Genomic DNA, 115,166 nt, shown 5'->3' on the forward strand with positions numbered 1-115,166 from the left:
AGAGACATAGTCTCTCCAGCGTGTCCTGGGTCTTCCCCGGGGTCTCCTCCCGGTGGGACATGCCTGGAACACCTCCCTAGGGAGGATCCAGGAGGCATCCGGTACAGATGCCCAAGCCACCTCAGCTGACTCCTCTCAATGTGGAGGAGTAGCGGCTCGACTCCGAGCTCCTCCCGGGTGACCGAACTCCTCACCCTATCTCTAAGGGAGCGTCCAGCCACCCTGCGGAGGAAACTCATCTCGGCCGCTTGTATCCGCGATCTTGTCCTTTCGGTCACTACCCAAAGTTCATGACCATAGGTGAGGGTAGGGGCGTAGATTGACCGGTAAATCGAGAGCTTCGCCTTTCGACTCAGCTCCCTCTTTACCACGACGGTCCAGTACATCGACCGCATTACTGCGGACGCTGCACCGATCCGCCTGTCAATCTCACGCTCCATTGTTCCCTCACTCGTGAACAAGATCCCGAGATACTTGAACTCCTCCACCTGAGGCAGGACTTCTCCACCCACCCGGAGAAGGCATGCCACCCTTTTCCGGTCGAGAACCATGGCCTCGGTCTTGGAGGTGCTGATTCTCATCCCTGCCGCGTCGCACTCGGCTGCAAACCGCCCCAGCACATGCTGGAGGTCCCGGTCTGATGAAGCCAACAGGACAACATCATCTGCAAAAAGCAGAGATGAAATCCTGAGGTTCCCAAACCGGATCCCCTCCGGCCCCTGGCTGCGCCTAGAAATCCTGTCCATAAAAATTATGAACAGGACCGGTGACAAAGGGCAGCCCTGCCGGAGTCCAACATGCACCGGGAACAAGTCTGACTTACTGCCGGCAATGCGAACCAGACTCCTGCTTCGATCATACAGAGACCGGACAGCCCTTAGTAGAGGGCCCCGGACTCCATACTCACTCAGCACCCCCCACAGAATGGCACGAGGGACACGGTCAAATGCCTTCTCCAGATCCACAAAACACATGTAGACTGGTTGGGCAAATTCCCATGAACCCTCGAGCACCCTGCGGAGGGTATAGAGCTGGTCCAGTGTTCCACGACCGGGACGAAAACCGCATTGTTCCTCCTGAATCCGAGGTTCGACTATCGGCCGTAATCTCCTCTCCAGTACCCTGGCGTAGACTTTCCCCGGGAGGCTGAGAAGTGTGATCCCCCTGTAGTTGGAACACACTCTCCGGTCCCCCTTTTTAAACAGAGGGACCACCACCCCGGTTTGCCACCCCAGCGGTACTGTCCCCTTCCTCCATGCAATGTCGCACAGGCGTGTCAGCCAAGACAGCCCTACGACATCCAGAGACTTGAGGTACTCAGGGCGAATCTCATCCACCCCCGGTGCCCGGCCACCGAGGAGCTTACGAACCACCTCGGTGACCTCGGCTTGGGTGATGGATGAGCACGCCTCCGAGCCCCAACCCTCTGCTTCCTCAGTGGAAGGCATGTCAGTCGGGTTAAGGAGATCCTCAAAGTATTCCTTCCACCGTCCGACAATGTCCCCAGTCGAGGTCAACAGCTCCCCACCAGCACCATAAATGGTGCCGGCAGAGTACTGCTTCCCCCTTCTGAGGCGCCGAACGGTCCTCCAGAATTTCCTCGAGGCCGACCGAAAGTCTTCCTCCATGGCCTCCCCGAACTCCTCCCAGACCCGAGTTTTTGCCTCCAAGACTGCCCGAGCCGCGGCCCGCTTGGCCTGCCGGTACCTATCTACTGCGTCAGGAGTCCCACCGGCCAACATAGCCCGGTAGGACTCCTTCTTCAGTCTGACGGCATCCTGTACTTCCGGTGTCCACCACCGGGTTCTAGGATTGCCGCCACGACAGGCACCGGAGACCTTGCGTCCACAGCTTCGAGCCGCCGCGCTGACAATGGAGGCAGAGAACATGGTCCACTCGGACTCGATGTCCCCCGCCTCCCCCGGGATCCGAGAGAAGCTCTCCCGGAGGTGGGAGTTGAAGATGTCCCTAACAGAGGGCTCAGCCAGACGTTCCCAACAGACCCTCACAATCCGTTTGGGTCTGCCCGGTCTGTCCAACCTCTTCCTCCGCCAGCGCATCCAACTCACCACCAGGTGGTGATCAGTTGACAGCTCAGCCCCTCTCTTCACCCGAGTGTCCAAGACATGCGGCCGAAGGTCAGATGAAACGACAACAAAGTCGATCATTGACCTCCGGCCTAGGGTGTCCTGGTGCCACGTGCACTGATGGACACCCTTATGCCTGAACATGGTGTTCGTGATGGACAAACTGTGACTCGCACAGAAGTCCAACAACAAAACACCACTCGGGTTCAGATCGGGGAGGCCGTTCCTCCCAATCACGCCTCTCCAGGTATCACTGTCATTGCCCACGTGAGCGTTGAAGTCCCCCAGTAGAACAATGGAGTCCCCAGTTGGAGCACTATCAAGTACTCCTCCCAGGGACTCCAAGAAGGCCGGGTACTCCCCACTGCTGTTTGGCCCGTAGGCACAAACAACAGTGAGAGACCTATCCCCGACCCGAAGGCGCAGGGAAGCGACCCTCTCGTTCACCGGGGTGAACTCCAACACATGGCGGCTGAGCTGGGGGGCTATAACCAAGCCCACACCAGCCCGCCGCCTCTCACCCTGGGCAACTCCAGAGTAGTGGAGGGTCCAGCCCCCTTCAAGGAGCTGGGTTCCAGAGCCCAAGCTATGTCTGGAGGTGAGCCCGACTATCTCTAGCCGGTATCTCTCAACCTCACGCACAAGCTCCGGCTCCTTCCCCCCCAGCGAGGTGACATTCCATGTCCCCACTGTGAGGGTTGATGTCCAGGGATTGGGTCGTCGAGGCACCCCGCCACGACTGCTACCCAGCCCACAATGCACCGGCCTGCCATGGTCCTTCCTGCGGGTGGTGGGCCTACTGGAAGGCGGACCCGCGTCGCCGTTTCGGGCTGAGCCCGGCCGGGTCCCACGGGCAAAGACCCGGCCACCAGGCGCTCGCCTACGAGCCCCGACCCCAGGCCTGGCTCCAGGGCGGGGCCCCGGTGACGCCGATCCGGGCGACGTAACGGTCCTTGATTTGTTTTTCTTCATGGAAAGCTTGTGAACCGCTCTTAGTATGGCCCGTCACCCAGGACCTGTTTGCCATGGGAGTCCCTACCAGGGGCGAAAGTGCCCCCGACAACATAGCTCCTAGGATCATCGGGCACACAAACCCCTCCACCACAGTAAGGTGGCGGTTCAAGGAGGGGCTGAGAATGAATTGAATTGAGAATAGAAAATCTAAAAATAGAAAATAAATGTAAAAATAGAGAATATTTTTATCTTATCTCCTGTTTCTGTCAGCTGTTGCCTCCAGAGTTCGCCTTCACCTCCATCTAACCCTGTCCTCTGCATCCTCTTCTCTCACAATCTGAATCAAATGGAAGAAAAAGTAGCAGCAATTCAAGATAAAAGAGAACCTGATTGACTAAACTTGCTCATAATTTTTTAAATGCCTGAACTATTGATTGACTATTTTTCTTGCAGCATTTGGACTCTTTGGGTGACATCTTTTAAAAGCTATTGAAAAAAAAACATCAAATAATCAATGCCAACCCTTACTCTATGAATCCTCATTTTAAATATATATAACGTCTACAGTTGCAAGATAAAGAGGTGTGTCTAATGTCTCTGCCCTTTATCTCTGAAAGCTACTGAAAATCCTCAAATACAATACAAAGAAACATGTTTTATTTGACTCATTCAGTACAGCAATGTAACTTAGGTTTCAGGTGCACATAAAAAGCATTTCATTAACTTTCTCCAGGTGCTCCACTTTCCTGAAACAGTCCAAAAAACATGGCTAGTTTAATTCATCATTTCAAATTGCTGATAAGAATAAGCGTAAGTATGTGGATGTTTGTTTCTATGTGGCCCTGTGAAGGTCTAGTGCCCTGGTTTTCAATTCCGGTCCTCGTGGGCCGGTGTCCTGCAGGTTTTAGACGTTTCTCTGCTTCAGCACACCATCATTCTTCCATCATTATCAGACTTGTGCAGACCTGGATGACATGCAGATGACTGCCATTAATTAGAATCAGGTGTGATAAACAGCAGATACACTTTTAACACGTGCACACTGGCCCACGAGGACCGGGATGGAGGATCCCTGGTCTAGTGACCCGTCCAGGGTGTGGTCCTGCCTTTGGACTGAAGAGAGCTGAGATGGGCTGCAGGAGGAGGAGGGTACGGATCATCCAAGTGCTTGGGAACAGTGTACTTCTATTAGCTGCCACCGGATGTTCATCCTCTGCCGGGCCTTCTTTCTGTATTTAGGTTTAATATGATGTATACATTTAAGTTTGTAATGGAAATTATCATTTTCCATTGTCCACGTTTCCATTTGCCATTATTACACAGGTGGGTTTAGGAGTGATCTTACGCAGACTCAATTAGCAGATTTTCCAGTCAGTGATCACCGTTTAGTTTGTTGTTTATTGAAGTACAAGTTGATACAAGTTGAATGAACATACCAGTTTGTGTGTGCTGCTCTGCTCCTGGTCTGGTGAGAACTGTGTGTGCTTTCCCTTCCTGTGCCTACCAGTTCCTGTCACCTATACCTCTACTTATACACCCCTGTGCCTTTTTGTGATCGCCACCCAGTGTTCAAAATAATACAGCAAAATATATCTAAATAAACAAATAACATGCCAACAATAAACATAAATGGCTCCTACAAAGTTGAAGGTTTTAGTCCAGGGGCCAGAGCCCAAAATTTCACTTGTCAGCACCACTCAAGGTCAAGTCAAGTCAAGTCAGATTTATTTGTATAGCACAATTCGTGCACACAGCAGCTCAAAGTGCTTTACATAAAAACGTTCCAATACAATCAACAATGAATTGCAATCAACATCATACAGAACACAATAAAAACATTAACAGTTAGATTAAAAAATAAAGTTAAAAATGTAAATAGAAGTAAGAAATAAAAGCTGAAAGTCGATAAAAAGTGCTGCGGTTTAGCAGCAGTTAAAAGCAGAAGTAAACATACGGGTCTTTAGCTTAGTTTTAAAAATAGGCAAAGTTGGGGCAGATCTAAGGTCTTCCGGGAGCTTATTCCAGCTATAAGTGGCGTAGTGGCAGAAAGCGGCTTGGCCATGCTTGGTTTTGGTCCTAGGAACAGTTAGCAGACCAGTCCCTGATGATCTAAGAGGTCTAGGGGGTTCATAGTGTAAACGCATATCAGAGATGTACTTTGGGCCTGACCTGTTAAGAGATTTGTACACTAACAGGAGTATTTTAAAATCTATTCTATGACACACTGGTAGCCAATGCAGAGATTTAAGAACGGGTGTAATGTGTTGACAAAACTTGCTTATGGTTTTTGAAAAGATCCACGTCTATAGATGATATTTTGGTATGATAACCCTTCCTGAGTGGCAGCTGTATCATAGTTATCAGCTCATGAAGTTACCCACCCCCTTCAGAAAATTACATTTTAGATGCTGGTGCATATTCTGGTTTAGACTCATGTACAGGATATCTGTCAATGTGTCACAATATTGTCTTCGGTATCATTTTAAGTTGAGTGGTGCTGACGGTCTGGCCCATGGACTATTTGGGCCTCTGGGAAACATCTAAACCGACGACAGCGGCCTGTAGGGGGCAGCAGCTCGGCGGGAGCAGCGCGTCCTGCCGAATAAAAGAAGAGAAGAAGACGAAGAAGACGAACGCGGAAGTCACGTGACGATGTTTACGGTCGCGCCGCTGAGACGGAAAGATTTCTTGAGTGATTAAACATTTGCAGGCAGAGCTCGGTTGGGTCGTGGTGTTGGGGATGGGAGCTCACGGGGTCGTGGGCAACGAGCCGCAGTCCATCGACTACTCGGTGCACGAGGCCTGGAACGAGGCCACCAACGTGTACCTGCTGGTGATCCTGGTCAGCTTCGGCCTGCTCATCTACGCCCGCAAGTACGAGCTGGTGTTTCAGGTTAAATAATACATCCATGGTTCCCTCATGGAGCTGCTACTGTAAACCTGTTCAACACGTCTACTGTAAACCTGTGTAAACCGTTTACAGCTCAGGGTTTACTGGAGCTGGTTCAGTCAGTGCATGAGGTGACGTCATTTGTAAACAGGATATCTGGTGTCTACCAGAGGTGTCAAAAGTATTCACATTCATTACTCAGGTAGAAGTATAGATACTAGAGTTTAAAAATACTCCTGTAGAAGTATCAACTCAAGTTTTTTACTCAAGTAAAAGTATAAAAGTACTGGTTTCAAAACTACCTAAAGTATAAAAGTAAAAGTAATGTAAGGGGGGGAAAAGCCATTAAGGACAAAAGCCATTGAAAATGAATGCATCTTAGTATAATGCAAATATATTAAAGAACCATATATGTGTACTATTGAGCATTAACATGTGTTTCAGAGAGCAGCAGATATGATGACTAGTTGCCTATAAGTATTGTAATGGTGCAAAAAGTCAAACTTCAGAGGCATGTTATCATTTATCCTAACCTTTATTGGAATGTACATCCAAGTTTAGTTGCAGGAATCTGAGGGAACGGATGTAAGAACAAAACTGGACAAGAACATCTGAAACAACCACAACCAAATTCACTCTATCCGGACGGAGCAATTTAACTGGATAGTTTTTTTTTAAAGGCCGAAATGAAATAGAGTAACGAGGCTGTTTTTAAAATGTAAGGAGTAAAAAGTACAGATAATTGCGTGAAAATGTAAGGAGTAAAAGTAAAAAGTCGTCTGAAAAATAATTACTCCAGTGAAGTATAACCAAAATTTATACTTAAGTAAGGTAACAAAGTATTTGTACTTCGTTACTTGACACCTCTGGTGTCTAGAGATTCTCCTGAAATACTAGCAGGGACTTGGATCATAAGTGTTGTGTTGATGCTGTGTTAAATCGACGCAGAGCCTACGCCGTACCCTACGGCGTAGGCTCAACTCATCTCTGCGTTGGTGTAACGCGGAACTATAAATCAGCCTTAACCCCCGTGTTGTGTGCAGGAACAAGAGGAAGATCATGCGGATCTTCAGCGTCCCCCCCGCGGCCGGCAGCAGCCAGGAGCCAAACTTCTACGACAGTCTGCAGAAGGTTCGGCTGCGGCAGCAGCTGGAGATGTACTCTCTATGTGAGCATGACACCAGAAATACACCACAAATACACCACCATGGGGGAGGAGCGGGATGGGATTAAAACATCATCAAAAGCACCCAAAAAATGGAAACAGATCATTAAAAAAACAGAGTTAGTCTCAGTGTCAAGGCAAGGCAAGCTTATTCGTATAGCACAATTCAACACAAGGTAATTCAAAGTGCTTTACATAAACATTAAAAGCGGCAAGACACAATTAAACAGTAAATAACAAATAAAATGATAAGAAAAGTAAAATAATACAAAGCATGAGTTGTTAAAAATAAGGGCAGTAGAGTACAGCAGGTAAGTATTTAATTTTAGAGTACACTTCAGTAAACAGTAATGTTTTTACCCTGATTTAAAGGATCTACAGTTGGAGCAGACCTCAGGTCTGCAGGAAGTTTGTTCCACCGGTGAGGAGCAGAATAACTGAACGCTGCCTCACCTTGCTTGGTTCTGGTTCTGGAACCACAACAAACCAGATCCAGATGAACCTCAGGGGTCTGGGAGCTTCATAGGAACTAACAGATCCACCATGTATTTTGGTCCAAGACCATTCAGTGCTTGGTAGACCAGCAGTAAGATTTTAAACTATCCTTTGACTAACTGGAAGCCAGTGTAGTGATTTCATGACCGGTGTAATGTGGTCCAGTTTCCTGGTGTTTGTAAGGACTCTGGCGGCTCGTTCTGGATCAGCTGCAGCTGCCTGATAGATTTCTTGTTAAGGCCTGTAAAGATGCCATTGCAATAATCCAACCTACTGAAAATGAATGCATGAATAAGTTTTTCCATGTCTTGTTTAGACAGAATCCCCTTAATTCTAGCAATGTTTTTCAGGTGGTAATAGGCAGATTAATGATAAACTTTAGATGGCTGTTGAAGTTCAGGTCTGAGTCAATAATTACACCAGTAGTAGTAAGTACCGTAGTCAGAGCAGCTTTTTCTATGTTGTCATCAGGAATGACAACATAGAAAAACTGATGTTCCAGCTCCTGCACACCCTTGAGGTCCTGCCATGGCAGCTCAGTCAGGTTGAGGCCAGAAACCTGAATTCTTGGGGATGTTTCACTCGGCAGAAGTCCAATCCTTCACTTTCCACCTGGGGGTCGACGACTCACTTAGATGTTCAGAGGACTTTTAATAGTTAGAATTCAAGCATTATCAGGTAAAGGGTCACACTTATGTATGAAATACTTTTAACAACAACAGAGTTAACCAAAATGCCTTACAATTAAAGATGTTTAAAAAAAGAACAAAAAAAACAGTTCCACTCAAATACAAATATTCAGTTTTGCGTGTTACGCTCCTCTCGGGTTGAAAGGTAGAAAACCTTGGACCTTGTTTGAATGCGTGTGCTGTCTGAGAGGTGGGTCCATAGAAAGAGACTGGTGTCCATGCATGTCCGGTATGATCGGATTAAGGCAACAATGTTTGCAGTCTGACCTTGTGAGTCAAGCTGCAGGTATTGTGTTACCACCGCGTGTACAGCGTCATACAGGGAACAATAACCCCCCCAGAGGAAAACATCCGGTCACCGGGTCAGCTTAGACCCAGACATGTAGGAGGATGTTTCCTTCCCCCGTTGGATGTTGACTCTTAATAGCCAAAACATCTAACGTGGCTGCACATGTTCATATTGATGAATATATTTATACTTAGTCCTTGATCTTGACAAATGGAGATATAACAGACGGATGAAGCTTTTTGTTTTAAAACTTTTTGTATCTCTTGAGTCAAACACCAACGTATGTTTTGTTTTCTTGCCGCCCTTCAGCCAGGAAGTTTGATCACCAGCAGGTGCAGCAGCAGACGGAGAGCGTGCAGCTGTCGATGGAGTGAGAGGAGATGCTGCCGGTACGAACAGCCCCGTGTGCCCAGTCCCCCCCCCCCGTACGGACCTGGACAGCTGCTGTCTGCGTGGTCACAGCTTCCTCTGTGACACACGGAGCCCCCACAGTTGGAGGGATGGCTGAGCGGCCAGAGACGCTAGAGGGCAGGGCATCACGCCGGCCCGCCACCCCACCTGTGATGGTACTCTAATCATGGCACAAGGAAACAAAACAGCCACCATGAGGGATTTTTGGAGCCTGAAACGAGATATGTGGGTTGAAATAAGGGCACATGTTTTTGTTTCGTTCATTTTTGCATGTAGACATATGTGATTAGTAAAATGAGAATTCATAAATGTAGAAAAACAAGAAATGCACAGAAACAGTGTTTTAGTTGGTAGATGGATTTATTGTTAGTGTTATCTAGATTTCTTTTTCTTTTTCCTCTGAAAGAAAACACAATATACATACGTTTCTAAGATAATTTGTTCTTTTATTGCCCCCCAGTGGGGAAATTCACAATGTCTGAAAAAGTGCAGCATACAAAATATTAACAAGTAAGAAAAATAACCACCTCGACTACGTATTTACAGTTTCAGGTGAAAAACTTTACAGCAGGATGAAGGTGGAGAACGGGCAGCGTGCTGCAGACCATGACACATTTCATAGATGTACCAGTAATAGTTTCAGTTATAAAGAGTACATTGCATATAACAGTTTATTGCACATTGGAGTAGAATGCAAAGCTAAAGATGGTGTCTATGTGATCTAAGAATCGAGCACAATACCTGTACATCATAAGCCATGTAGACGACTGTTTCTATGTATTGATGTTTTGTTTTTGATGCTGTGATGCACTTTGGTCAACTTGGGTGGTTGAAATGTAATACATGAATAAAAAACGCTGAGATTTGATGAGTATTTTAGCAGTGGATTTAAAAAGCTTGCTAATAAAAGTGTGATCTGATCTTGATCTCAGTCACAAAAAACTGATGACACAGAAACATCTGTAGTTTCCCGCTGGCTGGATTCAACGGCCCTGTGACGCCCTAATGGACCCAGTATCCCATAGCGCTGGAGCTCCCACCGTCACAGAATACCACAAAGGACATGCTCAAATGTCCCAGAGGCCGTGTAGTCAACTAATCTAAATTCAAAGGCTTAGATAGGACTGGGTTGTCTCCAGGGACGGAAATGAAGAGGACAGTGTTTTCTGAAAAAAAAATGTAAGTTGACCGAATAACTAAAGAAAACATTAAGGAATGTTCAGCGTCTACATTAATATTTAAGTCTCTGCACTGAGATAAAAAATAGGAATTCAGGAAGGAACGTGGGGGGTGATACACAGCACCATTCCACCTGAGATGGACAAGACAGCAGCAGATTCAACACACGTTCAACTTGTTCTGGTAAAGTGGTTTCAAGACTCGTGGCCTCGTCCACTAGTGGTGACCAGACAACACAGGTGTCATCGTTCTGCAAACACCATCTACTCTGCCGGTCTAATAAATAAAACATTTACCTTGTATAAGAAGCAGGATATAAACAGAAGTTGCTGAACCTCACAATTATGTTAATCTTGACTTTGATTGTGATCTGTTTTGAAATGGAGTGACATGACTTAATGCTAGAAAGGCTTTACATTTGCAAGAAATGTTAAGTATGGGGTGTCCAGAAGACCCCAACAGCCGTTCCTGCCATTACCAGCACTATCTAAATACACTAAAGAAATACAGTACAAGCTTGGCCAGTGGTAAAAATGTTTTAATGTCTGTAGCACGGTATCACTTAAACTGAAGGATGCCTGAAATGTTCTCATGAAAAAGCTGTTTACACTCAACTGCTTTGAAGCTTGTTTATTTTCAGCAGTTATTACATTTGCACAAACCTTTGTTTCAAAATTATCGACATTTTCAAAATAGAATTTCAATAATTCATTGCTACAGAATACATAAAGCCATTTTTTTTAAAACATAAATGCTGTAATTAATAATTTTATACACTAACGGTACACAAAAAAAGAAAGAAAAAGAAAGACCAGCAGGTTTTTAGACCAGTGACGACAGTGGTTACAGCCTGGAAGCTGCAGCGCCGGCCGACAAACTGAGAAGGTATGAAGAGAAAGAAAACAACCAAAAGACCAAAAACCCAACAAAATATAATAGAAATAAGCTTCAACTTAGCAATATAGCTTCAACTGCCATGCAGGTTGTTTTGTAGCATCTCATCCTCACAGAGTACACTGAAAATAATCTCTGAAGCATCGTTTTAAGATGCTCAACTTTAGCCGTACAACCAAATCAGACAAAATAGACTTTGTTTGTAAAAACTATACATTTTGTACGAATGCTTTTAAGCTTCCAATTAAATCGTTCAAGTAGGAGTGCTTGCAGGAACAAAAAAATAAAATAAACCCGTCAAAAGATCCAAGTTCAAAAATGTAACAAAATACCACAAAATGCCTGGAAATAAGACAAAAAAAAAATGTTGCAAACACGTAGTAATTCAAAGCTTCTAAGCTGTGAAAGTCAACTACTTCAGTCTGTTGTAATTTACTGAGCACACAAAAAGAACAAAACCTAAAATGAAACCATTATCACCAGGACAAACGTAAAGAAAAGCAGTAAATATGGTGTTATTTATCACTTATTTACAACATGGAGGAACAGTATTTATATGCAAAGGATAACAGAAGCAGCTGAACGGAGCAGGAGTTCAGCGCGGGGCGACGGCGTCCACATGCAGAGTTTCAGTGCTCCCTCTAAGCCTTGGTGAAATGGAGCCACAACACTCAGCGGATAGAAAGACAGACCAGCTCACATCAGCTAAACTCAGCCAAAACATGTTCCTCGTGAAACCACAGTTTGGGATCAACAGTATTTTTCTTCAGCTGTAATTAAACTTCAACCGTACATATTTTTGAACAGCTCATCACTGCCAGATGTCCACAAGAAGATCTTGTACTGAGGACTAAACTGGACGTCAACAGTTTACCTCTTGTAGCTCCAGACGCAGAAACGGCTCCACAGATCATAATTAACTCTTGGATCAGATGCTTTTCGTGTGTTTCTTGTCTGATCTGTCGTTCTGCCTGTTGTAGTGGTGATTAACAGCCGTGGCTGAAAGCGTCAGACAAAAGCACATATATGCACTCGTATCAAGCTGAATTTACTATTGTCAGTAGTGTATATTCATGTCTAATAAACAACTTCCAGCCTGATGTAACGGTAGCTTCTCACTAAAAACTAGATTGAGTTTATTATCTCAGGATCGGCGAGGTTTCAGCATTATTAAAGCGCACGACAAAGCAGCGAGAGCGGTAGCTGGCGGCGGCGGCCCGAGCATGTTGCATGTAGTATAACCCAGCAATATTTCAGGCAGAGTCAGAGGCCACATGATGCAAACACGCTCTGCCACGTCACTGTGCCTAAAGGCCCCGTTGGCCTGTTAAGAGCTAATGGTGCAGCGGTGTCTATGGTAGCGGCTCGGTGGTGAGAGAGCAGGCATAGAGGGAGCACTGATTGATTCACTGCTGTCACATCAGTATGTCCAGGTCGTCCACGTGATCGTCCTCCTCCGTCACCCGTAGCGACAGCACCTCCTCGTTCAGAAACAGTCCACTCAGGCGTTCCTTGCGAGCCTGCCGCTGCTCCTTCAGCTGCCGCTTGCGCAGAGCTTTCTGCTGGAGCTTACGCTGCTTTGAACGTTTCTGAAAGATACAAGGAGCCACGTTGATCAGCTGGTATCACACGAGGAAAATAGTCATGTTAAAATTATTAACATAAGAAAATGCTTTTACAGAAGTATTCACACAGATGATAAATATTCTATTAACCTTAAGGAGCAATAAAAATGTATATGATTATACATAGAATTTGAAAATGCACCACAATAAAAGGTCATTTAAATGTTAAAAGGTTTTAAACTTGATTTTTTTCACTAAAAAAGATCAATGTGCACATATTTAGGAAGGAGCATCACATTTAATCTGACCAAGATTGTCACTTCAGTTGGTTAAACACATCACCAGGGGAAATTAACTTAATGCAACATTTCATGCAGTGGAATTGATGAATTGATGATCTGAAAAAGTAAAAAACTGTTGCACTTTAACTTTTTAACCAATAGCACTGCCGCCTAGAAGTCTGTTATTTTATACTTGTACTGTGTTTTTATATTTGTTTTTATGGTTTTTCTGCAATGACATATTGTTATGTATCCTGTCAGTGTACGTCTATATTTTCAGTGTTATGTCTATATTGTCACTGTCTTGTCCAAATGTATATACACTGTGGGCCTGGGGAGCATTGCAATTTCGAATCCTATGTATAAACCTGTACACATGGTTTTGACAAATAAAACTAACTTGACTTGACTTCATGTTTACCTTGAAGACCCAGAATGATGTTTGTGTAAAAACTTGCTCAAACCAGATCTTGTAACCATCTGGATTTTTCTCCTCATTTAAATGCAATCCGTCACTCAATAAGTGCACATTTGTGTTGTGTTATGACATTAAATCTTCAATTCATACAATTTCATGCCACAAGGCCAAAGTGAAACTGAAATTCCCTGCAGTTTGGACTCTGCAAAATGCTTTAAAGCATAAAAGTGCAAGTGTAACACATCTGGGCGGGAGTCTTTCCATCTGCATACACTCACATTAGCTTCAGCTTCTTTCACATGAAGTTTTGAAAACCATGTTTCAAAATAACGTATTAAAGTATTAAATTGAACCAAGTACTGCATATTCATGATCATTAAAATCAAATACATTTGGATTTTAGCAAATCCATGTTTACATGCAAAGACATGTCTTACTTTAGAGTCTCGTATCCGTTCTGCTGCGCTAGAAAGGTTGCCATCGCTGTGAGCTCTGCTAATGTTGGCAACACTGCTGCCACTGCAGGCTGAGGCTGTGCCACCTAGAGCAGAGAAAACATACAAAACTATTGAAACAAGGAACATAGAGAAGGATATAACTCAAAATACCTCCCTCCCCCCATTTAAAGGCCTCTCGATTTGCTGAATCAAAAGATATGGAAATAATAATATTGCACCCTCCTTTGGCAGTGCTCTTGAGTTTAAATGCGTTTATCATCTACATGACCCCTGAAGTTAAACTTGAACGTGTAAATGAGCCTAATAAGGGAGATACAGTGTTGGTCGTTGGGGCGGTGTCTTACCTGCTACAGAGTTGGAGGCCGTGGAGCCGGTGGAGGAGCTAGCAGAGCTCACCATGCTGGCGTTGCTGCTGCTGACTCCACTCACGCCGCCCGTACTGGCGCTGCTGTGGCTGCTCCTTTTCCAGCCCTCTCTGGTGCTACTGGCTCGCTGCCTGGGACTGTGCTCTCGGATGTAGTTACGCACCTGATCACGTCACACAAGGGAACACAAAAAGGAGATTTTCACAACTGCCAACAGCACTGCTCTTCAATAAAACCACAAAAAAGTCAACAGTAAAACCAAAAAAGGCAAGTTTTTACACACTTTAGTTACAATAAAGTCATGTGCTGGCTTTTTTCTAAGTTAAATTATTAAACTGATCAGGGGAAATTGATACCCCAGCTTAACCACATCCAGTGTGGTCCAAGAATGAGCTCAAGTGTGAAAAAAAGCATCTTTCCTGAGCATAGTTGGTCCAGTGTAAAAGTGTCAGAGTTTCAGTGCTGCTCACCTGTTTCAGCTTCTCATCAGTGAGACAGTTGAGCTCAATGATGAACTCACTGTCAGTGGGAGAGATCTGAGCACAAGGGTCAATTATCTTGATGATGTCCAGCTGCTCTCTCAGGCCCATCTCTGTGCTGACTTTCCGACTCAGGTACTCGATATACTCCACCTGGGAAATGAAAGAAAAGTGGATTTAGGCCCCGTTTACACATAGCAAAAACGGTGGTGTTTTCATGCGTTTTGGCCGTTCGTTTACACGAAAAAACAAAGCTCAAAAGTTCAAAAGATTTCAGAAAACTCCGGCCAAAGTGGAGAATTGCAAAAACTCTGTCTTCACGTTTTCTTGTAAACAGAGGAAAACGGACATTTAGGCTTCAGAACGTCACATTATGCGACAGAAACGTCAGCAGCGTCATGAGTGCAACCTGTGTTTACAATTTGTTTGGCCGCTGTAGTTAGTCGTGTCATTTGTTGATGTTTTTTTCCAGGATTCTGATTGGCTAGCGTGACTTTATGCTCCTCGTTACACTGCCCCCTGTAGGTTTGGCTCATAGCACCTTAACGGCGTATTTATGTGGGTTCGTGTAAATGAAAAGATTTTGAAAAAGATCTGATGTAAATGATGGTATTTTTCAAAACGTAGAGGGGGAAATATCCGTTTTTGTAAATACCCGGATATGTGTAAACGTGGTCTTAGATTTATATTTGATGTATTTAGTGTTTCAGCAGACTTACTGACTGAACTTTTTAACCTAATTGTTGCAAAATTAAAATAACTCAGGACAAAAAGTCGTGTTGGCCTATCTTACTTGTTCATCATTAGTCATGGCGCTCCATGGCAGCTCATCCAGGTTGCGGTGGGGGTGTGCCTTTGGCTTCCTCTTGGAAAACAAACAAGGTGAACTTGGCACACTTGGGATGATGTCAGAGAGGACATCGCTGCCGCTGGCAATGTCACTTCCTGGCAACTGGGAGGACAGAAAAGAAGAGCAACATGAGACACGACAGCAGAGGAAGACAAGTTCAGAGGGATGTCACACTTCTGGACTACAATCAAACCAATCAATCAAATAATTCAAATTGTTAGTAAAGAAGCCTCTCCTGAATATATATATATATATATATATATATATATATATATATATATATATATATATATATATATATATATATATAAATAAATAAATACTATACATACATGGTTTGAATTTGTTGATGTTATAAAAGGTAAGAATATGTATTGATTTTATTTATATGTAAATGTTAAACGAAAAGACTTTATTTTTCTTTATTTTCTGTTTTTCCTTTCTTTTTTATATGCTACCTCTTTAGGTTTGCTTTTAATTTTTGTTGTAATGTACTGTGTATTATGTGTCGGACCCCAGAAAGAATAGCTGCAGTTTTGCTGTAGCTAATGGGGATCCAAATAAAACTATAAACTATAAATCAATGTAACCGCCTTCTGATAACTTCATGTATACACATATCTTAGGCACTTAGACTATAATAGGATCAGTTGTTGAAAATCACTACTAAAAATGGCAAACAAACCATGAGATAACTGACCTGCCATTCAAACTCGCTGTCAGACCAGTCCCAGTATGTGCTGATGGAGGAGGAGACATCGCTGCAAACACTGCCCTCAGGAAACAGATCCAGAGATGTTAATTCTTGGTCATCCAGGAGAGAGTAACAGTCGTCCTGATCCCCGACAGACACGGAGGAGAAGAGCTCCTCACTGCACTCGGAGCTGGCAACACTGGTCCCGCATGATGTCAGGTTCCACCTGCAAACAGTGAAAGAACTTCATAGTAAATAAACACTATTTAAGGGATTATTCTGCATATTCACAGTCTTTTGTCACTTTTGTGAAACTAAATACTGACTTGAGGACAACCGGCTCACATATATGCGTCATGATTGATCAAACCACCAGCTTAAAGCACATCGGGCCAGAGCCAACATTACAATGAACTGAATGGCTGATCAAAATTGTTAAGACACATTGTGATACCTATTAAGTAAATAAAAAATAAAATAAAAAAAAGGGGTGGAAACTTGACTATAATCCAATGATTTAAGATATTGATACAGAAAAGGGTACTGACCAATCATACATTGTATAATATACTTGTAAAAACCATAAATGCTGTCTTTTAATACTTTTCTTGGTAAAAATATTCCCTTAAAAAAGGGACATCTTCAATAAACTGTCATCAGTTGTCACATATTCCCATTAAATTACAGATTACACAGTAAGGCTTCCACTCATATACATTTCTTTCACCAAAATAAACATACAGTTTGTTTTTAAATGCAAGTAAACCTGCAATAAATTATTCACAGTAACATGTTATCGTGTGCTGTCATTACAGAAGTTGAGCCACCTCTACTAATAACTATTTTCTCCTGTCAAGAGCTACAGAATGAATGGCTGACACTATTAACATGTGTATCTTCTCTTTTCAGTGATTACTACAGGAATGTATGGCTCCACACTTATAGCCCACTATAGATTGTGCGTGCTGTTAGAAGTCTCCTTTCGCAGTTTTTCACTGTAAATCTAAAGGCATTTTTAGATTAGGCCTTGTTTCTTTCCATAGGTGAAGAACTAGTGTCAAACGAGCGCTGGGCCGTGTTATTGTAAGGGGAGTTATTGCCTGCGTAACATGGCAGCTCCACTGCGTGTTTGGTTAGCTCGCTGGCTTTTCAAACATCGGAAAAGCTGGCTGATGCAGGGCTGGGTTTACAAGATGGAGCGGGGGCCAGATCCATGCTGAATAACAGGATTAGTGCAGTGAAGTCCCCGAAATTGTGTAGCAGAAATCAAACTATGTTTTGAACAGCTCAGTCTTCCTCTGCTACTCCTGCTGTTGTGTACATTGGCTGCATAGATCTTCATTCTAAGGTCTTCAATGTGTTAATCCCCCCTAATTTCATTTTTACAAAAAGTTGTGGTCATATATATCATTTTAGTTACCAGCTGTATATAAGGGTTCCCGCAATATGTACATTTATGGCACCCTTGACTCTTAAATCCCACACAGGTCCTGTCATCCCGTGTCATTCTGTGTACCTCAGCCTGACCCACGATTAAGTGTATCCTCAGAGGCAAGTTATTGAGGGGCCAGGTCGACACCTGACTCTGTGTTAGTTAATGTATAACAAAAAACAAAAAGACATCACGGTAAATTGGGGTAATAAACAGTATCCAGCAATGTAAAAGGCTCTTAAGGCTCTACATTCTGGCACACAGACCTTCATCTAATTACACAATGTCAACAAAACTCTAATTTGGGATTCCCAAGTTAAGTTAAATCTTTCCAGGGATTGTAGGTTAGGTTCGATAAACTTAAGTTTCTAGTGATATAAAAACATAAACAAAACATTTGATGGTGTAGCTGTATTAACTGATACCACTGACTATTAAATATGACAAGAACTTCACAAATTATAAATGTTACTTTAACAGTTTGTGACAAAAATCACTTTTTGCGACTCAGAATACCTGCCATAAACACTAGATATACAAAGTTAATATTCAACAAAAAAACTAAGAATTTTTAGAAAACGAGTCCACAAACACTAATGAAAGTTAGCCACACATACAGGTGACTCTGTTTCCACACTCATTACATAAACACTTTCACCTGCCTGTTACTGTGGAAACGGTGTAAGGGATCTGTCCTGTGACAGGATGAGAGTCGACAGCTGAAGTCACTGACGTCCAGCGTTCCCACGTCACTGAGGTTGGCTCTTTGGGAGAGGAGAGGGAACGGCTCCTCTGGGGCCAAAAACTTCTCATACAAGGATTCAGACATGGCCAGCTGCACGTTGGATACCTGACATAAAAGGAGAAAAAGGGCACTTGTCAAACCAGATAAATATTTAATAACTACCAACAATTTAATTATGCATTCCCGACATTCATGATTTGCATGAATATTATATTTGACTGCACTGAGTTAAATGATAAGTGATAGTCATTATGCCTCTCAATGGCGAATAAATATTAAAAGACTAACTTATTACAATATCTGCCGTAAAGTTATGTTTATTGTTTGATATATGTGTGATATTTTTGTTGATATTTCACAAATACTTGCAGATATATACTGTCTACCGGTATGTTTATTGCGTGATAGAGTTTCCAAAGCAGAAACAAATACTCGCCAAACCTTAAACTGCAATTGTTGTTGTGTTTATGTTTGTTTGATGACCCACAGTACCGTAGTAGGAGGATAAACATAATACTCAAACAAGTAAAAAGATGAGTGTTTGCATTTAGTGTATCTACATACAGAGTCATACAGAGAAACTAGACCACATTACACCGGTCATGAAATCACTACACTGGTTTCCAGTGAGTCAAAGGATAGAGTTTAAAATCTTACTGCTGGTCTACAAAGACCTGAATGGTCCTGGACCAAAATACATGGTTGATCTGTTAGTTCCTATGAAGCTCCCAGACCCCTGAGGTTCATCTGGATCTGGTTTGTTGTGGTTCCAGAACCAGAACCAAGCAAGGTGAGGCAGCGTTCAGTTATTCTGCTCCTCACCGGTGGAACAAACTTCCTGTAGACCTGAGGTCTGCTCCAACTGTCAGCTCCTTTAAATCAGGATAAAAACATTACTGTTTACTCAAGCGTACTCCTAAATTAAATACTTACCTGCTGTACTCTACTGCCCTTACTTTTAACAACTTGTGATTTTTATTATTTTACCTCTTTTCTTATCATTTTATTTGTTATTTACTGTTTAATTGTGTCTTGTAGCTTTTAATGTCAACGTAAAGCACTTTGAATTACCTTGTGTTGAATTGTGCTATACAAATAAACTTGTCTTACATAACAGCCAAACTATCGCTGTCCATTACAGGATAAACCAAAATAGAGTTGGAAATATATAAACAATAACATTGAACTGACAAATAATTACATTAGAATTGGTAAAAACCTATTATCCATAAGTGAACGTGATTGTAAGATGTTAAAATAATCTCCATATTAAATCATACTGTTAAATAAACACATTTCTGTAGACAAACAATTATCCTCGCTAACATCAGAAAAGCTTTGACTGTAAACACGTAGGTTCACTTCAAAAGGACAAAATTAAACCCCAAAGCCAGCGACATCATGCTCGACATAAATGAGTTTGATAGTTAGTGTTGTTGTTTATAAACCGACACCAGCGTCCACGTCTGAAACACCAGACCGTCGTTAGCTGGTGGCTAACGCTCTAATCTGTCCCTGTCCTTTAACCAGCAACGTGGAGATGATTAACCTAACCTGCTGCCACTATTATACACGTTAACGGATACTTAAGAAAGTCTGGTTAGGATCAAAAGGCTACCAATAACAGAACACCAACCTTTTTGACGTTTAAACGACAACCATTTCAGCTACCTCCATTTGCAAATCTTTTCTTTCTCACGATTATCTAAGCTGTCATCGCGAGACTTCCGCAGGACTCCGGGGAGCAAGAACAGGTCATCGCGAGACTTCCGCGGAAACTCCCGGGAGCGAGAACAGGTCATGTGACACGAAGGCGGAAGCCGTCCTATAAAAAACAAAACAAGAAAACACTGGCATAAAATACAAAACTGTGCTTAAGATTCTTCCTTTTATGTGTTTTTATTGCATTTCAGCGCATAGGTAATAATGTCTTCGAGCCATGCAAAGGAGTCTAGTTTTTTGGGAGGCAGGATACCGTCAGAAATTGAGTCGATGTCGAGAAACCTGAAAGATGTGGATCAAGAGTTGTTTCGAAAATTACTGAAAGGTAAAAACGGTTCACTTTTAGATAAGATAAGTGTTTTTACTTCTGTTTAGCAGTATTTCCCTGGTATGCTATAGTAAATGCTTGCAGAACTTCTCGTTATGCACCCCTGCAGAGGGACAGCTGGTAAGATATCATTTCCATTTAATCTTTATTTATTGAACAATTATGTGTTATAAAAAGTATCAGATTACAAAACAAACAGTATGGACATGGACAAATTGATTACAGACGTTTACCCTTCAGCTACGAGGAAAGTGTAGGATTTAATGAAATTGTTCAAAGGTTTGAAGGGTTTTTCTATAAGATTCTACACTGGTGTTTTTTCTCTATTTGCAGGATCACCTCCTGTTCAAGAGTTCAGCTATAGTTCAGCTATTTTCTCTATTTGCAGAGTCAACTTGTGTTTTATGACGAGGCTGTTAAAATAGTTCAGATATTTTCTCTTCTTTAGGTGAAGACAATGAAGAGAAACATGTGTTTTAACACTGATGGGTCTCATCCGTTATCTGGGTTGACATCTCAAGTAGGAAGCAATAAACAAGGATACATGGCTGAAGGTGTGACATGTTGGGCAGCTGGCTCCACCCATGGGGTTCACGTACAAAGAACACCTCCTTTTAGTATAAATACGACTGGATCCATGACCACAGTTTGAGAAAAGTGCACCTCTGGCTGGAAAACATTGTGCATGATATAATAAAAGCTTGTATTAACATTTGATTCTGTTCACTGGTTTTCTTGTGGTGCACCAGACAAACGAACACGCAGATGTTTCAAGAGTATAAGTTGCAAGGGACAATGTTAATCTTGAAAATGTAGTTTTACTTTTTTATTGTATTAGAATTACTAAAAGAAATATAAAATATTGTTATAATTCCCCAAAATATAGCCAGACTTATCAGTTTTACAGAAACAAATTTGACTAAAAAGAGCATAAGATTGAGTAGAAATTCAAAATAATACATTTTGGGTTATTCTTGAAAGAGGACAATGGCATGTTTCCATTTTAAATGAAAATGATCAGAGAATTTACATCAAATCTATGAACAAGCAGTTTGTGTCAATATCTGGTTTGATTCTTTATTTATTTTTCAGATAATTCTTTGTGGAGTACCACCTAACCAACCATAAAAGAGACTTTTTTAACTTTGCTTAGGCAGTAAACCATAATGCTTGGTGAATGATGATGATGTGAAAAATATCAGCGTCTGCAGGATGCTTGTAACATGCCCGTTGTCCATGAGATCCAGTCAAAAGGGCTCATAAAGAAAAGAACAAGCAGCTGAAGCAATTGAATGGATGGATTATAGTGAACATGTGCATTTTCCTGTGTCCAGCTATGGTCAGTGCTCTGGAGGGGAAGGACTGCAGAGAGGTGATGAAGTCCATAGCAGAGAGCAGTGTCGTCCCGCAGGAGAGGCTCAGCCACATCATCGCAGGGATGCACAGAGTGCTGTCTGAGGCCATCCGCATCCCCACAATGTTACTTAAACAGGAGGTGAGCTGCTGTCAAACAACTTTGTTTTATTTAGACTGACAGATACATCGTTTTATAGTTGAACTGACCTCCTTGTCAGTGTCAACGTCTGTATGTGACGCATGCTGGGGCATACTCATCATATTATAGCTTAACAAATATATCAAAACTGGTTAACCTCATAATATTAGACAGACCGAAGAAACATGACAGTTTTTTTTTAGACTCAAAGGGCATCCCAGATATTTCAGCAAGACAAATAGGGTTTCACACTCTCTGATACAAATAAATGTTTCTTAGCATAAAGTTGCTTAGTAATAGGTTAGAAGTACATTATCTAAAGTAAATAATAGAAATGAATTGCAGAACTCTGCATTTCAAAGTAAAGCATCTAAAGAGATTCAGCAACACTATATTCTTTGGGCTTTGAGGTGATTTTAGGCGAAATGGGAACTGGGAAGCTCTTCTGTGATCTGACAGCAAACATTTCTCAGCAACATACTGTATGTTACCATCCAACTGGTTTTGCTCTGTGACGTTTATTAAAGACTTTACATGCACAAATTGCCTATTCAAGCTTTTGTGCTTCATGTTTTTGATTTGACCTTCCAAAACTGATATATTGACATCTTCTTCGTATCTTATTTGTACCAGATTGGGTAAAATTTTTATACTGTTTTTTTAGTGCTTCCTGTTACCATGTACATTTCAGGCAGAGCTAATCAACGGCAATCTTTAACTCTCTAAATGCCTGTTTTGTTTGTGTCTCTGTTTAGGCCTTTAGGGAAGATCTAAGAGAGCTGAGGCAAGGGCATCCTCTTTTTCACATCTCTCATTGTTTTCATTCACTATTACGCCACAAATGTTCTGATCTTGGCTTCTGTTCCCTTGTGTCATTAGGATACCTGAAGACTTCATCACAGATTTCTCCAGCGTGGTTTTTGGAAATCGGTATGTTTAATTTATGACATGATGATTCATGCATTTTGTACATTTGGTCTGAAATAACAACTTCAAACACAAGGACTCGCCTCACAAAGAAGACGCCTCTAGATATATTAAACCTCTGTCATCGTAACACTGCTCTTTGCATTTTTAGTCGTGCGGTTCTGGAGGCAGCTTCCTTGCAGAACAATCCTCACCTTCCCTCATTAGAAGATTTTAAATGGAGAGTGGATGTTTCTATTTCTACCAGGTAAGATACTGAAGCCATAACATTTGTCACACATGTTTTGATGGTAACTCATGTCACTAAGTTACCAGAAATGTGAACGGATCTTTGCAACCTTTCTGTTTATTTTCGGATACGTCTTTCATGGAATAAAACAGAACAGACAAAGAATCCAAAGATCATCTCATTGTTTTGTCTCGTATATAATTGTAAAGTCAAACTATTCAAAATTTTATAATCTACTAATTGAAAACATATTGTAACAGCAAAGTTTTGTCTTTCTTTGTCTACTCAGCTCTTTAGCCAGAGCCCTGCAGCCCTCGGTTCTTATGCAGATGAAATTATCAGATGGGAGGTTTCACCGCTTTGAGGTACTTTAATGTCTTATTTATATCTGTTTGCAATTAACCTGACATGTATTTGTTTGGAGAAGAACATAAAACATGCTGCTTTACATTTTTCTTCATTACAAAACTATCCAGCTGCTCCAACATCTTATACTTCTTTTGATTCTACCAATGTAATAAACGCATGTCAGTGGGTGTACCCAAATTTATCAGCCTTTCATCTTTATTTTACATGTAAAGGTTTAATGGGGATCAATCATTTCTTTCAAAATAGCTTTACTGAGGCAACAGCAGCACACACGCTGACGGAGGGGGCATCCATCCGTTCTGAGTCTGGAGTTCCCCGGCTTCACCTGTCCTCATCTTGATGTGCTCTTGAGCAAGATACTGAAGTGTTTCAGTGTGTTTTATAGTTATAGCATACATAATTGACCAATAATTTGATGGAAGGAGCCAATATAATAAAGTTTTACACTTAATTTTTGAAGGATATTCATCAAGACATGTAGAAAGCAGACTGGGAATAATATCATACTAGGGAACCCATTTCTCTCTGTTTGGGCTGTCTAGGTGTGAAAATACATCATTCATTGAGCAATTGACATTAGCAGGGTACCGTTACATCACAGACCCAAATTGCTGTAGAATTACAAAGCCTCCATGTCTTTGCCTCCTCCTACATTCATATTGTGCTGTTCAATCTCAGAAGTGGTAGCACAAAGTTGAGCTTAGTAGAGTTCAAAGAAGCGCACCATATGGATGAGGTGCTGGAATTGATTGGGTGACTGCACCCACTGAAAACCGCTCCTGTGAAAAGATATGTAAAATAATGGTTGTAAAGACAGTTTTTGTTCTGTATCCTTATGGCCAAAGCGTATTACAAATATTTTTCTTAAAACCTCAGGAAATCATTTCGACTTGTGGAAAAATATGTTAATGCTAAAGGATGGCATGATGGTTGAGTAGGAGTTGATGTGAACGTAGCAGACACACAAACCTAAGATGCAGAGAATCGAAATAAGAGCATGACACATTAAATTAGCTCCTCAGCATTTAAAACAACTGTTTTGAGCGTTATCCTCTTGGTCACGCGTCATGCTGAATGGATTATAATATTTTTTTGATATCATATTTCAAGGATTTCTTTCAAAATGAATATCCAAAAACAAAGTCTGTCAAGTCAGTCTAGGAAACTAATCAACGTCCATGACTGGCTTCCAAAAGTAACAGGAAAGAAGTAGTTCTCCAGACAGTGTCTCAGACGCAGAGCTGTGGATGACTCCACGCAGATTCCTCTCATACAGTTTCCACAATGTTGTGCAGTACCGGGCTTTCAAGAAAACCATGGCCTTTTTCAGTTTGATATGACTGTCAATAAAGTCTCTAACATGCTGGTATCACAAACCATGTGAAGGAGGGAGTTTATATTTATGCTAAGGTTGTGGAAAAGATTCAAATTTGTTCTTGATGTAGAGATCCTTAATAGCTCCCAGGACCAACCTCGACCACTGTTCAACAACAGCATCCAACAATCCCTGTTTACAGCAGGGGTCATGGCACGTAGGGGAATGGACAGACCACTCGTACTGATCCAATGATCTCTTGATTTGCTTCAGAATCTTGAATGCGTTGCCAAGCATAAAATCTTTCAAGTGTTGCATATGGTTGGTTGGCAAAGTAATGGGGCCTTTAATGATGCTCCAGTTTGTGGGAATGCCCTGCAAGACTTGATCAAAATAAGAAATATTATGCAGTAATTCTTATTCTAGACTAGATAATAAAATCACATTCTAATCACAGTTCTGAAAGGTTGATTATTAAAAAAAGAAATGTTGAATGGATTATTGCCTCTAGGAGACATTAAAAGAAAGAAGAGGGTGTCATACTGAAACCTTTAAATGTATAACGTGTCCAAATTAAATACTTCCACACTGAATTAAATCTTTAACACTGAAAAGAAAGTCTTAATTATGATAAGCTTTTCATTTAGATTAAATGTTTTTCACTCATCAACTTTAACTCTTTCTGATTTGTCAATAGATTGAGGTTTTTAATTATTTTCATATCACATCATCAGATGGTTATTTTTTATGTTTTTTGATGAAATGACTGGTATAAGTTGTGTACTGGAACGTATGTTCAGGATTACGTTTAAAACAAACAAAAGCAAAAGTGGTCAGTCAGCCAGTGGACTAATGTTGTACTGTTTCGGTTGTTGCGTAACAGTATGGTGGTTGAGTAACTGAAGAGACAAAGTGCAGCCTAATCTGATCCTGCCCTCAAAGAAGTGTCTTTGAAACATTTTCTGAATTGTTTCTCTTAATCTGTCCTTTTTTGTCACACACATAATAACATAAGACTGTTAAATCTCTTTCCTATTGATTACATGTGGCTTTGGTCTTTTCATAAAAAGTTCTTGCATAAAGATTCAGTAGGAAAACTGCACAACACAAGTCAGCAAAAGCTCTGACTTTATAATATTAAGCTATTTAAGTTTTATTGTTTTAGCAACTGCAGTGGCCTCACTGCCAGTTTTATAATAGTATAACAATTGTAGCCTCTATCAGATCAGATAAGGAAGGAGAGAAGTAATGACGCCTGTTGTCAGGTCAGCTGGAGGCTTCACTCGGTAGAGGGAGCCAGACTCCACCTCTGCCCCATCATTACCCAACAGAATTTATATCCAAGCTTCAAGCACAGTCACTCTAGAACTAGGTTACTCGTCTGAACAGAGACACCAGAGCGTGGCCCCCTGTGGAGGTACGCTGTACTGAGCACACCGATTACACAATCAGATTACAACAGAATTAGAAGATTAGTAGCCACAACATCCGATGTGTAGGAATTGTGGGTCAACCTGCCATGGGCCAAAATACCGTTTATAAAACTAACGCAGCTGTACTTGGCTCACTCAGGGACGCGCATGAAGAAACCACAAATTAACTTTAGTTAACGTTTAGTTAATCAATGTAGATGTCATCTATCTCAGAAGCATATTACAATAACCTGGCTTTGCTGCACTTTTCTCATTACGATGAGAGGATGTGCAGATTCTTCTCTGACGTAAACTTTCTTTAATATGATGTCACATGCTTGGTCATTTATGTAAAAAAATCCCACGAATGTTTTTGCAGATCCTTTATTTACTCAGATCCATGTAAAATCCTCAATTCAGTTTTAATGTGGATTAATAAATCAACTGAAGATGAACACTGAGACCACATGAAATGCCAGGTCATGGTTCATGGAGAGTCATGTGGAGTGGGTAGTCTGGCCACCTATTGTGGAAAAACTTATCAACATCTCTGTATAATATGTTTAAGCCACTAGGTGAGGATCCAGACTGAAACTGAATGCATGTAAATTACCAGGAAGAAGACTTGAGGGATGAGCCAGATTTCAGTAGATGTAATTAATCACATGGCACCACCCTCGCCGTGTGGCTTAAGCAGGGACACGGCTTCTTTTCACACCAGACACTTTGTGGTTTTTACATTATAGATGAATAATTTTAGTGTGTTTTTTCAGGTTCCCGTTTCCAAATTCCAGGAGCTCCGTTACAACGTGGCTATGATCCTCAAAGAGATGAACGATTTGGAGAAGAAGAGCATTCTCAAGATCCAAGACTGATAAGCCTTCCAGGCGTTCAGCCACTTTTGAGACCTCCTGTAATTTTGTGAATTTTTACAATAACACCCGTGATGTTGTACAATTTAACACGTAATAATGTGCCTGTCGTGACCATAAGTGCTGATGGCGTTGGCCTCCATCCTACTTGTCAAATGCCAAGAAGAAGATAGGTGCTTGTACTACAGCTGCAAAGCCTCCAGTGTGCTAAAATACAAATGCCCTCAACTGAACACTCAGTCGCTCCTTAACTGGTACCATGTGACACACTGTTGCACAAGGTGGAGCGTTTTGTTGGTCATGATGAAGAATGAATATGATGCTCTTTTTCTCTCATGTTGTACATTAAATGATGATATTAATAAAATATTTACTTGTCATCTTGATTACAGACCATTTCTGTAAAGCATAAAATGCAGTTTTCTGTGTTTCCTGTCTTAAAACGATCAAATCTGAGCATTCATGTACGCGCCAAGAAAATATGACTCAGATGTTCCCAAACACGGGTCTGACAAATAGCTGAGTCATGACGTTGCAACTCTTTCTGGTTTAGATCACTTTGGAGTCCCCTTAATATTTTTATTTGCAAAAAGTAAGAACAATGAGTGAGAGATCATTATTTTGTAAGAATAGTTATGATTTTCTTCTAAGTCTAACACTCGCATACATTGTGACCTGAAACTGGTTGTTTTGGGTGTTTTGATGTTAATTGCTCTCTGATTTGCTAACCAACAGATTTTCCTACATGCATTTTTGCTATATTAGCCAAAATTCTAATTGCACACTGAAAACAAACAATTAAATAGATGTTTTAAGTGAAAACATAAGGTATAAATCCCTGTGGAAGTGACATGGCTCCAAAAATACCTTCAAATCACTGTGTGTGAGCGGAGCCCACTCATTGGCTTGTCTGTCAAACTCTCTCCCGTCAGTGATCCGGCGTTGCTCGTTCATGCACTTCCGAGATGTGGACTCCGAGACAGGCCTTCAGGACGGGAGTGGGGCTTTTCAGTGGTTTCCTAACTTTTAATTAGAGGTACCTTTGGATGTTCAGACACAAGGTGCCATTGCATTACATCATGAGGCAATCAGAAGAAAATAGGCCAAGACATCAGTAAAAGAACTGTGGACCTTCATCCTTGGGTACAGTTGTCTTTTGCATCCAAAAGACATCTGGAATCAGGAGCGAGCACAAGAGAAAAAAAAAGGTAAAATATGAGGAAACTCGTGCTTCACTTGAAGGTGGGTATGTTGCTGAAATAAAACTTTGTGGCACAAACACCTGAGCTGCCACTCAGATAGGAATCTGTCTCCAGTCTCCGTCCAGACTAGAGAATTGTGTTTTCCCAGTGGCCTTGATGAACATTAACATTTAGTCATTAATTTGACTCATACAGTCAAGCTACTGTATCTATACTTACAGTGCATTTCTTACTAATGATACATGTCAAGTTAAACGGCTTGTTGTTGTGCAAGTAGCCTACGCCGTAGCCTGACATGCACCTCCCAAAAAATGTAACGTCGAGGCAACGCAGACCCAACGCAGACCAAGAGGGCTGTGATTGGTTTGCTTGATAGCAACACATTTTCGGTTCCGGTTCGGGAAGCAGTCGTGAACTTTCAGCGCTCTTTTCTTCGTGTGTGTGTGTGATTTTTTCATTTAGCAGATGCTTTTATCCAAACCTCACCAAACCAGACACTCAATGAGGCAGGACTCTTCTCACTGGAAGCCAGCAGTGTTAATCATCAAGCTTAGGTACAGGCACACACCGCCCATTCAAGTCCTCAACAGAACCTGTCGGCCTGCTTTTATTTTGGTGACACCACAGTTGGTGGTAGAGAAGCTACAAATAGTTTTATTTGGGGATGGCAATTTGTAGATGGTTACCTAAGGAAGCATCATACAGCCAATTGCATATTGACATCAATGTCTTTTGTGCAGTTTAGGTCTTGTTTTCATAATTGGCTTGTAGCTTGTTGTCTGTGTCTCAGTGTTTGGACAGAGGCAACATTCATGCTTTTACATCTCTTTATTTAGGAGTTATTGAGCACAGAGGTGGGAATCTGCAAATATCTGTCCAACTTTACCGACCAAGCCTGTCAGTTCCTGCTCAGCACCACTTCTCTCTGAACATCCCATGGCGCTCAAAACTGACTACGTAAAGCGGAGGGAAATATCACCACACGTCATTTTATTGGTCCATTTTTCCTTCATTAAATCAGCAAAATCATCCAAACAACCCCATTTTAGCATTAATGTTTCAAATGTATATGTGAGTCCATAGTTGTATATATATATATATATATATATATATATATATATATATATATATATATATATATATATATATATATATATATATATATATATATATATATATATATATATATATATATATATATATATATATATATATAATACCGCTCATTTCTACAACTATGCCCTCACATACATGTATATAAAACCTCACGTTTATACAACTATGACCTCACTTACACATATATAATCTCTCATTTATACAACTATGCCCTCACTTACACGTATGTAAAACCTCTAATTTCTATAACTACGCCCTTACATACATATATAACCGCTCATTTATACAACTATGCCGACATGTACATATACATATAACCTCTCATTTATACAAATGAAATCAAACCATATTTGTATAGCACTTTTCATACAGAGAAAAAATGCAACGCAAAGCGCTTTACATAAAACTTAATAATGCGCCTCCCTCACACACACACACACACACACAGATATGGCTGGGCACTGAGGATTATACAACTATGCACTCACATACATATATAACCACTCATTTATACAACTATTCCCTCACATACACATATATAATCTCTCATTTATACAACTATGCCTTCACATAAATAACCTGATCAGCTCACACATACACATGTAAAATCTCTCACATACAATAGTGTTCTTACTGATTCAGATGCATATACAGTGTCTTGTATGTGTGTGTGTGAGGTTTTAGTAGTATGTATGTGTTAATTTTCACTACCGGTAGTTATATGCAAGATGTTGCTCGTGTGTGTATGTGAGTTGATTTTATGTGTATGTGCAAGTGATTATAGTAGCATGTGCATGACTTCAGAGGTGTGTGTGAGAGGTAAAAAAGCATTTTGTCCTATACGGCCCCTCATGTTGGGCAGCTTCTTCTTGGACGACGTAGGCTGAGTGAGTTTTCGTCCTCAATGCCATCAATCTCAGGGAAGGTTGGACTTCCCCGTTATTTTCATCATGTTATAGGAATGCGCAAAGCAGTAAAACATGACATATATGCAATAAGATTATATTCTCTGAAAACACACTGTAGCAGGGCGAGTACTACCGGGGCCGACCGAAGGATGGAGAGAGACGGAGTTTCGTGCAGAACCCTGTTTATTTAACGCAAATCACCCGCCACACGTGCCCAAGCACCGCATCACACATCAGCATGCCAGCAGCTCCTCCGGACCCTTTTGCTGCTGTCCAGCTCTGCCTTATAAAGGCAGGCAGGGTGGAGAGCGGCAGCCACTCAGGTGGATGGGACACAGGTGCGTGTCCCGTCAACCTCTCCACCCTGCCACACACACACACATAAAAAAATAAAAAATACAACAAAGCATCCACGTCTCAGGGATTCTCACGTCTCAGGCACATTCATACCTAAATAAATCCCCCAGAAATGTATCTTGGGTGTGAACTCATTAACCTTCACTCAATAACAAACAAACTCAGGCGTATCGTCTTCCTCCGGGACGTCCAGCTTTCTTTCCACCTCTGTCAGACCTTGTGTAATAGTCCGCTCAGATTGATTATCCCAACATGTACAGACAGTCTGGGAGACGGTTAGCCGTTCAGACCAAAAGGTGCCCCACTTACAGACTCAGGACAAAATTTCAAGGTGTCATGTAATAACGGGGTCTCCGGCCATGAAATGTGTGTCTGACTGCAGCCGGTAAGTGCGTATCTGCTTGCGTAATACTCCACAGTATATGTGTCAGTCAGTCTGCTGCGTATATGTCGGTCGGAATTTGTGTGTCCGTGAGGGATTGAGTTCATGGGCTAGACCGGCCGACCTATATTACCAGCACCGCTGCTGTCGAGGTGGACACTGTTTGACGTAATCCCCACTCACGCACTCCCAGCTCCCACAGCCAAGAGACTTTATTTGGAGAATGCAGTAAATACTACCGATATGCTACGGGCGTAAATCCACCATGTGGGCTAGTACCAAACCCTGTTCTTGAGAATAATCCCGTCACTACACCAACATTAAACTTTAACTTGTCTGGAAACATTTTAATTTTTGTGTTATGTTGAGTTTTGAACACAACCTTATGACCAGAGGGTAACGTGTGCTGAATGCTATGAGACAAGAGGTCAAAACTGACTTTGTTATATCAGTTACACTAAAGTGTCCAGCAAAGGTTTGCTGACATAAGCAGCAATAAGCTTCTGGCACACCTGCGTTGTGTCAGTATGCAGCTAAGCTTCTGAGTTGGCAGGAGAGATTGTCTTAATTCTTTGTTTATCTAATTTAAGACAAAAAATAAAACACTGAACCTGCAATAAAGTCATATGCTAACAGTAAACTTCCAGTAGCCTGATGGTTTTTGACATGCTGTATGTTTGCTTTTTTGGGGGGGTTAATTATTCAAACGCTTTTATGCAACAATAGCCGACAGCACTTGAAGTTTCTGGTAAACTGTTACAGTTATAAAACCAAATATCCTCCCAGGCATTGTCAGGCTTTGATAACTCAACATTAGGCAAGGGTTCCTGCGTTTTATTGCCCCGGCTGACACGCTGGAGCGTGATCCCAGGGCAGACATCCATCTGTATTGATTAAATGTCATGTCTTCTGATGCGGCTCTTATGTTACAGCCGGGTGGGTTCAACTTTCCTGCACCGTATCCTCTCTGTAACAGCAGCACAGAAAATTTAATTTCTGTGCCAGCAGCAGCCACCAAAGTCACCAAAATGAGGAAAGGCAATCTGTTCCCAGCCGTCCCGAGCGTGATGCACATGATGTAAGCTGTCCTGGAAGCCTACATTATATCTCCACAGCTGTTATAACACTTTGGACATCTTCTGTCATAATAGGTGCAATTAACGCTGGAATCATAAAAGCAGAAATGATGATGCTCTGATTGTGTAAAGCACTTTCCAGACTGTGTTAACCACACAGATTTGCGGTTAACTATGTGCACATTAAATTGGAAGAACAGGGCAGGAGCTGCACATGAAAGCTGTTTCTCCAGGGATAACTATTCTGTCAGATCAGTTTAATAACCAGACACAGGTGCTTCTTTTAAAATGGTACGCTCTCACAAAATTCAACTCAGTTTTGATCAATAAAGGCTGATCTTCTTCTTAATGAGGAGGTTTTAGTTTGCTGTACATCTCCACAAGTTACCTTAAAGCCCAGTGTGAAGAGTCTTGATCACTCATGTTAGGTGTTCAGGGCCTGGGTTTTGATATCAAAGTGCAACATGTAGTTTCCTGCCACTTTTATGCAGCAACACAGCAGCAAACTTGTGACTTTGTTCTGCTCAGAGTTTAAGCACTTTAATCACTGAATGGTCTTGGACCAAAATACATGCTTGTTCATCTGGTTCATCTGGATCTGGTTTGTTGTGGTTCCAGAACCAGAACCAAGCAAGGTGAGGCAGCGTTCAGTTATTCTGCTCCTCACCGGTGGAACAAACTTCCTGTAGACCTGAGGTCTGCTCCAACTGTAGATCCTTTAAATCAGGCCTAAAAACATTACTGTTTACTGAAGCGTACCCTTAAATTAAATACTTACCTGCTGTACTCTACTGCCCTTAGTTTTCAGCAACTTGTGCTTTTTATTATTTTACCTTCTTTTCTCATAATTTTATTTCATTTTATTTGTTATTTACTGTCTAATTATGTCTTGCCACTTTTAATGTTGATGTAAAGCACTTTGAGTTACTTTGTGTTGAATTGTGCTATACAAATAAACTTGCCTTGCCTAAACCCACTTAACTGCTCCCTGTTGTAATGATTAGAGTCCACAAGCCCAGAGCAGATGGAGTTTAATTGGTCATATAACATACCTGGGAGTTATTTATATAAGTTGGCGGGGAGCCTAGCAGCAGCCCCGGCAAGGTGACCCGTGCCGGCACTCCCGGCCTGCAGTCCCCGCTGCCCCGTCCCCCGCTGACCCGTTCCCCGCTGCCCCTTCACCGGAGTCCCGCATGCGGGTCAGACTGGCCCCTGGCCCCGCCCTCTGGACAATAGCCCCGCCCCCTGGGCGCATAGCCCCGCCCCCTGACAAGGCAAGGCAAATTTATTTAGCACAATTCAACACAAGGTAATTCAAAGTGCTTTACATTGACATTAAAAGCGGCAAGACATAATTAGACAGTAAATAACAAATAAGATTGAAAAAAACGAAGAATAAGATGATAAGAAAAAAAGTAAAATAATAAAAAGCACAAGTTGTTAAAAATAAGGGCAGTAGAATACAGAAGGTAAATTTAATTTAGGAGTACGCTTCAGTAAACAGTAATGTTTTTAACCCTGATTTAAAGGAGCTGACAGTTGGAGCAGACCTCAGGTCTACAGGAAGTTTGTTCCACCGGTGAGGAGCAGAATAACTGAACGCTGCTGAACCTTGTGGTTCTGGTTCTGGAACCACAACAAACCAGATCCAGATGAACCTCAGGGGTCTGGGAGCTTCATAGGAACTAACAGATCAGCATGGATTTTGGTCCAGGACCATTCAGGTCTTTGTAGACCAGCAGTAAGATTTTAAACTCTATCCTTTGACTCACTGGAAGCCCTTGGCACTAGCCCCGCCCCCTGGTCACATAACCCCGCCCCCTGTCCCCAGAGCCCCGCCCCTGGCACCGCCCCCTGGCCCGACACTGACACTATTACATGTGAGATTGTTTTGTAACACTTTTTCAAACTCGTCCAATGAGAGCAGCAGCTGGGCGTCACGTGACCCTAGTTTTTACATAAGGACCCCCCCTCGCCCCCGCCTCCCTCCTCGCCTCGGTCCATTGAGAATTACATCGGTGCTTTTCCACCCAGACTTAAGCTGGGCGCATGCAGGTCCGGGACACTTCCCAGCCGGACACACGCAGGCAGCGGTCATGCCCGCTCACGGAGCCGCGCTCTGCCAGTACCAGTACTAGTACCAGTACTAGTCAGTGATCATGGGGACCGAGGAGGACACCATGCTGCGGATCGCCGCCACCGCTACACAGACCCAGCCCCGGGACCTGAGCCGGGACCTGGAGCCGGCCGCGGCCGCGCACGAGTGCCGGCCGGCGGGGCTCGGGGACCCGCAGCTGCTGCTGGCCCTGGGGGGCCACAGGCTGCAGCCCGGGACCCTGGCCCGGCTGGTGGACCACTTATCGGACAGTGTACGGGTGCAGAGCCGGGGGGACCGGGGGGAGCAGGACCGGGGGTCCCGGGACCCGGAGCTCTCCTGCGGGCTGTGCCTCAGCTTCCTGTTCGAGCCCGTCACGCTGCCCTGCGGACACTGCTACTGCAAGCGCTGCCTGGAGCGGGAGAGACGGGAGAAGGGGCGGCCGGCGGGCTGCCGGCGCTGCCCCCGCGGGGTAGAGGAGGAGGACGCTGGTTCCCCCCTGCCCTACCGGGTCACCGTGGTGCTGGGCCAGCTGCTGGCCCGGCTGGCCCCCGCCCTGCAGCTGGCCGGCCGGCTGCGACGGGAGGGCAACGGGCTGTACGCGGAGAGGAGGATGGCGGCGGCGCTGGACACGTACGACCGCGCCGTGCTCATAGGTACTATTACTATTATTATTATTATTATTATTATTGAGCTTTATTTCGAATATGCATATTAATTATATACATTTTTCCAAATGCAAGAGAATCAATGAGCTTACTTATAGAACACAAAAAGCATAATATAAGTCTATATATCAAAATGAATATACATCAATTTATCAACATATCTACATATAACTATATATCCATATATATTAACAGAGATATACCCATACGTAAATACTGTATGTATAATATATCTCTCTCTCTATATATAAATAAAATAATAATAATACAAAGTAAATATATCCATATACATACATATATATAACATGTTTATTTCCATAATATTAATCTATATATCTACACATATTAAATAAATCTATATACATTTTTATTCGCCACTGTATTTTGAGAAAAAAGTTTCTTTATATCTTTTTTTAAATTGTGATATGTTTTGACTTTGTTTTACATCTATGCTCAGGCTGTTCCAAAGTTTTACACCATAGGTACATAACTCTGTTGTATCACCAAACTCTGACCGGGTTCCTCCCGCCTGGTTATGAAAGCAGGGCGGTGTGATGTGGTAACGGCGGCCCGTAAGTGTGTCAGGCGCCCGGGGAGCGCCGCGCGTTGGGTAACCGGGTCAAGCCTGAGTTATGTGCGCGTCGCCGCGTACCTTACGCCGTAGCCTCTGCGTTGGTGTAACGCGGAACCATAAATCAGCCTTTCGCCGGACCAAACATTACGTAACGCAGGACCCGCCTCCGTCTGATAATTGCATTGTGTAACGTGAAACTAGGAAACTGCAAGATGTGGGTCAAGGGGATCATAGCAGTTCACAAACCGGCTGGAAATATCAGCTGTTTCCAGACAAGTTTATGAGGGAGAGAGAAGAGACTCCGGGATTGATTTAATTTACTGCCGTGAGTGTGATAATAGAGTTAAAATTAAATAGCCTGGCTTAATTTTATTTAGGGGAACATGTTGCTAAATAAAATTTAAAAAAAAAGCCAGAGTTTAAAAAGTATTCACATTTTCAGGGTACTGTGACATCACAGATCCTGATCAGAGAAGTCTGCCTAATGTGACTTCTTGCTGCATTTGCTTGTAGGCGATGAATATAACTTATAAGGGAAAAGCTTTATGTGCTAAGTTCCTCTGTAAAGTTGGACATTTGGATATGGGAGTTGGTGGTGAATGACTTGCTTGTGGAGCGGGTCCCCAGGGGTCAGTCGAGGAACTGCACTTTTTGTTACTTCTGGGTTGACTTTTAAACAGGAGGTCAGACGGTTGGTCTTTGTATTTGCTGTCCATCTGAATTTGGTGGCTAAAAGCTGTAACAGATTTTAAAAGATGCACATCTTTTAAAAGAGTTGGATGATATAATATCCTGCCCTCCTTAAACTGGCTGCTGTAGACAGAGCTGAAAAGTTGTGGTTAAAAAGAGTGCTTTTGTAGTGTATCTGTGTTCTTCTGACGTTTCCATAACGTCTCAGGAAGTTGTATCAGTTTCTGTGGAAAAGGAGCATCATAAGTGTTGTTTAACAGGCTGAGTCGCAGCAGCCCGTTTCCCTCATCAGACTGTTTCATAAATGTGGTTTCCGGCACCCTTGCCAGCTGACGTTGTGGTGGTGTGACACGCAGAGGGATTGAAGATCACTGCGGGTCCCCAGCAGGAGAGCATTTATCTCTGCTGATCTGATCCGAGGTCAGCACCTGACTGTTGCTGAGCCAAGTAGTAAAAGACTGGGAGGACCCTTTAAGACACTTTGTTTAACGCTAATCATCATTAATCCACCAAGAAAGACCTTCAGCCCCAAACTGGCCTCTTCATCCTGGATGTAGGTTATGATGGTTGTGTGTAGGCATGTAGCAGAGCCGCGGTAGCTCGGGGCATGTCACTAGAATAGCCCCGGGGTTGTAACCAACACAAATCTCTGTCTGTGTGTGTGTGTGGAACAATGTTGCTTCACTGAGGAACTGAGAACAAAGTGAATCAATATTTTCTTGTGTCTGGCTTGTATAAATATGTCTGGTGGCTGCACGTAAAAATAATCCCTCTTTCTTTCTCCTGGGTGGCTCCAACACCTCCGTTTGAGTCCTCTCTCCTGAGTGACTGATATGTGTGACCGCGCAGGAGCAGGGAGGCTTCATTTAGATTCTCCAGGGGCTAGCTGCGACATTTGCATAAGTTTTTATATGTAGTTACGAAACCTGAAATGTGGGTGACCTTGATAGAGCTGCTTGGTTTTATAAGGGGAGGATTTTCCACAACACATTTTGTAACATGGAAACAGATCTATTTTAAAGTCTTTTTATCATGTTATTTAAGATTCTATCTTTTATTTCTATTCACCTTTAAAAGAAATGAACTAATGAGGAAAGATTTGTTTGTTGCTTTTTTGATTTTCAGCCCTAGGATTTGATAGAAAGGTTGGAAATCTTACCCTGAAGGAAAGAGTGTTGAAAATGGCAGTAAAGTCACTTCAGATTGTGGTTTTAGTTTGTTTTATTTTGGTTTGGGTTAAAATGATTATTCAAGTCATTTATTAGATAAAAGAAGCAGAACATCAGCTGCTTTAACGTCAATCTCTCTTGTTCTTCAAATGAAATATCTTTACCCTTAAGACTGCTTAGATAATAGTAACACGTAACAGCGCCGGTGTGAGAGCTTTATGATGCTACAACTCATTGATTGGAGAATAATTAAAAGATAAATCGATGAGACTTTTCCATTCTAGTCTTTTATATCCCAAAACCTAACTCATTCCCATTTCACCCAATTTCCTACTTATTCTTCAGATTGAATTTAACTATTGATTAGATTTAATTTAGTTGTTATCTAATGCTAATAACACCTTTGATCTGTACGGGTCAAGCCAGGTTCTTTTTGGTCAGGGATCTTCACTTTTGTAACTGATTATGAATCCTTCAAATAAAGAAAATGAAGAAACAAGCAGTAATAAATAAACTTATCTTTTAGTTTTTCCCTATTGTTTGGGTCAGTATGATGGCTAAAAGTGAAATTGTATAAGTTTGTTTGCTGGAACTGTGATTTGAATAGTAAAAGGTTGCTTTTATTATCTATGATCCAATAAAGATATCTTTTTCAATTAATTGGGTAAAAATAGAACTTGACATCATCAATTTTCAATCTTGTGGGATTTTTGTATGCTGATTAATGCCTAAGAAAAGTTTTTTCCACATGTATGTAATTAACGGTCGTAAACCCTTCCTGTCGTCCTCAGCCCCCACAGACCACATACTGTTCAGTAACCGCTCCCAGATCCACTCCACGCTGAAGCACCATGAGAAGGCGCTGAGGGACGCTGAGGTGGCCTGCAGGCTGATGCCCCGGTGGTCCCGGGTAAGACGGACAGACGGCCGCACAAACGGCTGCAACACAAATAATCAGTGCTCAGATGCATTGATGTTACGAAGTCTCACACCCTGCTCTTGTTCTCCAGGGTCACGCCCGGAAAGCCCAGGCCCTGACGTCGCTGGGCAGGACGGAGGAGGCTCTGAGAGAGTACCTGGTCTGTCTGTCCATAGAGCCCGACTGCCGATCGGCCAAGTCGGACGCCCTAAAGGTGAACATGACCGCATCAGTTCAGCTTCAGACACCACATCTGTTTTGTCTCTTTTTCCTAACTGTATCCAGCCTGTTCCAAAGCAATAACTCCAACCCTGATGTCTTCTCTCAGCTTCTCAGTGATTTCCTGGCCCCGCTCTCGGATCAGGTCCCTGAACGCATCTCAGACTTCGCCAACATGCTGTCTTCCAGAGCACACGTCAAAACCGGCATGGGTGCTTCCTTCCAGGTAAAGACGCCCCGCCTCTGACGGTCACAGCTAGGGCTGGGCGTTTTTGGACAAAAATAAAATCCAGATTTTTTTTTTTTTTTTCTCTGAAAACCCGATTTTCGATTTCGATTTTTTTTGTAAAACTACAAAAGACAATGGAATAAATTGTTTCAAATATTTTATCTTTATTTTTAAAGAAAAATAGCAAACAAATTTCCCTATTGGGAATGAAGTGTAATTGAAAGACACTGTAAATCCTCCTTGAGTTTAGTAAAGTGACAACATTTACAATTTTCTTGACCAAACAAACATGACTAGACGAGCTCTGTCTGTAATACAGCCAGCTGCAAAAAAGGAAAATCGATTTTCTGATTTTCCTTTTTTTAACATTGTCTTGATTAATAAATCCGATTTAGATTTAAAATCGATTAATCGCACAGCCCTAGTCACAGCGGTCTGCTTAAAAGTGTGTATTCACATCATTAAAGTCTTTGTTCTTCATGTTTTTCCTGCTCTGCTCCTCCTCCAGACCCTCAGTCCCAGCTCGCTGCCTTCAGCGTCCAGTCTGTCCCTCAGCGTTCCTGCACCTGAGACGCCAGTAGATAGTCCCGAACAACCTGAGAGCAGGAGGATCGAGCCCTGTCTCCCCATCAAACGGAAGCGAAGGAACACTGAGGAGGACGAGGAGCACCAGGGGAAGAAATGGAGACCCAGTGAGCTTCCAGCGGAGCACAGACACGCTCTCCCCACCAGCAGGACTGGGTGTTCCCCGCCTGATCCCGTCTGTCCAGAGCCGGCGGAGGCGCCGGGCTCGCTGGGCTCGGTGGTCGGAGACCTCTTGGACCCGCTGGATCTGGAGTGTTCTCTCTGTATGAGGTGAGTCTTGCTCGGTCAGTTAGCAGCTGTGTAATGAGACTTTAACTCACGTACTTCTGTGGGTCGACGGCTTTAGTATTTGACGGTATTTGTGCGTTTCCCACCCAGACTGTTCTACGAGCCGGTGACGACGCCCTGCGGTCACACCTTCTGTCTGCGCTGTCTGGAGAGATGTCTGGACCACAACCCCAAGTGTCCCCTCTGCAAGGAAGAGCTGTCTGAGGTACGAGATAATGCCCCACAGGGAGCACGACCAGCACGGTGTTTCCATGGAAACGTTAACCCTGTCTGTTCCCTCCCTCCTTCAGTACCTGGTCCAGAGGCAGTACTGCAAGACGGTGCTGGTGGAGAACCTGATATCCAAGTATCTTCCCGCCGAGTTCAGGGAACGGCAGAAAATCCACCAGGAGGAGATGGCGGAATTTTCCAAGTAAGTTTTCAGCCAGCGGGACTTGTTTTCATTCCTTTGTGGCTAGTGCTGGGGATCGGTTCAAATGTCAAGGATCGATTCGATTCCGATTGTTAAGATTCAGAATCGATTATCAGGATTTGATTCGATTCCGATATTGATTTGGGGTTAGTGTTATTAAAACAGTTTTTTGAGCTGTTGCATGAATGATATGACTGTAATTATGCAACATATTACTACTAGTATTATATTGAGATTAAACAGCAAGTATTGTCAGCTAATGATGCTGTAAGGACCAATCAGCTCCCAGAATGCTGATAGAACTGCTTTCAGAAACATCATGTGGGTCAGAATTACCAAACAGATGACGAATGAAATCGGTTTTATTTTTCCCACATTCTGTTTTAATTTTTTCCATTTCCGGTCTATTTCGATTTTAATTTTTGAGAATTTGGTTTTTAGCATTTTATGCAAATGTAACCCCAAGACAGTATATAAAGTAATGAAATATAGACAATTTATGCAATTATAACTGAAAACTTTAAGGTTTTCATACCATTACACATAAAGGAAAAAACATGGCACCAGTTATTCTGGTGTCCAACAAAACATTCCTTTTTTGGGCTTAAACAAACAAAAAAAAAGTTGTAATATAATAATGAAAAAAAAATTTAGACATTAATGGATTTTTAGGAATTAATATGAGAATCGATTTAGAATCGGAAAATCGATTTATTTCAAAACCAGGCCTATTTGTGTCTGGTAAGAACCCCGTGCGAGTATCTACGTCATGTTTGACCCACTGACCTACTATACATAAGATATCACGTGTCTGACCCCGTGACCTCTTCTGAGGATGTCACGTCAGGCATTAAGTGTCTCTTCCCTCGGGCTCTAATGCTAACCGTGTCAGCAGGAAGCAGGTTCCCTCGCGGGCTGTTGGAATTATCGCGGGACGTACAGATTAGTTTTGGCTTTCCTCCAAAGCCTTTTCTTTCAAGACGGTCGTAAACGTAGATTTAAAGATTGCTGCACCGTGACTCAGCTGTCCATCAAACTGAACTTTGTGTTTCTCTCTGTTTCCATCAAGCTGAACTTTGTGTCTCTCTGTTTCCCTTTAGTCTTAACAAGAATGTGCCTATATTCGTGTGCACCATGGCCTTCCCCACCGTGCCGTGCCCCCTCCACATCTTCGAGCCCTGCTACAGGCTGATGATCCGCCGCTGCATGGAGACGGGAACCAACTGCTTCGGCATGTGTCTGGGAAACGACCTGAACGGGTCAGTGCAGCCGCTACACGTTCTCCCTAGTTTTGAAATCTGAGCTTCAGTAGGGTCCAGGGAGTGACACCTGTCCTCCCTCCGTCTCCAGGTACGCCGACTACGGATGCCTGTTGGATATCCGCGACGTCAAGTTCTTCTCTGACGGCCGGTCCGTGGTGGACACCATCGGCAGACGCAGGTTCAAGGTCATCCGGCACAGCGAGAGGGATGGATACAACACGGCGGACATCGAGTACCTGGAGGATGTTACGGTATGTCGGTGGAAGGGGAGAGACGGGGCAGGAGGACGGAGGAAGGGCTTAAGAAATACCGAGCAGAGTTCACAGATAAGCTAACGTTGCGTGTGTGTGACAGGTGGAGGGGGAGGCGGAGCGCGAGCTGCAGTCGCTGCACGACGCCGTGTACAACCAGGCCCTGGTCTGGGTGAACTCTCTGAAGGCCGAGCAGAAGGAACGTATCGAAGGACACTTTGGACCCATGCCGGAGAAAGACCCAGAACTTCAGGTACGCACTTTCAGATTCTAGCTTCAGATAGTAATGTTTGTGGTTTGAATTCTGAAGCAGCTTTTGATGTGTATGTTCATGGAAACATGCACACGCATGAACATACAGTGAGGCAAAAAAGTATTTAGTCAGACACCAGTTGTGCAAGTTCTCCCACTTAAAAAGATGAGAGAGGCCTGTAATTTTCATCACAGGTATATCTCAACTATGAGAGACAGAATGAAAAACAAACGCCAGAAAATCACATTGTCTGATTTTTAAAGAATGTATTTGCAAATTATAGTGGAAAATACGTATTTGGTCAATAACAAAAGTTAATCTCAATACTTTGTTATATAAACTTTGTTGGCAATGACAGAGGTCAAACGTTTCCTGTAAGTCTTCATAAGGTTTTCTACACTGTTGCTGGTATTTTGGCCCGTTCAACTCCCTCCAAAGATTTTCTATGGGGTTGAGATCTGGAGACTGGCTAGGCCACTCCAGGACCTTGAAATTTTTCTTATGAAGCCACTCCTTAGTATCTCTTTGGTCTTGGCCATAGTGGAGTTTGGAGTGTGAGTGTTTGAGGTTGTGGACAGGTGTCTTTTACATTGATAACCAGCTAAAACAGGTACCATTAATACAGGTAACGAGTGGAGGAGCCTCTCAAAGAAGAAGTTACAGGTCTGTGAAAGCCAGAAATCTTGCTTGTTTGTAGGTGACCAAATACTTATTTTACAGAGGAATTCACCAATTAATTCAGTAAAAATCCTACAATGTGATTTCCTGGATTCTTCTGTCTCTCATAGTTGAAGTGAACCTACAGTATGATGACAATTACAGGCCTCTCATCTTTTAAGTGGGAAAATTTGCACAATTGGTGGCTGAGTAAATACTTTTCTGCCCCCTTGTATAGCACATGCATCACTTTAATATATGTATTTATCTTGTATGAGTCTAATTTCAGTTCATGTTCTCATATTGTTGCTGTTCTGCGTTCCTGCAGGCCAGTCCCAACGGGCCGTCCTGGTGCTGGTGGCTGATAGCCGTTCTTCCTCTGGAGGGCCGAGCCCAGCTGCAGTTCCTCGCCATCAACTCTCTGAAAGATCGCCTCAGCGGCATCCGCAAAGTGCTGCTCTTCATGGCCCAGAGCAAGCACCGGTGATGGGCAGAAGGAAACCCAAGGCCCAGCCCAGCCCGCTCTTCCCTGGGATCCACAAAGAAGCCCCGTCGTTGCAGCTTCAAAGGCGTAGCGTGGATTTCCTCTACAAACCAACATCAAACCTAAAAAGGCAACGACAATGTGTTAAGCTCTTCCACGCGTCGTCTTCTCAACGCAGAAAAGCACAAAGGACGGAGGACGTGCGAGCCTAAGCTGCGTTCAAACAGGACTTGAATGGGATTTCTTAACCTCAATGTCATTATGTTTTACAGACGTGTCAGGAAATGGGTTGAGTCTCATCACTGTAGCTAACTCTGTTTGTTTAACTGATCCCTGAGCACTGCGAAGACAAGTCTGTCCCGCCGGCCCTGCGTTTACAAGCAGTACTTTGTAGTTTGGTTGGAGTATTTTCATCACTTCACATCTCCAAAAGCTGAAATTTCCTGTTTGAACATAGCTTTAAAAGCAAAGATGACACCGATTCTCCCATTTTTAGAAACGTAGACAACTATCTAGTGTAAATCTACAGTCACTTCCGCCAGTAACTGCTGCAAATGTACAGAAAAAGCTCTTCCAGAGACCAAACTATCAATCACTTTTATGATCATGCACTCAAGACAGATGAGGGGTTTGTGTTTTATAGGCATTAAACACGATTACTTTCTAATGAACTCAACCTCTGAACGGAGTTGGAATCACGGATAGATCTGAGTCCGGCCTGTCCGCACTTGTGCTGCGTCCGTGTTGACAGCTTCCCCGTCTTCCAGCGTCTCGTCTTCCTGCAGTGCTTCCTGTGTTCGCTCCGTTTCTGCCTCTTTCACAACGAATGGACAACAGTGGACTGAAATTGTGTACGTTGTGATGTTTCTCTTGGACTATCGATCGTGTTTGGAGCGTCCTTTTCTGTGTTTTGGATTTGTTTTTCATTATTTATTTTATTATTTATGCATTCAGTGATATTGTTTACATTTCACTATGAGAGGGATGCGGAGGTACTCACTTTCCAAAGGCTTTTTTTTGTTAAACATCGGACTCCAGCAATCACCCAAGTCATCCGTGCGACGCTGTTCCAGCCACCGCCGGACCCTCGTGTCCAGATTTCCTCCCTCCAGCTTTTATCCACGTCCCAAACCCGTGACTGTGGACGTACCTCCATTCCCTCGCTGTCCGGAGCCCCGCAGAGAGAGAAACAGTGCAATCATTCCCACCAACATTTGGATTGCTTCTATTTATGCAGTATTTATTCTTTTATTCTGACTTTCTTTGCACTTCCATTTCAACTAAGGGAAACATTCGATGACGGCAGGCCTCTGTTTTTGTTGGTCCGAGTACTAAATCCCTCCCGGGTGGTTGGACTCTCCACCTGCAGCACCTGCTACAGAGCGTACGGGCCAGTGCCTTCCACACACAGACGATCGTATTCGCTCTGGTCACAAACCAGCGCGTTTTTTTTTTTACATTTACAAGTCCTTTTCTTTCTTTTTTTTTTAAAGAAAAGGGGTTTATTGAAAACAACGGCACAGGATCAATCGAACTAAAATCGGAGGAAACTTCCAGACATATTTTTAAAGATGAATATGTTTAAAAAAAACAAGAAAACCACCCAACCTCGAGGCCTTGCTGATGTCTGTGACATGATTGTTTTTATGTGGCAAAAGCGGATCTCTGAGTTTGCTTTGCTTTTGAAATATTTTATTTTGTGTTTAATTTTTACGTGTTTCTTTCTTAGTAATGTTTGTATTTTACAACTGGTTTGTCCTAGAACAGGAAGTGTTATTGCGAATCACCCACGTGGGATTATTTTGTAAAGGGCCAAAGCTATGTCATCCTGATAAAATGTGGGTGTGGTGTTCACACACAGTTTAACCTGTTCAACACAATCTGATGGTCGAAACGACACAAACTGCAGTTCTTTTATCATGCACTATGATCATGGATTTGTACTTTATCGTGGGTTAAATCCCACACGGAGGCATTTGTGTGTGAGACAACTGTAATCCTGATCATTGTTAAATGAGAACTGCTAAATAGTTCATATTATAGTTCAAAATGTACGAGAAAAAGGGAATAAAAGTTAAATCCAGCTGCACATCCCGTCTAAAACATATCACTGAAACATATCAGACAGGTGGTTAGGTGAGTTTCCTGATCGATGTGAATGGGTTAAAGGGAATTTTTGAAGTGGATAAAGTTGAGTAAATGTACACAGACAAAAGGAGGAATGTTGCTTAATTATAATAATAATGATGATAAAACGGAGTGTCTGTTTTGAGTTGGACATCTTTCATACTCGTAATGGCAGCAGAAGCATGTGACGAGGCGACTGTTCATTTATTTACATAACTGTTACCAAGACGACGCTTTAGTGTCTCAAATACTCCAGTTATCTCTCTCCTTCGTCACTAAAATGTCAACTGATAAAAGCTGGATCCAAGTTTGATTCTCTTCATCATTTATAACAGACAATATTGTATTTTTCTCCAATTCAAACTATGAAGATGTTCTCTAAAAGCATCTAATAGGGACTAATATTGACTTGCCATTGTCATTATTTATGCGACCCACAGTGTTTAAGATATAAAGATATAGCTACCACTGAGGGCCTTTTCAGGTTTTTTATTTTCAGTAATAACTGAAGAGCATGAAAGGTAATAATTTATGGAAGCTTACTGTTTAATGTTTCTCTCCATACTTGATCTAGTCTCCACACGCTGGTTTCAGCTTCTTGTTTTGTGCAGATTTTAGCCACCGACACGTCTCGGGAAACTAAAGTAGCCTATTTTCCAAAAGTGCTTTTCTCAGGCCGACTGTACGGCACGCAGAACAACTCTGGAGTAAAAGTTAGGTCCCCAACTATGAAGTTATGTACCTAACTTAATAGTTGGGAAGGTAACTGCTGCCACCGTAACTCAGAGGTGGAAGAGCACCGGGGAGTGACTAGATCTGTCACCTACGAGCAGCTTCAGTCTCTCCAGACGGCTGACAGTTAACAGCAGCTCCAAATCTTTCTGTTCGTGCTGGAGAAAAATAACAGAAATATGACAGCTTTTTTTTTTTAATTTATTTATTTTTTCATTGCAATTCCTTAGATTGGGTTGTGACGGAGATGAATTCAGAAGAAGTTGTCCAAGCAACCACACGGGTTATAAGCTAAGATGCAGCTGACTTGGAAATAAGACAATTGCCTCCTCGTCAAGGACTGAATCCTTAAGCATTTTTTTTTGACGGGTTCAAGAGTGTCGATTTGATATTTTGTAGCAAACTCGTCTCATAACTGTGAACATGCTGATACACTGGTAAAAACATTTCTGACTGTTTCCTGGTGCTGAGTCACAGAAGCAGAGTGCACAGAGCCTTGAGCGTAGACGTGCAGTTATCTGGCTACGCACTAATGATAAGATATCGTCTATTACCCATTAAAATACTGATCTGACAGAAGTCACTCCTCCTTTGAAGAAGCGTAATTACCTCTTAAATACTTCTGGAGCACTTGTGGAGCAGCAGAAAGTTCAGTGATGCTATCTGATCTAATTTTATTCAGTTCCTGTTGTTTAATCTTTGTACATAAAGTGGGATTTGAGATTGTAAACAAATATTTTGTATCATATTTCCATCATCATAATGTCGCCTCAATCATTAAGATAAAAATAATAGTAATGGTTTAGGTTTGTGGGATTGTTTTTTGAAAAATTATGCAAAACATTGGCACTTAAAAAAATCAGTTTTCAGGTAAATGGAGCAACTTCATGGATGTAAGGTCATTTCTTGGTCTCTAGTTTTTCATGAAAACCTTCCTTGTAACATCTTGGGAAGTTTCATGTAAAACTCAGTCACCAGTTGCTCCTGACGTGTTTAAAATATCCCAATATCTGCAGTAGCCTCAGTTACTACATGCTCACAGAAGGTGAATGTGTTTGACATCTTGATGTTTTCTGTTTACGTCTGTTTTTGACGGTAAAACCTGAGTATGCAATTGTTTGCAAGGTTGGGTACGTTGTGAATAAACCTGAAGGTTTTGGTTCCCGGTCCTTTTGAGGACCAGGAACAAACCGGAGCGTACACCAGTGTGTCCTGTGCTCTTTTCTCATGTTCTTCCTAGCTTGTGCAGATATTTGCACTTCAGATTGTTGGTTATGTTGCGACGGAAGATTCTCATTGACAAAACGAGAGTAGACCCAAAACCTCTTGCTGTGTGAACAGCACAAACCAGGCCATAAATGGAAAAACTCATAAAGGAAAAATCTAAACTTCTCTAGAGAGAATATGAACTCAGTTTTAGAAATAATACATAAGTTTATAAAAAAAATTAATTAATGCAAAAATAAGGAAGGATTTGAATCTCATACAAAGAAGACAGAGCTTCTGAAGAGAGAAACAGAACGAGTCAAACTAAAGAAATTACTAAGGAAAAGAAAAGACGACTAAAGGACCCAATATTAAAAATCTCAACTCTCTCTAACTAAACTAAAATAAAACAAGCCTATAGATTTACATATATATATATATATATATATATATATATATATATATATATATATATATATATATATATAATTACGGTTTTCATGCATAATAAAGCTTGACTACATATAAATTACCTGTTTGCATTGGTCTTATGACATAATGAACCTGATATCATTTAAAAAGGCATGGAAAGAAAAAACAACAAAGGATTTCAACCGTAGTGATGGACATGGAAATTGAACCGTAGTTTAACCAAAGGAAAATCACATTGAAGGTTTCTTAACTAAAGTTAATTCACACATTCCAGTCTTAAAGTTTCTCTCATGGAGATGGTGTTGCTGGAGACGGGGTCAGGTCTGGTTCTTCTCCCCTTTTTTGTCAGTTTTATGACTTAACGCTATGCTCCTCCACTGGTTGCAAGGCACTGCAGGTACCTTTTCAAATACTTCTTTGTTTGGTTGGATCTTGATAAGATGTGTATCTTTTTGGGGGTGTGACCTCACTTAAAAAGGTCCTGTGTATTTCACTTTCCTTGGTTTGGGAGACTCTGTCTGTGACTCGAGGTGTCGTAAACCAGGCCTGGATCACTACATTTTCTTCAAGGCATTTTTTCCCATTTGTTTATTTATTTTATTCATGTGTAGTATTCAGAGATATTCAGTATATAAAAGATTGATATTAACACAATACTTTGAAAATTAGACGTGAATGTTGCATTTTTAATACCTAACCGACCCAGAAGCAGAATACTTTATCTCAACAGAGTTGTTTCGATACCAGAATACTTGGTGTAAATGAGAGTATTGGTATTAGTGAGTCATTTCATCTGTGCACCATCTGACACCAAGTCAGAATCCTAACTCTTTGTTGAGTTTTAAGCCTCCACCAGAGGTTACATAAAACGTCTTGTTCAGAGCCTCCAGGGGGAGAAGCAGGGGCCGGGAGTAGCTCTCCAGCACAGAAATATATTAGCATGTCAAGTTGTCTTATGCCGGAAAAATCTCACCAGGAAAACTGCAACGTGCTCCTTATGCAAGGCTGCTGTTTCCAGAGGTTGCATGAATGTTGCTAAAAATGAAAACCACAAGCGAGGAGCCATGATTTAGAAAAGCACGAGTTCATCAAGCCCGAGGGAAAGGTGGATGAACCGAAGCAAACTCTGGAGTTGCTTTTCTAAAACGAAAGAAGCCCCTTTAATAAAAGCCAGAAAAACAGTGTATTGACGGAGAAAAGCAGCTCATGTTGACTTTAAAAATGTTGGATTTCACTGTGAAACTGAGCGTCTGGAGCTGCAACAGTCTCCAGGTCGGAGATGCATCTGTGACTGAACATTTACTATCAGCTAAAAGAAGTGCAGACTGTCAGCTTTACAGCCGATGTTTGGACCCCCAGAGTCTTCAAATATACCAAATATTGTATTATTTTACATATTTACCACATGCACTTTAAGTTGGAATTGGAATGTTAATTTAAGAATAATTGTTGAATTTGTTATGAAAATGATATAAAAAGATTAACAAATAGGGGCAGCACGGTGGCTTTAGTGGTTAGCACTGTTGCCTCACAGCAAGAAGGTTCCTGGTTCGACTCCCTGACCCTGCCAGGGTCTTTCTGTGTGGAGTTTGCATGTTCTCCCTGTGCCTGCGTGGGTTCCCTCCGGGTACTCCGGCTTCCTCCCACAGTCCAAAAACATGCATAGTAGGTTAATTGTGGCACTGTGATAGACTGGTGACTTGTCCAGTTGAACCCCTGCCTCTCTCCTGTAATGAGCTGGGATAGGACAAGGGGAACAACAAGAGAACAAGGGGAACAACAAGAGAACAAGGGGAACAACAAGGGAACAAGGGGAACAACAGGAGAACAAGGGGAACAGCAAGAGAACAAGGGGAACAACAAGAGAACAAGGGGAACAACAAGGGAACAAAGGGAACAGCAAGAGAACAAGGGGAACAACAAGAGAACAAGGGGAACAACAAGGGAACAAGGGGAACAACAGGAGAACAAGGGGAACAACAAGAGAACAAGGGGAACAACAAGAGAACAAGGGGAACAACAGGAGAACAAGGGGAACAACAAGAGAACAAGGGGAACAACAGGAGAACAAGGGGAACAACAAGAGAACAAGGGGAACAACAAGGGAACAAGGGGAACAACAAGAGAACAAGGGGAACAACAAGAGAACAAGGGGAACAACAGGAGAACAAGGGGAACAACAGGAGAACAAGGGGAACAACAAGAGAACAAGGGGAACAACAAGGGAACAAGGGGAACAACAGGAGAACAAGGGGAACAACAAGGGAACAAGGGGAACAACAAGAGAACAAGGGGAACAACAAGGGAACAAGGGGAACAACAAGAGAACAAGGGGAACAACAAGAGAACAGGGGGAACAACAAGGGAACAAGGGGAACAACAAGAGAACAAGGGGAACAACAAGAGAACAAGGGGAACAACAAGAGAACAAGGGGAACAACAAGAGAACAAGGGGAACAACAAGAGAACAAGGGGAACAACAAGGGAACAAGGGGAACAACAAGGGGAACAACAAGAGAACAAGGGGAACAACAAGGGAACAAGGGGAACAACAAGAGAACAAGGGGAACAACAGGAGAACAAGGGGAACAACAGGAGAACAAGGGGAACAACAAGGGAACAAGGGGAACAACAAGAGAACAAGGGGAACAACAAGAGAACAAGGGGAACAACAAGGGAACAAGGGGAACAACAAGGGAACAACGGGAACAACAGGAGAACAAGGGGAACAACAAGAGAACAAGGGGAACAACAAGGGAACAAGGGGAACAACAAGAGGACAAGGGGAACAATAAGAGAACAACACGAGAACAAGGGGAACAACAAGAGAACAAGGGGAACAACAAGAGAACAAGGGGAATGTGGCAGGGTGGAGGAGCTGCAGCCACTCAGGTTGATTAGGGCACAGGTGGCCCCTATCAACCTCTCCACCCTGCCTGGCTTGATAAGGCATGGCTGCACAGCAGAAACAGGTCTCTCGTCTCCCTGGGTCTGCTGTGAAGGAGCTGAAGCACGTGTGTCGTGGGTGAAGGGAGAAAATAAAAGGTTCCTGCACTAAACCTGTGTCCTCTATCCTGTCGGTCGGCCCCGGTAGCACTCGCCGTGCTACACTGGCACCCAACGTGGGGCCCGACGGGATGGAGAAGGGAGGCACGGAGCGGGCCCTGGACGCGCTTGCCCAGGCCATGGTGGACCTGGCCGCCCTGCTCCGGGACCAGGGCGAGCAGCAGCTCACTGCGCTGGCAGCGCTGATGCCCGCGGAGTGACCCACCCCTGCGCCACACTTGAGGCACGCCGCAGCAGAGCGGGAGGGGCTGGCGGCGCCGCAGCTGAGAGGTCGGGAGGCAGAAGCTGCAGGCCGCCAAGCGACGGCTCCCGAGACGGCGGGACCCCCGGAGCGGCCCACCCCAGCTCCACGCCTGAGGTTCGCCGCGGCAGCGCTGGCGGCGCTGCAGCCGACCGGCCTGGAGGCAGTGGCTGCAGGTCGCCAGGAGACGGCTCCTGGGACGGAGTTGGAGGCGGCTGCGGAGGTGGAGTCAGAGACGGAGGCGGAGGCAGCTGCGGAGGTGGAGTCAGAGGCGGAGTCAGAGGCGGACCAGCAGGGCGGCGTGACGGAGGAGGCGGTCCTGGACACACCAGCTCCAGAACAGGGCTGCGCCGTGGAGGAGGCGGTCCCGGAGGTGGGCCGGCAGCGGACCGGCAGCTGGCGCGGGGCCGCGGCACGGAGATGGGGGTGGTCCTGGACGCACCGTCTGGCCCGAGGCCACCATGGGCCCGGCCCCGAGAGCGGCTTTCTCGGCGGTCAGCCCGACGCCGAAGACGGCCCCCCGACCGTTCCCACTGGTCGGCCCGGCGCCGAGGGCGGCCCCCCGACGGGTCCGGGCCAGGGAGGCCCGGGCTTCCTCTCCCGCTCACGAGGGGGCGGGGGGGGAGTAGGCTCGGCCGGATGGACCCCGGCGCGAATTTGGCGTTGGGGGTGTGTGGCAGGGTGGAGGAGGTGCAGCCACTCAGGCTGACGGGACACAGGTGTGGCCCGCAGCCTCTCCACCCTGCCAGCCTTATAAGAGGAGAAGCTGCTGCTGAGACTGGTGGTCAGACTGAAGCTGGAGCTGCTGATCGTGAGGTGCTGGTGGTGTGAGGTGCTTGTGCACTGTGTCCTGGGCGTGTGGCGGTGTTAATAAAAAGGGTTCTGCACTAAACTCCATGTCCTCTCCATCCTGTCGGTCGGGCCCCGTGGCACTCGCCGTGCTACAGGGAACAACAAGGGGAACAACAAGAGAACAAGGGGAACAACAAGAGAACAAGGGGAACAACAAGGGAACAACAAGAGAACAAGGGGAACAACAAGAGAACAAGGGGAACAACAAGAGAACAACAGGAGAACAACAAGAGAACAAGGGGAACAACAAGAGAACAAGGGGAACAACAAGAGAACAAGGGGAACAACAAGGGAACAACAAGAGAACAACAGGAGAACAAGGGGAACAACAAGAGAACAAGAGGGACAACAAGAAGGGTCAAGACTTTTACTTAGAGAACAACATCCTGTTTTCCTTTCCAGCATTTTAGAGCCCCAAGTAACATCCAAATACAACAGTTATGAAATGTTTGTTGGTGACAACAAGAGTAAAACAGATAAACAGCACTGAAGATAAAAAGAAGCTTTAATAGACGGCCTTGCTAAATAAAGAATGTAGTATTATGGAGACAGACTTGTGTTTGATGTTATCACCTGAGGCATTGGAGGGAGCGCTGGGAGAGATTACTCTGAGTCTTGCATGCAAACTGAGCAAGCCTCATGGACATGTGCAGCGCTAAAACACAAGCTAGAGGTCATTTAAAGGAGACCTATTATGGCATCTAATACCTATTTTAAACAGGCCTTGAACAAGCTTTTGATTTTTTTTGCTAAATAAATGAGAAATTCAGCCTCTGAGCCATGTCTTTATCTTCCCATTCTCTAACCTCATTCTCTATGCAGGATTCTGAGTGGGCGGGGCTATGATAATGAGGCTCTGTGCTGATGTGCCGCCTGAATGACGCGATACACCGCTATGAAAAAATGGCGGAAGCTCCAGTCGGCGTTAGTTAGAGTTAGTTGTGGGCGTGGTTTCACGCATCACTCCCATCGTTACGTAACGACGGGAGCAGAATCTGAACGGCTCGTAGATCCACATCACACTGGATGGCTCATCCGGGCGGCTGTACAGACACTGCAGAATTTGGTTGCTTTCCTCCTTCTCTGAGTTGGCAGGCTGAGGGGAGACCACTTTATATATGTTAAAGCAAGAGAAAACGTGTTTTTCATAATAGGTCTCCTTTAAACCACTTTCATAGATGCTTGAATGCCAGCAAGCTTCTGTCTAAGTGGTGCAAAATGTGAGAGGAGTGCAGGGTTTAGGAGGTAAGACTGTGTGTGTGTGTGGTTGGATAAACAGGGAAGAATAAGTTGGAGGAAGACGAGTACAGTTCACTGATGGAAACAAAACGGACACTTGTTGGGAGAATAATCTTTTTTATTTTATTTGATAGACAAAGAAAAAACGTGAACGTATTTGAAATCACAGTTGGTCTCAGAGAGGTGCAAGGGTTTGCAGTGAACCAGTGAATAAAAGCGCTCAAAGATGTTTAAGCTGTCAGAATAAACATTCAGAATGGTAATATAGTGGATGTAGAGGAGCAGACGCTGGCCTGGGGGAGACGGATCGGCCATGAAAGCCTGGCAGATGTAGGTCAGTAGGTCAGATTAAAAAAAAAATACTGAAAGAAATTCCGAAAGTTTCCTGCTTTTCAACAAGTTATTGATGTAGATTTAGATGTTTGGATCATTCATAGTATAAAAAAAACATATAACATAGTTATAATTAGAGCAAGATCTGTACATACATTTCTTTAAATATTATAAAACAATATAACAAATGCCAAAGTTGTCATGAAAAATGTCACTTTTCTCCATCTTATTTACACAGAAGTAGTACCATCAAGTTATTGATTGATATAGTCTTTTTATTTCCCCTTTGTGAGACTTATTTGGAGCGATACTGGTACCGGTTACTGTTTGATTTAAGTCTTGGTCCCAAACAAGTCGGTGCCGCTGAACACTGGCCGCACAAACAGCAGCTCCTGCCAAATTTGTAGCTTATATAACCTGAAAATGAGAAGGCCACCACCTAGTACTCATCGCCATGGATACTTGGCACAGGCTCGCTCGCTCGCACACACACACACACACACACACACACACACACACACACACACGTTGGCAGATCCACTTTAGAGCCACATGTGAATGTAATAGTTCATGTATCAGAATTGGGGCAGGGGGCGGGGGTTACCTAACACACCCAAATGGGGGGGGGGTTACCTAACACACCCAAAAAGGACGTGTGCAGAGTTGAAGCAGCCGTCGTGCACATTAGAGCCTCGTGCTGACGTCAGCGCATGAATGATGAATGCCACACCTGCAGACACTCCTCGTGCCCGCTGGTGTCCACTACTCTGCATGCACCAGCCTCCGGCCAAGCACACACGGGCCCGTGTAACAGCAGAAGTCCCACAGGGTGAACGTTTTAATGTGTTTCGTGTGGTTGGAAATAGCCGAGAGCAGGCTGCAGCAGCATCTCAGCAGTGAGGAGCTGCACGATAAACCAGATCAACCTAAAACCGGGTCAGGTGGACAGCTGCTCAGAGGCAGCCAAGTGTGGGCGGAAGTATCTGCACATTTAAGTAGGATTGATTAAAACAAATACTGTAAGAGATCTGGACACAATGGTCTTGTATCCAAGATGTTTATTTGTTGTTTTAAACAAGAGTCTTTGGATGTTGCTGTTAAAGTCCATCCAGCACTTTGTTGTTCACAAGACATTTGTTAAAGGAGCATGAGGCTCCTTTTAAGAAATGAGACTCTCTAGCGCCACCCTTCGCCACGACGGCCGTCGGGGGTACTGCAGCCAACAGTGAAGCCGGCACGGGAGAACGGGGAGAACGCACATGCAGCGTCATGAGACGTCACATCCGCACGACAGCGCGGGAAATTCCGGCCCGGAATTGCAGCACATTTTGCAGCACACAGCCTGTTCAAGGCAAAGGAGAGATACACTAGAGGGATCATTCTTTTGGGTTTGGAACGCTTCATCTGACATTACTAGAAAACTTAAAACATATACGATTTTTTTTCATAAATCCTGCCTCAAGCTCCTTTAAGAGGGAAGCTGACATGTAGTTTGAACATATTCAGCTGAATAAATCTCATCAGACATCCAGAAAGACAGAAATACAGAAGGAAATGTGTCAGGGGATCAGGGGTTTACCTGGATGTGTTCAGCATCAACTTCTTTGTCAAAACTTCTATATTCTCTCCATCTTGCAGTTTTTTTTTATTACTGAAACTGAAACAGCTCTGTGTGTTATTGTACCACAACTTCTGCTTTTCATGGTTTCCGTTCCATGGATGCGTCATGACTGCTTTGCCTCGCGTAGTTAGCTCTGACAGACTCAACATGTGGTTCTCTAAATCAGTGTCTCCCAACCTGGGGTCCAGGCCCCCCCTGGGGGGCGCCAGAGATCTCTGGGGCGGCGCGAAACTTTTTCTGCTTTGAAATTATGCAGTTGTAAAAATTATATTTGCGAATGAGTCATTCATAAGACATTGTTAGGAATAATTTATGAATGTCTTGAATATCTTTTGTGTTTTTTATACACTGGTGACAAACACAGGAAATGATTTCATTCCTTATTATTATTATTATATCATTACTCAACATTTATTCTACTCCGACAGGTTGTTTAAGGAAAAATGTTGGTCTCGTATTAAGAGACATTTTTCAGAAATATTTTTATGTCCTTTTGTGCGTATTTTATACATTGGTGACATTGGAGAAAAACAAAGTCATATGTATACAGAGTAAACCGAAGAGAAATGTATCAAAAAAACATAATTAATGTTCATTTTTTCAATTAAAGACTATTTTGGTGCTAGTACGCTAGAAAAAAGGTTGGGAACCACTGCTCTAAATGGAGGGTAAACACGTGCTCGTCAGCGAGCAAGACGGATAAACACTCTTTCAGAAAGGTTGAGGGTTAGACTGGGGTCGGAGGTCGATGTCGGGGTGTTGACTGGAAACATCTGGGAGCATTTCAGCCAACCCCGTCCCCGTCCCTCCTGGACCTGGGGAGTGAGCTGGTCCGGGACGGTCTCAGGATCCTGGCCCGCCTGTAGACATCAAGACTTCTTCTTAAACCCAGACAGAGCTCGTGAATATTTCCACAACTCTCCCGAGCTTTTACGATGTTAAACATGAAGACACCAACACAAGCTGCTAGCGCTCTTCTGAGCGGTGTGCAACTTAAACATCTGGACTTATCCTTCAACAGGACGAGCCGTTTCAACTCAGGTCTCAGTAAAGCTTCAGCCCACAAAGAGTCAGAGATCTTTAGTTTTTTACTGTACAGTTTATGTACAAGACAAAGACCCAAAAAGGCAATAGAAAATCAAACGCATACAAAGACATGGTGAGACAGCTTCAACAACACAGAGCAGACATCTGGGACTCGTTAGCGGCTCCGAGTCCCGCAGCGAATCAAACTTCATGTGACTCAACGTTCTGCAGATTTTTTGTGTTTTTGTTTTCATTTACAATGGAAAGCATTTTTGTGATCAACAACATCATGATTTACTAAAATAGTGTGAGGCCCGCGAGGGAGTCACATGGACCATCCCAGACTGGGGAGTGGCCAAGCAGACCACCGGTGGGTTGGGAGTCAAAGTGCGAACAAGAGAAGTCAAAGTTATCAAAAGAGAAGGATAAAAATGTTATTTACACGGAGATGCTGGAGCACGTTTGGCAACAGCTGACTCAGCAAACAAATATCGTAGCATTAGTGAATTACGTCGAGAGGAAAACTGCCTGGGTGAAACATCTGGAACGCTCATCAGATATTACATCATTTAATCGAGCAAATTTCTCTGCCTTAAAATCCCCTCCACACACACACACACACACACACGCACACACACACACACACACACACACCCTGTAATGGGCAGAGATATAGAAACTTGTCTGTTATATAGATTCCTTATTATAATATTTATTCTGTCTCTTTATCCTGATTTTACTCTTGAGAGTATTTTCTCCATCTTCCCTTTCCTGGATTGTTTCGTGAGCTCATCTGGACTCACCTGAGTTATGAAGACATTAATATACTTTGCTGTGTAGCTACATGTCATTTCTTTCTTCAGGCACCTTATAAACACAACAACACAGCTTGAGAAACACAGAGAGGGTTCGTCCGTGCTCCTGCTGGTACTCAGGACCAGACGGGATGTCTGTAGCTGTGGGATTGGGGAACGAGTGTCAATCAGAAAACCTAACGTCAGGATTATAAGAAATTTGTGTGCAAAAGCTTTGTGGTCCATCCAGCTCCGTCCGAGCCGGTTGGGGTCTGGGACCCTGGTCAACCTTGGCCCCTCACTGCACTATCTGGGGCATTTCGCTCCAGGCCTTGGCCTTCTTCTTGGCCAGTGCCATCCAGGGGGGCTCGTCCTGGGGCAGCACCGGGGGGGACAGGGCCCTCTGGGGGGACACCTGTCCAGGCAGAGCGGGGGCCCTGGAGCCGGCCTTGTCCACAGGGGTCTTCGGGGAGAAGGGAGGCGAGGTGACCGGGGGGGTTTTGGGTGGGGCGGCAGGTTTGGAGAGGTGTGAAGGGGGCGAGTAATTGAGAGGTTTTGAGGCGACGGGGACTGGAGTCGGGGGCGACAGGGACCGCTGGGGAGGGGTGGGCTGCGGCGAAGGTCTCGATGTGGGGGAGGGCAGCTGTGGTTTGGGGGTAATGGGGCAGGGGGGTGGCTGGGATTTGGAGGGTTGAGGTGGCACTGGACTTGGAGAGGGGAGAGTCCTCCTGGGCTCCTTTTCTACCGACACCGGTGGCTTACTGATCTCCACCTGAACCACTGGAGGAAAGAGACAAAACAAAAGTGAGACCAAACAAAAACACTCTCAGACTCACAGCGTCATCGATGCAATCTCAGGAAACCAGGGGTCGTAAAGCACTTTTTCATTGACCTTTTAAACCGAGCAGTTAGATATCTGCTCAGCTATCACAAGCCTCAGCTGCCACAGAGCTTGTAGCCTTTGATCAAATGTTTGTAAGTGACCTTTATATCAGAGCTGCAGTAGCACAGGTTGGCCACATGAGGGAGACGCTGCATCAGTGAAACACCATCTCAGCCACTGAATCCAGAGGTTTTAGTGGTCTGTGTGTCTGAGCTATACCCAGTACTACAGTTGTAAAAAGAAATCAGGGGGGAGGGTGGATTTTATCATATGGGGACAGATAATTTGTGCTGGTTACAAATAATATAATATATTACAAATAATAGCACTGACCAAAACACCTGCAGAAATACTGCAGGAATGACATAGCAGCAGTTAAATATCCACTGGGCTTACATCTAATACATCAAAACACAACAATAAAGAACAGTTTTCTGAACTTATCAATATGACTCTGTCCTTCACAGGATAAATAAAATGGATCACTGCAAAAACTCAAAATCTTAACAAGAATATTTGTCTTATTTCTAGTTAAAATGTCTCGTTTTAGTAAAAAACATCTCATTACACTTAAAACAAGACTCATCACTGGAAAAAACAACAATTTTCACCTGTTTCAAGTAGATTTTCACTTAAAATAAATAGAAAAATCTGCAAGTGGAACAAGATTTTTTTGCTTGTAATAAGAAGATAAATCCCAATGGCAGATTTTCCTACTTATTTCAAGTGAAAATTTACCTGAAACAGGTGAAAATTGTCACATTTTTCTGGTGTTATTTTTCTGGTGATGACTAAATGTTGAAATAGCAGTAAAACCACATTCATTGATGAAATGACATAAGGGATGGAAAGGGGGGATGGCAGTTTTACAGGGGGGATGATTTGGACCGTTTTTATTTCAGGGGGGATGCCATCCCCCCTCATCCCCCCTCAACTCCAGTACTGGCTATACCCGAGGTCACCACAGTAATGCTTTATGTTTTGTAGAAAACTTTCAAAATGACAAGAAATAATAAATAAAACCCCCTGAGACACTAACAGTCTGGAAGTGATATAAGCAGGTTTTGGCCACACAAAAATGTATGTTTGGCAGTGGCTGTATACACGTGTGTGTGTGTGTGTGTGTGTGTGTGTGTGTGTGTGTGTGTGTGTGTGTGTGTGTGTGTCAGTGGCGGCTGGTCAGTAGAGGGCACAAAATAAAAAATAAAAATAAAATAAAAAACATGCTGTAAGATGCAAATAATTATTAAAAGAAGGTGTTATTTAAATCTGTGGGTGACTGTCAATAGTAATTAAATGTGGTTTAAATATTTATTTGGTTCCAAAATGTTTTTTATTTTATTTTATTTACTTCCAGAAGTAAGGGGCGCCGGTCAAACAGAATCCAGTGTAAGCTCTCCAACATTTGATAAGCACGTGACCTGAGGATCTCTTTTATTTGGTTTAAATTAGATTTGTAAAGGGATGCAGTTGTGTGCGTCCCAGAAACTATCAGCAGCGAATCTGCGATCAGTATCGTGATGTACTCGTATGTTGTTTTTTTTTTTTACACAAACCAGATTTTTACGTTTGTTTTAAATAGGTTAAATAACACTTGGTTTTGAAATAATATTTGTTGATTTTGTATATGATCAAATATCTGAAAGAAAGGAATGTTATCTTTTCCAATAATATAAATCCAGACAGAACAATGGAAATGTTAATGTTTTTCTTCTCTCTAATGTGTAAAATAAACTGAACCCAAACCAGGAAGAAAAAAACAATACAAAACTTGTTGAAATGTTAAACCCCGACTTTTTCCACTGCATAACTGAACTGCTTCACCAAAATATTATTTTCTACCTTTTTTCCCCCCCATTGTACCAACCTGGTACCTAACCGTGACTTCTATCTACCGTTACACCCCTATGTATGCCAAGGTTAATTTCATCCATCCATCCATTATCTATACCAGCTTTATCCTTCAGGGTCACAGACTCACGGGGGTCTGCTGGAGTCTATCCCAGCTATTTTCAGGTGAGTGGCAGGGGTTACACCCTGGACAGGTCACCATCACAGGGCCACATATACAGACAAACAACCAGAACCACTCACACTCACACCTACGTGCAATTTGGAATCACCAATTAACCTAGCATGCATGTTTTTGGACTGTGGGAGGAAACCGGAGTAACCGGAGAAAACCCACGCAAGCACGGGGAGAACATGCAAACTCCACACAGAAAGACCCTGCTGGGCCTGGGACTCGAACCGGGGACCTTCTTGCTGTGAGGCAACAGTGCTAACACCCCTATGTATGCCAAGGTAAATTGCCCCCCCCCCACATTTTTAGAACCAGCCGCCACTAGTGTGTGTGTGTGTGTGTGTGTGTGCTGACCATTGCTGCTGGATTCCACTGTCTTGTTGCTCTGCTCCCGGCTTGCAGCTGAGCTGACGTATGATGGCAGAGAAGACTTCCTGTCCGGTTCCTCCTGATGGCCAAGAGCAAGATTAGATCAAGCGTATTGAAGTGACACACTCATATACACACACACACACCCACACACACACACACACACACACACCAAGGTTGGGTGCACGTTCATGCTTGACAACTAAATGCACATTTTTGTTTTAGCAATTGGGCTCATGGGCTTCCAACTGGTGCGTTCGTAGTAGTTAGTAGTTTCCTATTCCTGTAAAAGTGGATGTATAGTAGCCTGGAAGGCCGTTAGAATACCAGATTATCAAACTCTGAATTGTCACCTTTAGTCTACTTTTCATCCACAGCTTTTTTCCTTTTCCCAACGATCATAATGAAGCATTTTATAATGTGCCCTAGCGACCACACACACACAAGGTTACCTTCTTCACACTGATCTCTTCCAGTGAATTCTCTTTATAGATCTTCTGCTTCTGTTTGGCCACAGAAACCCAGCTGGGACGATGCAATGCCCCAGAAGCGCCTCGACCGCCAGCTGCGTCTGAATCCACAAACACAGCAGAGGCACTGAATCAGAGGCCGGTTCTGTGGTTTGGGACTCACCCGTGAACACATGGCAGCGCTGCGGGCACCAGCAGCCAGCGTTTCCACCAGAGGGCGACAGTGAGCGGCGAGCCACAGTGAAAACACACCTGAGACACGCTTTGTTTGGCCCCCAGCGTCTCCTTGAACCTCCGGTTTCTTAGGGAGAGCAGGCTTGCTGCCGCCCGACTGACCCACGGGGGGCTTGCTGCTCACCGGCGGCGGCGGTGGCGGCGTGTCGACTTTACTGCCGCTTGGTGGAGTCAGGGACTCAACCGAAGGCTGAAAGACAAAAAAACGCAGATAAAATAAATAGTTCCCTTAAAACACTGGGTGAACAGTGACTACTCAATAATTCTTGATGTGAATACGGTGGCAAAGGCAGCGGATCCTAATGAACTTAATGGTTTTTGACATTTCTATTGAGGTTAAAAACAGCAAAGTCAGCATCAACATTAACTTGACCCCTCGTTCATCACCTCGTGGGTTTCCTCCTCCGAACTCAAGTGAAGCAGAGTTGATGTCTTCCTCAGCCGAATTCCGAAAGGGTTGTCTGGGTTTCCCTCCACGACCACGGCGCTCTCTGCTGGTGGCAGATCGGAAAGCTCAGGTCACTTCATTTGTTCAAACACACCGTCTGTCACCACGGCAAGAGAAAACATTGCACGGTATCCAAACAGACAAGAAAGCAATCTTCCTACCGGCAGTGCTGGCAGCGGCCAAGCCGGGGGGTTTGTCTGAGACGGGGGTCGAGCTGGGAGGTTTGTCCAGGGTGGGAACTGAGTTGGGAGGTTTGTACGGGACGGGGGCCGAGCTGGGAGGTTTGTACGGGGTGGGAGGTGAGTTGGGAGGTTTGTCCTGGGCGGGTACCGAGCTGGGAGGTTTGTACGGGACGGGGGCCGAGCTGGGAGGTTTGTACGGGACGGGGGCCGAGCTGGGAGGTTTGTACGGGGTGGGAGGTGAGCTGGGAAGTTTGTCCGGGGTGGGAGGTGAGCTGGGAAGTTTGTCCGGGGTGGGAGGTGAGCTGGGAAGTTTGTCCGGGGTGGGAGGTGAGCTGGGAAGTTTGTCTGGGACGGGGGTCGAGCTGGGAGGTTTATCCGGGGTGGGAACTGAGCTGGGAGGTTTATCCGGGGTGGGAACTGAGCTGGGAGGTTTGTCCGGGGTGGGAACTGAGCTGGGAGGTTTGTCCAGGACGGGAGTTGAGCTGGGAGGCTTGTCTGGGGTGGGAACCGAGCTGGGAAGTTTGTCTGGGGTGGGAGTTGAGCTGGGAGGTTTGTCCGGGGTGGGAGGTGAGCTGGGAGGCTTGTCTGGGGTGGGAACCGAGCTGGGAAGTTTGTCTGGGGTGGGAGTTGAGCTGGGGGGTTTGTCCGGGACGTAGGCCGAGCTGGGAGGTTTGTCCAGGGTGAGAACTGAGCTGGAAGGTTTGTCTGGGGTGGGAGTTGAGCTGAGAGGTTTGTCCAGGACATAGGCTGAGCTGGGAGGTTTGTCTGGGGCGGGTACCGAGCTGCTCGGCGGTGTGCCAGCGGTGCTTTCTGCATCTATCGCTCTACCTGGACTCGACTCCACTTCAGCTGGCGCTGAACTGGCTGGCTCATCTTTTACAGCTTGATCCCTTGTGGCCTCGTCCTCCTCCTCTCTGGGTGAAGAGGTGCAGGCAGGTGAGGAAGGAGGAGAGGTGTGATCCTGCGATCTCTGCCATGCGGAGGCGATGGTGAAGCGGCCTTGGGTGGGTTGTTTCTCTTCCACATCTTCCACGGCGTCCGTTTGCTCCTCATCTACAGGTGCTTCACCTTGGTCTGTAGGTACTAGGGACTCCATGACATCTTTGGCAGAAGTTGACGACAGTTGGAATGAAGCTGCATCTCCCTCTGAGGGTGGAGATGCCAGATTTACATGCATGATGGGAGTTTTACTGGAAGGGAGGGATGCGCCCTCTTGTGAGTGAATACTAGGCGGATCGCTCAGACGCAACAGAGGAGGCTTGGGTGACACGGTCAGCTGCTCCTTCTGAATCTGAGGCAACATCTCAGCACCTTCCTCCTCCAGGTGGAGTGCTGTCCTGTTTTCTACTGCCACGTCTTCCTGTTTGTCCTCGTCCTCTGACACATCTCCTGTGAGCTCATCTTCTCCGGCCTCCTCTTCTCCGGCCTCCTGTTCTCCATCCTCCCTCTCATCCTCCCTCTGGTAGAGGTTTCCTTGCCCCTCCTGGACTGTGGTGAATCCCGGGTCATGTACTTCATCACTTGTGTCTTCTGTGTTGTAGACGTCGTCCTCCCCCAACACTGCAGCTGCACCTGCCTCCTGGAAAGCTGAAGTACTTTGGATTTCCTCATTTTGGGAATCAGGAATAATCTCCATCACTTGCTCGGGTTCCTCTACTTCCACCAGGTCATTCACCTGCTCTTCCACCTCCCCATCATCATCGTCTTCCTCTGGCTTCCCCGACCCCTCCTCCCCTAGCTTTGTTGCCTCTTCCTCCTCTTCTTCTGCTCTATCCTCTCTCTCCTGGCGTAGAGCCTGTCCTGTAAACAAGTTATCCTCCTCTGGCTCGTCATCCTGCCCTTCCTCTTCAAGCTGAAGGAAACGTGGCTGAAGGAAAGAAGGAGTGCAAACATTAACTTTTAAAATAAACCACTTGAACATGTGCAACAAATGTCCCTCTGCACAGACCTCTTTCTTTCAGTCTACCATAACAGCTCACTATATTTCCACTTTACTAGGAAGAACACTACAAGCAACGTTTTTATTATAGTTTTTGGACAAATGTCTTGTGTTCTCCAGGGACATCCTGTATTGTTCCAGAACAGGTTTAGATTGATCTGTTATAGCCTGTCCAGCCTTGCAAAGCTTTATACCTCATTTCCCTTAGCCTGTTTTATTTTTAATAATCTTTGCATTTGAACTTAGTTCTGTCATCGAAGGACGACAGAGCTCTTAGAAAATAAAATGCAGCACCAACAGAAGATCTTGTTGTTTCAAATCTGACTGTAGTCCTGAACAGTAGAGACAGTCTGGTGCTTCTAGAAATCAGGGTTTCACAGAACCTGCTGTAATTAAAGAGTTAAAAGGTGGGAGCGGTACACTTCTGAACAATATAAAAGAAATCACTGACCAGTTTAGACCTACCGTATATTTTTTTTTAGAGTTATGAGCACTGCTTGGTTTCACACCAACCACACCGGATCCCATCTGAAGCTAGTTCTTTCCCCTCAAACATATGTTCTATGTATTCATCAAGGATCTGTTTAATGTTATCTGGATTACCAGCTTTGCACTGTAGAGTTATGAGGTCGGGACAGTAATCTTTCATACCACAGGACACATCATTGCCTGTAAAAACAACCCCAAATTAAGATGTATAAACCTGAGGTACTTCTACTGAAACGCCACGTTTAGAGGCGGGCATTGAGGCTAAACCGTCCACTGATCTGGTCTGTTCAGGTGTAGTTTTGTGAACCTCAGTTGTTTTGTTAAAGGAGCTTGAGGCCGGATTGTGGCAAGATTTATGAAAAAAATCCGTATACATTTTAAGTTTTCTAGTAATAATGTCAGATGAAGCGTTCCAAACCCAAAAGAATGAGCCCTCTAGTGTATCTGTCCTTTGCCTTGAACAGGCTGTGTGCTGCAAAATGTGCTGCAATTCGGTCCCGAATTTCCCGTGCTGGGCTGTGGATGTGACGTCACATGACGCTGCATGCGCGTTCTCCCCGTTCTCCCGTGCCGGCTTCACTGTTGGCTGCAGTACCCCCAATGGCCGTCGTGGTGAAGGGTGGCGCTAGAGAGTCTCATTTCTTAAAAGGAGCCTCAAGCTCCTTTAAGTCTTTGTCACTGTCTAATTTTGAACCCTAAATTGTCTGGAGTTTTTAGTTTTTATCCAGACCGATCATTGCTTATGTCTTCCCCTCTTGACACTATGTTACAGCTTTTACAGAGGTCTGTTCACCTGCTGAAGGCCAGTTGGACTGGCAACACCTGGCTGCAACTAAAACTCTCTGACATCACAGCTTTTCAAATAATCAAAAATACTTACAGCGTCCTGAGTGACTTGTTCCAGGACCAAATCTTCCTCTTCCTCCTCTGCTTCTTCCCCTCTGCTGTTCTCCTCTTCTCCAAGAGTATCTACTTCTTCTTGCAAGGAAGGTGCAGCAGCCTCCTCTTCTCCATCTGAGGTCTGACCTGACTGGACGGAGTAGGAGGAGGCCCGATAACCAACAGACCCGTCCACCCCTGGTTCCTCTTTTATCTCAACGCTTTCCTCCTTCTCCACTTCTTCTTTTTTCCTCTTATCCTCCTTCCTCTCCAGGACAACGTCCTTGGCCTCCACATCCAGGGAGCGAGACTCAAGCGGGGTCTTCAAGGAGCTCAGAACCTCTTGTAAGAAGGAGCTCTCCTCTTCCCAGCTCTCCTGGACCTCGTCTTCCTCGGCCGAGGCCGAGTCCCTTTCAGCGCGGTGGTCGCCCGCGGGCCCACTCAGATACTCTCCTGGACCAGCAGGGGGCTCCGGCGTGGCCCTAAGATACAATTCAAGATTTAATGGAGGACCAAAGAGTAATAGGAGAAAGACAGTTGTTACTAACATAGCGCCTGCACAGGATGCTGGACGGGAATATAGTTGGACTGAACTGGGTCGCCCTTGATCGGACTGAACCCAACAGATTGTGTGTGTAAAGTGGCTCGAGATTACTTTTGTTGTTAACTGGCGCTAAGCAAATAATAACAAAAACAAGATGTGCAATACCACCAGACTCTCTCAGAAAATTTGAATATTGTGATAAAGTTCTTTATTTTCTGTAATGCAATTAAAAAAACAATACATTCTGGATTACAAATCAACTGAAATATTGCAAGCTTTTTATTATTTTAATATCACTGATTATGGCTTACAGTTTAAGATTAAGATTCCCAGAATATTCAAATTTTTTGAGATAGGATATTTGAGTTTTCTTAAGCTGTAAGCCATGATCAGCAATATTAAAATAATAAAAGGCTTGCAATATTTCAGTTGATTAGTGATGAATCCAGAATGTATGACATTTTTGTTTTTAAATTGCATTACAGAAAATAAAAGGACTTTATCACAATATTCTAATTTTCTGAGACAGTCCTGTATGTGCAATATCTGTCTGTCTACCTCACACACATTTTACCTGTTTTCTTTCTCTCGCACTACCTCTAATTCCATTGCAATGTATCGTTTATATCTCGTAATTATATATATATATTTTCTACTTTTTTACTTTTTTTTTTACCCCTCCACTGCATGTGTGTGTTAAGCGTACAGCTGATAACAAGTGAGTTTCCCCATTGAGAGAGAAATAAAGGATTATCTTATCTTATCTTAAAAGTGAACTGAACTGAAGTGAAGTAAGGGAATGGACATGTAAGTACCTGGAAGTGTCCAGAGACTCAGCTCTGGAGCCGGGAGTGGAGGAGGGCGGGGCCTGATCATCTGAGCCTTCGTCCTCGGAGAGACTCGGCTCTGCAGGACAGGAAGTGTCCGGGCCGTGAGAAACATCCTGTTCTGCTTCCGGCTCGTCCTCTCCCTCCTCCCCTTTCTCCTTATCTCTCAACAGGGATACTGTGGGATCCGGTGGGTGTCCTCTCTCCTCATATTCCTCCTCCTCGTCTTCCTCCCTATCCAACTTTGGTTTCGCTTGATCACCACTTGGATCTGAATCAGAGAATCAGAGACAGAAACAAACGTATTGTGGATAAAACCAATTAAAAACAGCAGCATGATTATGGAAGTCTGAGACAGACGATGTGAAAATAAATTCAATTAAAGTTCATATGAAAACAAAGAGTTTGCCGTTTTATTAAATTAATGCTCATTTTGCAGATTATCATTATTGTTATTGGTTAATTTAATAAATTCTTAGAAATGACGGATGGTCGACTTTTTTTCCACACGACTACTCTGGACTTGCAGTCGTGCCCAAAACTGGCAGTTTTTTGCACAATGTTTTGAATATACGAAGTGTTAGTTAACACAATGCCAAGAGGGACAGACAAGAGCAATCATCATGAAAGACAGGTTTTTTAAACTTATAACAGAAATTAAAAGTATATATTTTTTCCATTTTTAATCTATTATTTTTCTTTTAAAGTACATATTTTAAAAACTATGATTTTATTTTTTTATTTATTTTTTATTTTCTCAAATAAAACAATAAAAAAAACAAGAAACTAAATATTTTTAGCTCACTTTTTTTGCTTTGATGAATATTGACTTCTGACTTAACAACTGTGCTGATGAACGTTACACTGATCTTGAGGCTTTTTAACACGTTTCCCTAATAATGGTGATGTCATTAAATGTAATATGGACTATTTAATTTCAAGTTAAAGGTGGTCAATATGCAAACCAGTTTAAACATTTCATTGCAGAACTATGTCTTGATAAATATACACAACTGCAGCTGCAAATTGTCTGAAAAAGTTGACGATGAAATAAAAAAAGACTTTAAATCATTTTTTAACTATAGAAAACATTTTTGATTATTTAAAATTGTATTATGATTCTGACATCATCATTCATGGAGACTTCAGTACATGCAGAGTCAACATTAAATGAAAGATAAAAAGAAGCAGTTCTGACCTTCTGTCTGCTGTTTCTGCTCCTCCAGCGATGCCGTTTCTCCCGGGACAGAGTCCGTCAGCGTCTCCTCCACGGCAGAGTCTCCTTCTGTTTTCCACTCCAGCCGCTGCACAGACGTTAGGACGTTAGCCACAACATCACAATTGTGGGCTGTGAACCTGGAGATACTGTTATGGCTGTGCAGTGGCACAGGACACCAGCTTTCTGGCATCATGGCAGCGTTCAGTGAGCCGCTACAGCGGGATTTAAGTCCACACCGGTAGCCATGACTGCTCTTTGCAGTTAACTTCACTAACTGCACTTGCATTTTCCTGGAGTTTGACGTTTCTTCTAGTTAATTCAGTTTTTCTGTTTAAATAATCTGGACAAACTGCCACTTTTTTTGTGCCGTCCCACTGCTGCAGAGTCTCATCTTTTATAGTCTCAACAATAACTAACTCATTATTAGGTAATGTAATACGAGTGTGGGTGTCTTACAGTGGCAGGTTTCCTCTTGTTGCGGGCTTTCTGTCTCAGGCCCAGCTTGTGTTTGGCCCCAGAGCTATCGAGGCAGCCGAAGGGACTGGCCGGCTGGCTGAAGTCCCCGGGAACCACCAGGGGGCTCACCGCTCTGCTGGAAGCTGAACACGACAACTGGGGGCAAGAAAAAGAGAAGAGATGGAGACAAGAGGGTCTCTAAAGCATTTCCCAGATAACCTATTAACAAAGGAAACACTTGGTCAGCATTCGTGGAAAGAGGCTGCTTAACCACCCCTACCCTTTTGCCTCATCTATGAAGAATTCAACAGGTCAAACATTGAGGGGATTCGGAGGGGGAAAGGGGGCAGTTTATATAAATTAAGAGTTGGTGGATGGATTTTTTTCATTACATAATCAGAGTAGGAGATAAAGAAAACAGAGGAAATAGACCACCAGCATGAGAGAGGGGGAGAGAGAGAGAGAGACAGAGACCAGCTGCACAAATATAAGCAGTCCTTATCTGCAGGAGCAACACTTGTGCTCACAACAGCCCGTGCACGCCTCATAATTTCACTTTGTTTCAGGGGAAAGTCTCAGAAAAACTATTCCTGAACAATGCAACACAAGTCTCATGCTCATTTTGTGTGTTTTAAGGTCAGGGCACAGGTTAAAATGAAGGCTGAAGAAGTCGCTGCCATGGTTGAGGTTAGATCCAGTCACCAGGAAGTAGAGGTAAATCAATATAATGTCCCCGTAAGTCCCAGAAACATTCGTGTGTGTGTGTGTGTGTGTTGGATAGGCGTGCTGAGTTGGAGCTTGAATGCTATAACTATGAGCAGACATGCTGACTGCCAAAGAAACCATAGGAATGCACTCTGACCTACTGTGTGTGTGTGTGTGTGTGTGTGTGTGCGTGTTTGTCTGTTCACTGTAATAACATTTAAATATTGAAGCTGGAGACTCGGGAAAGAAGGTCAGAAAACTGAGAGAAGGAAAAAAGAGAAAGCGACACACAAAGGAAGACGGGGTCAAGCTGCAGACTTCCATTTAAGGTTAGAAGATCAGCTCGAGGAATGGTTAGACAACACCCACCAAGCACACGCACACACGCACACGCACACAGGACAGATATATGCTACACTCATTCTTGAAATTGCTTGGTGAATCGGATCAGAAGAACATTATTACACCAGATAGAGACTAAAAAAAATAGAAAAACAATCACGTTTCAGTCTTCAGATGGTGATTCATTTGTGAGATGAATTAGTTTTTGATACACTGCAAAAACGGCCCCTCTAGAAGTGACACTAATGTTCCAAAATCTAGTCAACACTGTCTTACTTCAAGCAAAGGGGTTTAAAAGAAAAACATTCCTCGACCAGAATTCCTAAAACTAACAACAGTCTGAAACACCTTCTAATTTTCTTGAAACGGGGCTTTAGAATAAAAACAAAAACAAAGTTTTTGCAGTGTAGATCAGCTTGAGTTGCAAACTCCTGTCAACCGAACTAAAAACCGTTTCCTGAAACCCTTTAATAACTGTTTATCTAAGCTGCTACCACCATAATGACACATTTTATAATCTTTGCTGACGTGTTGACACGTAAAATTTACAGCAGTAGCAAATTTAGGATTAACTGTGTTGTTACACCATGTAGCGTCGTCTTCACATTCACACAGAAGTGTCCGGGGCTCTTAAACACCAGACCATGTGACCAAGCCTCAATGCAGTACTGTTTGCATAAACGTTGCACTACCTTTCATAAATTGCATAAAATCAGAATCTTAGTTCCACCCTACTGCAGCTCCGGGAAACTGTTTAATGTTTGGAAATCGATTCCGGTTTGAAACCCATTTCCACGTCAAACCTAAAAGCAGGGTTGACGTGAACGGTTAAAGTTGATGTTATATTAATATGTAGAGTTATTTGCCTTTCAGCTCTTATCCAACCAGCTGGAAGAAACATTCACAGGATCTGACAAAGTTAATGGTGTTTTACACGCCGAGAAGATAAGAGAGACAGATGTCTAAGGGCGTTACATGGGTTACATGAGCATTATATGGGTATGTGTACACACACACACACACACACACACACACACACACACACACACACACACACACACACACACACACACACATATATATATATATATATATATATATATATATATATATATACGTAAATAAATGAATATTTATTAAAAATGGTTATTGGTGCAAACTATGATAACGATGCATTGTTTAAATTTGTTGATGTTATAAAATGTATGAATATGTATTGTTTTTATTTATATCTAAATGTTAAACGAAATGCATTTTTATTTTTTCTTTATTTTCTTTTTTTCCTTTCTTTTTTCTATGCTACCTCTTTAGGTTTGCTTTTAATTTTTTGTTGTAATGTACTGTGTATTATGTGTCAGACCCCAGGAAGAATAGCTGCAGTTTTGCTGTAGCCAATGGGGATCTAAATAAAACTATAAAACCGACAGTCCAGAATCGTCATGGCGTACACAGGCTCTATACCCTTTTCTCCAGCACACACACTTGTGAATCCATCAGAGCCAACATGGGGTTCACACTGCAAAAACTCAAAATCTTAACAAGAATATTTGTCTTATTTCTAGTTAAAATGTCAAATTTTTAGTCCAAAAAATCTCATTACACTTAAAACAAGACTCATCACTGGAAAAAACTGTTTCAAGTAGATTTTCACTTAAAATAGGTAGAAAAATCTGCCAGTGGAACAAGATTTTTTTGCTTGTAATGAGGAGATAAATCTTGTCCCACTGGCAGATTTTTCTACTTATTCCAAGTGAAAATGTACTTGAAACAGGTGAAAATTGTCAAATAACAAGTTATTTTTACGGTAATGACTCTTGTTTTAAGCGTAATGAGATTTTTTGACTAAAAATTAGACATTTTAACTAGAAATAAGACAAATATTCCTGGTAAGATTTTGAGTTTTTGCAGTGCAGTGTCTTGCTCCATGTTGCTTAAGAAAGCCAGGGAGCAAAATACTAACAGCATGATATGCAGATGATTCTGCTGTCAGAACCTCAACCTGCTGGGCCAGTGTGAGTCACTACGAGCCTGTGTAGATATTATTGTCCGTCTGCAAGTACATCAGTCAATGTAAAAAGCCCTTTGAAAGGGATATTTCCAGGTTTCCGTGTGCACCTCTTTGTAGCAGCCCATTTGTGGCTCTTTCCAGCGGGAGAATGAGGAGCACCAGCCGGCCAGAAACTGCTTTCAAGTACTCATTTGCCATACGGCACCGACGGTGCCCTGAGCCCACACGACTGCCACAGACACTAATTGGATGGCTGAGGTTTTCAGGACATCTGGCTTATCTTAAACTGCCACTTCATATACTTTTCCCCCCAAAAAAGTGCACAATAGTTTTAACTGGCAGAGCTGCTGGGGAGCGGCGGGGACTTTCAGGTTTCATGCCGCAAGCTGCAGAGCTGCAGTCGGTCGGGGGAATAACAACATTAGGGGGAGAAACCAGAAAGGGCTAGCAAACTTGCCTGAGAGTGGAAATCACATGGGGGAAGACAGCTCGAGGGGGAAAACCAGAAAAAAGCGGTCAATCTCCATGAAGAAGGCTTTGATTTTGGAGCCGAGAGTGGTGGTTTCATATTTAGACCGGATCATGGGATGTTCGCCATCACAGTCACATGAGCGGGAATACCACACAAACAAACTCTCACACAGTCGGAGGACTCCTGCTGGCTTCATCGTTTACTTGAACAACCGTCAGGACGATAACACGCCAGTCTGCTCACAAGACGGCGCTCTCCTTAACATGACAGGATGCCGTTGATTAAGCTCAGTAAAATTACACGCTCACTAAAGTCATCTCTTGCAACAAAAACACTTTTTTTCTTCATGGTTCAAGGTTACATTAGTCATAAAACAGGTGGGTTAGGTGCAGGTTTCTGTTGGAGGACACGAGCATGATTTAACTGCTGTTATGGCGACTTTCCAAGTGATAACATGGTACAAGGCTGAAGTGGTCATGTCTACCTGTGGGGTTTCCCCGTCTGAACAAGGAGAAAACAAAGTCTGGGACAACAGCACACACGTCATTTCTCTCCAGGTAAACAGCAGCCTGCAGAACTAAGTAGGCCTGTGTTGAAGAAATTGATTTTTAAATTCTAAATCGATTCTCGTATTAATTCCTAAAAATTGATTCGTATGTCTCAAGATCATTTCTTTTTTTTTCCATCATTACATTTTTGAACTTTCAGATCATTGAATTGGCAGACACGTTACACACAGACACACTCATACACTCTCATACACACGCCCACCCGTGCACAACCAGTGCTTTCTGTGCTTTGGATATTTCAGCCTAAATTTCTAAATTTTATATTAGTTCAATGAAGTTAATATTATCTATATTTACTATAGCTTATTTGGTTTCTTCTGTTATCAGACACACGGTTTGTCATGACATACCTGAAAAATGCCCGGTGCTTCATAACAAGCTGTGTGTCTGGTGACAGAATGAATTACAGAATAAAGCTAAAATGATTTGTTTGCTGCATGAGCTGTTGCTATTTCTTTCTTTTTTTTGCAATTTGAATGGATATGAAAAGGCCTATTTAAGTTATTTATTTCTTAGTTATTTATTTCATACAAATAACTTTTGGTATTTTTTTGTTTATGCCCAAAAAATGATGTTTTGTTGGACACGAGAATAACTGGTGCCATGTTTTTGCCTTTAAATATGTTTGAAAGTATGAAAACATTAAAGTTTTCAGTTATAATTGCATAAATTGTAAATATTTCATTACTTTATATACTGTTTTGGCGTTACATTTGCATAAAATGTTAAAAACCAAATTCTCAAAAATTAAAAACCGAAAATGGAAAAAATGTAAACGGAATGTGGGAAAAAATAAAACCAATTTCATACGTCTCTGTTTAATGCCCTGGATCTGTTTGATAATTCTACCACATGATGTTTCTGAAAGCAGTTCTATCAGCATTCTGGGAGCTGATTGGTCCTTACAGCATCATTAGCTGCAATACTTGCTGTTTAATCTCAATATAATACTAGCAGTAATATGTTGCATAACTACACAGTCATATAATTCAGCAACAGCAACAGCTCAAAAAACAGCTTTAATAAGAGTAACCCAAATTGATATCGGAATCGAATCAAATCCTATCGTGATAATCGATTCTGAATCTTAAGAATCGGAATCGAATCGATTCTTGACATTTGAATGGATCCCCAGCCCTACTCTTGCTTTTCTTCAAAATGCCCCATAACAGATAAATATTAATCTTATATAGCAGATCAAAAATACTCCATTCTGACCAGAAACATGTTACTCTGTGACTTGAGGCCATAAAAAGGGTAGTATTTGGTGTTTGATTACCTGGTCGTCATCGCTGTCCAGCAGACTGTTGTTGCTCTTCATCTGACTCCGTTTCTGGTGGACAGAGAGAAGGAGGACAAGAGCGTGGTCAGAGCCGTCACTCAGCTGGGCGGCCGAGGGGAGACGTTACCGTGGGAGGGATTTACCGTCAGGGAGTGAGGAGTGGAGCATTCAGGTGGACTGCAGGGAAGGCCGTCATCCTCGGACATGGCGCCAGCATCGTCCGTCCTCTTCAAAGAGCTCAGCTTCATGGCCTGCTTCAGCTGGAGCTGCAGGAGGAACAAGAAAAAACAACACATTAACTGAGGAGGGTGCCGGTTTTGGGACTCATGCATGCTTTGCATTTACAGTTACGCATTTATCCAGCCTGCTTCACCCATCCAGGAACAGACTGAAGGAACACAAAGAAAGGAGACCCTGTAGGGGTTGTGCAGTGATAAGCAGGACCAGAGGAGTTGTAAGACATAAATAAAGAGTGTACACAGAAGGGTGAACTGATCACTGCAATCAAATAAGTGCAAAGGAATAAGGTGAGGGTAAGAAATGAGTTTTAACCTTTAACTTCAGAGCACTCTTGTAAGAATACTAAACATCAATGGAGGGATGCAGATTTTATTTAAAGGAGCATGAGGCAGGATTGTGGCAGGATTTATGAAAAAAATTCGTATATGTTTCAAGTTTTCTAGTAATAATGTCAGATGAAGCGTTCCAAACCAAAAAGAATGAGCCCTCTAGTGTATCTCTCTGTTGCCTTGAACAGGCTGTGTGCTGCAAAATGTGCTGCAAGTTGGAGGCCGAATTTCCCGCGCTGTTCTGCGGGTGTGACGTCACATGACGCTGCATGTACGTTCTCCCCGTTCTCCCGTGCCGGCTTCACTGTTGGCTGCAGTACCCCCAACGGCCGTCGTGGTGAAGGGTGGCGCTAGAGAGTCTCATTTCTTAAAAGGAGCCTCATGCTCCTTTAAAGAGGTAGAAGTGCTTTGTTTAAGTGAAAAGAACCAGATCTGACAACCACCTGAACTACAACTCTTTAAAAAAGTGATAAATAATCATCTATGCATGCATCCTTTCTAGTGCACAGGATATTTAACAAAGAAGGACTCGTGGGGGCAGCCAGCCACACTCAAAAATAATCAATATTTCTACTTTTGCTCATCAGGACGTAATAAAACTTGTTATTCAGAAACTCAGAGAACACAATATATTACACTTTGTCATTATTTCTTGTAACAAACTTAAGAGACAAGGCAGACGTAGCACACTTTCAGCAGCAATAGTTTTATTCCTCTGTCATATCACTGTAGAGGTTTGTGGCAGTTCAATGATAAAGAAAAAGCTGTCAAACAAGTCAAACCTTTAAAACAATCTCCCTTCCTGTAGACTGATGGGCTCGCCATTGTTTGGAAGCAGCAACAAGAGCTTCTTTGAACTGACTGTCTGCTGATGTCTTCTCTCTTTGGCATTGTGTTAACGTACGCGTAAATGCTACACTAAAGCTTGGGCTTTTATAAAAGGTGGTCACACTAGCTGATAATCAGCTGTATTGACCAGCAGCACCTGTCAGCACTTCACCCGTTTCCTTCCAACAAGAAGCTTGTTCTTGCATTTTGACTGAGTTTTGGTGAAATAATGATACGATCTAATATGTAATGTGTGGTTCAGCTGAGGTTCCTTTACCCAGTGGGACTCGGACTACCCAGTAACTTTTCTTTTGAATTGTGACTTTATTAAAGAAGGAGAAGGCGGGGTTCTTCCTTTTCTCGAGCTGGCATCAGGAGTGAAGGTGTTGTTTGTGAGTGGGAGGCAGGTATCACAGAAACTCAAACAGTTTCTTATCTCCGCGGCGCCCTGCAGCCGTCACTAGAGGACGTTACGCGTAGTAGAAAGCAAACACTGGACAGTAAAGCTTTGTGGCGCTGGATGCTGGCAGGTACCGGGTTGTTTAGACATGAAAACAGGCATAGTATTTTATTGTATTTTGACTATATTAAGATCAGAAAACTAAGAAATTAAGGACATTAGGACAGTTTTTTTTACCCATATACAGGACTGTCTCAGAAAATTTGAATATTTTGATAAAGTCCCTTATTTTCTGTAATGCAAAAATGTCATACATTCTGGATTCATTACAAATCAACTGAAATATTGCAAGCCTTTTATTATTTTAATATTGCTGATCATGGCTTACAGTTTAAGAAAACTCAAATATCCTATCTCAAAAAATTTGAATATTCTGGGAATCTTAATCTTAAACTGTAAGCCATAATCAGCAATATTAAAATAATAAAAGGCTTGCAATATTTCAGTTAATTTGTAATGAATCCAGAATGTATGACACTTTTGTTTTTTTAAATTGCATTACAGAAAATAAAGAACTTTATCACAATATTCTAATTTTCTGAGTATGTGTTAATTGGGACACAAAGTAACATCAGCCTTTCTCCTTCTCTTTTTTCTCCCCTTTCTACATTGCCTGTGTTATTCTTCGTACAAAAAGTCTTTTCTATTTAAAAAGCCTTCATCAGCAGATTCCTTGAATGAACGGGGCGGAGAACAGAGAACTTAAACATGGCTAAGCAAGCGCTAAACGTTTCTGAACAAGAACGGCAAATCTTTTAAGGTTGATGTAATAACCTTTATGACAGCTGACTGAAGCATCTATGCAAAACCGTGTAGAGTGAGCACGTACGCGTGTTGCTCTGCGCTTCCTCCTTGTTTAGCACCTTATATTACATTGATCTTTGCATAATGCGTTTATATTTGGCTCTGGGGTGGCCTCATTCTGCCCTGTTTAGAGGAAGAATGAAGCTCAGGGAAATCTCCACTAGATCATGCAAATAAATGTACCTGCAGCTTTTATCTCCTGCCATGTCCATGCTGTTTTCCTCGACAACAGTTTTGCATTTGACTCGATTGAATCATAACCTGCAAATAGGCCCAACTAAAATACTTCTGCATTGTTATCTACAGGGGAGTCTCTCGTTTGAGCAAATCCCCTGAAGAAGTTGTTTCATTTCCACTCCCTGGTGGCTCAGTGGATGATGATTCCTTATCTGTCTGCTTTCCTTTCCTCATCCAGTCCTTCAACTTTGCTTGGAGCAGCTTTACGTTTTTCACACAAAGCTACCTGTTGGACCGTTCTTTAATTTTCTACATCCCTCTGAATCTACTGTAGTTCTGAGTAAACATACAACCTTATTTAACCCTGGTATGCTCAGTCTTGCGGTTTAATCTCATTGGCTAAATATAAAAACAAGCAGCCGGTGTCATTATGTCTCATTACATGACATTCATGACTCCTGGCAACATAACATTATTACAAACATCATCACGCCACGCGCATTAGTGCGGCGTCACTTAGCATTCCTTCCACTCTCCTCGCCCGCTGCAGGTCAGATGTCAGAGGTCAGCGCGTCTTGTGTGAGTTTTTACCTGCAGCGACTTCACTTTCCCGCTGATGCTATCCTGAGACGCCCCGAGAGCCTCGTTGGCCTCTGACGAGTCGGACACAAACACAGAGTCGTGTGACAAGGCCTTGCCGCCCAGGCTGACCTTTGACCTTTGAGAAGACAGGAAGATGAAGAAGTAAACACACCGCAAGAAGAATGTTTCACAGATTTTAAAAGAAAACAAACACAAACGGCTGGTGAGATGGTTAAAAAGGAGAATCATAAAACATTCCTAACTATTTATTCACAGTTTGAGAATGTTTGTCGGTTATTCTAATGTCGACGCTTTTCTGTCACATTCCCTGATTCCTGGATGATGACCACAGTGACGTTTAACAAGATATATCCTGTGGCACAGGCAGAGAGCAGATAGGCAGGAAGTGGCACGGCCCAGGGAAACAAAGAAATCCAGGACTTGTCGTCAGGAAGACACGCTTCACCACGGCTCGCAAAAACAGGAAGCACGCAGCCTTCGCCGAGGCCAGTCCAGCAGGACGGAGGGCAGATGTTCAAACACGGTCTTCCTTTGGCAGGGCAGGCAAAGGCAGTGGGGCAGCATTCAGCTGTAGCTTTTAACTCGTCTCTGCTATTAAAAAGACATTTAAAAACCCTGGAGGATGTGAGACAAGAGGTGTATCCGCAGTGACGTGGCAGTAACCTGCCTTAATGCTTGGTTAGGAGTAGGGCTGGGCGATACATCGAGATTTTAATATATATCGATATATTTATATAATATATATATATTTATAATATATTATATTTTTATATTATATTTTTATAACGCGATATGGTACGAGACAATATCGTTTATATCGATATAGCTTTTTTTTTATGATTTTGATATAGCTTATTTTGTGACCAATTGACTTGAATGTTTTATTTGAGATTTGCACAAATGTTTTGTTATTTGCACAACTGTCAACCTCAGTGGAAAAGTCTGCCTGTTACTGTCTACATTGTATTAATTGCACAGTGTTTTTTAATTTAATTGTTATGCAGGAAAGGGATATTGGTTTTATTTTATTCAAGAAGCATTTTTATTCTATATATGCAGGCATTTTATTTTTATTTCATTTGTTTTATACATTTTGATATTGTGCAGACCTCTGTTAATAAATGAACCTGTGTGACATTTGGCACGAGGCTTTGTATTAAAACTGACTGTTTTTTTAAGGGTTTGCCTCAGAAAAAAATGAAGCTAACAGAGATGCTATGCTATAATGCTTTGGGGGAAACCCCAATTATGGCACAGAAAAAATATCGATATATATATCGAGTATCGCCATTTAGCTAGAAAATATCGAGATATGACTTTTGGTCCATATCGCCCAGCCCTAGTTTGGAGTGATGATTTCTTCATCAAACTGCGGTGAAATTAACTTACAGTACGTGTATGTTAGGAGTCACAGCCATCGTCTTACCCAGATCCCTTTTCCCTCTCGGATCGAGTGAGCGCGTTGTTGTCCGACGTTTTGCTGACATTGTCGCTGGATTGGCTGGCCTTGAGGCCGGCGTCTGCTCCCGCAGTCGACGGCTCCTTTCTCTTTTTCCGCGTGAAGAACTTCTTAAACGTCTGGAACTTGGATTTCTTCTTTCCTATGAAGACAGAGAACAAAAATGAATCCTCACATCCAAACTGCCAGGGCGCCACGGTGGCATAAGGAGGTATTAATTAAGTATTAGGCATTAATGAGGCAGCATGTTTACACGCTGGCCTAATGTGAACTCTAAGGAGCAATTAGGACCTGACTGGCTGTAAAGGGGGCAGGTAGAGGCCCAGGAGAAACCACACACACACTTGTGGTTGTAAACCATCCCCCGCACGGCCATTAGCACCAGAGTGGAAAAACTCAACAGCTCTTTTATGACTCCTTAAACAGCTACAAACGGCTTCAACTGCCTTTAGTCCCCGAAGCACTCAATGAGATCTTAAAGGGCCCTGTGGCCCTAACTCGGCCCCCCTTGGCCTTACGACAGGGCTGCAGCCCGACGTCCATCTGCTTCACGGTTCTGTCCAGTTATGCTCAGTATGAAGGATAGAGGAGGTCTTTTCCTTTGGCTGCAGGATTACGGCGCAGATTTGCTAACAATTGCAACCCTTGTTTTGGTTTTAAAAAGTCTATTTATCGCCTCGGCAAAGCCCCAAGTTAGTGTCTGAAAGATGTGGACGTGATTGTTTTTGCACCTGGTCCAGTTTCGTGTGCATTCGCTGGAGAATCCTTCCAGGCTGGAAGATTTGGGGAGTTTTTGCAGGAATCATGCTGATTTACTGAGCTTCGCGTGGGTTTTCCACAACTACACCCAAGACAATTTCACAACAGTTCTTAATCCATGTATCCTTTTTAAAAAGAAAGCATGGTTTGGAGACCAGGTGGGTAACCGAGTCCCTGTGAGATCTTCAAGTGTGTGACCCCCGTTGCCCCTCAGTCACATCTTCCAGACAGTGAGTTGCATTCAGCAGCTCAGAAATATGCCAGCGCCGAGCCGTGTGGGGTGAAAGCGGCCTTTGGAGCCATGTTGGCCGAGCGCCCACCTCTAGGTTGACTCATCACAACACTAAACTGTGTTCATTTATACACAGTTTGTCTAACTGTGGACTGATGGACACCCAGGCACTTTGGAAGGAGGGGGGTAATGTGAGATGTCAGTATCTTGCCCAAGGACACGACAGCACGTGGTGAAATGAGACATCAACCCACCGCCCGACGGGTTGGAGCGTTACCTGCTCTGCACGCTGAGCCGTGAAAGCCACCTGATCTAAATCCAAGTGTAAGTATTGTGTTTACAAGGAGCTGAGAGGCGGCTGTAAAAGGCTAGGAGAACTGGAACGGTCCGAGGTGTTCGGTGCTGAATAATCACAAAAAGCTCCATCTCCCCAGTCCCTTGTTAAGCCCACAATTACTGATGTTTAAAGGGGTTTGGAGTCCTGCGTTAAACTACATGCTGTGGAGAGACTGAGAGCAATGCTCAACTGGTGTTTAGCAGCTGTCCATCATCTCGAGAGCATATGCAGCATCGCCAGAAATGAGAGGAATATCGTGAACACACATCTGGATGATGCATAACACACATCAGCCTCCAACCAAATCATGAGTGGATGAGCTGCATTATGGGCAGAGGTGTCAAGTAACGAAGTACAAATACTTAGTTACCTTACTTAAGTAGAAATTTTGGTTATCTATACTTCACTGGAGTAATTATTTTTCAGACGACTTTTTACTTTTACTCCTTACATTTTCACGCAATTATCTGTACCTTTTACTCGTTACATTTTAAAAACAGCCTCATTACTCCATTTCATTTCGGCCTTTAAAAAAAAAACTATCCAGTTAAATTGCTCCATCCGGATAGAGTGAATTTGGTTGTGGTTGTTTCAGATGTTCTTGTCCAGTTTTGTTCTTACATCCGTTCCCTCAGATTCCTGCAACTAAACTTGGATGTACATTCCAATAAAGGTTAGGATAAATGATAACATGCCTCTGAAGTTTGACTTTTTGCACCATTACAATACTTATAGGCAACTAGTCATCATATCTCCTGCTCTCTGAAACACATGTTAATGCTCAATAGTACACATATATGGATCTTTAATATATTTGCATTATACTAAGATGCATTCATTTTCAATGGCTTTTGTCCTTAATGGCTTTTTTCCCCCTTACATTACTTTTACTTTTACACTTTAAGTAGTTTTGAAACCAGTACTTTTATACTTTTACTTGAGTAAAAAACTTAAGTTGATACTTCAACTTCTACAGGAGTATTTTTAAACTCTAGTATCTGTACTTTTACCTGAGTAATGAATGTGAATACTTTTGACACCTCTGATTATGGGTAATGTAGGATCCATGTTTACATGGTGAGGAAGAGCGAGTCCGACTGAAGAAAAAAGGATGACATCTCTAGTTCTGCTCTTTTAGAGATTATGAACAACAACAAACATTTTATTAAAAAGGACCTCATTCAGGATCAACATCTCCTCATCATTAAAGAATGAGCAAAGCTTTGATGGAAGATAAAGTCTGGCATTTCCGCTGATGGATACGCGACACCGGGAGGCAGGCAGACAGATACGCAGCCCGGATAAAGGAAAAGCTGCGACAGAACAAACATCTCGTCAAAAATGAACATTTTGGAGCAGACTGTAAAAAAGTGAGTCGTTTTTCTTTTCTTGATACGAGCTGCTTCCTTTTCGTTCCGTCTCGCTGAGGGGAAACCGGGAGCTTTCCCTTTTTACAAACAGTTTCTGTAAACAGAGATCGGACACAAATCTTTGACACCGCAAAGTGAAGTGCATTTTTTCCTTGAAGAGCTCCCAACACGTCTTCCAGTGAAGCTTCAGAAGCGTCTCTGCGTGACCATGATGAACTATCGGGGGAAGCAACACCCTACCGTACAATTTACGGTGCTATTCAAGGCACAATGCACTATTAAACTAAAGGTCTGCCCTCAGCCATCCAGTGGAAGGTCACTGTGGCTCTATCGTTAAGATATAATTATTTCCCAATATACTCTACATTTTCAGAATAGCAGCAAAAGGGATTTCAATGCAGTCTAAGGTCAGGATGAGGAAGATCTGATATCAGCAGACTCTGAGAAAATAGTGACCTTAGACAAGGAAACTGTACTTTGGACAGGAAATGGAGTGCAGGCCGTGTTAGCCTGGTTTAACTGGTGTTGCTTGCAGTGATGGTGGATGTGACGGCAGCAGAGAGCCACACTTGTGACCCTATTGGCCCAACGGGCTGACGACCTCTTAAACAGGAGAAGTGTGTGACTGCGTTTACATGCAGTCAATAACCCTTTTCTAACTGGAATATTAGCAATAACCCGGTTGCGCAAAGCCATGTAAACACCAATAACCCCTTTGAATAACTCGAATTTGCTCATATTCCTGTTTTTAAAAACCCCAATATGAGCCCTGGGTTACTCCTTTTCTAACCTGAATATTGGGTCATGTAAACGCCAAACGGGATTTCCCGATCAAACGGAACATGAATTTGTTTTCTGCGCATGTTCTTTTTGCAAGGAATCTTGGTCTTTTGAGTCCAGGAAGTTCTTATAAACACAGGGAAACGCAAGACCAGGAGGAGACTAATCACTTCATAAATGTAATGAAGGATATGAACATTTTGTCATTTGTAGACGGTAGAAAGTACCGCGATAGAGAGATTTACAAGAAGGTGAGAGAAAAGTTGCGCGAGGCAGGATTTGTACAAATGCCAGAGCAGATCAAGCACCGCTGGAAGACGCTGAAAAAGGAGAACTACAGGGACAAGAAACAAAACGGTACCAGCGGGTCCGATTATCCACCGTGCTGCTGTTATTGTTGTTGTTTTGGATTTGGATACAGGAAGAAGAAGTGGAGATGACGGTAATTGCGTCATCACGTTCTCCGTGCGTCGCTGGTTTGATCCAGATATCCCAAATGATTAATTACCATGTATACGGGGATAACCCTGTTTGCTCACGCATGGAAACGGAATATTCCGAATGTTTCAGTAACCGGAATATTGACCTTAACCCCAATTTTGACTGTATGTTTTAGATTATGGTGACATACTGTACAGGTATGCCTCGGCTACAACGCTAAAGCCCCTTGATTCTGTCTATCACTCTGCACTTAGGTTTATTACTGGTGACCCATATAATACTCATCATTGCATCCTGTACAGTAAGGTTGGATGGTCCTCCCTTTCTGAGAGGTGAGATTTTCACTTCTATTTATTTATCTATAAGGCTATTATTGGCTTGCTGCCGCCTTATGTTTCCTCCCTCCTTGCTTGGCCTGCTAGTTCACACCACACTCGATCCACTGACTAACTTACACTACAAGTCCCCAGAGTCTATACTAAGCTTGGTAGATCTTCTGCTTTTAGCTTTTCTGCACCATCCACCTGGAACTCATTACAAAGCACTCTAAAAATCAATTCACTAGTATCCTTTGGTCAATTTAAATCCCTGATCTTAAATCTTTTAAGCACTGTTTGTATCTGTTTTAATTGATTTTATTGTTACATTATTTATTAATTGTAACTTCATATTTGTTTAATTGACTGCTCTTTTGTTGTTGTTTTTGTTTTATTGTTTTTTACTTTTGTATTTGCTTGACGTCATTGTAAATGAGGGCTCGCCCTCAATGATTTTCAAGTTTAAATAAAGATATATATATGTAAACATAGTCTGTGAGGCTCCTTATCTGAATTTGTCTTATGTGAAATTTTAAATCCTGTTCATTCCTATAGTCCAGATTCAGTCAATCAACTATTACATTGAGGTGGATGAGTCCGACGTGTAGTCTGAGAAAAGGTGCCATCACCACTGGATCCTTAAAAGCTGAGTGGGTCAATGCTTGATTCAAAAATGCCAAATAAAAGAGAAAAACATCAATCTGTGTGAAGGAAGCCTATGTGCATGTGGGAGTCAGCTTACAAAAGGACATCAGGGTAGTATTTGATTAGATTTGTACCTGAGCAGTCTTCCTGGACGTCGGCAGGCTCCTGATTGATTGAATCTGCAGGTCCTGATGCCATGGCAGCGCCGTCACTGCTGAGAGAGACACAGACACGCATCATGAGCATTACTCAGTCTAATGGCTCAATACGCTCCTCGCGACTCACAGATCAAGTTACGCCTGGATACTCAGATTCAGAGTTAATGTTTTCTTTATTGAAATGAGATTCAATTAAAAAAAAAACAAATCCAACCTCTGAGATCCATTTGTAGTGGAGGACGGCATTGTTTGACCAACATAATCTTGTAAAACAAACAAAGATGACATCAGGGCCATTTCTGTCATAGACATGTTTTCATCTTTATTTGCTTATGCTCATTCAGCTCGGGTTACAGCCACGGATTACAATGAGTTGTACATGGAGAAGTTGTAAGACAAACTACAGATGCTATGGTATGGATGAATATCATCCACACCCAATAAAATAACTTCAAATGCAGCTCATTCAGCTCCTGAATACCTTAATGATGTTCTACTTAATGTCTAAAAGGTGAATATGTGTACTGTTCAAGAACACTGAAATACACTTCAGTGTGCTACTTTTAGAATTCCTGTGAAATACATATATATTTATTACTGTAAAGGGTTAAAAAACGTAAAAGTTCACACTTCACAATGCCAATATAACTGTTAACTTCTTCCTCAGCAGAGTTATCTCAGGCCTCCAGTATTTCCAGTGTTCTGCATTTCAATGCAAAAAATATTAATATTTAAAAAACAGCAGACACCCAGCAGACACCAACACAAACTCAGACTCAAGTCACACTTTAAAAAGGTGTGTTTTCCTTGTTATTGCTCCCTCTGTGCAGGATAAATGCTGACTGCTGTGGATCAATAATGTATGTAACAGTAGGCTCATGTATGAGTCACTATCGGGTCTCTTTTGTGTTTTAAACTTCTAACTGGGGGTGAAGTGGGAAGTAAAATCATCTTTTACCTTAAAAAAAAATGTATTCTTATAATTCTTATAATTCCCATGATCCTCTGATCTCTTTGAAGTTAAAGCTTGCACCCCAGTCAAGTCAGTTTTCCCCGGGCCTGCAGCAATATTGTTGATTTGCTCCAAATGCTTCAAAATTAAGATTTTGGGGGAAACAAAACAAACAAACACACACAAAAACAGCAAATACCTTTGTGTTTTACTTCCAAAGAAGTCTTCAGATAAATCCCTTAGTCTTACGGTTGGTGATGCTCTAATTATTATTATTTTTTTTTGTGTTTACTATTTTTTTCTTGTACATTGCTCACTTTTCTACATTTTATATTGCTCTTTTTCTTAATTATTTAGCTATTTATTGGTTATTTCTATTTTAATTTTTTGTATAAACCGTTGAGCGTGTGTGTTTGGCTGCTGCACGATTTAATTTCTCCTCTGGGAGATCAATAAAGTCTTCTATTCTATTGTTATCATTGTCAGTTTCTGATGTACAAGATTCATTTATTTATTTAGTAGGCGTGTCTTGCTGATACTGATGTTGGCTGATTTTAAACTGCAGACGTTTAATCAGAAATGAAGACATCAGACATCCCTTAGTCAACTTTATAACACTGTGCATGTTTAGCAGGACGCTGCTGCTTTAAGCATCAGATTAAGTTTGTTCTCCCAAACATTTTAGCTCTCTTCCACGAGTTATTTTTGCTTTACAGGTTGTTTTCTTTAGTTTCCATTCTCAGCCCTCGAAGCATGTAAGCTGGTGCACTAACTGCTAACCAAGTTAACCAGAACCAGAGAGGCTATTTTACTAGTAGGAATACAGTCACGGTCAATGTGCACTGTTATCCACCCTCCTATCGCCATGGCGACACACCAAACCGTCTGCTTATACTTAGGGCATTGTGATTGATAGCACCAGGAAAACGTCCCAACTCTGCCCTGCATGAGCGGCTGGTTCTGTAACGCCGGCCGTCCGTGTGAACGAGGGAAGAGGCTGCAGAGCCTCCGCTGGAGTGTGTTTACACCGAGTCGTGCGTAATAAAAACAGTTGGAACATTCCAGAGAGTTTGCTAACATGCCAGGACTGTGCCGTCAGGATGAGCAGGACACGGTCGGATCAGCGCCGATATCTTAACCCTCAATAAAGTCATCAGAACATCCCAGCCAGCGTGTTCCGGGTCACTTCAGACAGGAACAACAGAACCGGCTGATATGAGAGCGATGGCTCTTACTGTCAGACCCACAGATGTATAAGACGAGATGAAATGGTCATAAACTGACAAATGCTGCACTTGGTTGATCATTTCCTGTCTGACACAATACAGCCAAAGGTCCATCCCTCTCTCTCTCTGTTTCTCAGACGTACACACCTCCAGAGCCATAATAACATTCCCAGGAAACAGAAACAGACATTTGTATAACATCTTGTATGTGTTATGAGACAAGGACGAGCCACGGAGAGAGAGAGAGAAAGAGAGAGAGGGAGAAACCACAGCAAAGAGTTCCCCTACAGCACGACATTAAAGTCTTGATTTAAAGTTTTACTGAGAACATCTGCCATCACATTTACTTTAGGTCCAAACATACAAGTACGTTTTACTAAACCCAAATGTGCTTTTTTATGCCAGCTATTTACAGCCCGGCTCTTTAAGCAGCTACAGTTCTTTGCTTAGATCAAGTTTCGGTGAGATTATGTTGTCGAGCATTGATTTCTTACATGAGATTAACGTTGTTTTGAAGTATAACTAAGAGGTTTGTGGGGCAGATTCTCCACACGGTCCACTGCGCCCCAGTAACTGGGACCGAACTAGACGGGGCCAAGCACACGTTTCACTACATTGCTATTTATGGGACAAAAATATCACTGCTGGTGGAGCCGGCTGACTTCAACCAGGTGATGGATGAGGGATTTTAGTTTTTGGAGCATGACTGAAACCATGTTTAAGGAACTCATAGCTCATAATAATAATAACAACAATAATGACGCTGATAGTAAATCGAAAAAATGCTAAGCTTCATGTTATCGCTACATTTCACTGAATGTACAAACTGATTCAACATCATTAAAGTCTCATTTCAGGGATAACATATCTAAACATTTAAGAGAAATAGTTCAATTAGCAATAGGGCTGTTCGATTTTGCCCAAAAATAAAATCTCGATTTTTTTCTCTCAAAATCCGATTTTCGATTACGATTACTTTGTGAATTGACAAAAGGCAAAGAAATGATTTCAAATATGCTGTTTTTTTATTGAACATTTGCTCCATTGGGCTTTAAGTGCAAACTTTGCTCTTATTAAACCAAAAATGAATGAATAAAGTGCAAAACTCTGTAAAATAAGTTGAAAAAAAGTTTGAAAAAATATAATAAAATATAAAGTTTTATCTCTGAAAAAAAAAAAATCAGCAAATCAGCACTTGCAAACGTACAGTAAGTTAGTTAGTAGATAGTAACTAAACTAACTAACTAACTAACTAACTAAAGTAAGTTAAATTTCCAATTAAATAAAACAAGACATTTTCTAATTAAACTAAACTGGGTCTTTGCATGCTAAATAATTATGCAACCCATGAAGGAGGTAGAGGTGTGTAATGTCAGTCATTACATTTGCTATTCATATTTGCAAGTTTTTTGCTGGAACACGAGCCGGTCTACGGCATCTGGCTTGAGGGATGCCCGGTGGCATGTTAGTATATCACCATGGTTACAACGCCCCCTCCTACACTAAAGAGCCTCTCCGATGGGGCACTTGTCGCAGGTATTGAGAGGTATTTCCATCAATCATTAATATGTGTGCAGAAAAGGTAAAAAAAAAATAAATAAAGTGAAAAATCGATTTTACGAGTTTCACGTTTTAACATCGTTCTAATTACATAATCGCGATTACGATTTAAAATCGATTAATCGAACAGCCCTAATTAGCAATAATTAGATGAAAAGATAAATACTTTGCACTGTTTTCACTAAAGACACACATGTGTGTTCATATTTATGTTTTCTAAAAGTTATGGTCACATGATTATAAGCCTAATTCACCAGTCAGTGAGAAATACTTCTGCTGAGCTACTTTTGACAGCTGAAGGACATATTTTAAATATCTTGAGCAGTCAGCTGAAGCCAGTGACGGAGCAGAAATGAAATGAGACAACGACGACAAAAGGAAAGCCATGAAGGGAAGGAAGGGACACTAAGGGAGGCGAAGAGAGCCCATCACACAATATTACATGTCATCTCTGGTGTCAGTTCTTGTGTGTATTATACTGACAAAACGTGGTTTAGACCCCCGCTGGGCGGCCAAGTGGCTGCAGAGTTCACGTTGTGTGCGCCAATCAGTCACATAGTGTGAAAACAAAGATTTTAAGGCTCCCAACTGAACCTGGGTCAGCCCTGTTAGTGTCTCCCACCCTGAACCCCAGGGGGGACCATGCATTTGCAAAGACACAAGCGTTATAGTGAGCGGGGAAGCTTGAATAAAGAGCAAGTGAGAGAAAAGAGGAGTGAGGCCAACACAAGACAGAGGGAGGGAAGGGATCAGCAAGACGGGTTGTGGGAAAGTGCAGCATGAAAGCAAAGAAGAGTCTGTTAAATAAACAGAAGAATATTGGGACCGAGGGGGACAGAAGGGAAAACAGACGTACAGTAAACACAGAGGCCACCAGAGCGCGGGGGGTTAAAGGAAGACCAGAGCAGAGTTGCATCTTGTGTTTCAGCATGAAACAAAACCAGTATGTTTGCATCATAGCAACATAGCACACTCCGGTCCGTCAATTAAACATTTTTAGACACATTTTGTTCTTTTTTTTATTAATTAAAACTAATATTTTATAAAATGGAAACTCATCTGCGACCTGACTCACTTTCGAGACCATCTTCTTAAGCATTATCAAATATTGGACTTGATTGTATTTATAATAAGACTGCAACTGCACACTATTCCGTTATTAGTATAACACTATTTATTAAATTGTACTTACTATGTTTATAGTACATTTATTCAGTTTCAGTTTCTTTTTTACTGTATTTTTTTTATTTTTCATACTTATAATTTATCTTTATCGTTTATTTAGTCTGGGTTCATGTTTTGAGCTGTTGTAGAACCAATATATTATATAATATATCAATATATATATGCAATATAGTCCAATAAAGGACTATCTTATCACATATAGTAGTGTGTGTGTATATATATATCTATATATATATATATATATATATATATATATATATATATATAGTAGTATAGTAGTTGATGAGGCTGAGGTCAAAGCCAATATTTAGATGGTGACTCCCAGACGGTTGTGCTGCACATTCAATCCCACGCTCTGGTGCTCTCTTTACTGGGTTTGCATTCATGTGGGGGGCAAGATCCCATCCGTGGGCTCGCCCGCTTAGGAGTAGGATGGAAATAGCACCCTGCGTCTCCAACTTCGGATTCTATCCACTTTGGTCACATCTGGTATTGCGCTACCACTTCTCCTCCCTCACCACGTCTGGGTGAGCAGGAGAAGTGTGCCCTGATGAATCAGTAACGAGAAGGGATCCCTCGGCTTGTGATGAGCATAAACCGGCATCTGTGATGGGATGAGGGTGCATTACGAGAAATATGACTGATACTTGTGCAGACAACTTAAACTGATTATTCTTCCACCTCAATGATTGACAGCTGTCTATAATAATGTTAATGGTGGTGTCAGGTTAACACAAATGTAATACTACATCAATTACTATTGTCTGCGTTTTTTTCCTCAAGTCTATGTTTCTTTTAGACCACTTGTCTATTATACTTTTGCCCAGCTTGCATTGCTCCATGAGAGTCTTCTGGCAGCTACTTATGAACCTTTTTCAGTTACTAATCCTGCAGCATTACTCTGCACGTAGTGTAAACACGCTAAAGCACATCATTAGCTTTATTTGGGCGTGTGTGTGTGTGTGTGTCACATTGCATAACCGTGGATTAGCACAGTGAGGTATTCAGCCCAGTAGGGGGCTTGCCTTTATTAGTCCTCCTTATTAACACCCACATACAGTAACGCACAGCACACGTAAACGTCTGGATTTTTACAGCCTTCAATTTGTGCTCAAATGAGAATGCACCAATACAAACACACACACATATTTTCGTGCCGTACCAGCTGCTGTTAGTTAGGTCTTGTTCAGCCGATGCTCTCAAAAACATGGTCCAAGTGCAGCAACCTCAGCTCAAACGCAGGCTTCATGGACGAACCCTTAGAAAAAGTAGGGTCACAGCCACAAAGGGAGGCGGATACTCCAGATAAGAGGAGGATGGTGGACGGAGAAGAGCTGTTTGTCAACAGCTCCGTCCTTCTCACACAAAGTAAATCCAGTCCACTTCAGTCCAAATCCCTCAATGGAGCCGCCGTTGCCAGACTTGTTGCACCACACGCTTATCCTGCCCACTACTTGCTACAGAGATTCACACACACGGGAGATGATGTTTGAGAGATCCGGATTCAGAAAGTAAGCTTTTAACCTGGTTAATGAAGCTCATCGTGATCTTTAAATGACCCCCTGTTTACCTTCACTCGTGTGTCTGACATGAATGACCTCATGAAGTTGGTCATTGGTTTAATTCACCGTACGAATTGTTACAGATTACTTTTGTAATACTGTATTTGACCCGGTCTTTGTATGTTTTGACCGTATACACTGCAAAAAATAATTACTTAGAAAGTTAAAAGCCTTGTTTCAAGAAAAAATAAGACTGTTTTCAGACTATTTTGCTACTTTTAAGAGTTCTAGTCAAGAAATTCTTTCTCACTCCATTGGCTGAGATATTTCTGCTGATAATAAGACAAATTCGACTAGATTTAGGAATATTAGGCTGTTTTCTAGCAGGGCTGTTTTTGCAGTGGAGAAACGTAATTCTCGTCAGTTGTGTGAAATAAGACCTGGAAACGGGGATTGTGGCATAGAATTGTCAAATTAGTTTAATTCGCCGTACGAATTGTTACAGATGACTTTTGTAATACTGCATTTGACTCGGTCTTTGTACGTTTTGACCGTATAGAAACGTAATTCTTGCCATTGTAAGAATGAGATGTACCTGCTGTACTCTACTACCCTTACTTTTAACAATGTGTGCTTTTTATTATTTTACCTCTTTTCTTATCATTTTATTTCATTTCATTTGTTATTTACTGTTTAATTGTGTCTTGCCTCTTTTAATGTTGATGTAAGGCACTTTAAATTACCTTGTGTTGAATTGTTCTATACCAGAGGTCGGCAACTCGCAGCTCTAGCGCTGCCCTAGTGGCTCCTGGAGCTTTTTCAAAAATGTTTGACCTTTTTTTCCCTTTTTTTCTTCTTTTTTCTCTTTTCTTCTTCTTTTTCATTTCCTTTTTAATCTTGACATTTCGACTTTTTTCTTGAAATTTTTACTTTTTTCTCATCATTTCGATTTTTTTCTCGACATTGACTTTTTTCTCGTCATTTCGACTTTTTTCTCAACATTTCGACTATTTTCTCGAAATTTTGACTTTTCTTCAACATTTCGACTTTTTTCCCGAAATTTCAACCTTTTTCGTGACATTTCGACTTTTTTCTCAGCATTTCGACTTTTTTCTCGAAGTGCATAATGAAAAAAATAATCTTCCCCCAGTTATAACTAATATACAGTGTAGATACATGCAGCATGTGTTGCCTTCATTCTAAGGCTTATACAAGACTTTTCATTTTTGCGGCTCCAGACATATTTGTATTTTGTGTTTTTGGTCTAATATGGCTCTTTCAACATTTTGGGTTGCCGACCCCTGTTCTATACAAATAAACTTGCCTTGCCTAAAGTACTGTACATGGATCCCCCACAACACTAATCTCTTCCACTCCGGTCCAAACAATCCTCCACCACCAACGGACCGAGCCAGAACCACCGAGCCTCAGCAGCAACAGCACAAGTGGACAAAAGGGTACAATGTGTGAGATACTTTTCACATTTCCTTTTAACCATCTGAAATCCAGCCTTTTAAATCAGTTCTGCTGCGAGCCGTGCAGGAATCCAGCGATGCCGAGCGTCTTGGATAACGCGATTAAGGCGGCGTAACGACTTGCCACCAGCCTCACACAGAACACAGACCCGGACTGTGCCGTCTTACGGTGCAGGCAGAGCCAAACGCGGCACATGTGAGAGCTGTTACCGCTGAAGGAGATGATAGTGTTTGTGAATGAGAGCTTTCTGACGTTGGTCCTCCTCCTGGTGCAGACCTGCACATTTGCAAGCTATCATTTACTTCTAATGAATGTGGCGGAGAAAAAAGAACCACTTCCTCCATCCAGATGAAACAAATGAACGTGTGATGTGTTTTACTGTCTGACCGGCGGATTTTGGGTTTAATTTCAGTAGCGAGGATTACCTCTAAACACTGTAGATACGTACACCTGAGAACATGTACTTTTAGGTATTTAACAAGGAAACAAACCCGTTCTTTCCTTCCTGCACTGCATTTGACGGAGTAAATGTTAATGGGAAATGACAGGCTGACGAAGGAAGTTAATGTTAATGGTTTATGACAAGCCAAGTCTTCAATTTCTGAGGGGAAGTGAGAGAGAGAGAGGGCTGCAAAAGTGAATCCAGACTGAATAAGGGAGTGGGGGGGGTTGTTTCCATTCAGCTCAAACAAAGTTAAACCTTGAGTCACGGGGATGAAACACTGACCAGACGCACCTGTAAACGGGAACGCTGCTTATACCAAGATGAACAATCACAAGGTGTAGAAACTAAATACAAAACACACCACTATCCAATCTGTGGGAGGGTAAATGTACTCAGTTCCACCTTAAAAACCCCCAAACAATGACATGTTTTATCATGTTTGAATCAGGCTAATGATCTGGACAGAGCCGTCTGGGAGATTTGCGAGGCCCTGTGCGAAATGGCCTGGGGGGGGGCCTCGCGCGTGAGCGTAGCAAGCGCGCGCGCAAACTTTTTGGGTTTTTCGGGTCGGATCGGGTGTCTATATGCGCAATTTTAACTCTCCAATTAGCAAAAATACTGGATACCTTCCCCTGCCTCATCATCATCTCTTGCCTCGACGCGGGGCCCAACGGCTGCTTGAGACCCGGTCGGATCGCTGATTTTTGTAACAAATTTATCAAACGAGCCTTTCAGAGAGGCATCAAACTCTTCAATTTTCTTTATTTTTTTTCTTTTTTCATCCCCTGATGGAAATTTCCTGAATCTGTCTCGTTCTCTCGACATTGTGTGACAGTTTGTTCCAACTCCACCCGTCTGGATCAGAGCAGCTTGTGTCTGCGCTTGGTCTGAAGCAGTTGTATTGAACAACAGACACGCGCATCATTGCACTAAGGCTGAAACGATTCCTCGAATAATTCGAGTAATTCGATTACAAAAAATGATCGAGGAATTTTCTCTGCCTCGAAGAATCGTTTAATTTATTTATTTATTTATTTTTTTTTCGTTTAATTTCACCAGCTCAAAGCCTCGTATTACGCCCGGACCACATTTAATGCGACACAACACGCTGACGCTTCGCCGTACATCCATGCGCTGCGCACGTTAAAGGGGGAAGAAAGAGGTTTGGTTTTAGTAACATGCCATGCTCAGGCAGTCTGCAATGGCCCAGACGGGAGACTAATGTAGTTCAGTGCTTAACTTTTATTTTTAATCCACGCTATATTCTTCTGGTTCTCTTATGTTCCCCCTCTAAAGCCAAAATTATTGTTCCGCGTTAAATCGACGCAGAGCCTACGGTACTCTCCGGCGAGGGCGGAGAGCGCCGGTCCAGCTGGCGGTGCTGCGCTGCCGTGCAGGCTCTCCACGGCTACGCCGTAGCCTACGGCGTAGGGTACGCAGCGACGCGCACCATTCTGCGTTGTTGTAACGCGGAACCATAAATCAGCCCTTATCCGGTACATAAACCTCTGTTCCCGCTACAGTTTCAACTAAAAGAAAAGGCAGAAAATGTCAGAAAAATAAAAACGTAATAAAGCTAACTGGGTAGTTTTCATTTCATTTTATCTCTGTAGTCATTCATGGAGAAAACAAGCAGCACTGGTGCCTAATGTGCTCCAATACAGCAGGTCTCAGAAGTTTATTTTAAACACTGCCAAAACTCAAAATCTTATACTTTGACTTAAAACTTAACTAGAACTTAAAATTTGCTTGACAAAAATGAAAGTTCAATTGAAACACGTGGGAAAACACCTAACATTTTAAGTTATGTCTGATATCAGGTGTAATGGCATTTTTAGGTTAGAAATAAGAACATTTCTTGGTAAAATCCTTAGTTTTTTGAGTGAAGGCAGTGAATTTGGTCAACTGGTGTAAGTTCAGGGTTTTTAAATGAACAGCCATGAACCTACTGGATTATATAATTTAGTCTTGATGTCAATTAACATCTAACATCTTATGTATATTTATAATTGCTCTTTAACTAAACAAATATATGTTTTATCCGATTACTCGATTAATCGATGGAATTTTCAGTAGAATACTCGATTACTAAAATATTCGATAGCTGCAGCCCTACATTGCACATATATTTATTGATATGCACAGACTAGTACACATTTAAGTCTGTAATGGAACGTGACTGTTGATATTTATAAGGGAAAAAAGGAAAAAAAAAATTGAAAAAAAAAAAAAATTGAAAAAAAAAAATGTTTTGAAAAAATAAAAAAAAAACGCCCATAGCGCGAGGCCCCTTGGGGCGCGAGGCCCCGTGCGGTCGCACGGTTCGCACACCCCTTGCGGCGGCCCTGGATCTGGATACTGTTCCCCACCTTCGCCTCTCTGCTCTTTATCTCCCACCTTCCTCTGGTGCTGAATCCTGAAGGGTTTACCCCGCCGGTGACGACTACTCTGCATGTTTGCTTAGCAAAGACTGCGTCACAATGAACCATTTCCTCACGGCAACGACTGATATTTAAAAAGAGCGATCATCCCGACCCCCGCCATTCAACCGGGCTGCTTTGTCTGGTGCGGGGAAGGTCCCGTAACGTCATCCTGGTGTCTGTCTGTCGCAGAAGGAAAGTAAATACCTTAGATTAATGGCGGATTCACAGAGACGCAAAGGTCTTCACACCACAAGCTGTTTTTTTTTCCCCTTCACAAGTAACAGTGCAGCATTCACTCAGGAAATCCACTTATCTGTCCTTCTAGGTGAATCATGAGATCAGTGCCACACAGCTGGGGGAGTGTTATCAGACGTTTCGCTTAATGAAGAGCAACATGTCTCAACCTTCCTTGTGCAGGGACATCCTGAAGTCTTCTCGAGAGCTAGCTAAGTTGGAGCTAGTTTAGATGAATACTTTTCATATTTTAGTTTAAAGTCATTCCCAGAAATGATTTCCCAACAGCCAACTGGTTTGCATTAGACACGTTTGGGAGATTAAACCTGATTAAACAAGAAATATTACAAATAAAATCAATGCCATCAGTTTGTAGCTTTGGTCCAGAAAATCAAGAATCTGAAGGTTTTTCAAAGCAGTCAAATGATTAACCACTGCATGTCTGTGTGAAATATCTGCCCTCACTTGCATCTCCATGTTAATTCAATTAAGATTTAATGTGCAGAAGATGCAAAAAATAAAGTGTCTTCACTTGACAAACGGGTTTTATTCCCTCTGCGCTCTCCTGCCAGATGTTAAAAGGCTTTTTCATGAGTTTTCCTCTCATCTCTTTTTTCTCCAGGGCTAGATTTTAAGCCGAAAGGCCATAAAAGGATATGTAACTATATGAAGAATGTAGTAGCCAGAGAGCACAGCTTTGCACCAACATTTCTTTATTCTTTCTCCTCATTCCTTTCAACCCCCAGTCTCATTATCTCCTCATTCCTCCTCTGTCCCTCTTTGTCTGTCTGTTTTACAGCTCTGCGTACCTACAGTATCTGCCGGGAACATGGCCCTGAAAGAGTGGCATTTCCTCTTGACCCATTCAACCACCGCACGCCTTCAGACGGTGACTATGAAGGAAATTTTTTATTAAATTTCCCCCCTCAGCTCTGGAGAATGCCGCTGGGACTTTCCGGTGAAAAAACAAGGGGAAAAAAAATCTGATTGATTTGAGAAATAGCTCAACGTTACTTCAACTTCTTTGGAAGTAGTGACTTACAGACATGGGGAAGATATGACGTGCACCAGCATTGTTCTGCTTCACCGTTGACTGACAGTTTAGTAAACCTCACAGCTGAACTTTGCAGGTTGCCTCAGGTTGGCTTCTTCATTACAATGAATTGCTGTTTTCAACTTGATTTGACAAGCTTAACATCTAAAAGCTGAGACGCCAGAATAAAGTCTAAAAAACTAAAAAGACGACCTGCTGCACAACATTTACAGAGCATCCTGAAAGGTTGCCAGTTGCTTGACTCCCAAATGCTCTGAGATATTACTAGTTGTGCTAAAGATTGATCACACTATGACAGAACACCATGTGCCCACCCATCAGCATCTGAGGCAGAAATCAGACTATCTTCAGCAATGAGAGAGTTTATCTTCTCAGTCCATCATGCCGGACTGTAATAGTCTGGAATGCAAAACAAGGTAGACCAGTTTTGTTAGTGGGCACGACCAGGGTCAAGTGCAGTTCAGTTGTTTTCATGTAGGACCAAATCATAAGAGGACCACCTAGGATACTTCACACACGAAGAGTTAAACACTTAGGAAAGTTTAGAAAAAGATTGAGAGAAAACAGAAACCTTCCCCAGTTAGATAAGATAAGATGTTCTTTTATTCATCCCACTAACTGGAGACATCATCATCATCATCATCATCATCTTGTACATCTTGGAATTAATGAATGATTGAATGAATGGATAGCTTAATAAATAAAATAAATCTGTCCTTTTACTCGATGCTCCACTAATAAGAAAAAAGTGATGAATTTTACATTGATATCATGATAAATAGAGAAATTGAATATAATGATATATCCAATATCTTGCCACTGTCCCTCCGGTCTGTTTTCCAGGCGTCTCTGGACACAAACATCAGGGCTTCAATTCCAATAGAAAGAAACGGAGATCTCAAATTCTGACCTCCAGGTTGAAACTGCACCACGTTCTCAGTCCTGCATCAGGTAAGTGACCAGATACGCGAGCGTGTGAGGTGAGAAACGCGAGCATCACAATTCATGAGGCTTTTAGCCGGTAAACATGAGCCGAGCACGTCAACTGATCATCGACCTGCCAAGTTCTGCAGGCCTGCCCAGACATGCAGCCCGTCCCGGGAACACTACCAGATACGTCAATGCCTGATACAACTCAGATACTTTAGTTTGCTTAAGATGATAAAGGATCAGAGGTCTAAATCACAAATGTTTAGAGCTATTAGCTAGAATAAAGGTTCCTGTTAATGATCATCTTGTTTCAGAACATTTCGGACAGACGGACAAGCGCTTTTCGTTTCTGCAATGATGTTTTCATGTCTGCTCCTTTTCACCGTAGCTGCGTCCTTTCAGGGTGGGAGTTGTATTTTTCAGCAGGCATTCAATCAGATCTCCTCTCATGCTCCTCCAAAGCACGACAGCTTCAGAAATATGGTGTTTTCTCACATGTCGGAGTGCTTTCCAGTGATGTAAAACGCTTGCAACGATGAGGGACTCAGTGAAACATCAAATAGAGTCATAATCATCTCAGAACTGGACAATGAAGTTGGTCGTGTGAATCCAGCAAAGGTCTTGAAGAACAGATCTAGATCCCGACTTCCTGAAATGAATTAACTCAAACAGCGATAAACCAAGTTAAAGATTAGACTTTAAAATCTGTGGTAAAATGACCATTATTCTAAGTTGTGGGATCTTTTTCTCCCCCTGAAGCTTGTGTAACAACTGAGAAATAACTCTTATACAATTGGGGGTTCCTTTCATCCGCCAGGTCTCCCTCCGTTGCTCCTCTCTCTTCTTCGTCTCTGCACCCCGTCCTGTTTGAATGCTCCGCGCTCTTAGCAACAAGCCTTACATGGACTCGGGACAGAAGCTGACCAAACACCTCCATCAGTCACTCTCGACAGTCTGCATTCATTCGAAGCTGCATCACCAATTCTTGCTGCACAGACTCAACCTGCTCTGGTTACATGACGACTCCCGGATCGGCAAGAACACCAGAGGACCCTTGTGAGGAAGTGAGAACACCAACTTTGAAACCACTGCTCGCTGTAACTACTACGGGTGAAACTGCACCACAGTCACATCGTAGGGGATTACGGCTGGTTTTCTTTACTTCTTCATCCTAACATGTGTTTAATAGTGATCAGTTCAAAAATTCATAATTTCTAACAGATGGAGCACAGAGATGGACAAAAGCTAACAACGCATTGTATCGTCTCTGCAAACAAACGCTTTCATACAGAACCACTTTCACACAGAAATCAGTTCTAACCATCTACAGTCACAGCAGAATTCCTTTGGTTTTTATTTAGCTGTATGACTATTGTGGGACCTGGGTGGCCTTCAGCACACTGACAGAACGCCTGCAGAGTCCAGACCACAACAGCACCGATGAGCCTGATTAAATCAGACATAGTTTAAGAGGGGGGCTGTGAGCTGGAGGTGAGTTGTACTCATGGAGAAACACGCGCGTATTCGATCTCCAGCAGGTTAAACTGGACGTTCACCAACTGAACCGTCAGAAGAAGACCAGATGATCAGCTAATGTTCCTCCAGGTGGGCCCGGCTTCACGACGGGGCTAGCCTGCACTCACGCTGCCTCCTACTTCAGGAAAAACGGGTCTACAACAGACTCCCAACTGTAATCAAGCAGGAAACGATGCCCATGTGGGTTATTTACATGTAGGCACATACAGTATGTTGTCAGACCAGTTCCTTACACTTTTGCTTTGGAAAATGCTATGACAAAAGACGTCACTATAAACCGTTCTGAAAAGTAAAGATGCTTCCAACCGTGTCCCCAGGAATGCAACCATGTCATCCTGTGATGTCTGGAGGCAGCAAGCTTGCCGTTAAGAATTGCAGAACTGGACTTCTGTCCATAAAATGGCTTGAAAAGAAAAAAGGACCATATTTTAGGTTTTAGCTGATTGCATCAGTGTGGTTGTGTGTAGGAAGCTGAGGTAGGGCTGGGCGATATATCGAGATTTTAATATATATCGATATATTTTCAAACGCGATATGGTACGAGACAATATCGTTTATATCGAAAAAAATTTTTATTTTTTTTTATGATTTTGATATAGCTTATTTTGTGACAAATTGACTTGAATGTTTTATTTGAGATTTGCACAAATGTTTTGTTATTTGCACAAATGTCAACCTCAGTGGAAAAGTCTGCCTGTTACTGTCTACATTGTATTAATTGCACACTGTATTTTAATTTAATTGTTATGCAGGAAAGGGATATTTGTTTTATTTTATTCAAGAAGCATTTTTATTCTATATATGCAGGCAGTTTATTTTTATTTCATTTGTTTTATACATTTTGATATTGTGCAGACCTCTGTTAATAAAGGAACCTGTGTGACATTTGGCACGAGGCTTTGTATTAAAACTGACTGTTTTTTTAAGGGTTTGCCTCAGAAAAAAATGAAGCTAACAGAGATGCTATGCTATAATGCTTTGGGGGAAACCCCAAATATGTCACAGAAAAAATATCGATATATATATAGAGTATCGCCATTCAGCTAGAAAATATCGAGATACGACTTTTGGTCCATATCGCCCAGCCCTAAGCTGAGGCTGTCATCATAACGCAGTGGCCACTTGCAGGGGGGCGGGATTTAATCCTCATATTGTACATTTCTGTTATACATTTTACTTTATTCTATCTCTTAGTTTATCTCCATATATTTGTTTGCTTTTATATTTTTATTTTTACTGTATTGCACCAATCACAACAAATTCCTTGTGTGTGTTAACAAACTTGGCAATAAACCCCCTTTCTGATTCTGATTCTGATGGACCCCCCCCCCCATCGCCCCAAACCCATCCTGCACTCACAGATCTGACGAACTGTTGCACCTCCAGATTCTGAACTCTGAATCCACGAAGGTTTCATATCTGCAACTGTTTTTTCTTTCCCGAGGACAGAATGTTTTATTTGCGCGACGTCATCAAGGTGTTAACGGGGGAACATTCAACCGTGCAGCGAGCTGCAAACACATGCCAGCACAAGAGGAGGCTGGAAAAGCTGGCCCTGCGCCAGATAAGCTGTTTCCTGTAAAATAGATGTGGTCCTCATTACCTCGTCCAGGACTAGCAGAAATACCTTTAAGAGACGTGTCACAGCCTTAATGGAAACCTGAACAAAAGGCTTGTTTCCCAGGAAGCTTTGTGGGCGCTGTGTAATTGCCTTGTTTATTATTAAGTAATAAAAGAATATATGGGACAAGACAGCTCATATCTAATGGTTTCGTCTGTTTCCGGCTCAAAACACATCCGTCCCAAGCGTCTCACAAAGCCCCCCCCCCCCCCCCCCCCCCCCTCGCCTTCAGCTGCAACTCAGAAGCACAATCACTTGACGTTTTTCCAGGGTGATTGAACTTATTCTTGCTCCCTGCAAATTGAAGCGCAGCTGCGGTTCTCGTCTCTAACTCTTGGAGTGGCTGCCTCGCAGCTCATCTGCTCTCCCTCTAATTTCTAAGTGAGCCACAAAAATAAAAAATGTTTGTCTCCGTCCACTCTGCTGAGAGAGAGGGCCATGAAAGCGAGCGCTGTTGGCTTGTCATGAAGTAGAAGAACAAAGACAAAAGAAAGTGGAGAGCGGGAGCAGTGTGACCAACCCCTCATTTACACAGTCCTGGTACAAAAAAACAAACTTCACTACAGACAAAAAAAAAAAACAACAGCTAAAAGCAGTCATTATGCTAACCCTCTGCGGCCGCCGCTCGCTGCCAAGCCTGCGGCTCTAAATTTAGTCATTTTAAAGCATTAAAATCACAGAGGAGTCCCGTCAGCGAGAACAAAAAACACGCAGAGAGATTTAAATGAGGGAAAGAGTTTATCCTCTACGTACCCTCGGCTATCTGTGTGCAAAGCCGTCGGTTGAGCAACGTGATTTGATTCCGCGCCAGGGACATTTACAGGAAACAAAACGCATCTGTCTGAATCCACAGCCAAACACGGAGGAAACCTGCTTCTGGGATTTCCTACACACACACCCAGTTACAATCGCTGCCTTGAATCAGCTCAGAGTCACGCAGGTAACAAGTCATCGATGAGGACTTCTGTCACCAAAGGTAGCCACTGAAAAAGGAATCCCTTCAAAGAGCTGACTGAGAGCCACAACCCTTCCAAAGACTTGTTCATGGTCATTTAAATGAAGAACAAATTAGATGAGCTGGATCTTGTGGTCAAGGAGAATTTATGATACATATACTGAGTATGTGTGCATATATGTGCAAAACTTACCTCCGGGCCTTAAAGCATCCGTACAACCCAGCCATGGTTCAATGATGAAGAGAAAGTTTCAGAAAGTAATCGCTCACTACGTCTCTGGAGAAGGAATCCTAAAAATCCAGCGGTTTTCTGGTTCCTGTCTGACTTTCGGCTCTGTCTATGCAGGAAAGGAGATGCTATTCTACCGGATCGCTTCTTCTTCCAAGTCAAACCATCCTCTGGAGGTCCCCTCCTTTTGCACTTCCACCAAAGTCAAATGTAACATGCATCATTCCTATAAGATAAGCCCTGGGGAGACGGCGATGTTCGGTCCGGGACTGTCACAGGACAGCAGTGAGATCAGGATTATGAATGAATCAGAATGTCATACAAGAAGCACAAAAAATACATGAGGAAAGTTGGGGAAAAACAGCAGTGCCCTTCTCAAACGAGTCTAGACGTGTTCTGGCAAACACGGGGCTTCTGTTTCCTCCTGAATGATGATGTCTAACCAACAGGACGGACTACAGGACCGGCCGCTGCTGCATATCCCGCTCCTCTCGTTCCAGTCACCACGACTGGTAATGCTGTGGAGGGAGGAGGACAGATAAAGAGGGAGGAGTGACGGAGGGAGGAGGCATGTGTGAACGAGATACTCTCCCTCTCATGACCTCCTCCACTGTTTTCACTTATTCTACTGTTTAGTCGCGTTGTATAAAGTTATCCAGACAGCTTTTACCTTGTGTAGCTTCTGCGGCCGCGTCTGTGGCAACGCCGGCTTGAACGGCCGGCTTTTAGGCTGGAATGTCATCAGGGTTTGGAGAAACTTTGCAACCATAATTGCTGCAAACGAGCTTTCTCTCACTATATTATCCGTCAGCGGAGCGGCATCCTGAAGCGTAACGTCAACATGCTGCCATCTCTCACACTCTGCTGAGTTTCCATGCAGCTGAGAGTGTTTACTGAATGCCAACATGGTTAGTTAAATACGAGCATTCAAAAACCCCCAAACGAAACAAAAAGAAAACAGACTATTTATGTCAAGTGAAGTTTAAATCCGTTAAAACAAAGGCGTCAAGCTAATTTTCACTTCGCTCCACATGGAGATCATGATTGACCTCCAAGGGACGGATGTGGCCGCACCTGAGGTGGCTGCATGATGGGAGGGGCTGCTTCCATTAGACGGTTAGGACTTTTAATCTCTAGAGAGCCACATGAACAGTTATGGCGGGAAGCATTTGGCCCACGATAAAATAAACCTAACATAGGGTGGCTACTTCGTCCATAATTTCTTTTCAATGGATAAAAATGTGAAAGAAATGTTACAAATGGCACCTTTAATGTTGATCTAACTCGTTATACCCGGGAGTAGGTTATTAAACGTTGTTTAAGAACATAAGCCTTAGATTAGGCCGGGGCGTGAAGGCTTGACTGCACCAAATCCACAATCTTTTGAATATTACGTGTAAAGGGCCTGACTCCGTCTGTACTTGTTGAAACCGGAGTCGGCAAACAAAGCCCAGGCCACGATTTCTGCATCCACGTGCAGTCACCGATTCAGACCTGGACTGCACACCGCAGGCAACAAACGCAGCGTTTGCTCCACTCACGCCGCTCCTGCTCCTTTAACACCACGCTCCACACGTTAGGAAGTAATCGAGCAGCTTCCTGGCAGCAGGAAGTGCTGCACAGGCTTGCCGTTTATGGTGGAAGAATGACAAAGTTAAAAATACTACAGTGACATTTGTACTTGTGGTTCTAGACCAGGGGTCGGCAACCCAAAATGTTGAAAGAGCCATATTGGACCAAAAACACAAAAAACAAATATGTCTGGAGCCGCAAAAATGAAAAGTCTTGTATAAGCCTTAGAATGAAGGCAAATGGCGAAAGGTGAAATGTTGAGAAAAAAGTCGAAATGTTGAGAAAAAAGTCAAAATGTCGAGGAAATAGTCAAAATTTTGAGAAAAAAGTCGAAATGTCGAGAAAAAAGTCGAAATGTCGAGATTATTGTTGAAGTACAATCTCGAGAAAAAAGTCGAAATGTCAAGAAAAAAGTCTAAATGTCGGGATTTAAAAGGAAAGGAAAAAGGAAGAAAAAAGAGAAAAAAAGAAGAAAAAAAGAAGAAAACGAAAAAAAGAAAAAGAAAAAAAAGAAAAAAAGAAGAAAAAAAGGAAAAAAAATTCAAACATTTTTGAAAAATCTCCAGGAGCCACTAGGGCGGCGCTAAAGAGCCGCATGTGGCTCTAGAGCCGCGGGTTGCCGACCCCTGTTCTAGACGTTTGATGGTTATGAATCACTCTACTGAACTTGCTTTGATAACAGTCTGTAACGACATCCAACTGGCCTCTGATGCTGGTCCCTGCTCCCTTCTGGTACTCCTTAGCTTAACCTTAGCTCAGCGTTTGATACAGTTGATCACAAAACCCTGATCAATAGGTCACCTGAGTGGGTTGGTACATCAACTGTAGCCCTAAACCGGTTGAAGTCTTACCTTAAGGACAGGAGTTTTGCTGTCTCTCTTGGGGCACCTGTGGTGTCCCCCAGGGATCAGTGCTGGGGCCGGTATTATTTACTTTGTGCTACCTTCATATGCAGTTTTAATATCACATATCAATTCTATGCCGACGACATTCAGCTCCTCTTCTCATGTAAGAAAACTGATGTCTAATCTTGCTGGACTTTTAAATTGTGTTGCATCAATAAAGCTCTGGATGGCTGACAACTTCCTCAAGCTAAGTCCTGATAAGTCTGAGGTTGTAATCATGGCTCCTGAAAACCTGGTTCCTGACATAATCGGTCATAATAGTCGGTTCTGCTGTGAGAAATCTGACCGTTCTCTGTCATTCAACAAACATAAAATCACTTGTAAATCAGGTTTTTTCCACCTCTGTGATATTGGCAAACGCAGGGCCGTGGCCTCTCAGGCTGACAGGGAGGTCCTCTTTCATTCTTTCACCTCATCCCGCATTGATTACTGTAACGCTCTGTTTTCATCACTCAATAAAACGGTGCTTCACCATTTACAACCCGGCCAGGAGGCAGCTGTGAGGCTGCTTACTGGGTCAAATAAACATGTCACCCCCCTGCTCCCCCCTCTACGCTGGCTCACAGTCACTTACAGGATTCATTTGAAAACACTCCCCATCACTTATCGTGAGAGGCACATGGTCAGGCACCGCCATTATTGATCTATGGTTTTCTGTCAAAATTTCAACATGCACCGATATCTGGTCAACACTGTTGTTGGACTTGAGCGACACCAGAGTCGTTAGGGCTTTTTAAAAGAGTCAACTAAGACAAGAGTTGGGTTGGTTCTGGCTGGCTGACACTGACATTACCTGGATATACCTCCGTTATACCATTATGTCTTTACATCATGTTGATCATTTCAGTTAACTTGAATGTTTTATTCACATTGTAATCCATATACAGGACCATCTCAGAAAATTAGAATATTGTGATTTTCTGTAATGCAATTACAAAAAAAAAATGTCATACATTCTGGATTCATTACAAATCAACTGAAATATTGCAAGCCTTTTATTATTTTAATATTGCTGATCATGGCTTACAGTTTAAGAAAACTCAAATATCCTATCTAAAAAAATTGGAATATTCTGAGAATCTTAATCTTAAACTGTAAGCCATAATCAGCTATATCAAAATAATAAAAGGCTTGCAATATTTCAGTTGATTTGTAATGAATCCAGAATGTATGACATTTTTTTTTTTTTTTTTTTTTTTTTTTTAAATTGCATTACAGAAAATAAAGAACTTTATCACAACATTCTAATTTTCTGAGACAGTCCTGTGTAGAACACATTGATCTGATGACGTATTGGAAATCTAAACTGAGTAATGCATTGTCCTTCGATTGCAATATAAAGGGTTTGCATTTAACTAAACTAATCGATATATCAATCTGAGTGATGACAGCAACAACCCGTCTGTTGACGTGGGACATCCATTATAAAAGGTAGTTGTTTCTCTTTTTATGTAACCACAAGACATATACATTACTGGACTTTAAGTAAAAGTGGAAAAACACCATCATAAAATACACCAGTTGATCTTGGACAATAAGTATCTCTTTAACACCAAAATTCCCCACCCTACTCTGAACAATGTCTCTGAAACTAAATACCCCGCATGAATGAGTCCATCCGTCTCAGTGGGAGGCTGAAGTGGCCGTGTAACAGCCTGCCGCCGCTAATCGCTGCTCGCAGGCAGATTAACTACCTGCAACCACTTAAGATCAGAGGGCGGACAATATGTGCGAGTAGTAGAGAGCTGACATAAGGGCCGATCTGCAGACTCCCTGCTGCTAGATCTGCTCAGACCACGCAATTCAAGGGAAGGAATCAATTTTAGCCAAGTGGCCTACTTTCTTAGATAATCACTTTAAGATCATCAGAAGTAAGAGTTTGACGCGCTCAGCTGTGAAAGGCTGCACCTCGGGATGTTTCTAAATAATCAGAGGGTTCAAGACGCGCAGGATCAGGTGACTCATCCGACCCGTCAGAAAGATAAGGTGGCAGTGAAATACGTTTCTCAATCCCAACGTGCTCAGACTGAATACGGTCTGTGATTCACTGTCCACTTCCGGCAAGTGTGTGTGTGTGGGTGTGTTTAAAAACAAAGAGAGACGGTCTGTATCAGTTCCAAAGCTCGGCAGCTCCATTTCATCAGTATAATAAACAAACACAGTCACTGAGATCAGTTCTGGCACGCTGGGGTTGAGAAATGTGTTCTCTCACGCGTATGTGGACACACACACACACACACACACTCCAAACAGCATCAAGCCCACCACATGACACTGCCAGAAAGCCACCAAGAAGGTCCCTCTCCGTCTGCAGCAGAGCTGGTCTGATCTACGGCAGAGCTGGTAGAGGAGCCAAAAATTGTACTCAAGTAAAAGTACTGTTACTTCAGAATAATATGACTCAAGTAGAAGTAAAAAGTAGTCATCCAAATAATGACTTGAGTAAAAGTAAAAAAGTACTTGGGGAAAAAACTACTCAAGTACTGAGTAACTGTTGAGTAACGTCTGATTTATTTTTTAACACAACCATTCAAACAGACAAAAGTACAAAATAATCATCTTCAGGCAAATTAAGTCAATAAAATAAATTAAAATGAATAAAAAAAAAAGAAATTGCTTAAATTAAAATAATCTTAAAGTGAGTTCAAGTAATTTAATAAATAATAAAATAAAAAAATAAATTAAGCACAAGTAGCACAAAATGTCAAGCCTTTGTACTTTTCTTTTTTAACCAGGCAGAACTAGAATAAGCCCATGAACTCATAGAAACTGTGTGTGTGTTTGAGTCTGTGTAAATGTGACAAAACATGCAAAAACAAACATTTTTCCCAAAGAATCACCCAGTGATGTCATGAGATTGACGTGTACGTGGATAAAAGGGATAAAAGAAAAGTAACAGCTCAACGTAACCTAATGTAGCGGAGTAAGAGTGACAGTTTCTCCTTCACAAATCTACTCAAGTAAAAGTAAAAAGTATAGTGATTCAAAACTACTCCTAAAAGTACAACATTTCCCAAAACGTACTCAAGTACATGTAAGGGAGTAAATGTAACTCGTTACTACCCACCTCTGTCTACGGGTCAGTCGGGCCTCCACCAGAACACTGGGGCTGCACCGGCTCTAATACCAGGAACTGGGCTCCAGGCATTTCCCATCCCCAATGTCTCATTCCTCACATTTGCAGCATGAGACTCAGGAACTCAGGAACTCAGGAAAGAGGTCCACATGAGTCACATTTGTTCTCCATTTCCCTCCCCACTGGAGAAAGAAGACAGTCACAGCAACAATGGATTTTTGTCTTTACCGCATTTGTTTTGGTTGTAAAAGTCATCGAAACATTTTTGTTGCGTGCAATCGTATAACAATCTCCATTAAAAGACTGCAAAAATGTAATTTCACAATTAAAAATACAGTGGTATGAAAAGTCTGGACACCCTTGATCATTTCCAAGATTTTACTTTATAAATCATTGGTTGTTTGGATCAGATATTTCAGTTAAATATATCCTATAGCAGACAAACGCCGTGATAATTGAGAAGTGAAATGGAGTTTGTGGTAAGTGTGAGATAATTACTTAAAGGGACCTATTATGAAAACCACGTTTTTTCTTGCTTTAACATATATAAAGTGGTCTCCCCTCAGCCTGCCAACTCAGAGAAGGAGAAAAGCAACCAAATTCTGCAGTGTCTGTACAGCCGCCCGGATGATCCGTCCAGTGTGATGTGGATCTACGAGCCAATAAGATTCTGCTCCCGTCGTTACGTAACCAAAATGCGATTTACATAGGTTGGCCTCCGATGCGTGAAACCACGCCCACAACTAACTCCGCCGGCCGGCGCTTCCACATTTTTTCATAGCGGTGTATCGCTTCATTCAGGCAGCCAATCAGCAAAGAGTCTCATTATCATAGCCCCGCCCACTCAGAATCCTGCATAGATAATGAGGTTAGAGAATGGGATGATAAAGACATGGCTCAGAGGCTGAATTTCTTATTTATTTAGCGAAAACAATCACAAGCTTGTTTTTAAGACATTCAAGGCCTGTTTAAAATAGGTATTACATGCCATAATAGGTCCCCTTTAAACAAAAGTAAGCAGGTGCATACATTTGGGCACCCCAACAAAACAATTACATCAATATTTAGTGGATCATCCTTTTGCAGAAATAACAGCCTCTAAAGGCTTCCTATAACTTCCACTGAGGGTCTGGATTCTGGTTGAAGGGATTTTTGACCGTTCTTCGTTACAAAACATCTCCAGTTCAGTCAGGTTTGATGGTTTCTGAGCAGGGACAGCCCGCTTTAAAACACACCACAGATTTTCAATATTATTCAGGTGTGGGGACTGAGATGGCCATTCCAGAAGGTTGGACTGGTTCCTCTGCATTAATGCTTTAGTAGAATTTGAGCAGTGTTTAGGGTCGTTGTCTTGTCTAAGTATCAAACCCTGGCGCCACTTCAACTTTGTCACTGATTCTTGAACGTTGTTTGCAGGAATCTGCTGATACTGACTGGAATCCATGTGATTTTCAACTTTAACCAGTACCAGTACCTGGACTGGCCACAGACCCACAGCGTGATGGAACCAGCACTAAAGCTGAGGCGTGCATGTGTTTGGGACGGACATCTACGCTGGGCTTGGATCCGAGTCTGTGAGGTCTGCATTTTATGGATGTAAACATCCGCACTTACTGATAGATTGTATATTCATTTCATAAACAGTATGTTGGATCAAAACCAAACATGTGCAATAGTTGAATAAATGTCAGAATGTAATCAGTGAAATGACTTCTGCCCGTCTGTTATTGTCATCTCCACCAAACATGCTTCATTTTATCTGAAGTCATTTATTGTGGACAAGTCAATTAGATTAATGTGCCTCAAAAACCCCGACAGCATTTGCTGGCCGCATCGCTGCCAGTCTGCACTGAAACGTCTCTCTGCCGTGCCCTAGTTAGAGCAATCAATACGCTGCTCTTGGCAACGGACAACAAATGCATCACCAGATCAATTTTCACGACCCATTAGGAATCTTACAGCGCCGGGTTTTTTTTGCCACTAGTGGGCAGATCGTCCAGCTGCAGACTTTTATTTTCTGCATATTTACAGATGCAGAAGTGCCTGAAACAGACGCACGGCGCCAGCTGCTGGGATGCTGGCGGGGGGCCCACCAGGGGCGCCGCGGAGCAGCCGTCCGTCAGCAGAGCCAGAGAGACGACTGATTAGCATTTGATAATCCCAGTTTTTGTGCTTCCTTGAGCTGCTTTGCACTCTCTCTCTCTCTCTAACTAGTCAACAGAGGTGGTAGTAATGAGTTACATTTACTCCGTTACATTTACTTGAGTAAGTTTTGGGAAATGTTGTACTTTTAGGAGTAGTTTTGAATCACTATACTTTTTACTTTTACTTGAGTAGATTTGTGAAGAAGAAACTGTTACTCTTACTCCGCTACATTAGGCTACGTTGAGCTGTTACTTTTCTTTTATCCCTTTTATCCGCGTACGCGTCAATCTCATGACATCACTGGTGATTCTTTGGGAAAAATGTTTGTTTTTGCATGTTTTGTTACATTTACACAGACTCAAACACACACAGAGTTTCTATGAGTTCATGTTTGTTCTAGTTCTGCCTGGTTAAAAAAGAAAAGTACAAAGGCTTGAAATTTTGTGCTAAAGTACTTGAAGTTACTTTAAGATTATTTTAATTTAAGCTTTTTTTAATAATTTCAATTTATTTTATTGTTTTATTGATTTAAATTTGCCTGAAGATGATTATTTTGTACTTTTGTCTGTTTGAATGGTTGTGTTAAAAAAATAAATCAGACGTTACTCAACAGTTACTCAGTACTTGAGTAGTTTTTTCACAAAGTACTTTTTTACTTTTACTCAAGTAATTATTTGGATGACTACTTTTTACTTCTACTTGAGTCATATTATTCTGAAGTAACAGTACTTTTACTTGAGTACAATTTTTGGCTACTCTACCCAGCTCTGCTAGTCAACCTGTCAGAGTTAATATCTGCTTCCATTACTGCTGAAATATGTCAATCAGATGATGGACAGCTGGCAGCAACCAATGAGAGAGAAGCAAAAGTCCAAGTTGCAGACTACAAAGCAAAAAGTGACAAGACACTGGAAAGCTGAGAGGAAATGTAGCTTTGTTTATGCATTAAATGTCCAGTAATCTACGTCTGAAGTGGATAAAAACATTCCTCCACGATGTCATATGTAAAGAACGGATATTTACAAAATGTATGCGTAACATTTATGTTCTGATCCACTCTAATCATTGACTAATGTAGGTTTGTAGCCACAGTGACTCACTGACTGACACATTATGATGATGAAATAATAGTGATTAGTGTTGATACAATAGATGACATCTGTATTTTTCCATTTATGAGTTCCACCGAACCAGGCGTGCTGTTGCTTCTTCTAACACAAACTCCACTCCACATTCTTTGTAAAGTAACTCTGGGAGAAGTAGATTTACCCCCCCCCCCCCCCCCCCCCTTCGACCACCAAGCAGCTTATTCCTCTTAACCCCCAAACAGGAGGACGTGCTCAAAACACAGCGATCCAAGGTCTCGTGCATGAATTTCTCAACGCTGGCAAGTCAAAACTCATCCAAAGGGATGACACAACGGCGTGTAGTGTCTATGAGCGTGCACGGGAGTGTGCACGGGTGCGTGCCTGGGGTTCGCATGCATCAAGCTACTCTCTGTTTACAGAGCTGGGAGGAATGTTGGTCGGTTTTCCTTGAAGGAAAAGAAGTGGACGCTGGTATTTCCTGACACGACCCTGAGTCTGGACTCACAGAGAAACTTCTGCTGTGATCGGGGTTACTAACGTCTATCATAACATCTCACTCTGAGAGAGGAACCTCATCCATCTGGGGGGTTTACAAGAAATGAAATGAAGAAGGTTGGACTGGAAATGGTTGGACTGGAAATGTTCAAAGAAAACACAATAATAAAAGGTTCAACTGTTATTTACTTGTCGTGTGGTGACTGGGTTACAAATCTGCCACGACCATGTGAGAGATGGAGAAGGACTAGGGCTGGGGATCAATTCAAATGTCAAGAATCAACTCGATTTCAATTCTTAAGATTCAGAATCGATTATCAAGATTTGATTTAATTCAATTCCGATATCGTTTTTTGTTAGTGTTATTAAAACTGTTTGTTGAGCTGTTGCATGAATTATATGATTGTAGTTATGCAACGTATTAATACTAGTATTATATTGAGATTCAACAGCAAGTATTGGCAGCTAATGATGCTGTAAGGACCAATCACCTCCCAGAATGCTGATAGAACTGCTTTCAGAAACATCGTGTGGGGCAGAATTATCAAACAGATCCAGGGAGGAAACAGAGGAACTATGAAATCGGTTTTATTTTTTAAACACATTCCGTTTTTATTGTTTCCATTTTTGGTCTTTTTCGGTTTTAAATTTTTTGAGAATTTGGTTTTTAGCATTTATGCAAACTTAACTCCAATACAGTATATAGTAATGAAATATAGACAATTTATGCAATTATAACTGAAAACTTTAATGTTTTCATACTTTTAAACATATTTAAAAGGCAAAAACATGGCACAAGTTATTCTCGTGTCCAACAAAACATCCTTTTTTGGGCATAAACAAAAAAAAATAGCAAAAGTTGTCAATCTTTAGACATACGAATCGATTTTTAGGAATTAATATGAGAACCGGCAAAATCGATTTTTTCAACACAGGCCTAAGAAGGATTACTCCAAGTTACTCCTGCTGGACGGGCATCTAATGCGTCTGAACCACGGGAGTACTTAGTGTTGCCCACTTTAGCTTTTTCTTTTGATAATCAATTGATGGAGAGAAAATAGTTTATGTTGTTCTTTTTCTGAGGTGTTTAACAATCAATAGATTGTTATGATGTGTTTAGACACACAACTAAACACAGGAATAAAAGAGGGCGACCAGCTTTCTCACAGTGATGATAGTGTTAGTATTGATCACCCAGACGAGCGCCATGGTCCGCTAAAGCAGAATATTTTAAGAGTAGTAGCTCTCAATCCTGCTGGTGGATCGTTTACGTCTTAAATGAGACCAAAAATGACAAATATAATCAACAGATAAACTAAGAGAATAACACTGGCTGGGTTTCCCTGAGAGTCCCATGCAGGGACGACAACACCTCAGGCTTCTTTAGGGAAAACCCAGCACATCTTGGCCTGAGCCAACACGGCGCTCCATTAAAACGCAGCGTCTCGTGTGTTTTATCAGCTCAGACAACATGAAGACATGAAGGCAGCAGATGTTTACAGGGAACAAGTCATTGTTCAGGACTGCTCCAACTTTGATATACTCCCCAGCAGCAGTAAACCTGCAGATCTGTGGACTTGTGAACCAGGAAGCCCTGCCCCTCTGCACCTCCTTCACTTCTTTCCCTTTGCTTTTCAGCCCCCCCTCCCCTCCTCCTCCCGCTCCCCTGTTTCTGTGGTTTCTTTGCATCTCGTATTCTCTCCAGCGCAGCTCACACAAACTGGTCCAGATCTCTGCACAGAGGGAGAGGAGGGGAGTCGCTCGGCAGCGCCTGGAATTCCACCTCACATCTGGAAACCATCTTCTCTCTCTCTCTCTCTCTCTCTCTCTGGCCAATCTCTCCCTCCGTCTCTGTCTCTCCATGCTGTAATGTAAATAGCCCTGTAATCAAACTCCTGCCCAAAGCCCGGCGCGCTGGGTGGTGTGTGTGTGTGTAAGAGAGAATTCTCCCACAGAACAATCTGAAGTCTCTTCTTCTTTCCCTCCATTTCAGGTTCCAGCTGAACTTTATGGGACAATAAAAAAATAAAATAAAAAAACCAAACTGTTTTTGTTCCCTTTAACTTGCTCACTCACCTATTGTGTGTGTGTGAGTGTGCACATGTGTGTGTGTGTGTGTGTGTGTGTGTGTGTGTGTGTGTGCAACAGGAGGCCTGCAAGCAGCTGGTTCAGTGATAACCTGAATAAAGCCGACCTTCCGCCCCGAGCTGCAGCTTTTACAAGCGTCCCTGAACATGCCCTGAAACCTTTTCTTTTGTTGATGTTATTGAAAAAAAGAGGAGAAAATCAAGGTACTTCCCAGCACTTTCACCTGCGCTCTCAGTCTCACAGCAGCCCCGGCAGAACGTGTTTGTGTGAAAAACATGAAAACAGCGCGGTAGGGAAACGTAAACAGTCACAAGAGACAAGTATTGGCATAAATTCTCACAACACGTCATCTGATCTTCATCTACGTTCCCAGTAATAGTCACGTCCAAACACAAACTCTCTCTCTCCTTCAGTTCAGAGCTGAATTTACTTCCTAACCATCACTTACTGTACCAGGTGACACGGCTGGACTGATAACTGGTCTCACTTCATCACTACGTTGAACACTCATTTTTACTGTTTGGGGTGAATTTTATGAGAGATTTTAAACCCTCGGGTCAAAACTAAACCACCAGAGGCTGCAATATCCCCACTTTCACTCTCTTGAGAGTCCAAAAAAACGATTGATCACACATTTCCTACAAGCCCATATAAACAAAACCCCTCTTACTAGGAATGGGTGATATTTTACCGTTCACGATAAACCGTCAAAAAAATTCCCCACGGTATGAATTTGTCATTTCGCGGTAAAAACGATAAATTCTCGTTGATGACGTTTTTGTGTAAAGCTGATTTATGGTTCTGTGTTAAATCCACGCACAACATAAAAGAAAGGAAGGAAATGAGCCAGAAAGAAAGAAAGAAAGAAAGAAAGAAAGAAAGAAAGAAAGAAAAGGAAAGACGGATCTGAGAGTGAGGAGTCATTCCAGTTTTGCAGTACAGGTGTACTAATGTAATTCTTTTTTATTAATTCAATTTAATTGGTATTAGCATTTAGTATCTTTTAGAGCAGTGTTTTGGGGGCTCCAAAGACTGAATGTGGTGATAGATTTATAGTTACAAAGGTGGAGTTGAATTGGTATTTTTTTTATCGTCATTTTTATCGTTATCGGGATAAATGCCAGAAATTATCGTGATACATTTTTTAGTCCATACCGCCCATCTCTACCTCTTACATACATAATCAGTTCTATTACTGAATATCAACCAGCCAGAGGAGTGTAAACACACTGGAACCTCTGGACAATCATGAGCCTGTGACAGCCCCGGCTCAGGCTGCAGGAGCCAGGGCCGTAAACACAGGAGACCATTCAGTCTGTCTGAGCAGTGACACCATGTAGAAGAGAGCAGGATGGTTCTGGATGAGCCGGTGACGCGTGACCTGATCAGCCCTCTCATCAGGTCGACAACCGACAAACATGAGGCTCCTCAGTCAGCGCAGCTCACATCTCCTCATGCAGCATCATCCCACTACTGCACCAACCTCATCGCTTATCAACGTGATTCCACGCTTCATTATGGACCGCGTATGTGTGTGTGTTTTGTTCCGTCAGAGGTCTGCATCATCCCACATCATCTGCTCGTCCCATCAGAGCGCTCTTTCTCTGGTTCCCGTTGACAGACAGACAGCATGACTTCACTGTGACTCAGCCTCCTCTCTGTCCGGGATTACAGTAGTTCTCACTCTGTGAAAGATGATTGTTTAATCTGGACCGTCCTTGACCTGCCTCCAGCGAACGCTGAGCTCACACACACACACACACACACACACACAAACATACACACACTGCAGGCTCTGTACCAAGCAGGGATCAGACAGCAGCACAGTTGTAAGGGAGTAAAGGGACTGCTCATTGAGAAAAACAACCTGCCGTGATGAGAGGAGCATCATTAATCCTTAAATATGACCTTATGAAACTAGAGAGGAAACACATAGTTTTAAGTGTGTGGATGTAACTTTTTAAATGCTTAAATCCAGCACTGGAGTTGAGGGGGGATGAGGGGGGATGGCATCCCCCCTGAAATAAAAACGGTCAAAATCATCCCCCCTGTAAAACTGCCATCCCCCCTTTCCATCCCTTATGTCATTTCATCAATTAATGTGGTTTTACTGCTACTTCAAACTTTTAGAGTCATCACCAGAAAAATAACAGCAGAAAAATAACTTATTTGACAATTTTCACCTGTTTCAAGTCAATTTTCACTTGAAATAAGTAGAAAAATCTGCCAGTGGGACAAGATTTATCTTCTCATTACAAGCAAAAAAAATCTTGTTCCACTGGCAGATTTTTCTACTTATTTTAAGTGAAAATCTACTTGAAACAGGTGAAAATTGTTGTTTTTTCCAGTGATGAGTCTTGTTTTAAGTGTAATGAGATTTTTTTTCTAAAATGAGACATTTTAACTAGAATTAAGAAAAATATTCTTGTTAAGATTTTGAGTTTTTGCAGTGATCCATTTTACTTATCCTGTGAAGGACAGAGTCATATTGATAAATTCAGAAAAGTGTTTTTTATTGTTGTGTTTTGATGTATTTGATGTAAGCCCAGTGGATATTTAAAGCTTACAGAAGGCTGCATTTAACTGCTGCTATGTCATTCCTGCAGTATTTCTGCAGGTGTTTTGGTCACTGCTATTATTTGTAATATATTATATTATTTGTAATCAGCACAAATTATCTGTCCCCATATGATAAAATCCACCATCCCCCCTGATTCTTTTTTACAACTCGAGTAGTGCTTAAATCTCAGTAGAATACATTGCAAGAGACAGCATTGTCTGCAGTGACCTCCACCTGATCTGTTGGTGTTGGATCATGTGATGGAAAACGTTGTTTGTCTGGAAAGAAAAACGGATTTATTCTACTGGCAAAGTTTTGTGTCGTCTGCAACTTTTAGGTTTTATGAAGGAAAAAAAAAGTCACTTAACTCTTGGAAAGTTTATAAACAAAGCGTATCAGCTGATATCCTGCAGACCAGCAGCCTTATAAGAGCAAGGAAAAGTGGAAACAACCCCCAACAGCTCAGGGATTCAAGAAATAATTACAACCTCCTCCGTGGGCCCCATGGAGCCAACATCACGAGTCTGGACAGAAAACTCACGTTTGCTCCACAACTTTAGCTCCTGCAGGGATGCAGGCAGACGACTACGGCCGTATCAAGCACATGTATCGATTACCAATCACACATCAGCCACTGATTTGCGCCTGAGAGAGGGCTGGAGTCGCTCCCAAACACACAAGAAGCAAGTGGGGAAGTCAGGGAAGGTGGAGGAAGCTCACTCACGGGGTCTGGGGACTCTCGAACGGCCTCAAGGTGAAGTCATCCCTCAGGGACTGGAACCACGACATGGGAGCTGCGGCCGCACCGACCGATGATTGGATTATTTGTCTCAGTCTGCGCTCGACTACACTGTTATGTTGGGCTGCGTTCAGGGCCGGCCCGGAAAGCCCGCACTCCTATTATTATTCCGTTGGGAGAAGGAACTATTTTTTATTTTTATGATTAAAATAAATGTTTGTAACACAGCAAAAGGTGTACTTCTGGTTCTATGACTTTACTGCAGGAGACAATGTATTTTTTTCCACCCTTAATAGTCGCATGGCATACCTCGACCCCACAGCTGTCCCAGAGAAGGTTTCTGGTGCTGCTGGGAACTGACCAGATGTTACAGCAACGTCTGAAAAGTGGGTTTTCATGTGCATTCTTAGTGTAGTA

General features: G+C 42.6%; 5 protein-coding genes across 13 annotated transcripts; 3 read left to right on the plus strand and 2 right to left on the minus strand.

The window, feature by feature from the left end:
• The first annotated feature begins 5,665 nt into the window (after positions 1-5,665).
• On the plus strand, positions 5,666-9,848 carry smim19 (small integral membrane protein 19). The gene is made up of 3 exons (XM_061726407.1): positions 5,666-5,915; positions 6,975-7,099; positions 8,879-9,848. Exons 1-3 carry the CDS (start codon positions 5,782-5,784, stop codon positions 8,941-8,943), a joined length of 324 nt encoding a protein of 107 aa, XP_061582391.1. The 5' UTR covers positions 5,666-5,781; the 3' UTR covers positions 8,944-9,848.
• An 835-nt stretch (positions 9,849-10,683) lies between these two features.
• On the minus strand, positions 10,684-20,072 carry fam199x (family with sequence similarity 199, X-linked). Its single transcript, XM_061725873.1, has 8 exons — positions 19,977-20,072; positions 18,258-18,445; positions 16,170-16,389; positions 15,413-15,571; positions 14,611-14,772; positions 14,120-14,303; positions 13,755-13,858; positions 10,684-12,642 (listed from the first exon to the last, which is right to left on the minus strand). Exons 2-8 carry the CDS (start codon positions 18,422-18,424, stop codon positions 12,469-12,471), a joined length of 1,170 nt encoding a protein of 389 aa, XP_061581857.1. The 5' UTR covers positions 18,425-18,445; positions 19,977-20,072; the 3' UTR covers positions 10,684-12,468.
• Positions 20,073-20,120: 48 nt separating this feature from the next.
• Positions 20,121-27,389, plus strand: commd5 (COMM domain containing 5). The gene is made up of 7 exons (XM_061725874.1): positions 20,121-20,387; positions 21,725-21,885; positions 22,641-22,669; positions 22,765-22,815; positions 22,964-23,059; positions 23,331-23,406; positions 26,911-27,389. Exons 1-7 carry the CDS (start codon positions 20,267-20,269, stop codon positions 27,010-27,012), a joined length of 636 nt encoding a protein of 211 aa, XP_061581858.1. The 5' UTR covers positions 20,121-20,266; the 3' UTR covers positions 27,013-27,389.
• Positions 27,390-34,059: 6,670 nt separating this feature from the next.
• Positions 34,060-46,855, plus strand: LOC133447264 (LON peptidase N-terminal domain and RING finger protein 3-like). The gene is made up of 11 exons (XM_061725875.1): positions 34,060-34,801; positions 38,038-38,156; positions 38,257-38,379; positions 38,494-38,610; positions 39,122-39,468; positions 39,577-39,691; positions 39,777-39,898; positions 40,999-41,157; positions 41,249-41,411; positions 41,515-41,664; positions 42,650-46,855. The coding sequence occupies exons 1-11, from the start codon at positions 34,210-34,212 to the stop codon at positions 42,806-42,808; spliced, it is 2,166 nt and encodes a 721-aa protein (XP_061581859.1). The 5' UTR covers positions 34,060-34,209; the 3' UTR covers positions 42,809-46,855.
• An 8,869-nt stretch (positions 46,856-55,724) lies between these two features.
• On the minus strand, positions 55,725-114,860 carry zgc:66433 (uncharacterized protein LOC321250 homolog). Of its 9 annotated transcripts, XM_061725881.1 has the most exons (17): positions 114,735-114,860; positions 82,730-82,809; positions 77,682-77,856; positions 76,244-76,370; positions 72,958-73,080; positions 72,812-72,865; positions 67,437-67,592; positions 66,960-67,065; positions 65,750-66,032; positions 64,392-64,872; positions 61,483-62,950; positions 61,063-61,452; positions 60,841-60,947; positions 60,472-60,643; positions 60,202-60,320; positions 59,735-59,828; positions 55,725-57,254 (listed from the first exon to the last, which is right to left on the minus strand). In XM_061725881.1, exons 1-17 carry the CDS (start codon positions 114,797-114,799, stop codon positions 56,773-56,775), a joined length of 4,482 nt encoding a protein of 1,493 aa, XP_061581865.1. In that variant the 5' UTR covers positions 114,800-114,860; the 3' UTR covers positions 55,725-56,772. The 9 variants fall into 9 exon arrangements, with proteins under 9 accessions (XP_061581865.1, XP_061581869.1, XP_061581868.1 ...); XM_061725885.1 differs by lacking the exon at positions 61,063-61,452 and having other exon boundaries at positions 60,841-60,944; positions 61,912-62,950; XM_061725884.1 differs by lacking the exon at positions 61,063-61,452 and having other exon boundaries at positions 61,912-62,950.
• Positions 114,861-115,166: the final 306 nt, after the last annotated feature.

This window comes from Cololabis saira, chromosome 7, assembly GCF_033807715.1.
Source record: "Cololabis saira isolate AMF1-May2022 chromosome 7, fColSai1.1, whole genome shotgun sequence".
Classification (NCBI taxonomy): Eukaryota; Metazoa; Chordata; class Actinopteri; order Beloniformes; family Belonidae; genus Cololabis; species Cololabis saira.

Excerpts from the sequence above, each read along its gene's own strand:
- LOC133447264 (XM_061725875.1), top strand. The coding sequence starts at position 34,210 with ATGGGGACCGAGGAGGACACCATGCTGCGGATCGCCGCCACCGCTACA. Across the intron at positions 38,157-38,256 it reads TGATGCCCCGGTGGTCCCGG|GGTCACGCCCGGAAAGCCCA; the intron begins GTAAGACGGACA and ends CTTGTTCTCCAG. Across the intron at positions 41,665-42,649 it reads AGAAAGACCCAGAACTTCAG|GCCAGTCCCAACGGGCCGTC; the intron begins GTACGCACTTTC and ends GCGTTCCTGCAG.
- commd5 (XM_061725874.1), top strand. The coding sequence starts at position 20,267 with ATGTCTTCGAGCCATGCAAAGGAGTCTAGTTTTTTGGGAGGCAGGATA. Across the intron at positions 20,388-21,724 it reads GTTTCGAAAATTACTGAAAG|CTATGGTCAGTGCTCTGGAG; the intron begins GTAAAAACGGTT and ends TCCTGTGTCCAG. Across the intron at positions 21,886-22,640 it reads CAATGTTACTTAAACAGGAG|GCCTTTAGGGAAGATCTAAG; the intron begins GTGAGCTGCTGT and ends GTCTCTGTTTAG.
- zgc:66433 (XM_061725876.1), bottom strand. The coding sequence starts at position 114,799 with ATGTCGTGGTTCCAGTCCCTGAGGGATGACTTCACCTTGAGGCCGTTC. Across the intron at positions 82,810-114,734 it reads TTCGAGAGTCCCCAGACCCC|CAGTGACGGCGCTGCCATGG; the intron begins GTGAGTGAGCTT and ends TGTCTCTCTCAG. Across the intron at positions 59,829-60,201 it reads AAGAGATCAGTGTGAAGAAG|GAGGAACCGGACAGGAAGTC; the intron begins GTAACCTTGTGT and ends CTTGGCCATCAG.
- fam199x (XM_061725873.1), bottom strand. The coding sequence starts at position 18,424 with ATGTCTGAATCCTTGTATGAGAAGTTTTTGGCCCCAGAGGAGCCGTTC. Across the intron at positions 16,390-18,257 it reads CACCGTTTCCACAGTAACAG|GTGGAACCTGACATCATGCG; the intron begins GCAGGTGAAAGT and ends CACTGTTTGCAG. Across the intron at positions 15,572-16,169 it reads ACAGCGAGTTTGAATGGCAG|TTGCCAGGAAGTGACATTGC; the intron begins GTCAGTTATCTC and ends CTGTCCTCCCAG.
- smim19 (XM_061726407.1), top strand. The coding sequence starts at position 5,782 with ATGGGAGCTCACGGGGTCGTGGGCAACGAGCCGCAGTCCATCGACTAC. Across the intron at positions 5,916-6,974 it reads CTGCTCATCTACGCCCGCAA|GAACAAGAGGAAGATCATGC; the intron begins GTACGAGCTGGT and ends TGTTGTGTGCAG. Across the intron at positions 7,100-8,878 it reads GCTGGAGATGTACTCTCTAT|CCAGGAAGTTTGATCACCAG; the intron begins GTGAGCATGACA and ends GCCGCCCTTCAG.